The sequence below is a fragment of the Nerophis ophidion genome, linkage group LG10 (genome assembly GCF_033978795.1).
Source record: "Nerophis ophidion isolate RoL-2023_Sa linkage group LG10, RoL_Noph_v1.0, whole genome shotgun sequence".
Lineage (NCBI taxonomy): Eukaryota > Metazoa > Chordata > Actinopteri > Syngnathiformes > Syngnathidae > Nerophis > Nerophis ophidion.
The window spans coordinates 57,845,856-57,990,034 of NC_084620.1; the positions used below are offsets into that span (position 1 = coordinate 57,845,856).

A 144,179-nucleotide genomic window follows, 5' to 3' on the forward strand; every position below is an offset into this window, starting at 1 on the left:
TCATTACAAGAGTTCTCCCTCGCCGCACATAAAAGTTGACTTACTGAGCGACTGGGCGGGGTCATCTTACCACTGAGTCACCTGTGGTGAAGGACCACCGCTTCTAAACACTTGGCCATGTTGGCCTGCTATCATTTTAGGCAGATTTTTTATTTTTCTGGAGCCAGAACACTGCCAGTAAGATTGAGTATCAGAAACAAAAGTGTTATTGGCAACAACTGAATACAACAATGGAAAGAAATACAATAATTTGGGTGGATGTTTTCAACGCCGATATTCATATTTTTGTACACATTTGTTTATGTATGTTTCAAAAGTTTTTAGGATCGTTTTTTTCCTCTTTTTTTTTTCCGGTTTCAAACTAAAGGAGTTTTACCGGACTTGGGCATGCAAGTAAAACACAGTAGAACAAGGGTCAGCCACCCGCGGCTCTTTGATCACTCTGGTGTGGCTCAGCTGCAAACTTGCCGACCTTCCCTTAATTTACCGGGAGATTTCTGACCTCAGTGCCTTTCCCGGAAATTTTCTAAAGTCATCATACTGCGATTTTCACTCGGACAGCAACATTGATGGCAATACCCACAACATCTTCTAATACAAGTAGTTAAACCCACTGTTACACAACACTATGTGCGTGCCGGCCGGTCACGGATTGTGTGAAACCTCTATTACAGTCCTCAAGCGATTGCAAGGCATATTTGTTCAACAGCCATGCAGGTTACACTGAGGGTTGTGATATAAACAACTTTAACACTCTTACTGTGAACCCACACCAAACAAGAATGACAAACACATTTCGGTAAAACATCCGCACTGTAACACAACATAAACACAACATAACAAATACCCAGAATCCCATGCAACCTGGACTCTTCCAGGCTACATTATACACCCTGCCCACCTCAACCAACGCGGGAGTGGCGGGGGTCGATTCATAGGCCCAAAGAGTTCCAGTTGTGTCTCATCACTCCATAGAACAGTTTCCCAAAACCTTTGGGGTTTGTCCAGAGGATTTTTGGCATACTGGAGTCTATTTCCTTGTGCCTGGTAGTCAGAAGTGGGGTGCGCCTGGGAGTTCTGGCATAAAGGCCTTCATCTCGTAGTGCGCGCCTTTTTGTCTGGGACGAAACCTGCGTTCCCCCCTCTGCAGTGTCCTGTTGTAGTTCCTCAGCTGTTATCCGGGGGTTTTTCACCACTGTACGCTTCACAGCATCCTCTTTTTACCACGGCCAGGTAGTGTTTCCACTGTGCTTTTAGCTTTAAACTTGCGAATTATGCTCCCAACTGTGTCTCTCGGAATTTGTAACGTCTTTGCTATTTTCTTACATCCATATCCTTTCTTATGAAGATAAATGACCTCCTCTTGACTTCTTTGACCACTCCCTGGACTTCACCATGTTGCAAATACATTATTGACCATCTACAAGAAGCTGAGGGTCACAGTCTTTTTCAATCAGTTTAATTGTTGCTCGTTATGGTTCTAATCACATCTACAGGTGTTTTCAACACCTGATTGAAAAGACCTTATTCAAATTCTGTGTTTAAGAGTTATGTTCTTCAAGGGGTTGAATAATTTTGTCAATGAGATATTAAGAGAAATGACACTGTTTGGTATGTTGCAAAATATAATGTTGTAATTCAAGTTGCATTTGTCTATTTAATGCATCTTTATTTGATATGACTACAAACAAAATACGGAATAAATGTCCAACTTGCTAAAACACCAAAATTGTGTGGGGGTTGAATAATTTTGATCACAACTGTAGGCTCTCGCCCAGCAGAGAGGAATATACCATAGGTTAAGTTAGCCGTGGTGCTAGCGGTGCGAGTGATAATATGAGAGAAAGAAGGTGCCAATCTGGTAACAAATAGAGGAAGAATTAATTCCCAAGAAAAAACTGCACGGAGTCCGTCGTCTGGCGGTGGTTTGGCTTCAAGCGGGAAGATGTTGAACAGACATCCATAATATGTCAAGTATGGGGCAAAACTGTTGCTACAAAAAGCAGCAGCACTGCTAATTTGTAGCATCATTTGAAAAGTCACCAGCTAGAGAATGAAGAGTACTTGAAACTCCACATGTCAACATTTCCGTTCAGTGCCACACCCACAAAATGCCCAAGCAACCATTTCCACATACCGTATGTCCTTGAATTGCCGCCAGGGCGCTAATTAATTTAAAACCTCTTCTCACTCCGGCGTTTACCAAAGGCATGCGGTAAATTTAGGCCTGCGCTTATCAATTTGAGTGTGATGTAAGGATACCATCATGAAAAGCACATTGTGGCAGACTTCCTGCCGTCACCGTGTGGGTTGCAGGGACACTGGACACGACGCATCGTGGCAGGTTTGATTCAGATTTATTCTTTCAGTAAATCTGTCTTCGGGCCAGTCGGGCGCACCCATTTCTAGTGCGCCGGCCCTGCTTCTTGGTCGCGATGCACCTTTCGGTGCTCGCCTGCTGCGTCTGTGGCGGGGACTCGTCTTGGCGTGCTCTGTTGTCGGGCTGCCGTGGTTTCTTCCTCTCTCTCGCGATCGTGCCCCCTTTGCCTCTCTTATAGTCTAGGAGCAGATGCACAGATTGTGAGCAGGTGTGTGTCTTACGCACCTGACTCAGATTGCCGTTCTCCTGCCGCTCTGCGTGTGTCACGCCTCTCCTCTCCGCCGCATGCCCCGCCTCCTGGCCTCCATCTTGGTCCAGACCACCTCTCTCAGCCCGCTGTCGGGCCGTCGGCTGCGTCTCTCCACACACATTTATTTAAAAAAAACGTTATTATGGTCTTACCTTTACTTATAAATGAAGTCCATGCGCAGCTCCTTCTGATCAAAAGCATCGATAACTTGTTTATAGAAGTCTTCCTTATCTTTCATCAGTTTTAAAAGTCTCTCTGTCTCGATGGAGATCTTCCTTTATTACCTCCTGCTTCGATTGAAAGTCCATTTTAGAAAACTGTTTTATTTTAGATATGTAATCCCCCATGTTAAAAGTGCAAGCGAGAGGAAAAAATAAACGATCGCTGCTTGTTGTCACGTCTTCTGCAGCCGAGTAGTCGCAAGAAGGATCACTAGCGCCCTCTACCACCAGGAGGCGGGAGTCATTTAATGACTCATATTTGACACACGCAGCTACGGTATATTAATAAAACATAGCTGCTTACTGTTCTTTTTAGCATATTCAATAACTTGGACCTTAAATCCTACTGAATAGCTCTTAATCTTCCCTTTATGCCATTTCAAATGATTGAAATCAGCCTCCTCCATTTTGAAAATGATGACAGGTGAAGTGTCACTCGTGACGTGACGAGTTTGACCCGGCGGAAATTCTAGGCATATGCTAATTATTTGGCGAAACGAGTTTGACCCGGTGGAAATTCTAGGCAGGCGCATACTATATATACCTGGCGGCAATTCAAGGAAATACAGTAAACACCGTATGAAAAAAATAGTCAACAACAGAAGGAGATAACGTCCGCAGGAACCAAGACCATACACCAGGGGTGCCCACACTTTTTCTGCAGGCGAGTTACTTTTCAATTGACCAACTCGAGGGGATCTACCCCATTTATATATATCATTTATATTTATTTATTTATGAAAGAGACATTTTTGTAAACAAGTCAAATGTGTTTAATGATAATACAAGCATGTGTAACACATATAGATGACTTTCTTTCACGAAGACAAGAATATAAGTTGGTGTATTACCTGATTCTGATGACTTGCATTGATTGGAATCAGACAGTAATGATGATATCGCCCACATTTTCAAATGGAGGAGAAAAAAAGTTGTCCTTTCTGTACAATACCACATGAAAGTGTTTGGTTTTTGGCATCTAATTCATCCAGCTTCCATACACTTTACAAGAAAAATATTGGCGGCAAATTCCGTAGCTTGCTTGATTGACATTCACGGCACCCGAGGGTCTTGTGAGATGACGCTGGCTGCTGCCAGTTCATTATTATGAAAAAATGACAGAGAGGAAGGCGAGAAACACTTTTTATTTCAACAGACTTTCGCGCCGTCCCTTCCCGTCAAAACTCTAAAGGCCGACTGCACATTTCCTATCTTCACAATTAAAGCCCTGCTCCATGCTGCCTGCGCTAACAAAATAAGAGTCTCGGAAATCTGGCGTGCACAAGTGTTGTGCACGCCAGCTTTCTGAGGGATCGCTTGTGCACGCCAGTTTTCCGAGACTCTGTATTTAGTTAGCGCAGGCAGCATGAAGCAGGGCTTTTATTGTGAAGATAGGAAATGTGCAGTCGGCCTTTAGAGTTTTGACGGAAGGTAGGGCACGAGAGTCTGTTGAAATAAAAAGTGATTCTCGCCTTCCTCTCGGTCATATTTTCATAATAATGATCTTGCAGCAGCCAGCGTCATCTCACAAGACCCTCCGGTACCGTGAATGTCATTTAAGTGACGTCTTGGTGAAGATTGATGATCACTCATTTTTAGGTCTATTTTTTTTTTAAAGCCTGGCTGGAGATCGACTGACACACCCCCCGCGGTCGACTGGTAGCTCGCGATCGACGTAATGGGCACCCCTGCCATACACTATTTTTAATTTCCTATCATGCAGCTCATTTTTATTTGACACTTATTGAAATATCTTGTGTGACATCATGCACAAAAGTGCACTTTATTTGTTTTAAAACATTGTAGTGGCGTTCTGTCCAAAAAGTGCACTTTAATTTAGTGTTGTTTTAATGATTATTTGCACACACAAAAAATGAAGTTACTCAGTGTGAAGATGAAATATCTTGTCTTTGCAGTCTATTCAATTGAATATAAGTTGAAAAGGATTTGTTGTCTTCTCTTTTTATTCACCATTTATTAAACCAAGGTGAGAACTTTACTGCTTTTGTCGCTTGTATATTAGATGTAGTCTTTCTCCCTTGGACTCCATGTGGACGGGCAAATCCTTCCTTACCCAAATGAAGGTGACAGCAGCCATTTAGACTTTGAACCGTGGTTAACACCGCGTTCTCACTGCATGCCATTGACAGCCTGGTGTTGCTTCGGTCTGCCTTCTGTGCACACGTCAGCCCGAGACCTCGCCAGCTTTTTCCGTGTGCGGGGTCGGAACGGGTCCAGATGTGGATTTTTCGCGCCAGCCACTTTGCAGGCGTTCTGGCAATCGGGCCGAGGATGATTGTTAAATTTATGAACCATAGAGTTTTCCTCCAAAGTGATGGAATGCTTGTTCCTGTTTGATTACAAATGTCACACAGCTCCTGTTACACCGGTTATGAGATGTTTGACGACAAGTGTCAACCAGACAAGTGTTAAGAAGTTATGATTATTGGCTCCTGAGGCATGCTGGGAATGAGTAATTGGCTCTGATTTGGTGGCGGATGTTGTTTCCACCGGTCCACATCCCAATACCCCCCCCCCCCCCCGCTGAGAGGAAATGAGGCCGAGGTTCCCGCGTGGCGTCACGAGAGGCTTCAATAAACAATTTCCCCTTTTTCTCGGAGTAAAGTTTTCCCGGCTGCTTCACGGAGATTCAAACCAAGGCGGCATCAAACATTCTCACACCGTAACGTGTGTGTGTGTGAAACCCTGTGTCAGAATATGGTTCTTCCGCTCTCCCTCCTTTTAACGGTTTTCTCTCTTCTAGTGATGAAAGATGCTGGTGTGTGTGTTTTCTGGGGGGGTGCTGACAGGAAAGAAGCCTTGCTGGAATATGATTACATCTCCCAGTAAACAGGTCAGCGAGAGGAAATGGACCCCGGGGGCACCAGCGCCTTAACGAAGATGTTCTAGAAGCCCCTGAGTGGGGTGGCTGCCATGCCTCCACTCTTAACATCATAGTGCTGATCCTAACTCTGACACCGCCTCTGGTCCACCGCCTTTCTACGCTAACAGGCCGGCGCTTTGTGACGAACATCTCCCCAGACGTCACACCGATAAACAACCCGCGCGCCATCGACCCGTGTCAAGAAAGACGCTGCTGATTTTGTGTACACTCCCACGCTGGTGGCTGCAACCTCTGCAGCGGTGCGGTCGTAGGTCCCAGGTCGACCGCTGTTCCCAGATCTCTCGTCTTCGGCCTTGAGGTCACGCCGGGACCCTGGGAGCGGTTAGTGCGCACAGAGGTCTGCATGCTCACGGATATAGGCTGCCTTTACACCAGGGGTGCCCATTACGTCGATCGCGAGCTACCAGTCGACCGCGGGGGGTGTGTCAGTCGATCTCCAGCCAGGCTTTTAAAAAAAATAGACCTAAAAATGAGTGATCATCAATCTTCACCAACACATCACTTAAATGGCATTCACGGTACCGGAGGGTCTTGTGAGATGACGCTGGCTGCTGCAAGATCATTATTATGAAAATATGACCGAGAGGAAGGCGAGAAACACTTTTTATTTCAACAGACTCTCGCGCCGTACCTTCCGTCAAAACTCTAAAGGCCGACTGCACATTTCCTATCTTCACAATAAAAGCCCTGCTTCATGCTACCTGCGCTAACTAAATACAGAGTCTCGGAAAACTGGCGTGCACAAGCGATCCCTCAGAAAGCTTGCGTGCACATCACTTGTGCACGCCAGCTTTCTGAGACTCTTATTTTATTAGATGCCAAAAACCAACCACTTTCATGTGGTATTGTACAGAAAGGACAACTTTTTTTCTCCTCCATTTGAAAATGTGGGCGTTATCATCGTTACTGTCTGATTCCAATCAATGCAAATCATCAGAATCAGGTAATACACCAACTTATATTCTTGTCTTTGTGAAAGAAAGACATCTATATGTGTTACACATGCTTGTATTATCATTAAACACATTTAACTTGTTTACAAAAATGTCTCTTTCATAAATAAATAAATATAAATGATATATATAAATGAGGTAGATCCCCTTGAGTTGGTCAATTGAAAAGTAGCTTGTCTGCAGAAAAAGTGTGGGCACCCCTGCTCTACATCACTTCTACAGAAACTCTGAAAAAATATTTACTGTATCCTCTTTGGGATTTGAACGCTCTGTAGAGTCGAAAACGACGCAAAGGATCCAGTGTTTTTCTTCGAGAAAGGCTAAATGGCGCCTGGTACCCATTAAGAACAGACGTCGGCGAGACCACCGCGCATATTTAATGAGCCGGACATTACGTCATGTAAATCCCAGCATACGTCCAATCATGCAATATGTTACTTTCATTTGTTTACACCAGCGTTTCTCAAAGTGTGTGGCGGTCCCCACCTGTGGGGAATAGAGACATGACAGGTGGGGCGCGAGGAACGGGAGGGAATTTCACTTAAAAAAAACATTTTTATTATTCTATTCTTGCGGCGGCAATGACCAAGAAGAACGCGGAGTTGGAATATAATTACAACACTTTATGTACATATTTATATACATATTTATATCATATTTATATAATATGTAACTACAAGCTCCATTCACAGACAGAGTCCCATTGCTTTTATGAGTGGTCAAGTGAGTGAAAAGCCGAAAAAAAATTTGGATTTTTTTATTTCTTTAATTCTTTCGTGACGAGCCGCCACAAATAAATGAATGTATGGGAAACCCTGACTTGAATGTTTAATAAATTTGAAAATGTTAAGCGTTCTGTTGTGGCGATGGGGGGCAGGTGGGGCTATAGAGCGTTTTCCGTTCGGGCTCCAGTACTCTGGAATGCCCTCCCGGTAACAGTTCGAGATTGTACCTCAGTAGAAGCATTTAAGTCTCACCTTAAAACTCATCTGTATACTCTAGCCTTTAAATAGACCTCCTTTTTAGACCAGTTGATCTGCCGCTTCTTTTCTTTCTCCTATGTCCCCCCCTCCCTTGTGGAGGGGGTCCGGTCCGATGACCATGGATGAAGTACTGGCTGTCCAGAGTCGAGACCCAGGATGGACCGCTCGCCTGTATCGGTTGGGGACATCTCTACGCTGCTGATCCGCCTCCGCTTGAGATGGTTTCCTGTGGACGGGACTCTCGCTGCTGTCTTGGATCCGCTTTGAACTGAACTCTCGCGGCTGTGTTGGAGCCACTATGGATTGAACTTTCACAGTATCATGTTAGACCCGCTCGACATCCATTGCTTTCGGTCCCCTAGAGGGGGTGGGGTTGCTCACATCTGAGGTCCTCTCCAAGGTTTCTCATAGTCAGCATTGTCACTGGCGTCCCACTGGATGTGAATTCTCCCTGCCCGCTGGGTGTGAGTTTTCCTTGCCCTTTTGTGGGTTCTTCCGAGGATGTTGTAGTCGTAATGATTTGTGCAGTCCTTTGAGACATTTGTGATTTGGGGCTATATAAATAAACATTGATTGATTGATTGATTGATTTTCATTTCGGGCTCCAGTACTCTGGAATGCCCTCCCGGTAAAAGTTCGAGATGCTACCTCAGTAGAAGCATTTAAGTCTCACCTTAAAACTCATCTGTATACTCTAGCCTTTAAATAGACCTCCTTTTTAGACCAGTTGATCTGCCGCTTCTTTTCTTTCTCCTATGTCCCCCCCTCCCCTTGTGGAGGGAGTCCGGTCCGATGACCATGGATGAAGTACTGGCTGTCCAGAGTCGAGACCCAGGATGGACCGCTCGCCTGTATCGGTTGGGGACATCTCTACGCTGCTGATCCGCCTCCGCTTGAGATGGTTTCCTGTGGACGGGACTCTCGCTGCTGTCTTGGATCCGCTTTGAACTGAACTCTCGCGGCTGTGTTGGAGCCACTATGGATTGAACTTTCACAGTATCATGTTAGACCCGCTCGACATCCACTGCTTACGGTCCCCTAGAGGAGGGGGGAGTTGCCCACATCTGAGGTCCTCTCCAAGGTTTCTCATAGTCAGCATTGTCACTGGCGTCCCTTTGGATGTGAATTTTCCTTGCCCTTTTGTGGGTTCTTCCGAGGATGTTGTAGTCGTAATGATTTGTGCAGTCCTTTGAGACATTTGTGATTTGGGGCTATATAAATAAACATTGATTGATTGATTGATTGATTGATTGATTGAAAACTCCCCCTTGTCCAAAGTGGGAGATGACAAAAAAAAGTTTGAGAACTACTGGTTTACACACCGGAAAAAGCCCTGTTTTTTTAGCGTGTGTCAGCACAACACTTCCAGTGACATGTCGGGGAAACCCTGTGCAGGCGTACCTAATGAAGTGAGCTTTGAGTTAATAAAGCTATTAAATGATTGGCGGGCCCCAGGAGGCTAATGAATTAGCTGCTATAATAAAGAGCGGCGGCATCAGCAAATAGTCAGGCTTCTCCTCTCTCAGCCAAGAGGTTTTATTGATTTAACATTTAGCAGAAGGCTTCTCGACGTCGGCGCTCAGGCGGCCGTCAATACATGGAAGTGCTTGCCTGCAGGTGGTCTTTGCCCAGCTGCCTTCAAACTTTCAAAAAAAGTGTGCAAAAAAAAAGCGCGTGTGGTGTTGTGGGGGTCACCGCCTGGCAACCGGGAGCGGGAGGCATGGCAACAGCATCCAGAGACCAAGTCGCTATTAGACCCTCCATCACGGGGACACGCTGCCACCTCCGCGGCGCCGCCTGTGCTGGCGTGCGATTGCGTGGAGAGAACATGCTCGCTTCCGCGGACGCTGGGACTTTTAAATACCACTTTTCCGAGGAGATAAGCCAACGAGCTCATTAAGGGAGGGCGTGGCCTCAGCACTGCTTTGTGCTTCCTGGACATGTGACCACCTCCCTGTTCATGAGGGGAGGGAGAGCGAATGAGAGAGTGGAGGCGCACGTTAATTTCAAATTAAAGGATGCGAGCGGAGGACATGCAAGCTTTTTGAGGAGGAGGCTGACAGCCGTGCGCCTCGCCGCCTGAGTGAAGAGCCCTCCGCCGCCGCTCGCCTTCGCCGCGGTCACTTAGAAGAGGGAGGGGCACTACTTTTCTTTTATTGTTGGGCACACGGCGAGATGCGGGATCATGCGGGACATGGCGGCACGGTGCATCCCGTCGCAAGTTCGGGAAGGATGGCGGGCGGAAGACGTGAGGCTGAGGAGGGAGAGAGGACGACCTTCCTCTGCCCTTTGACCCCCCTGTGAGCATGCAGGTGCTGCAGATGGTCAAGGAGCTGGTGTCACCGTCCAGGCGCAGGGCGGGTTCCAGGTTGGGAGGTGTGTGTGTGTGTGTGTGTGTGTGTGTGTGTGTGTGTGTGTGTGTGTGTGTGTGTGTGTTTTACAAACCCCGTTTCCATATGAGTTGGGAAATTGTGTTAGATGTAAATATAAACAGAATACAATGATTTGCAAATCCTTTTCAACCCATATTCAGTTGAATATGCTACAAAGACAACATATTTGATGTTAAAAATCATAAACTTTTTTTTTTTTTTTGCAAATAATAATAAACTTAGAATTTCATGGCTGCAACACGTGCCAAAGTAGTTGGGAAAGGGCATGTTCACCACTGTGTTACATTACCTTTTTTTTTTTTTTTAAACATCACTCAATAAACGTTTGGGAACTGAGGAAACTAATTGTTGAAGCTTTGAAAGTGGAATTCTTTCCCATTCTTGTTTTATGTAGAGCTTCAGTCCTTCAACAGTCCGGGGTCTCCGCTGTCGTATTTTACGCTTCCTAATGCGCCACACATTTTCCATGGGAGACTGGTCTGGACTGCAGGGAAGTACCCGCACTCTTTTACCCGCACTCTTTTACAGCGAAGCCACGCTGTTGTAACACATGCTGAATGTGGCTTGGCGTTGTCTTGCTTAAATAAGCAGGGGCGTCCATGAAAAAGACGGCACTTAGATAAATAAATAAATAAATGGGTTGTACTTGTATAGCGCTTTTCTACCTTCAAGGTACTCAAAGCGCTTTGACACTACTTCCACATTTACCCATTCACACACACATTCACACACTGATGGAGGGAGCTGCCATGCAAGGCGCCAACCAGCACCATCAGGAGCAAGGGTGAAGTGTCTTGCTCAGGACACAACGGACGTGACGAGGTTGATACTAGGTGGGATTTGAACCAGGGACCCTCGGGTTGCGCAGGGCCACTCTTCCACTGCGCCACGCCGTCCCTATGGCAGCATATGTTGTTCCAAAACCTGTATGTACCTTTCAGCATTAATGGTGCCTTCACAGATGTGTAAGTTACCCATGCCTCGGGCACTAATGCACCCCCATACCATCACACATGCTGGCTTTTCAACTTTGCGTCGATAACAGTCTGGATGGTTCACTTCCCCTTTGGTCCGGATAACAGATGTCGAATATTTCCCCCCAAAATTTGAAATGTGGACTCATCAGACCACAGAACACTTTTCCACTTTGCATCAGTCCATGTTAGATGATCTCGGGACCAGAGAAGCCAGCGGCGTTTCTGGATGTTGTTGATAAATGGGTTTCTCTTTGCATAGTAGAGCTTTAACTTGCACTTACAGATGTAGCGACCAACTGTATTTAGTGACAGTGGTTTTCTGAAGTGTTCCTGAGCCCAGGTGGTGATATCCATTAGAGATTGATGTCTGTTTTTGATACTTGGCCGTATTTGCAAATCTTTGTATTCTGTTTATATTTACATCTAACACAATTTCCCAACTCATATGAAAATGGGGTTTGTACCAAACTGACTGACTGACTTGCAAAGGTTAGAGCGCCATCTACTGTTTGGCCCACACTCGACCTGCAATGAGATTTCATTCTAGTGTCAAAACGTCATTCATCAACTTTGAATGCGGCTTTTGTTTTCCCCTGGCAGTGACTTTGCCTTCCAGTTAGCATTCTGTCAGAGTACACACACTTTCATGTTTCCACTTTGCAGTTTGTTGTTGTGGTCACACTGCAAATACCGAGCATCAACACGCTGTGAAAGTATTTAAAGTTAGTGTACGACATCTGGGATGGACCGGGGTTGTCCCCAGAGCTGGGTAATAACGAGCTACATTTACTCCGTTACATCTACTTGAGTAACTTTTGGGATAAATTGTACTTCTAAGAGTAGTTTTAATGCAACATACTTTTACTTTTACTTAAGTATATTTATAGAGAACAAACGCTACTTTTACTCCGCTCCATTTATCTACATTCAGCTCGCTACTGCTTTTTATCGATCTGTTAATGCACGCTTTGTTTGTTTTTGTTTTGTCAGACAGACCTTCAAAGTAGGATCTATCACATGCCTGCGTTTCACCAATCAAATGCAGTCACTGGTGGCGTTTGACTCTGTTTCACCAATCAAACAGAGCCAGGCGGTCACATGATTGACTACGAAATTTTCGAAATTTCAACATGTACAAACAGTTGGAAATAATAATCAAAGAAAGTACAAAACAGTATAAAAACAGTACAAAACAGCGGCAGGGGGTTGTAAATTCAAAGTAACTAAAATAGAATGCAAAAAAAAATATATATATAAAATAAACAAAATATCACACTTCAATTTGGAACATAGCATCATCGTTTTCACAGCTTTTTGCTTGATAGAGGTAGAGTGTTTTAATGTAGAGTTCTAAATCTTATTTAAAGGCACAAAAAAACAGGTCGGTATTGAGAAACTTACTTTATGAATATAAAACTTAGCCAATAGTATGATGAGCTTGCAAATGTAAAATTCCTTTTCAATACAGTGTAAAACCAAATATATATTATTGTTTTAGTTGCTTAAGAGATATTCCTGGCTCTGATTTTGTTCATTGCTATTTTTATGTTTTTGTGCATTACTTGTTGCCGTCATCATTAAAGGAACAGGTTACTCATCAGTTACTCAGTACTTGAGTAGTTTTTTCACAACATACTTTTTACTTTCACTCAAGTAAACATTTGGGTGACTACTCCTTACTTTTACTTGAGTAATACATCTCTAAAGTAACAGTACTTTTACTTGAGTAAAATATCTGGCTACTCTGCCCACCTCTGGTTGTCCCCATACCGATACTTTGGTACCGGTACCTAAATGTATTTGGATACTTTTCTAAATAAAGTGGGACCACAAAAAATGTCATTATCGGCTTTATTTGAACAGAAAATGTTAGTGTGGATGAAACATATGTTTATTATTGTCATTTAGTCTTTAAATATATGTTGAACATACTAGACAACTTGTCTTTTAGTAGTAAGTAAACAAACAAAGACTCCTAATTAGTCTGCAGTAACATATTGTGTCATTTATACACCTATTATTTTATACACATTATGAGGGACAAACTGTACAAAATGGATGATTAATCCACTTGTTAATTTACTGTTAATATCTGATTATTTTCTGTTTTAACATGTTCTATCTACACTTCTGTTCAAATGTAATAATCACTTATTCTTTTCTTCTTTGATACTTGACATTACTTTTTGATGATACCACACATTTAGGTATCAATACGACACCAAGTAGTTACAGGGTCATACAATCAAATATAATTTCTAATAAACCAATCGTAATATGGTTAAGAAATACTGATGTAAAGGGTAGGTGTCGCGCTGTTTTCTGTTTGAACATGTTCTATCTACACTTCTGTTAAAATGTAATAATCACTTATTCTTCTCTTCTTTGATACTTGACAATACTTTTTGATGATATCACACATTTAGGTATCAATTTCGACACCAAGTAGTTACAGGGTCATACAATCAAATATAATTTCTAATAAACCAATAGTAATATGGTTAAGAAATACTGATGTAAAGGGTAGGTGTCACGCTGTTTTCTGTTTTAACATGTTCTATCTACACTTCTGTTAAAATGTAATAATCACTTATTCTTCTCTTGTTTGATACTTGACATTACTTTTTGATGATATCACACATTTAGGTATCAATTCGACACCAAGTAGTTACAGGGTCATACAATCAAATATAATTTCTAATAAACCAATCGTAATATGGTTAAGAAATACTGATGTAAAGGGTAGGTGTCGCGCTGTTTTCTGTTTTAACATGTTCTATCTACACTTCTGTTAAAATGTAAAAACCACTTATTCTTCTCTTCTTTGATACTTGACATTAGTTTTGGATGATACCACACATTTAGGTATCGATCCGATACTAAGTAGTTACAGGATCATACATTGGTCATTTTCACAATATGAATTTAAAAGGGATGGGAAAAAGATTTTGTGACAATAAAAAAAATTCATGTAATCATATTAGTATTAACTAGATACGCTCCTGTACTTGATATCATTGCAGTAGATGTCGGGTGTAGATCCACCCATGGCATTTGTTCACATTCAGGAACGACGCCGATAAACTACGTGTAGTAAAGCTTGTTTAGCTATTCCTCGTCGTGCATTGATAATAATACCTGTAAGAAACTTACTTTATTTGTCGTCATGGAGGCCAGGATTAGTGATTTAGAAGTAGCTAAAACACTGTGGATGGATATGAGCTGTTAGCTAGCTAGCCATGTCTTATAAGTGTGACGCTTGGTTGGCATCGTGGTGAAGCGGTTGCGTTCTCTCGTGGATGCAGCGGAATGAAACACAGCGTTGAGGTAAGAATGATGATTTATTAAACTACAAAACAGACTAGGAACAGAAAACTTGCACAAAAGGCACTAGAGACAAAAACCAACAGAACTAGCATGTGAGCTAGAAAGAACTAAAAGCGCTAGCATGTGAGCTAGGAAAATAAACACAACGGAGAAATAGCGTGGAAGCTAACGAGTTCAAAAGTACTTTACCACAATGCGGGATAGCGACGTCACTTGTTGCATGAAATACAATCTACACTGCGAAACCGAATGGCAAACAAAGACAGGCTTAAATAGGGACAGAAAATTAGGAGGCAGGTGCGCGACGAAAAACAAGAGGCAGGTGACACTAAATGCGTAATTAGGCAACGGATCAAAACAGGAAGTGCCACCAGGAACTAAGGACGTCAAATAACGAACAGGATGTGATATACAAACAGAACAAAAACAGAATATGACATGATCCAAGTATTGGATCATGACAAAAAGAGCTCTTCCTGAGGGTGTTTCACTGTTATAACTTCACATTTATCTTTACTTTTTTTACACCAAAATGCGCCCATTCTTCCTTTTCTGTCTACACCAGGGGGGCCCACACTTTTTCTGCAGGCGAGCTACTTTTCAATTGACCAACTCAAGGGGATCTACCTCATTTATATATATCATTTATATTTATTTATTTATGAAAGAGACATTTTTGTAAACAAGTTAAATGTGTTTAATGATAATACAAGCATGTGTAACACATATAGATGTCTTTCTTTCACAAAGACAAGAATATAAGTTGGTGTATTACCTGATTCTGATGACTTGCATTGATTGGAATCAGACAGTAATGATGATAACGCCCACATTTTCAAATGGAGGAGAAAAAAAAGTTGTCCTTTCTGTACAATACCACATGAAAGTGGTTGTTTTTTGGCATCTAATTCATCCAGCTTCCATACACTTTACAAGAAAAACATTGGCGGCAAATTCCGTAGCTTGCTTGATTGACATTCACGGCACCCGAGGGTCTTGTGAGATGACGCTGGCTGCTGCCAGTTCATTATTATGAAAAAATGACAGAGAGGAAGGCGAGAAACACTTTTTATTTCAACAGACTTTCGCGCCGTCCCTCCCGTCAAAACTCTAAAGACCGACTGCACATTTCCTGTCTTCACAATAAAAGCCCTGCTTCATGCTGCCTGCGCTAACAAAATAAGAGTCTCGGAAAGCTGGCGTGCACGAGTGATGTGCACGCCAGCTTTCTGAGGGATGGCTTGTGCACGCCAGTTTTCCGAGACTCTGTATTTAGTTAGCGCAGGCAGCATGAGGCAGGGATTTTATTGTGAAGATAGGAAATGTGCAGTCGGCCTTTAGAGTTTTGACGGAAGGTACGGCGCGAGAGTCTGTTGAAATAAAAACTGTTTCTCGCCTTCCTCTCGGTCATATTTTCATAATAATGATCTTGCAGCAGCCAGCGTCATCTCAAAAGACCCTCTGGTACCGTGAATGTCATTTAAGTGACGTCTTGGTGAAGATTGACGATCACTAATTTTTAGGTCTATTTTTTTTAAAAGCCTGGCTGGAGATCGACTGACACAGCCCCCGCGGTCGATGTAATGGGCACCCCTGCTCTACACACTGTGTCTGCTTGGAAGTACTCTGTGTGTGTGCGCTGCCCAACATGCTCCTCTGCTGGTTAAAGCAGCAATGTCACCATGTCTGTTAAAAAAAGACATATTGGGAAGCAGTGTTTTTCAAACAGAGTATAGTACCGTTTTCGATTCATTAGTAGCGCAATAGTACAGTATACTAATACCGGTGTAGCGTACATGGTTATATAGATTGGAGGCCGTAATGAGTGTGTTCCTCTGTTCTCCTCAATCATGGAAGTGTGCCACCGGGGTAATGGAACACCTTGTGACCTGCGACCGTGTGTGCCGCGTCCTGATTGGACGGTGGTGTGTGTCAGGAAGACGCCAGCGTGTGGACTTTGTGCTTGCCTTCACGCAGGTGCACTCGGCAGACTCGGGACCAGCTCGGTGTCGGCAGTTTGCCTGGCGGGCGTAACGAGCGCCGGCCTCGGCACTTTGCAGAAGTCAAAACAAAGAAATAAATTATCGGGAAATAGTGAGAGAGAAAACCGGATCTGCTGTCAGGTCAACATTTGAATATTTCACTGGCTTGCATTGAACCATTAAGGCCACTTTCATTATTGTTGTGAGAAATGACATTTTGCAGCTTTGTTGTGCATGTGGCTTTAATAATTCAGCTGAATCCGTCCGAGATAATTCCAGCCATGAGTCTTCCCGCACGTTCCCTCCAGCCTCCACTTGTCGTAATGAGCGTTTAATGGCCGCCCTCCATCGTCACGCTGTCATCTCAGGACTTTATTGTCATTGCACAAGTACAACCAAACTTTGTTTTCAGCACAAACCCCTTCGAGATGAGACAAACAAGTGCACAGCAGGGGTCAGCAACCTTTTTGAAAGCAAGAGCTACTTCTTGGCTACTGATTAATGCAATACACACTTAAATAAATTGCCAGAAATAGCCAATTTGCTCAATTTACCTTTAATAAATAAATCTATATGTATAAAAAAAATGGGTATTTCCGTCGTGCATTTTTTTTCCTTTTACGGAAGGTTTTTTGTAGAGAATAAATGATGAAAAAAACACTTAATTGAACGGTTAAAAAGAGGAGGAAACGCGAAAAAAATGAAAATTAAATTTCGAATCATAGGTTCTCTTCAATTTCGACTCTTTTAAATTCGAAATTCAACAGTAAAAAAAATCTACAGGAAGTTGGCAAAAAGAAGAGAAAAACAAGCTAATTAAAAAAAAGAATTTATGGAACATCATTAGTAATATTTCCTGATTAAGATTAATTTTAGAATTTTGATGACATGTTTTAAATAGGTTAAAATCCAATCAGCATTTTGTTAGAATATATAACAAATTGGTCCAAGCTATATTTCTAACAAAGACAAATCATTATATCTTCTAGATTTTCCAGGACAAAAATTTTAAAAGAAATTCAAAAGACTTTGAAATAAGATTTAAATTTGATTTTAAGGATTTTCTAGATTTGCCGAAATATTTTTTGGGAATTTTAATCGTAATAAGTGTGAAGAAATATTTCACAAATATTCTTTCTCGAAAAAACAGAAGCTAGAATGAATAATTTAATTAAAATGTATTTATTATTCTGTACAATAAATACTTCAACGTTGATTTAAATTGTCAGGAAAGAAGAGGAAGGAATTTAAAAGGCAAAAAGGTATATGTGGTTAAAAATCCTAAAATAATTTTTAAGGTTGTATTTTTTCTCTAAAATTGTCTTTCTGAAAGTTATAAGAAGCAAAGAAAAAAAAAAGGATTCAAACAAGTGAAGACCAAGTCTTTGAAATAAGATTTGATTCTAAAGATTTTCTAGATTTGTTAGAATATTTTTGGGGAATTTAATAAGTTTGAAGAAATATTTCACAAATATTCTTCGTCGGAAAAACAGAAGGTAAAATAAAGAATTAAATGTATTTATTATTCTTTACAATTAAAATTTTTTTTACATGAACATTGATTTAAATTGTCAGAAGAGGAAGGAATTTAAAAGGTAAAAAGGTATATGTGTTTAAAACTCCTAAAAACATTTTGAAGGTTGTATTTTTTCTCTAAAATTGTCTTTCTGAAAGTTATAAGAAGCAAAGTAAAAAAAAAAAATGAATTTATTTCAACAAGTGAAGACCAAGTCTTTAAAATATTTTCTTGGATTTTCAAATTCTATTTCAGTTTTGTCTCTCTTAGAATTAAAAATATCCAGCAAAGCGAGACCAGCTTGCTAGTAAATAAATACAATTTAAAAAATTGAGGCAGCTCACTGGTAAGTGCTGCTATTTGAGCTATTTTTAGAACAGGCCAGCGGGCGACACATCTGGTCCTTACGGGCGACCTGGTGCCCGCGGGCACCGGTTGGTGACCCCTGGTGTACAGGGTTACAGAACCTGCCCATTGCCTTGGCTGTGTTGATGTAGTGTCCATAGGCCTGGGGTCGTTCTGCGTGCAAGCAAAAGTTGGACTACAGGTGTCGTTGAGGAGGGAAGGAGGTCAAAAGCGTCCATCATTGTCCTCGGGGGGAGGTTTTCAGAACAGCCTGCTCCTGTTGTTGCATCAAGGCCATTCGAGGGAGTCAAATCGTAGATTAGGATTTTGTTTTTCCGCGAGCAGACATTACAATGACTTTTCTGTTCTATTCATATCCAATGTTTCCCTTTCAACCAGTTTTTCCATGATATTAACCATCTTGCAATTCAGTACAGCACAGCCTGGCATAATTGAGTTGAGGGTTGAATATACACGTAGTATGTATTCTTGCACGCATTTGCCTTTTTTTGGGGGGGGAAAGGAAGAAAGAAATGAAACGTTGTCTCCGTGAAAGGCCGTCCTCCATTGTCGCCAGCAGCCGGCCCCTCCGAGGGGTCCAACAGGGCCCGTTGTTGTTGTGCTCGGGCGGGGGAATGCTGTGAGTGGGACTGACGTCTGCCGGAGCGTCTCCGTGCTCCAACAAGTAGCCGCATTGTGATCCCGCGTCCATCCCAGGCCGGCGGCCTTGACGGGATAGGCTCCTTCAGGTGGTCTGTGGGCAGCTCGGACCTGCTTGAAGGGATGCGTCCTGGGGCGCCGGCTCACTCCGAAGGTCCGCGGGAAGTCTGTGAAAGAGGTAAAAGAATACCTTGTTAGCATTGGAGCTAACTTGATAAAGTGTAGGAATGTGCTAGAAGTCCTACTTTGTGTACTCTTGTGTGCTAATAGCACTTGTTTTCTTTCAGCTATAAAAAGATGTGAGAGCGCCAAAAGAGAGGTTGCTGTGTGTGTGTGTGTGTGTGTGTGTGTGTGTGTGTGTGTTGTAACAGTCGTGATTGTTGTCATGTCGCTGTGGCGTCGACATTGTTCACCCTTCTTACCGCCATGTGTGTGTCATGACATTCTTCAAACTAGGGTTGTACGGTATACCGGTACTAGCATAGTATCGCTGTACTATTGAATCAAAAACGGTACTATACTGTTGCTTGAAAAGTACCTCTTCCTAGGCATGACGTCATTGCGTTACATTGCTGGTTTTGCAAGCCGAGGAGCATGTTGGGCAGCGCACGCACACAAAGTACTTATAAGCAGACACAGTGTGTAGACAGAAAAGGAAGAATGGACGCATTTTGGTGTGAAAAGTCAAGATAATGGTGAAGTTATAACACTGAAACACCCTCAGGAAGAGCTGCTTTAAGACATGGCTAGCTGGCTAGCAGCTAACGTGTGAAATATTCAGAAAACCACTGTCACTAAATACAGTTGGTCGCTACATCTGTAAGTGCAAGTTAAAGCTCTACAATGCAAAGAGAAACCCATTTATCAACAACATCCAGAAACGCCGCTGGCTTCTCTGGTCCCGAGATCATCTAAGATGGACTGATGCAAAGTGGAAAAGTGTTCTGTGGTCTGATGAGTCCACATTTCAAATTTTGGGGGGGAAATATTCGACATCTGTTAGGGGAAGCGAACCATCCAGACTGTTATCGAAGCAAAGTTGAAAAGCCAGCATGTGTGATGGTATGGGGGTGCATTAGTGCCCAAGGCATGGGTAACTTACACATATGTGAAGGCACCATTAATGCTGAATGGTCCTTACAGGTTTTGGAGCAACATATGTTGTCATCCAAGCAACGTTATCATCGACGCCCCTGCTTATTTCAGCAAGACAATGCCAAGCCACATGTTACAACAGCGTGGCTTCGTAGTAAAATAGTGCGGGTACTTTCCTGGCCCGCCTGCAGTCCAGACCTGTCTCCCATGGAAAAATGTGTGGCACATTATGAAGCGTAAAATACGACAACAAGAACAACTTAAGCTGTAGATCAAGCAAGAATGGTAAAGAATTCCACTTTCAAAGCTTCAACAATTAGTTGACTCAGTTCTCAAACATTTATTGAGTGTTGGTAAAAGAAAGGGTGATATAACACCGTGGTGAACATGCCCTTTCCCAACTACTTTGGCACGTGTTGCAGCCATGAAGTTCTAAGTTAATTATTATTTGCAAAAAAAAAAAAAAAAGTTTATGAGTTTGAACATCAAATATGTTGTCTTTGTAGCATATTCAACTGAATATGGGTTGAGCCCATGTGGTGATATCCATTAGAGATTGATGTCTGTTTTTGATACTTTGCTGTCTGAGGGATGGAAGGTCACGGTCATTCAATGTTGGTTTCCGGCCATGCCGCTTACGTGGAGTGATTTCTCCAGATTCTCTGAACCTTTTGATGATATTATAGAGCGTAGATGTTGAAATCCCTCAATTTCTTGCAGTTGCACTTTGAGAAAGGTTGTTCTTAAACTGTTTGACTATTTGCTCACGCAGTTGTGGACAAAGGGGTGTACCTCGCCCCATCCTTTCTTGTGAAAAACTGAGCATTTTTGGGGAAGCTGTTTTTATACCCAATCATGGCACCCACCTGTTCCCAATTAGCCTGCACACCTGTTGTTCCAAATAAGTGTTTGATGACCATTCCTCAACTTTATCAGTATTTATTGCCACCTTTTCCAACTTCTTTGTCACGTGTTGCTGGCATCAAATTCTGCGTTTATCAGTTTGAACATCAAATATATTGTCTTTGTAGCATATTCAACTGAATATGGGTTGAGCCCATGTGGTGATATCCATTAGAGATTGATGTCTGTTTTTGATACTTTGCTGTGTGAGGGATGGAAGGTCACGGTCATTCAATGTTGGTTTCCGGCCATGCCGCTTACGTGGAGTGATTTCTCCAGATTTTCTGAACCTTTTGAGGATATTATGGAGCGTAGATGTTGAAATCCCTAAATTTCTTGCAGTTCCACTTTGAGAAAGGTTGTTCTTAAACTGTTTTGACTATTTGCTCACGCAGTTGTGGACAAAGGGGTGTACCTCGCCCCATCCTTTCTTGTGAAAGACTAAGGAAGCTTTTTTTATACCCAATCATGGCACCCACCTGTTCCCAATTAGCCTGCACACCTGTTGTTCCAAATACGTGTTTGATGGGCATTCCTCAACTTTATCAGTATTTATTGCCACCTTTTCCAACTTCTTTGTCACGTGTTGCTGGCATCAAATTCTACGTTTATGAGTTTGAACATCAAATATGTTGTCTTTGTAGCATATTCAACTGAATATGGCTTAAAAAGGATTTGCAAATCATTGTATTCTGTTTATATTTACATTTAACACAATTTCCCAACTCATATGGAAACGGGGTTTGTATATAAGACACTGAAAGCAACCCAATGTAGATCAATATATGTGACAACTAGGGGTGGGCAAAAATATCGATATAGCAATACATCGCGATACGTCGTCTTCCGATTCAATATCGATACTCAAAGTTTGAATACCGATAAAAATAGAAATAAAAAATCATGTCTTTTAGACGGACCGTAAATGCAGTGCGACCTCCGCTCCGCCAGGTGTCGCTGTGCCGCTACCTCACTGCAAGGTGTTTGCACTCTTCTTCTCGTTTTTTCCCCGGCTGTTGCAGTGAGGCAGTGGAGCTGAAAAAAACCCCAAAACAAAACAAGCAAGCACGGAAGGTCAACGTAAACTAGAGACGCCCTCGAACTTGAAGTCAAGTACAAGTAGACCCATTCATGTATGAGTATCTTAGTCACACATTTTGTTTTGTTTAAATACAAATATTATGCACACTTGTTTTTATTTTTCTTATACATTTTCAGCTCTGTGTGTTAAGTAACATTAAAGTGCTTCTGCAATATGTATGCATAGACATATTTTACTTTTCTACATACATTCAGTGAAGTGTTCAAACAGTCACACAGTTCTTGTCCAGGGAGACAAGTGTGTGAACTTAATTTTGTCATTTAAGGTCAAAGAGAAGAAGCTGCACTTTATTTTTGTATTTTCAACTTCAGTGTTTGTGACACACTGCATTTTCCATCCATCCATCCATCCTCCGCTTATCCGAGGTTGGGTCGCGGGGGCAGCAGCCTAAGCAGGGAAGCCCAGACTTCCCTCTCCCCAGCCACTTCGTCTAGCTCTTCCCGGGGGATCCCGAGGCGTTCCCAGGCCAGCCGGGAGACATAGTCTTCCCAACGTGTCCTGGGTCTTCCCCGTGGCCTCCTACCAGCTGGACGTGCCCTAAACACCTCCCTAAGGAGGCGTTCGGGTGGCATCCTGACCAGATGCCCAAACCACCTCATCTGGCTCCTCTCCATGTGGAGGAGCAGCGGCTTTACTTTGAGTTCCTCCCGGATGGCAGAGCTTCTCACCCTATCTCTAAGGAAGAGACCCAAACTCATTTGGGCCGCTTGTACCCGTGATCTTATCCTTTCGGTCATGACCCAAAGCTCATGACCATAGGTGAGGATGGGAACGTAGATCGACTGGTAAATTGAAAGCTTTGCCTTCCGGCTCAGCTCCTTCTTCACCACAACGGATCGGTACAACGTCCGCATTACTGAAGACGCCGCACCGATCCGCCTGTCGATCTCACGATCCACTCTTCCCCCACTCGTGAACAAGACTCCTAGGTACTTGAACTCCTCCACTTGGGGCAGGGTCTCCTCCCCAACCTGGAGATGGCACTCCACCCTTTTCCGGGCGAGAACCACGGACTCGGACTTGGAGGTGCTGATTCTCACACGCGGCTGCAAACCGATCCAGTGAGAGTTGAAGATCCCGGCCAGATGAAGCCATCAGGACCACATCATCTGCAAAAAGCAGAGACCTAAACCTGCGGTCACCAAACCGGAACCCCTCAACGCCTTGACTGCGCCTAGAAATTCTGTCCATAAAAGTTATGAACAGAATCGGTGACAAAGGACAGTCCAACCCTCACTGGAAATGTGTCCGACTTACTGCCGGCAATGCGGACCAAGCTCTGACACTGATCATACAGGGAGCGGACCGCCACAATAAGACAGTCCGGTACCCCATACTCTCTGAGCACTCCCCACAGGACTTCCCGAGGGACACGGTCGAATGCCTTCTCCAAGTTCACAAAGCACATGTAGACTGGTTGGGCAAACTCCCATGCACCCTCAAGAACCCTGCCCAGAGTATAGAGCTGGTCCACAGTTCCACGACCAGGACGAAAACCACACTGTTCCTCCTGAATCCGAGGTTCGACTATCCGGCGTAGTCTCCTCTCCAGTACACCTGAATAAACCTTACCGGGAAGGCTGAGGAGTGTGATCCCACGATAGTTGGAACACACCCTCCGGTCCCCCTTCTTAAAGAGAGGAACCACCACCCCGGTCTGCCAATCCAGAGGTACCGCCCCCGATGTCCACGCCATGCTGCAGAGACACTGCATTTTATTTGGAGTATTTAATCTAAGTTCAGAAGAAACAATATGAACTGAGGTTTCAGTTCAGTTTGTGGACCCTTACCCACACTGCACTTTGTGTCATTGTGCTCAGGGAGACTAATAATAATGCACACTGCACTTTTCAATGTGTTTCAGGCAGTGTGTTGTTCATGCAAATATGTTGTAACTTGTGCTTGTAGAGTTAAAATAAAATGGCATGGGTCAATCAATCAATCAATGTTTATTTGTACAGCCCCAAATCACAAATATCTCAAAGGACTGCACAAATCATTACGACTACAACATCCTCGGAAGAACCCACAAAAGGGCAAGGAAAACTCACACCCAGTGGGCAGGGAGAATTCACATCCAGTGGGACGCCAGTGACAATGCTGACTATGAGAAACCTTGGAGAGGACCTCAGATGTGGGCAACCCCCCCCCGCCCCCCCCTCTAGGGGACCGAAAGCAATGGATGTCGAGCGGGTCTAACATGATACTGTGAAAGTTCAATCCATAGTGGCTCCAACACAGCCGCGAGAGTTCAGTTCAAAGCGCATCCAAGACAGTAGCGAGAGTCCCGTCCACAGGAAAGCATCTCAAGCGGAGGCGGATCAGCAGCGTGACTTGAATTACATTTGCCTCAGTTTGTTCCGTGAATCACTATCATCTGATAGATGTTAAGATGCGTAATGCATTTTACATTTTTCAGTTAACTATGTAGAATATTGCAATATCAATCAATCAATCAATGTTTACTTATATAGCCCTAAATCACTAGTGTCTCAAAGGGCTGCACAAACCACTACGACATCCTCGGTAGGCCCACATAAGGGCAAGGAAAACTCACACCCAGTGGGACGTCGGTGACAATGATGACTATGAGAACCTTGGAGAGGACGAAAGCAATGGATGTCGAGCGGGTCTAACATGATACTGTGAAAGTTCAATCCATGATGGATCCAACACAGTCGCAAGAGTCCAGTCCAAAGCGGATCCAACACAGCAGCGAGAGTCCCGTTCACAGCGGAGCCAGCAGGAAACCATCCCAAGCGGAGGCGGATCAGCAGCGCAGAGATGTCCCCAGCCGATACACAGGCGAGCAGTACATGGCCACCGGATCGGACCGGACCCCCTCCACAAGGGAGAGTGGGACATAGAGGAAAAAGAAAAGAAACGGCAGATCAACTGGTCTAAAAAGGGAGTCTATCGCATGTATCGCAAAACTTTTAATATCGCAATATCGTATTGTATCATGACACAAGTATCGTGATGCATAGACCAGAGGTGGGTAGTAACGCGCTACATTTACTCCGTTACATCTACTTGAGTAACATTTGGGATGAATTGTACTTCTACGAGTAGTTTTTATGCAACATACTTTTACTTTTACCTGAGTATATTTATAGAGAAGAAACGCTACTTTTACTCCGTTCCATTTATCTACATTCAGCTCGCTACTCGCTACTTTTTTTTATCGATCTGTTAATGTTTGTTTTGGTTAATGACAGAGCTTCAAAGTAGGATCTATCACATGCCTGCCTTTCACCAATCACATGCAGTCACTGGTGACGTTGGACCAATCAAACAGAGCCAGGCGGTCAAATGACCGTCACACGTCGAATCCGACTTAAAAAGTTGAAAAACTTATTGGGGTGTTACCATTTAGTGGTCAATTGTACGGAATATGTACTGTACTGTGCAATCTACTAATAAAAGTTTCAACCAATCAATCAAAAGTGTAAAGGAAAAAAGACACTTTTTATTTCAACCGTACTTCCCGTCAAAAGCCTAAAGACTGATCGCACAGTTCCTGTCTTCACAATAAAAGCGCCGCTCCATCGCACGTGCGCTAACAAAATAAGAGTCTCCGAAAGCCAGCGCAAACAAGCGAGCAAGCTACGGAGTTTGCCGCCAATGTATTTCTTGTAAAGTGTATAAAAACGAATACGGAAGCTGGACTAATAAGATGCCAAAAACCAATGACTTTCATGTGGTATTGAGACAGAAAAGAGGAACTTTTTTTCTCCTCCATTTGAAAAAGTGGACGTTATCAGCACTATACTGTCTGATTCCAATCAATGCAAGTCATCAGAATCAGGTAATACACCAACTTATATTCTTGTCTTCATGAAAGATAGGAATCTATATGTTAAACATGCTTGTATATTCATTAAAACACCTTTAACATGTCAACGAAAACGGCAAAATAAATAAATATAAATTATATACTGTATGTATAAATGTATGTAGATACATATATACATATGTATATATATATATATGTATATATATATACATATATATATATGATATGTGTGTGTATAAATGATTTGTGTGTGTATGTATGATATGTGTGTGTATAAATGATATGTGTGTGTATGTATATATGAGGTAGATCACCTCGACTTGGTCATTTATTAAGTATTTGATAAACGTTGAAAAACGTATTGGGGTGTTACCATTTAGTGGTCAATTGTACGGAATATGTACTGTACTGTGCAATCTACTAATACAAGTTTTAATCAATCAATCAATCAATCAAATCAATCAATGCCTACTGAGGCTACGGTGCTGTTAAGTTATTGTGGCTCAATGTGCCATTTTTAAATTTTATTTTAATGTACTATTATTTAATATCTATTATTGTTTTAGTTGCTTAAGAGATATTCCTGGCTCTGAATTTGCTCATTGCTATTTTTATGTTTTTGTGCATTATTTGTTGCCGTAATCAGGTTACTCATCAGTTACTCAGTACTTGAGTAGTTTTTTCACAACATACTTTTTACTTTTACTCAAGTAAATATTTGGGTGACTACTCCTTACTTTTACTTGAGTAATACATCTCTAAAGTAACAGTACTCTTACTTGAGTACAATTTCTGGCTACTCTGCCCACCTCTGGCGTAGACCTAGCGACAACTATCTCAACAAAACATCCACAATTGTTCTTTGTTTCGTAGCTGACAAAGCAAACATCTATTTGGTTGATAATGGTCTTGTTATTATTCCACTATATGCTGAGGGCCTATAAAAAGAAGCTCAAAATAGCCTCTTTGGACAAGTGTGTGCTCATTCTGTGTGGACACGAACCATTGTGGCATTAAACATTCACCGGTTGTGCGGTTTGTGTCACACTCCAGCGGCATTGTGTGTCTCTTTGAAGAAACAAGCGCCGAGGAAAGCCAAGCAGGGAAGTGAGATGTTATTTTTAAACCACAGTTGTGAATTGTGAATTATATTTATGTAGCGCTTTTCTCTAGTGACTCAAAGCGCTTTACATAGTGAAACCCAATATCTAAGTTACATTTAAACCAGTGTGGGTGGCACTGGGAGCAGGTGGGTAAAGTGTCTTGCCCAAGGACACAACGACAGTGACTAGGATGGCGGAAGTGGGAATCGAACCTGCAACCCCCAAGTTGCTGGCACGGCCACTCTACCAACTGAGCTATACCGCCCCAATGAAAATATTTGATCAAAGTTGAAAAGTTACTTAGAGCTAAGCTCCGTTTTTCTTCTTTTTTGTCTCTTCGCACAAAACTTTTTGTTTCTTTGGTTGTTTCAGAGCTCTAAAATATCAATTCAAGGATCCGTCCAAGTTCATCTCTACAACGGGAGCACAATTTGCTGCAAAATTGTTTGTGTCCCGAGTTTTTAACTGAATTTAAGGAACGGTGTGCCAGTTAAATCGCCAAAATTCTCATGTTGTTAATCATTTATGTTTGATTGACAAATTATTTTATTTAATGATCAGTAAGTAGTAAGTAGTGTGAAACTATCATGCTGGTGGCAATTTATTGCTAACACGCACATTAGCATTAGTCACTTACTAGTCCAGCAGTAGAAAAATGGATGGATAGTCCAGCAGGAACAAAGCCAAGGCAGCATGTGTCTGAAATGTCTTGTATTTGAGCTCACGCCAGGAAGTTGAAACCGGGACAATGTTGATCCTGACAGTCCTTTTATCTGAGTAAGCTCTGTTTTACTCTTTTTTGCCTCCTCAGACAAAACTTTTCGTTTCTTTAGTTGTTTTGGAGCGTCGGCCATGATAGTAACATTTGTACGTAGGCGTTCTATATCTTTTCTGGCAGCACTTTGGTATTTTTAATGAATGGGGAAAGGGAGAGTCCAAAACTTGTGAAAATATTCGATCAAAATTGAAAAGTTACTTAGAGCTAAGATCCGTTTTTCTTTTCTTTTGCCACTTCACACAAAACTTTTTGTTTCTTTAGTTGTTTCAGAGCTCTAAAATATCAATTCAAGGATCCGTCCAAGTTTATCTCTACAACGGGAGCACAATTTGCTGCAAAATTGTTTGTGTCCCGAGTTTTTAACTGAATTTAGGGAACGGTGTGCCAGTTAAATAGCCAACATTCTCATGTTGTTAATCATTTATGTTTGATTGACAAATTATTTTATTTAATGATCAGTAGTAAGTAGTGTGAAACTATCATGCTGGTGGCAATTTATTGCTAACACGCATATTAGCATTAGTCACTTACTAGTCCAGCAGTAGAAAAATGGATGGATGGATGGATGGATAGTCCAGCAGGAACAAAGCCAAGGCAGCATGTGTCTGAAATTTCTTGTATTTGAGCTCACGCCAGGAAGTTGAAACCGGGACAATGTTGATCCTGACTGTCCTTTTATCTGAGTAAGCTCTGTTTTACTCTTTTTTGCCTCCTCAGACAAAACTTTTCATTTCTTTGGTTGTTTTGGAGCGTCGTCCATGATAGTAACATTTGTACGTAGGCGTTCTATATCTTTTCTGGCAGCACTTAGGTCTTTTTAACGAATGGGGAAAGGGAGAGTCCAAAACTTATGAAAATATTCGATCAAAATTGAAAAGTTACTTAGAGCTAAGATCCGTTTTTCTTTTCTTTTGCCACTTCACACAAAACTTTTTGTTTCTTTGGTTGTTTCAGAGCTCTAAAATATCAATTCAAGGATCCGTCCAAGTTTATCTCTACAACGGGAGCACAATTTGCTGCAAAATTGTTTGTGTCCCGAGTTTTTAACTGAATTTAGGGAACGGTATGCCAGTTAAATAGCCAACATTCTCATGTTGTTAATCATTTATGTTTGATTGACAAATTATTTTATTTAATGATCAGTAGTAAGTAGTGTGAAACTATCATCCATCCATCCATCCATTTTCTACCGCTTATTCCCTTTTGGGGTCGCGGGGGGTGCTGGCGCCTATCTCAGCTACAATCGGGCAGAAGGCGGGGTACACCCTGGACAAGTCGCCACCTCATCACAGGGCCAACACAGATAGACAGCCAACATTCACACTCACATTCAAACACTAGGGCCAAATTTAGTGTTGCCAATCAACCTATCCCCAGGTGCATGTCTTTGGAAGTGGGAGGAAGCCGGAGTACCCGGAGGGAACCCACGCATTCAAAATACGAAGTTCCTGCAGTCCTGGGTTCAAATCCAGGCTCGGGAACTTTCTGTGTGGAGTTTGCATGTTCTCCCCGTGAATGAAACTATCATGCTGGTGGCAATTTATTGCTAACACGCACATTAGCATTAGTCAGTTACTAGTCCAGCAGTAGAAAAATGGATGGATGGATGAATGGGTAGTCCAGCAGGAACAGTTATTACTCTTTTTTTTTTTTTGGGGAGTATATAAATGATTATTGTTATTTGGTGCAGCTGGGGTGAGTCTTAAACACACACCGCTGCTTTTTATTATGCTAATTAAGCCCATGGTGGATGCCTCGGACACGCGGAGGCGACACTTCCTGCCGAGCGGCGTGCACTTAATGCTGCTTTCTGACACTTTGTTGGCCCGGACAAGTGTGTTCCTGTCAGACCCCAACAGCTAATTATCACTCATAACGTTCAGGTCCAAAAAAAAGGAAAAAAAGAACTGTTAGAAATAGATTTGTTCTCCACCCGCCGCGCCGACAACTTGATTGCATTTGGCTGAGGCTGGGAATACAAACGTGGACTGCTCTAAAAGGTAGAACAGAATTTCACCGATCGTTGCTACGGAAACCTTGCAGCCTCTCGGCGTGGAGGAAAACGCTTTGCCACGTCTGGCAATTGTTCTCGTCCTGTCTCGTCACGGCAACACAAGACCAAAACACACAAAGCTGACATTCTCTGTTTGTTTGCAGAGTTTTGCAACTTTTATCAAACATCAGAAAGCTCGTTATTGACCTCCACTAAAACCACCCTGGCAGATGTTATTAAACCGTGTGTCCGGGAACCATTTGTCACACCTTTTTTTTCCACATTTTACGTTACAGCCTTATTCCAAAATGTAATAAACACGTTTGTCCTCAATATTCTACACAAAATACCCAAAAATAACAATGTGAAAAGTTTTTGTTTCTGTTTATTTCAAGTTTATTAAAACAAAAACACATCAATCAATCAATCAATGTTTACTTATATAGCCCTAAATCACTAGTGTCTCAAAGGGCTGCACAAACCACTACGACATCCTCGGTAGGCCCACATAAGGGCAAGGAAAACTCACACCCAGTGGGACATCGGTGACAATGATGACTATGAGAACCTTGGAGAGGAGGAAAGCAATGGATGTCGAGCGGGTCTAACATGATACTGTGAAAGTTCAATCCATAATGGATCCAACACAGTCGCGAGAGTCCAGTCCAAAGCGGATCCAACACAGCAGCGAGAGTCCCGTTCACAGCGGAGCCAGCAGGAAACCGTCCCAAGCGGAGGCGGATCAGCAGCGCAGAGATGTCCCCAGCCGATACACAGGCAAGCAGTACATGGCCACCGGATCGGACCGGACCCCCTCCACAAGGGAGAGTGGGACATAGAAGAAAAAGAAAAGAAACGGCAGATCAACTGGTCTAAAAAGGGAGTCTATTTAAAGGCTAGAGTATACATGTACATAAGTATTCACAGATTTTGCTAAATCCATCCATCCATCCATTTCCTACCGCTTATTCCCTTTCGGGGTCGCGGGGGGCGCCGGCGCCTATCTCAGCTACAATCGGGCGGAAGGCAGGGTACACCCTGGACAAGTCGCCACCTCATCGCAGGGCCAACACAGATAGACAGACAACATTCACACTCACATTCACACACTAGGGCCAATTTAGTGTTGCCAATCAACCTATCCCCAGGTGCATGTCTTTGGAGGTGGGAGGGGCCTATCCCCAGGTGCATGTCTTTGGAGGTGGGAGGAGGCCGGAGTACCCGGAGGGAACCCACGCATTCACGGGGAGAACATGCAAACTCCACACAGAAAGATCCCGAGCCTGGATTTGAACCCAGGACTGCAGGACCTTCGTATTGTGAGGCAGACGCACTATTGCTAAATACTTTGATCAAATCAAACTTTATTACTATACAATAACCTACCCTAATACCCTACTGTGCAATATTACCCTTCGACACTGATTTATTACTCCGAATATTTTTTGGGAAGAAAATACTTTTGTGTGTGTTGTTGCCATAAAAAACATCATTTTCTTTGGCTAAATAAAGGTATAACACAAAACAATTCGACAGACATGAAATGTAGAGGTTGAATATTAATAAAAAAATAACAATATTTGAATCAAAGCTGCAAGCAGCGTTGGTCGGGTCCGCCTTTGGCTGCTGCCGCCGCTACTCAAGCGCTAGTCTAAGTCAGACCAACATAGAGGTTTTTATTTCATGTCTCTACGACATTTCTAACAGAAGTTACATGCAGTTTTGTCTGGGTTTTTTCCTAGGGGGCGCTAGAGCGCAATTTAGATTTTTAGGGTTTGGTTTTTTATTAGATGGCAATTTTCGCCATTCCTGATGTGTGTGTAAAATTTGGGGAGTTTTAAAGCATGGAAAGGGGGTCAAATTACAGATCGGCGTTTCTGGATGTTGTTGATAAATGGCTTTCGCTTTGTATAGTAGAGCTTTAATTTGCACTTTGAAGCATTTTAAAGGGCTCAAATTACAGCTCAAAGAGTAAAAAATTACATTTTTTAGGTAACTTTGCGCAGGGGTTATTTGAAGGCGCGTAAAATCAAAACCGGAGCAGTAATCAAAGCTCTGTTTTATACTTTTAATCAGAAGGGTTCAATCTCTCTCCTGTGCGAGTTTGAAGCCGAAACCACAAACGCGCTCAGAGGAGATAACTTTTGAAAAAAGGTGACGGGTGTTTACAAAACTTTTATTTTGAAGGGGTAATTTTTAACTTCCTGTTGATTTTTGCTGAAGGATGTCAATAATTAAAATGTAGGTCTAAGTGAGACCTACGTAGAGGTTTTTGTTTCAGGTCTCTCCGACATTCCTACTGGAAGTTACAAGCCGTTTTGTCTGTGTTTTCTTCCTAGGAGCAGTTTTTTCTGTGTTGTATCCAAAAATTGCGCTAGAGCGCATTTTTGAGTTTTGGGGTTTGGTTTTTTCATTAAATCGCAATTTTTGCGAGTCCTGGTGTGTGTGCCAAGTTTGGTGAGTTTTGAAGCATTTTAAGGGGATCAAATTACAGCTCAAAGAGGCAAAAATAGCATTTTTTGCGAAAATTTTGCTTTGAAGGGTTTTTTGTCAACTTCCTGTTGATTTTTGCTCCATAAGTTGAAATTGGGAAATGTAGGTCTAAGTCAGTCCCACATAAAGGTTTTTGTTTCATGTCTCTACGACATTCCTAGCGGAAGTTACAAGCACTGTTTTTTTTTTTTCCTAGAGGGCGCTAGAGCGCATTTTTTATTTTTTTTATTTTTTTTATTAAATGGCAATTTTCGCCAGTTCTGATGAGTGTGTGAAATTTGGTGAGTTTTGAAACATGATCAGGGGGTCAAATTACAGTTCAAAGAGGCGTCGGAATAATAAAGAATAATAATAAAACGCACCAGTTTCAATAGGGCCCTAATTATTTAGACCATTTTTACGACTGAGAGCCTTTTGGATCCCCGCGACCAAACCTGAGTGATCCCTCAAGGTTAGAAAAATATTTATATATGTAGTTGTGCATTTTATTGGAAATAGAACATGAACAAATATGTCAGACTATTTACAAAGGTTTTTATTCCTAATTAGTTTGCAAAAATATTTCATAAAAAAAACAAAAACATGTTGTTTACTATATTTTAACAACACAACATTTTCAATTGTTTGTGTAGGTTTAATTGATTTTTACAAATGTTTTAGGAAATGTAGCATTTTGTTCGAAAAACATTTTGTTCCGTATATTATACAGTATTTTGGATATTGTTTTGTATCTTGTACAGGATTACTTATTATTTTTATTGGATAGTCTGTTTATTTCAATTCTTATTTTGTATCATTGTTACTTCTTGTGAATTTATTTTTATCCCGTATTGTTTTCCACTACCGCACCTTAATTTGGAGTCCTTAATCTCCTTATATGCAAATATAATAACAATAAAGTCCATTCTATTCTATTGTGTTTATAAAACACTTTTTAAACATAAAAAGAAGTGCTTTACAGACTTAAAAACAATACCCCGATGACCCAGATCCCCCATTATCGCACACACACACACACACACGCACACCATACACACACGCCATACCCACAACCACCCACACACACGCAGAAACACCAAACACACATACTGAGGAAAGTAAAAATAATAAAAGCTGTAAAATAGTAAGAACCTTGAGTAGAAATATAGGATAACATACAAGTAAAACATGTTAAGATAAAAACCTAAATATAGATAAATTGGACAATAATTGGCAACAATTACAGCATCAAGTCTTTTTGAATAAGATGCCACAAAATTGGCACACCTATCTTTGGGCACTTTCTCTCATTCCTCTTTGCAGCACCTCTCAAGCTCCATCGGGTTGGATGTGAAGCGTTGGGTTTCGGCCAGGACGTTTCTGTACATTGCTGCATTCATCTTTCTCTCTGTCGTGATCATAATAATAATAATGGATTTTATTTGTAAAAAAAAAAAAAAAAGTACATTAAGTAAACAACCTCAAAGTGCTACAGTGTATTAAAAATACAAAATAAAAAGATAATAAAAATAAAAACTAGAACAGCCTACTAGCTAGAACTAGTATGCATATAAATGGGTTGTACTTGTATAGCGCTTTTCTACCTTCAAGGTACTCAAAGCGCTACTTTCACATTTACCCATTCACACACACATTCACACACTGATGGAGGGAGCTGCCATGCAAGGCGCCAACCAGCACCCATCAGGAGCAAGGGCGAAGTGTTTTGCTCAGGACACAACGGACGTGACGAGGTTGGTACTAGGTGGGAATTGAACCAGGGACTCTCGGGTTGCGCACGGCCACTCTCCCCACTGCGCCACGCCGTCCCTTATATATCTTTAAAAAAAACTTTTTTTTTTAAAAGAAGGCTTTTTAAGCCTTTTTTATTAAAGCATTCACAGTCTGTGGTGCCCCCAAATAAAATCTATTATTATTATCATTATTATTACATTAGCTGATCCGAACAAAAAACACATTAGTTGATCCAGACAATAACTACATTATCTGATTATAAAAATAACCCCATTATCTGATTATAACAATAACCACATCAGGTTGGATGTGAAGCGTTGGGTTTCGGCCAGGATGTTTCTGTACATTGCTGCATTCATCTTTCTCTCTGCCGTGATAATAATAATAATAATAATGGATTTTATTTGTAAAAAAAAAAAAAAAAAAAAAAAAAAAGTACATTAAGTAAACAACCTCAAAGTGCTACAGTGTATTAAAAATACAAAATAAAAAGATAATAAAAATAAAAACTAGGGACGGCGTGGCGCAGTGGGAGAGTGGCCGTGCGCAACCCGAGGGTCCCTGGTTCAAATCCCACCTGGTACCAACCTCGTCACGTCCGTTGTGTCCTGAGCAAGACACTTCACCCTTGCTCCTGATGGGTGCTGGTTGGCGCCTTGCATGGCAGCTCCCTCCATCAGTGTGGGAATGTGGAAGTAGTGTCAAAGCGCTTTGAGTACCTTGAAGGTAGAAAAGCGCTATACAAGTACAACCCATTTATCATTTATCATTAACTAGAACAGCCTACTAGCTAGAACTAGTATGCATATATCTTAAAAAAAAACTTTTTTTTAAAAGAAGGCTTTTTAAGCCTTTTTATTGATCTTTTTATTTTGTATTTTCAATACACTGTAGCACTTTGAAATTGTTCGCTCGATTGAAAATACTTTTTTACAAATAAAATCTATTATTATTATCATTATTATTACATTAGCTGATCCGAACAAAAAACACATTAGTTGATCCAGACAATAACCACATTATCTGATTATAACAGTAACCACATTAGCTGATTATAACAATAACCACATCAGGTTGGATGTGAAGCGTTGGGTTTCGGCCAGGATGTTTCTGTACATTGCTGCATTCATCTTTCTCTCTGTTGTGATAATAATAATAATAATAATGATAATGGATTTTATTTGTAAAAAAAAAAAAAGTACATTAAGTAAACAACCTCAAAGTGCTACAGCGTATTAAAAATACAAAATAAAAAGATCATAAAAATAAAAACTACAACAGCCTACTAGCTGGAACTAGTATGCATATAAATGGGTTGTACTTGTATAGCGCTTTTTCTACCTTCAAGGTACTCAAAGCGCTTTGACACTACTTCCACATTTACCCATTCACACACACATTCACACACTGATGGAGGGAGCTGCCATGCAAGGCGCCAACCAGCACCCATCAGGAGCAAGGGTGAATTGTCTTGCTCAGGACACAACGGACGTGACGAGGTTGGTACTAGGTGGAAATTGAACCAGGGATTCTGGCCACTCTCCCCACTGCGCCACGCCGTCCCGTATACATCTTAAAAAAAACTTTTTTTTTAAAGAAGGGTTTTTAAGCCTTTTTTAAAAGCGTTCACAGTCTGTGGTGCCCTCAGGTGGTCAGGGAGATCGTTCCACAGACTGAGCGGTTGGAGGAGGTTGTCTTTTTATTAAAGTGTTTTCAATACACTGTAGCACTTTGAAATTGTTCGCTCGATTGAAAATACTTTTTTACAAATAAAATCTATTATTATTATCATTATTATTACATTAGCTGATCCGAACAAAAAACACATTAGTTGATCCAGACAATAACCACATTATCTGATTATAACAATAACCACATTAGCTGATTATAACAATAACCACATCAGGTTGGATGTGAAGCGTTGGGTTTCGGCCAGGATGTTTCTGTACATTGCTGCATTCATCTTTCTCTCTGTCGTGATAATAATAATGATAATAATAATAATGGATTTTATTAGTAAAAAAAATAAAAAAAGTACTAACTCTCCTGGTCTGGTCTCTTCACAGCGTCTGATAGCGAGCAGGATGCTGCAGTCAAACTGGATCAGGAGCGGGCGGACATCGTGGCCAAATACGACAAGGTCAGCCTCTAACATTGAAGTTCATTGCGTTGACTTCATTAGTTCTGCTGCCTAATAAGACTCAGCCCTAGAGCACTTTGAGCAATCCTGCTTCCAGGCAGATAATGTCCTGAAAGCAAGGAGACGGCGACACAGGTGGGAGTATTACTTTGACACCCGCTAATGACCACACCTGCCCACACACGCTTTCTGGAAGGCCTCTCAGCTGGCAATCCAGCAGCCAATTGAGATGTGATCGCATGCCCCAGTGCATCGTGGGTGGACTGTAACGGGAAGTGGACTTCATTTGACTACCCAGTGACTGCAGCTTGTCTTCAGGAAGTCATTATTACTTCTATTTCTCCTCCTCAGCTCCTCACGTGTGGTCACATCCTTGATTACTACCGTCGTTCTTTGCATTTCAAACTCTCTTTGCAGGGAAAAGAAGCCACCGTGGAACCTTGGGAGGACACCAACTTTCACCTGTACAAGGTGATCGACCGCTTCGGCTTCCTCCAGTAAGGACACACACACAAGGGTTGTACGCTATACCCGTGCTAGTATAGTATCGCGATACTATGAATCATTTTCGGTACTATACCACCTATAAAAAAGTACCAGTTCCACCCCGCCCCCTTTTTTTTTAACGGGCATGACAGCACGTTGATGATCACTAATTTTTAGGTCTATTTTTTTTAAAAGCCTGGCTGGAGATCGACTGACACACCCCCCGCGGTCGACTGGTAGCTCGCGATCGACGTAATGGGCACCCCTGGTCTATGCTCCCCAGGAGCCCTAAGGATTAAAAAAAAAACTCCATATATTTTGTTAAGGTTTGAAAATGAAAAATATAGGAATTTTTCCGTGTGCGGCCCTCTGTGGAAAAAGTTTGGACACCCCTGTGTTAGTGCATATGTCAGCAGACTAATTAGGAGTATTAGTTTATTTACTTACTACTAAAAGACAAGTTGTCTAGTATGTTCAACATTTTATTTAAGGACGTAATGACAATAACAAACACATGTTTCATCTGCATCAGGGGTGCCCATTACGTCGATCGCGAGCTACCAGTCGACCGCGGGGGGTGTGTCAGTCGATCTCCAGCCAGGCTTTTAAAAAAAAATAGACCTAAAAATGAGTGATCATCAATCTTCACCAAGACGTCACTTAAATGACATTCACGGTACCGGAGGGTCTTGTGAGATGACGCTGGCTGCTGCAAGATCATTATTATGAAAATATGACCGAGAGGAAGGCGAGAAACACTTTTTATTTCAACAGACTCTCGCGCCGTACCTTCCGTCAAAACTCTAAAGGCCGACTGCACATTTCCTATCTTCACAATAAAAGCCCTGCTTCATGCTGCCTGCGCTAACTAAATACAGAGTCTCGGAAAACTGGCGTGCACAAGCGATCCCTCAGAAAGCTGGCGTGCACATCACTTGTGCACGCCAGCTTTCTGAGACTCTTATTTTGTTAGCGCAGGCAGCATGAAGCAGGGCTTTTATTGTGAAGATAGGAAATGTGCAGTCGGCCTTTAGAGTTTTGACGGAAGGGACGGCGCGAAAGTCTGTTGAAATAAAAAGTGTTTCTCGCCTTCCTCTCTGTCATTTTTTCATAATAATGAACTGGCAGCAGCCAGCGTCATCTCACAAGACCCTCGGGTGCCGTGAATGTCAATCAAGCAAGCTACGGAATTTGCCGCCAATGTTTTTCTTGTAAAGTGTATGGAAGCTGGATGAATTAGATGCCAAAAACCAACCACTTTCATGTGGTATTGTACAGAAAGGACAACTTTTTTTCTCCTCCATTTGAAAATGTGGGCGTTATCATCATTACTGTCTGATTCCAATCAATGCAAGTCATCAGAGTCAGGTAATACACAAACTTATATTCTTGTCTTCGTGAAAGAAAGACATCTATATGTGTTACACATGCTTGTATTATCATTAAACACATTTAACTTGTTTACAAAAATGTCTCTTTCATAAATAAATAAATATAAATGATATATATAAATGAGGTAGATCCCCTCGAGTTGGTCAATTGAAAAGTAGCTCGCTTGCAGAAAAAGTGTGGGCACCACTGCTCTACACTAACAGTTTTTGTTACAATAAAGACAATAATGACACATTTTGTGGTTCCCTTTATTTAGAAAATTATCAAAAAGTATTGAAATACATTTTGGTACTGGTACCAAAACGCACACACACACACACAGTTTGTAATTAGAGTAGTTTTTCGAGCCCTAATGCAAACGGTCATCACCTGATGTTACTTTTCATAATGAACATGCACATAGTTGAAGACGTCGGTACACATTTTGTTGTGTTTGGAACAATTTTCATTGTAGAATTCAGGGTCTGAAACCCAGATGTGTGGAGGCCCAGGCTTACTCGAGATCTTTGCACACCCTCTCACTCGGACGAGCGCCTGCAAGGTCAAGGCTAGGATTGGTCCATTTGTGGAACGTTACTTCCTGCGTGTATACGACTCGTTCAGAGGGCCAACATCCGCCAACGCCTTCTCGGAATTTGGATGCAAATTTGCAATCAAACTGTCTGTTCTAGTGCGTCGATGAGTTCCAGCTGCAATAACACTCCCCCTTTATTTCCTTAATTACCATTGTTTGTTTGGGACGAAGGCAGCTTGAAGGCTAAATAGGCAACGAGGGTCACAGAGTTGAGGTTACACACTCAACCCTGAAAAAGTAGGTGTCCAACTGGCGGCCCGCAGCACATTGTAGAACTAAAATTAGAATAACACCACACACATTTTGTCTTTAGATAGCTATAGTCTTTATGAACTAAAAATATAAAAATATCAAAGCAGAGGAATGGTGTTGATAACATTTCTTTAAGGTTGACGAGTCTTGTTTTTTCCCCCAATATTCTCATCTTATTAATGTGAAGTGAATTATATTTATATAGCGCTTTTTCTCTAGTGACTCAAAGCGCTTTACATAGTGAAACCCAATATCTAAGTTACATTCAAACCAGTGTGGGTGGCACTGGGAGCAGGTGGGTCAAGTGTCTTGCCCAAGGACACAACGGCAGTGACTAGGATAGCGGAAGCGGGAATCGAACCTGCAACCCTCAAGTTGCTGGCACGGCCGCTCTACCAACCGAGCTAAACCGCCCCACATGAATCTTATTCACATCACTGCATCTAATTGATGTCCCCACATTCTCACAATTCCAAAACCCCCAAACCTGTGAATTTGTAAGTTCGCCATGCCTTTTAGTCCATTTTAGATGAGCTCGGGCCCAGCGAACCGTTTCTGGGTGTTGTTAATAAATGGCTTTGGCTTTGCATAGTAGAGTTTTAACTTGCACTTACAGATGTAGCGACCAACTCTATTTACTGATAGCGGTTTTCTGAAGTGTTCCTGAGCCCATGTGGTGATATTCTTTACACACTGATGTGGCTTTTATGATGCACTAGCACTTGAGGGATCCAAGGTGCGTAATACCATGGCTTACGCGCAGCGATTTCTCCAGATTCTCTGAACCTTTTGATGATATAACGGAGCGTGGATGGCGAAATCCCTAAATTCCTTGCAATAGCTGCTTGGGAAATGTTGTTCTTAAACAATTTGCTCAGACATTTGTTCAAAAAGTGGTGACCCTCGCCCCGTCCTTGTTTGTGAATGACTGAGCATTTCACGGAAGCTTCTTTTATAGCCAATCATGGCACACATCTGTTATTAATTAGCCTGTTCACCTGCGGCATGTTCCAAATAAGTCTTTGATGAGTATTCCTCAACTTTCTCACTCTTCTTTGCCACTTGTGCCAGCTTTTTTGACACATTGCAGGCATCAAATTCCAAATGAGCTAATATTTGCAAAAATAACATGAAATATCTTGTCTTTGCATTCTATTCAATTGAATTTACGTTGAAAAGGATTTGTTGTATTCTCTTTTTATTTAGCATTTACACAAGGTGACAACTTCACTGCTTTTGGTGTTTGTATAATTTATCATCTGTTCATTTATTCTTTAAATGACACAGCTTTATTTTGACCTGGTAGATTATATGTAGTATTTCTGTAAAAAGTGAGTGTTGGTCACTGCAGAGGAGCGATTGCAACGCAGGTGTTTGTGTGGATGAGCGCTGTAAAACACAGCAATCAGCACACCTGGAAAAAAAAATGACTTCCATCCTTCTTGCTTGCAGCGAGCAAGAGCTTCCATCCTACGACTCGGCGGAGGAAAAGGTGACTGACATCCATTCTCCCGTCAATTCGAGCACCGGCAGTAACACTAATCCCAGTCCTTGTGGATGACTAACATGTTTTCAACGTGCGTAGCACAAACACACGGAGCTGGAGAGGACCAACAAGTGGCTGAAGATGTTGAAGAGTTGGGACAAGTACAAGAACAGTGAAAAGGTGAGTTGCTTAATGCTGTTATTTTGTGTCATAGTACAGGTGTTGATATGACACTGATATTGGAGCCTTGAGAGTTGGCCAATACGGTTATTGATCCAAGATATCAGCAGGAAACATACATACCGTGTTTTCCAGACCATAGAAAATCATCGGTTAATAAGGCGCACTTGTTTAAATTTGAGAAGAAAACATATTTTCCATATGTTAGCCAAAAGCTGGAGATATATTTCTTGGAAGATAAGATTTGTTTCCAAACGGTGTCTGTAACACGGCAGTAAAACGGCTGATCAAACAAAACAGAAGTCATGGTCATGGAGCTACTTGCAAAACAAGCTATCTCTTCTATCAGCCAAACAGACTCAATAACTCCACGGTTGCGTTTTGGTGAATTTACTGAGGTACCATATTTCCTTGAATTGCCGCCGGGGCGCTAATTAATTTAAAACCTCTTCTCACTCCGGCGTTTGCCAAAGGCATGTGGTAAATTTTGGCCTGCGCTTATAAATTGGAGTGTGATCTAAGGATACCATCATGAAAAGCACATTTAACCTTCGTCTTGTGTTAGGGTCGGCACCGACCCGTTTTAGTTTTTAAATGCATAAAAACACCACATACATTTATTTTTTTGCATCAAAGCTTTTTCACTTTGTCAGGAACCTCTTAGTCAACAAAATAAAACATTTTAATTTTTTTCACTAAGTTCTAAAATGCTCTGGTAGAAATTATGCCCTTGGTGTTGTTAGGGTCGGTTTCGACCCGGTTATAAAAATAAGATAATAAAGCAATGATAAGAGCCAAAACTGAACACACTGACAGCCAGCTCCTCTCCCAATCATGTGAGCTTTAGTGGATTCTCATTTTACCTTGTTATCCTGTACGAAAATAAACAAAAGACGGACACTAAAAGTGTCACTTTATGCCACTCTGATTTTGTTTTTTTATTTGTTTTGGAACTAGTAATCTATTCCTCTTGGTTTCATTTGCTTGATTGGTTGTTTGTTTGATGTTGGATTTCTGTTGCTGAAAAAAATACTTTTTAGCCTTTTTCTTGAAGTAAATATATATGGGTCGAAGTGACCCGTAACACCATAGATGTTACTATACTTAAAATTCTTAAAATGAAAAAATAAACAAAACACATTTATTTAAGAGATGTGTTTTAATACCCCTTAGTAATAGTTAGGTAACACAACAACCTTTTTTTTATTTATATGATTCTCTTGAGGTTCGTTTTACCATTTTTAAAAATTGAAATCGAGGGGTATACTGACAAAATAAGGCCCAAACCAAAAATATTAAAACCAATATTTTCAAGGATAAGGAAGCCTAACAATGTAACCAAGAGATGAGAAACAAATTGGATGATACATAATTGTTTTTAGTGTATTTTACAGCTGATTTAAAACATGGGTCAAAACCGACCCGTTAACATAAGAGATGGTAACAGAAAGCTAACACAAGCGGAAGGTTAATAAAATATATATTCAATTGAATAGACTGCAAAGGGGCGCTAATTATTTTAAAACCTCTTCTCACTTCGGTGCTTACCAAAGGAATGCGGTAAATTTAGGCCTGCGCTTATAAATTTGAGTGTGATGTAAGGATACATCACGAAAAGCACATTTAATAAAAAAAACGTTACTATGGTCTTACCTTTACTTATAAATTAAGTCCATGCGCAGCTCCTTCTGATCAAAAGCATTGATAACTTGTGTATAGAAGTCTTCCTTATCTTTCTTCAGTTTTAAAAGTCTCTCTGTCTCCATGGAGATCTTCCTTTATTACCTCCTGCTGCGATTGAAAGTCCAGTTTAGGAAACAGTTTTATTTTAGGTATGTAATCCTCCATGTTAAAAGTGCAAGCGAGAGGAAAAAACAAACGATCGCTTCTTGTTGTCACTTCTTCTGCAGCCGAGTGGTCGCAAGAAGGATCACTAGCGCCCTCTACCACCAGGAGGCGGGAGTCAATTAATGACTCATATTTGACACACGCAGCTACGGTATATTAATAAAACATAGCTGCTTTCTGTTCTTTTTAGCATATTCAATAGCTTGGACCTTAAATCCTACTGAATAGCTCTTAATCTTCTTTCCTTTATGCGATTTCAAATGATTGAAATCAGCCTCCTCCATTTTGAAAATGATGACGGGTGAAGTGTCACTCGCGACGTGACGAGTTTGACCCGGCGGAAATTCTAGACATGCGCTAATAAAAATAATATTTTGCTAAACGAGTTTGCCCCGGCGTTAATCCTAAGCATGCGCTAATTATTTTGCGAAACGAATTTGACCCGGCAGTAATTCTAGGCAGGAGCAATTCAAAGAAATACGGTATTTGTGAAACTGAAAGAATACAAAAAGAGTGTCATTGTAAGTTAATAATGCTAACAGACACTGCTGTTAACATATTAGCTATTGTTAACGACAAAAGCTCGATTACATTATGATAGCATGTACAAATAAGCATGAAAACACTTCTACAGACATCACACATGGGATGGTTTAGTAAGGTAGAATTGTTGTAGTTATATTGTAAAACTTACAAATGTTGCTTGTAGTAATGAATTTTGAAAAATCCATATGAGTAAAAATGCAATGAACAATTAGAAGACGGAGCAGCACTTGTACTTCCGGTTCAAAGCTTTAACCCTTCTATTATGTTGAGGGTCAATTTGACCCATTTCAGTTTTTGTGTTTATCAAAGTACTGATTATCCTTTCTTTTTCTTGCTGAAATTTGGTGACTTTTCCTCATCTAGGGTCACGAACTGGTGTGTAAAATCTGGACACTTTGTTGAGTAGTGGAATGTCTTGCAGAGTTTGTATACAAGTATGATGTTGCGGGTCATTTTGACCCAGACACTTTAATGTGGGTAAATAGTCAAAATAAACAAGTCTCTTTGATGTACTTTTTACTTTGATATACAATTGTTTGTATTTTGATTGCCTCTGAGACCCAGAGCCAGGTGTGTGAAGAGAGGGAACATTCTCAAACTTGTCCTTGTCACTGTTTTCATGTCATCTCTTTGACAAACTCACCAAAAATGAGCTCCAGAAGGATGATATCTGAGGAGACAAGGACAAGTGTGAGAAAGTTCCCTCTCTTCTGGGTCTCAGAGACAATCAAAATACAAACAATTGTACATCAAAGTAAAAAGTACATCAAGGAGACATGTTTATTTTTGGATCTGAAGAGCTATTTACCCACATTAAAGCGCCTGGGTCAAAATGACTCGCAACATCATCTTTTTATACAAACTCTGCCCAAACATTCCACTACACAAAAAAGTGTCCAGATTTACACACCAGTTCATGACTCTAGATGAGGAAAAGTCACCAGATTTCAGCAAGAAAAATAAAGGATAACCAGTACTTTGATCAACACAAAAACTGAAATGGGTCAAATTGACCCTTAACATAATACAATTGGAATAAAAAATGTATTGTATGTCACTTTCTAAATGTTTATATAACCTAAAATGAAATTATTGGTTTAACCTGTTTTCTTGACTGTTTTGAGTGCATTTACACAGTACGGGTCAAAACGACCCGCAACATAACCAATGTCATTTTTTCCAACATAATACAAGGGTTAAGCAGCAGGAAACACGAGACATTCGCCCAGCAGTATCTGCAGTGAGCAAACTCGTCCAAAAGATGGCGCCATAGCACAAACCATAACACACCATTTCAGTGGCTTTGGATGTGTTTTATGGAAACTATTTACGGTACTTTAATCGGACATCTCTAATTGAGACTTGTATTAGTAGATTGCACAGTACAGTACATATTCCGTACAATTGACCACTAAATGGTAACACCCCAATAAGTTTTTCAACTTAATCAATCAATCAATGTTTATTTATATAGCCCCAAATCACAAATGTCTCAAAGGACTGCACAAATCATTACGACTACAACATCCTCGGAAGAACCCACAAAAGGGCAAGGAAAACTCACACCCAGTGGGCAGGGAGAATTCACATCCAGTGGGACGCCAGTGACAATGCTGACTATGAGAAACCTTGGAGAGGACCTCAGATGTGGGCAACCCCCCCCCCCCTCTAGGGGACCGAAAGCAATGGATGTCGAGCGGGTCCAACATGATACTGTGAAAGTTCAATCCATAGTGGCTCCAACACAGCCGCGAGAGTTCAGTTCAAAGCGGATCCAAGACAGCAGCGAGAGTCCCGTCCACAGGAAACCATCTCAAGCGGAGGCGGATCAGCAGCGTAGCGATTTCCCCAACCGATACAGGCGAGCGGTCCATCCTGGGTCCCGACGAGCGGTCCATCCTGGGTCTCGACTCTGGACAGCCAGTACTTCATCCATGGTCATCGGACCGGACCCCCTCCACAAGGGAGGGGGGGGACATAGGAGAAAGAAAAGAAGCGGCAGATCAACTGGTCTAAAAAGGAGGTCTATTTAAAGGCTAGAGTATACAGATGAGTTTTAAGGTGAGACTTAAATGTTTCTACTGAGGTAGCATCTCGAACTGTTACCGGGAGGGCATTCCAGAGTACTGGAGCCCGAACGGAAAACGCTCTATAGCCCGCAGACTTTTTTTGAGCTCTAGGAATCACTAATAAGCCGGAGTCTTTTGAACGCAGATTTCTTGCCGGGACATATGGTACAATACAATTGGCAAGATAGGCTGGAGCTAGACCGTGTAGTATTTTATACGTAAGTAGTAAAACCTTAAAGTCACATCTTAAGTGCACAGGAAGCCAGTGCAGGTGAGCCAGTATAGGTATATATGTATGTATATATGTATATAAAGGTATATACAGTACAGGCGTAATGTGATCAAACTTTCTTGTTCTTGTCAAAAGTCTAGCAGCCGCATTTTGTACCAACTGAAATCTTTTAATGCTAGACATGGGGAGACCCGAAAATAATACGTTACAGTAATCAAGACGAGACGTAACAAACACATGGATAATGATCTCGGTGTCTTTAGTGGACAAAATGGAGCGAATTTTAGCGATATTACGGAGATGAAAGAAGGCCGCTTTTAATGTGTGACTCAAAGGAGAGAGTTGGGTCGAAGATAATACCCAGATTTTTTACCGAGTCACCTTGTTTTATTATTTGGTCGTCAAATGTTAAAGTTGTATTATTAAATAGAGGTCGGTGTCTAGCAGGACCGATAATCAGCATTTCCGTTTTTTTGGCGTTAAGTTGCAAAAAGTTAGCGGACATCCATTGTTTTATTTCATTAAGACACGCTTCCAACTGACTACAGTCCGGCGTGTTGGTCAGCTTTAGGGGCATGTAGAGTTGGGTGTCATCAGCATAACAGTGAAAGCTAATACCGTATTTGCGTATGACGTCACCTAGCGGCAGCATGTAGATGCTGAAGAGTACAGGGCCAAGGACCGAACCCTGGGGAACTCCACACGTTACCTTAACATAGTCCGAGGTCACATTGTTATGGGAGACGCACTGCATCCTATCAGTAAGATAAGAGTTAAACCAAGACAGGGCTGAGTCTGACATACCAATTCGTGTTTTGATACGCTCTAATAAAATATTATGATCGACGGTATCGAAAGCAGCGCTAAGATCGAGGAGCAGCAACCTAGATGACGCATCAGAGTCCATCGTTAGCAATAGATCATTAGTCAATTTTGCGAGGGCTGTCTCAGTCGAGTGATTTGCCCTGAAACCGGATTGGAAGGTTTCACATAGATTGTTAGACGCTAAGTGTTCATTTAGCTGCTCTGCAACAATTTTTTCGAGGATTTTCGAAATAAAGGGAAGGTGAGACACCGGCCGGTAGTTTACCATGAGGTCAGGATCGAGGTTAGGTCTTTTAAGGAGAGGATGAATAACCGCTTTTTTTTAATGCTACGGGAACAGTGCCCGAGGAAAGTGATAAGTTTATAATATTTGGTAGGTCTGACTTAGTAAGATATGTACAGCAAGTAGTGGACATAGAGAGATCAGAAAGCAATGGAACAAGTATATACATTTGATTATTTACAATCCAGGGAGTTAGTCTAGGGTTGTAGCTGCCTGGAGTTGTTGTTTTAGTGCAGTTCTGAAGGAGGACAGAGATGCACTTTTATTTTCCACCTGTTGGGAGTGCATTCCATGTTCACATAGTCTCATACTTGCTGGTCTCAAATTTGGATGGAGACACCTCTAGTCCCGATCCCTCATCTTCAATGTTTCTTCTTCCCATAAGCTCCGGTGTTTTTTTTTGTCCTCGCCGTTCAAAAGCGGATAAGTCACACTTCCTGCCCTCCGAGCCCGATTTCTTGGGAGGCAAAAAGCTTTCATCTGACTTGATCCCACGCCAGAGCTCGCAGTTTGGTTCCCTTCGAGCGCAGGAAGCGGAAAGCTGACAAGAAAAACAAGACAAGGAGTATAAATGTAAAGACGGCAACACTCACTTAGGAGGTGATTAGTCCGACTGACGCTTGCATTGACTTGTGACGGAAGACTAATTCATGGAGGCTGGAGTGGGATTTTGGAGCACAGTGACAGGCACTTGATCAGTTTTACACTTGTAAAGTCATTCATAATAATGTAAATCAGGGATTGTTACATTGTTTAATGCAGGGGTGCCCACACTTTTTCTGCAGGCGAGCTACTTTTCAATTGACCAACTCGAGGGGATCTACCTCATTTATATATATCATTTATATTTATTTATTTATGAAAGAGACATTTTTGTAAACAAGTTAAATGTGTTTAATGATAATACAAGCATGTGTAACACATATAGATGTCTTTCTTTCACAAAGACAAGAATATAAGTTGGTGTATTACCTGATTCTGATGACTTGCATTGATTGGAATCAGACAGTAATGATGATAACGCCCACATTTTCAAATGGAGGAGAAAAAAAGTTGTCCTTTCTGTACAATACCACATGAAAGTGGTTGGTTTTTGGCATCTAATTCATCCAGCTTCCATACACTTTACAAGAAAAACATTGGCGGCAAATTCCGTAGCTTGCTTGATTGACATTCACGGCACCCGAGGGTCTTGTGAGATGACGCTGGCTGCTGCCAGTTCATTATTATGAAAAAAGGACAGAGAGGAAGGCAAGAAACACTTTTTATTTCAACAGACTCTCGCGCCGTCCCTTCCGTCAAAACTCTAAAGGCCGACTGCACATTTCCTATCTTCACAATAAAAGCCCTGCTTCATGCTGCCTGCGCTAACAAAATAAGAGTCTCAGAAAGCTGGCGTGCACAACTGATGTGCACGCCAGCTTTCCGAGGGATCGCTTGTGCACGCCAGTTTTCCGAGACTCTGTATTTAGTTAGCGCAGGCAGCATGAAGCAGGGCTTTTATTGTGAAGATAGAAAATGTGCAGTCGGCCTTTAGAGTTTTGACGGAAGGTACGGCGCGAGAGTCTGTTGAAATAAAAAGTGTTTCTCGCCTTCCTCTCGGTCATATTTTCATAATAATGATCTTGCAGCAGCCAGCGTCATCTCACAAGACCCTCCGGTACCGTTAATGTCATTTAAGTGACATCTTGGTGAAGATTGATGATCACTAATTTTTAAAAGCCTGGCTGGAGATCGACTGACACACCCCCCGCGGTCGACTGGTAGCTCGCGATCGACGTAATGGGCACCCCTGGTTTAATGCATCCAGCGGGGCATAACAACCAAATGAGGCATAATAATGTGTTCATTCCACCACTGTATATATCAGTATCGCATGATATCAGAATCGGTAATTAAGAGTTGGACAATATCGGATATCGGCAAAAAAGCCATTATCGGAAATCTCTAGTTTCATTCAATCAATCAATCATCCATGTCATGAAGACCTCCTTTGTCCTAAATGATGATTTCCCTCCCAGCTTGTCCGCAGGATCTACAAGGGAATTCCACTGCAGCTCCGTGGGGAGGTGTGGTGCTTGCTGCTGGATATTCCCAAGATGAAGGAGGAGAAGAAGGACTTCTATGAGGTAGGAAGCCTGATCAAGATGGTGGACGCAATGTTAGTGTGCTCTCATTCATCTTCTCTTAAGGTTCTCTTTAAAGGCCTACTGAAAGCCCCTACTAGCGACCACGCAGTCTGATAGTTTATATATCAATGATGAAATATTAACATTGCAACACATGCCAATACGGCCGCTTCAGTTTACTAAATTGCAATTTTAAATTTCCCGCGGAAGTATAATGCTTACACATTGCGGTATGATGACGTGTGCACATGACGTCACGCATTGTAGAGGACATTTTGTTCCAGCACCGTTCACAGCTATAAGTCGTCTCTTTTCATCGCATAATTCCACAGTATTCTGGACTTCTGTGTCGCTGAATCTTTTGCAATTTGTTCAATGAATAATGGAGACGTCAAAGAAGAAAGCTGTAGGTGGGAAGCGGTGTATTTCGGCCGCCTTTAGCAACACACACACAGCCGGTGTTCCGACATCTCTGTTTTTTAAGGCCTACTGAAAGCCATTACTAGCGACCACGCAGTCTGATAGTTTATATATCAATGATGAAATATTAACATTGCAACACATGCCAATACGGCCGCTTTAGTTTACTAAATTGCAATTTTAAATTTCCCGCGGAAGTATAATGCTTAAACATTGCGGTATGATGACGTGTGCACGTGACTTCATGCATTGTAGAGGACATTTTGTTCCAGCACCGTTCACAGCTATAAGTCGTCTCTTTTCATCGCATAATTCCACCGTATTCTGGACTTCTGTGTTGCTGAATCTTTTGCAATTTGTTCAATGAATAATGGAGACGTCAAAGAAGAAAGCTGTAGGTGGGAAGCGGTGTATTTTGTTCCAGCACCGTTCACAGCTATAAGTCGTCTCTTTTCATCGCATAATTACACAGTATTCTGGACTTCTGTGTTGCTGAATCTTTTGCAATTTGTTCAATGAATAATGGAGACGTCAAAGAAGAAAGCTGTAGGTGGGAAGCGGTGTATTGCGGCCGCCTTTAGCAACACAAACACAGCCGGTGTTCCGACATCTCTGTTTTTAAAGGCCTACTGAAAGCCACTACTAGCGACCACGCAGTCTGATAGTTTATATATCAATGATGAAATATTAACATTGCAACACCTGCCAATAGGGCCGCTTTAGTTTACTAAATTACAATTTTGAATTTCTCGTGGAGTTTCTTGACGCGTATGATGGTTGTGTTAGTGACGTCTCGGGTTGTAGGACATATTATCCCAGCACCACTTACGGCTAAAAGTCGTCTCTTTTCATCTCTTAATTACACAGTAAATTGGACATCTGTGTCGCTGAATCTTTTGCAATTTGTTCAATGAATAATGGAGACGTCAAAGAAGAAAGCTGTAGGTGGGAAGCGGTGTATTGCGGCCGCCTTTAGCAACACAAACACAGCCGATGTTCCGACATCTGTTTTTAAAGGCCTACTGAAAGCCACTACTAGCGACCACGCAGTCTGATAGTTTATATATCAATGATGAAATATTAACATTGCAACACATGCCAATACGGCCGCTTTAGTTTACTAAATTACAATTTTGAATTTCTCGCGGAGTTTCTTGACGCGTATGATGTTGGTGTTTGTGACGTCTCGGGTTGTAGGACATATTATCCCAGCACCACTTACAGCTAAAAGTCGTCTCTTTTCATCTCATAATTACACAGTAATTTGGACATCTGTGTTGCTGAATCTTTTGCAATTTGTTCAATGAATAATGGAGACGTCAAAGAAGAATGCTGTTGGTGGAAAGCGGTGGATTGCGGCTGCCTTTAGCACCGAAACACAGCCGGTGTTTCTTTGTTTGTTGTGAAGCTTTAAGACAGAGCGGTCAAGCGAACATGTTTCTCTACATCAACCAGCAAGTTTTTGGATGGGAAAATTGTGATATTAAGTCGGCTCTTACCGGAGGCTTGAGTGGAATATGCGACCTCCTCCTGCAGCCGTCAAAAAGGCAGCTGTGATCTTGGCTCCTCGGCTTCTCTCAGAGACACTGGCGTTCACCGCAGCCATCCGACTTTCAGGTATGACTTTACAATCTCACTAAAACACTATTAAAACAATAAGCCAATAAGGGATCTTCCAGAATTATCCTAGTAAATGTGTCTAACTACATTTGAAACGCTCCCACTGCCGCCGCCTGGAGCTGTCGCCTTTTTTTTTTATTCTTTTATTTTTTTTATTTTTTTAGTGCTTACCCCTAACTTTCCTCATCCACAAATCTTTCATCCTCGCTCAAAATATTGGGTAATTGTCACTTTCTCGGTCCGAATCGCTCTCGCTGCTGGTGGCCATGATTGTAAACAATGTTCAGATGTGAGGAGCTCCACAACCCGTGACGTCACGCGCACATCGTCTGCTACTTCCGGTACAGGCAAGGCTTTTTTATTAGCCACCAAAAGTTGTGAACTTTATCGTGGATGTTCTCTACTAAATCCTTTCAGCAAAAATATGGTAATATGGCGAAATGATCAAGTATGACACATAGAATGGACCTGCTATCCCCGTTTAAATAAAAACATCTCATTTAAGTAGGTGCCCATTACGTCGATCGCGAGCTACCAGTCGACCGCGGGGGGTGTGTCAGTCGATCTCTAGCCAGGCTTTTAAAAAAAATAGACCTAAAAATGAGTGATCATCAATCTTCACCAAGACGTCACTTAAATGACATTCACGGTACCGGAGGGTCTTGTGAGATGACGCTGGCTGCTGCAAGATCATTATTATGAAAATATGACCGAGAGGAAGGCGAGAAACACTTTTTATTTCAACATACTCTCACGCCGTACCTTCCGTCAAAACTCTAAAGGCCGACTGCACATTTCCTATCTTCACAATAAAAGCCCTGCTTCATGCTGCCTGCGCTAACTAAATACAGAGTCTCGGAAAACTGGCGCGCACAAGCGATCCTTCAGAAAGCTGGCGTGCACATCACTTGTGCACGCCAGCTTTCCGAGACTCTTATTTTGTTAGCGCAGGCAGCATGAAGCAGGGCTTTTATTGTGAAGATAGGAAATGTGCAGTGGGCCTTTAGAGTTTTGACGGAAGGGACGGCGCGAAAGTCTGTTGAAATAAAAAGTGTTTCTCGCCTTCCTCTCTGTCATTTTTTCATAATAATGAACTGGCAGCAGCCAGCGTCATCTCACAAGACCCTCGGGTGCCGTGAATGTCAATCAAGCAAGCTACGGAATTTGCCGCCAATGTTTTTCTTGTAAAGTGTATGGAAGCTGGATGAATTAGATGCCAAAAACCAACCACTTTCATGTGGTATTGTACTGAAAGGACAACTTTTTTTCTCCTCCATTTGAAAATGTGGGCGTTATCATCATTACTGTCTGATTCCAATCAATGCAAGTCATCAGAATCAGGTAATACACCAACTTATATTCTTGTCTTTGTGAAAGAAATAATACACATGCTTGTATTATCATTAAACACATTTAACTTGTTTACAAAAAGGTCTCTTTCATATATAAATGATATATATAAATGAGGTAGATCCCCTCGAGTTGGTCAATTGAAAAGTAGCTCGCCTGCAGAAAAAGTCTGGGCACCCCTGCAGTAGGCCTTGAATTATTATTTGCCAAAAAAAAAAAAAAAGTTTATGAGTTTGAACATCAAATATGTTGTCTTTGTAGCATATTCAACTGAATATGGCTTGAAAAGGATTTGCAAATCATTGTATTCTGTTTATATTTACATCTAACACAATTTCCCAACTCATATGGAAACGGGGTTTGTACATTTTGGCACCGGTACTAAATGACCGGTATGGGGACAGTCCTACTTCTTGTGTAAAAAGTTGCGTCCTCTCTTTCAGAAGCTGAAGGCCAGAGCGAAAGGGACGTCCCCCGACATCCGGCAGATAGACCTGGATGTGAACCGCACCTACCGGGATCACATCATGTTCCGGAACCGCTACGACGTCAAGTGCGTGTCCCGACAACATCTGGCACGTTCCTCACGTTCTTGCCTGATGTCGACCTTTTCTTCCGCAGGCAGCAGGCGCTCTTCCACGTGCTGACGGCCTACTCCATGTACAACATGGTGAGTCCGGAGCTCCCGGAAGCTTCCGGAGCAGGTCCCTCCCTGATGGCTGTGTTGATGTGTGCAGGAGGTGGGCTACTGCCAGGGCATGAGTCAGATCACGGCCCTGCTGCTCATCTACATGAACGAGGAGGACGCCTTCTGGGCTCTGGTCAAGCTGCTGTCGGGACACAAGCACGCCATGCACGGTGTCCACCGCACACCCACGTCACCATGGCTACTTTGCTGCTGTCAGCAAGTTGTAACCCGCGTGTCCCCCCCATGCAGGCTTTTTTATCCCCGGCTTCCCCAAGCTGATGCGCTTCCAGGAGCACCACGACCGCATCATGAAGAAGATGATGCCCAAACTCAAGCATCACCTGGTGAGAGGCGCCACTTCGACCCCGGGAACAAGTCCCACGCTCATAGATCTTTGTTGCAGGACAACCAGGAAGTGCTGACCAGCCTGTACACCATGAAGTGGTTCTTCCAGTGCTTCCTGGACAGAGTGAGTACTTCCACCAGCCACAGGGACAATGTTGGCGAATCACGATGTTGCAAATTCAACCAAATCACGGAAATTATGTGCGACCTTGTAACTTTTTGGCCAATCATCGACGTTTGGTCCCCGCAACACTCAAGCTGTCTCATCCAGACCCGGGCAAATTAATCTGGCCCGCCAGATATTCCCAAATATTTGTATTTACATTTTTAAGATGTAAAGGGTAGCTGCCATTATGATGTGCACTCATCTTTTCCAATCACTCAAAGTCTTCAACTATACTAAGTCTTTACATGCTTGGAATATGCATCATATACTAGTTACTAATAATAAATCTAATTAGTTACTAATGTAAATCTAATTAGTTACTATGGTGGATCTAATTAGTTACCGTGGTAAATCTAATTAGTTACTATGGTCATCCAATTAGTTACTATGGTAAATCTAATTAGTTACTATAGTAAATCTAATTAGTTACTATGGTAAATCTAATTAGTTACTATGGTAAATCTAATTAGTTACTATAGTAAATCTAATTAGTTACTATGGTAAGTCTAATTAATTACTATGGTCATCTAAGTAGTAAATCTACTTAGTTACCACAGTAGATCTAATTAGTTACTACGGAAAAAAATCTAATTCGTTACTATGCTCATCTAAGTAGTTACTATGCTCATCTAATTAGTTACTATGGTCATCTAATTAGTTACTATAGTAAATCTAATTAGTTACTATGGTAAGTTTAATTAATTACTATGGTCATCTAAGTTGTAAATCTACTTAGTTACTACAGTAGATCTAATTAGTTACTATGGAAAAAAATCTAATTTGTTACTATGCTCATCCAAGTAGTTACTATGGTCATCTAATTAGTTACTATGGTAAATCTAGTTAGTTACTATGGTCATCTAATTAGTTACTACGGTAAATCTAGTTAGTTACTATGGTCATCTAATTAGTTACTATGGTAAATCTAGTTAGTTACTATGCTCATCTAAGTAGTTACCATGGTCATCTAATTAGTTACCATGGTAAATCTAATTAGTTACTATGGTAAATCTAATTAGTTACTATGGTAAGTCTAATGAATTTCTATGGTCATCTAAGTAGTTACTATAGTAAATCTACTTAGTTACTACAGTAGATCTAATTAGTTACTATGGAAAAAAATTTAATTCATTACTATGCTCATCTAAGTAGTTACTATGGTCATCTAATTAGTTACTATGGTAAATCTAGTTAGTTACTATGGTCATCTAATTAGTTACTATGGTAAATGTAGTTAGTTACTATGCTCATCTAAGTAGTTACTATGGTCATCTAATTAGTTACCATGGTAAATCTAATTAGTTACTATGGTAAATCTAATTAGTTACTGTAGTAAATCTAATTAGTTACTATGGTAAGTCTAATTAATTACTATGGTCATCTAAGTAGTTACTATAGTAAATCTACTTAGTTACTACAATAGATCTAATTAGTTACTATGGAAAAAAATCTTATTCGTTACTATGCTCATCTAAGTAGTTACTATGGTCATCTAATTAGTTACTATGGTAAATCTAGTTAGTTACGATGGTCATCTAAGTAGTTATTATGGTCATTTAATTAGTTACTATGCTCATCTAATTAGTTACTATGGTAAATCTACCTAGTTACTATGTTAAATCTAATTAGTTACTATGGTCATGTAATTAGTTACGATGGTAAATCTAATTAGTTACTATGGTAAATCTAATTAGTTACTATAGTAAATCTAATTAGTTACTATGGTAAGTCTAATGAATTTCTATGGTCATCTAAGTAGTTACTATAGTAAATCTAATTAGTTACTACAGTAGATCTAATTAGTTACTATGGAAAAAAATCTAAATCATTACTCTGCTCATCTAATTAGTTACTATGGTAAATCTAGTTAGTTACTATGGTCATCTAATTAGTTACTATGGTAAATGTAGTTAGTTACTATGCTCATCTAAGTAGTTACTATGGTCATCTAATTAGTTACCATGGTAAATCTAATTAGTTACTATGGTAAATCTAATTAGTTACTGTAGTAAATCTAATTAGTTACTATGGTAAGTCTAATTAATTACTATGGTCATCTAAGTAGTTACTATAGTAAATCTACTTAGTTACTACAATAGATCTAATTAGTTACTATGGAAAAAAATCTTATTCGTTACTATGCTCATCTAAGTAGTTACTATGGTCATCTAATTAGTTACTATGGTAAATCTAGTTAGTTACGATGGTCATCTAAGTAGTTATTATGGTCATTTAATTAGTTACTATGCTCATCTAATTAGTTACTATGGTAAATCTACCTAGTTACTATGTTAAATCTAATTAGTTACTATGGTCATGTAATTAGTTACGATGGTAAATCTAATTAGTTACTATGGTAAATCTAATTAGTTACTATAGTAAATCTAATTAGTTACTATGGTAAGTCTAATGAATTTCTATGGTCATCTAAGTAGTTACTATAGTAAATCTAATTAGTTACTACAGTAGATCTAATTAGTTACTATGGAAAAAAATCTAATTCATTACTATGCTCATCTAAGTAGTTACTATGGTCATCTAATTAGTTACTATGGTAAATCTAGTTAGTTACTATGGTCATCTAATTAGTTACTATGGTAAATGTAATTAGTTACTATGCTCATCTAAGTAGTTACTATGGTCATCTAATTAGTTACCATGGTAAATCTAATTAGTTACTATGGTAAATCTAATTAGTTACTGTAGTAAATCTAATTAGTTACTATGGTAAGTCTAATTAATTACTATGGTCATCTAAGTAGTTACTATAGTAAATCTACTTAGTTACTACAATAGATCTAATTAGTTACTATGGAAAAAAATCTTATTCGTTACTATGCTCATCTAAGTAGTTACTATGGTCATCTAATTAGTTACTATGGTAAATCTAGTTAGTTACGATGGTCATCTAAGTAGTTATTATGGTCATTTAATTAGTTACTATGCTCATCTAATTAGTTACTATGGTAAATCTACCTAGTTACTATGTTAAATCTAATTAGTTACTATGGTCATGTAATTAGTTACGATGGTAAATCTAATTAGTTACTATGCTCATCTAATTGGTTTCGATGGTAAATATAATTAGTTGTTATGGTAAGTCTAGTTAGTTACTATGGTCATCTAAGTAGATATTATGGTCATTTATTTAGTTACGTTGGTAAATCTAATTAGTCACTATTTTAAAATTAATTAATTACAATGGTCATCAATTAGTTACTACGGTAAATCTATTTAGTTACTATGGTCATCTAATTAGTTACTATGGTAAGCTAATTAGTTACTATGATAAATATGAGTTACTATGGTCATCTAATTAGTTACTATGGTAATGTAATTAACTACTATGTTCATCAAACTAGTTACTACGGTCATATAATTAGTTACTATGGTAATCTAATTAGTTACTATGATAAATATAATGAGTTACTATGGTCATCTAATTAGTTACTATGGTAAATCGAATTAGTTACTATGACAAATGTAATCAGTTACTATGGTAGATGTAATTAGTTACTATGATAAATGTAATTAGTTACTATGGTCATCTAATTAGTTACTATGGTAATGTAATTAGCTACTATGTTCATCAAATTAGTTACTACGGTCACATAATTAGTTACTATGGTAGTGTATTTAGTTACTATGGTCATCTAAGTAAATGGGTTAAAAGCCAGTTTAGGACCCGCAACAAATATATATATATATTTTATATATAATATACTTTTTTTTCTCCACTAAAGAAGATTGGTCTTATTGAAATGTGTCTTGTTGTTGTTTTTGTGGGCATTTGCGTGACCAACATTTCAATGTTAACTCTTGTATGTGCGTTGTGAAAATGTAAAAATCCTAACTAAATCTTAAATTGAAAAAGCACTTATAAAAATGCTGTAAAATCTAGCATTTTAGGTTGCAACAATCCCCCCCAAAAAACCTTTGAGACCCTGGAGGGGACTGATTAGAGTCGTCTCAAGGATCTCCACATTGTTGGCTCTTCCTTGCAGACGCCCTTCACCCTCACTCTCAGGATATGGGACATCTACATCCTGGAGGGGGAAAGACTTCTGCCCGCTATGTCCTACACGGTCCTCAGACTGCACAAGAGTAGGTCCCCTCCCTTCTGTCCCCGCGCTGGCACCCAACCTAACCGGGCTGCTACCTCCACAGAGAACCTGATGAAGATGTCCATGGAGGAGCTGGTGGACTTCCTGCAGGTGTCTTTGTCCAAAAATTTTCTTTTCGAGGATGACTTTGTGATCGAGCAGCTGCAGGCCTCCATGGTGGAGCTCCGCAGGGTCAAGCTGGAGTTGCCGGCGCCAGGTATCTATTTATGCACTCATTATACCCAGTGGGTCCACAAAGTAGGCCCGGGAGGGCGCCAGCAGTCTGGGGCGGGGGGTGGGGGGGAGAGAGAAAGACATCCAACAAGACATCCGGGAGGTTTCCGGATTTTAGTGCCTCTCCCAGGAATCACCCGGGGCTAACATTCCCTAATGTTCACTCGGACTTCAATATCGAGGGTGTGCCGCGATGGCATTGCCTTCAAAATCTTCTTAAACATGTCATCGCACCCGCTTTTACGCCACGTTATTTGTGTGTCGGCCGGTCATATGTAGTATAAAGTCTCTGGTAATACACAAAAGTGACTGCAAGGCATACTTGCTCAACAGCCATACAGGTCACACTGAAGGTGCCCCTATAAACAACTTTAACACTCTTACTAATATGCGCCACACTGTGAACCCACACCAAACAAGAATGACAAACACATTTCGGAAGGACATCCAATCTGTAACACAAGCGAAGTGAAGTGAAGTGGATTATATTTATTTAGCGCTTTTCGCTAGTGACTCAAAGCGCTTTACATAGTGAAACCCAATGTCTAAGTTACATTTTTAAAGCAGTGTGGGTGGCACTGGGAGCAGGTGGGCAAAGTGTCTTGCCCAAGGACACAACGGCAGTGACTAGGATGGCGGAACCGGGAATCGAACCCGCAACCCTCCAGTTGCTGACACGGCCGCTCTACCAACCAAGCTATACCGCCCCAACAACAAACACAACAGAAAAAATACCCAGAATCCCATTCATCCATAACTCTTCCAGGCTACATTAAACACCAAACCCCACCGCCCCAAACCCGCCCACCACAACCGGATTTTGTGGTAGCAGGTGTTTAATGCAGCCTGGAAGAGTTAGGGATGCATGGGATTCTGGGTATTTTTTCTGTTGTGTTACGGTGCGGATGTTCTCCCGGAATGTGTTTCAATCAATCAATCAATCAATGTTTATTTATATAGCCCCAAATCACAAATGTCTCAAAGGACTGCACAAATCATTACGACTACAACATCCTCGGAAGAACCCACAAAAGGGCAAGGAAAACTCACACCCACTGGGCAGGGAGAATTCACATCCAGTGGGACGCCAGTGACAATGCTGACTATGAGAAACCTTGGAGAGGACCTCACATGTGGGCAACCCCCCCCCCCCCTCTAGGGGACCGAAAGCAATGGATGTCGAGCGGGTCTAACATGATACTGTGAAAGTTCAATTCTTTGTCATTCTTGTTTGGTGTGGGCTCACAGTGTGGCTCATATTTGTAACAGTTTTAAAGTTGTTTAAACGGGCAGCCTCAGTGTGACCCGTATGGCTGTTGAACAAGTATGCCTTGCAGTCAATCGCGTGTGTCTGCAGATGCCACTTTCAACATGTGACGGGGGCTAGTAAGACGTGGCACATGTCGTAGAGGGCGCTAAAGGCAGTGCCTTCATAACACTCCCTTATTATTGTTATCTGGGCGAAAACCAGTAGACAAACGCGAGTATGGTTGCTCAGAAATACGGGAGTTTCTTGTCAAATTTGAGGGGGATTGGAAAGTGTGATGCATTCATTTAGAACCCGCAGGCCGCACTAACATTACATTTTCATATTAAGGTGCGGGCCGGGTGTCTGAGACCCTGATTTATATACATTGCCCAAAGCAATAACAAACTCTGTGTTATTTCATTTTAAACTTTTAAAGAGTTTAGTGGCTTCCGTTGTTTTCTTTATTTTGTGAAACGGGTCGAAATGGCTCTTTGAGTTGTAAAAGTTGCCGACCCCTGTTCTAAGGGGACGCAGCATCGACTGTCTATTGGTGCTGATGAGAAGCGGGGCCGCCATCTTGGAGTGGTGATCAGTACAATACATTTGTCAGGAGCAACAAACTGTCAGCACATTTAACTCATCTTACCTCACTGAATACCACTCATTTTCACCACCTTTTGTCTCATACCTGTAGCTATGATACAGGACACATGTTTTATTATTCATAGTTTGCTTAACGGTAAAAGAACATTATTATATGCTATAAGTGACCAGATCAAAACTGGGAATATAATCCCAGAGAAGGGTCAGCTATTTTGAAGTTGAAGAAACAATATGATGATGTTATATATACATGCTACATAAACAATGTATGAATACATTAAATATCTATATATCTTATAGACTGTATCTCTGTTGCTGCAGCTCTTTCAACAGTTTGCTCATTTGAGCAGGAAAACACTGAACACCATCTTTGTTTTCTACCTGTCAACTGTCACTTTAGCATCTTTGTTTTCTACCTGTCAACTGTCACTTTAGCATCTTTGTTTTCTACCTGTCAACTGTCACTTTAGCATCTTTGTTTTCTACCTGTCAACTGTCACTTTAGCATCTTTGTTTTCTACCTGTCAACCGTCACTTTAGCATCTCTGTTTTCTACCTGTCAACTGTCACTTTAGCATCGTTGTTTTCTACCTGTCAACTGTCACTTTAGCATCTTTGTTTTCGACCTGTCAACTGTCACTTTAGCATCTTTGTTTTCTACCCGTCAACTGTCAGTTTAGCATCTTTGTTTTCTACCTGTCAACTGTCACTTTAGCATCTTTGTTTTCTACCTGTCAATTGTCACTTTAGCATCTTTGTTTTCTACCTGTCAACCGTCAGTTTAGCATCTTTGTTTTCTACCTGTCAACCGTCAGTTTAGCATCTTTGTTTTCTACCTGTCAACCGTCAATTTAGCATCTTTGTTTTCTACCTGTCAACTGTCAGTTTAGCATCTTTGTTTTCTACCTGTCAGCTGTATGTTTAGCATCTTTGTTTTCTACCTGTCAACTGTCACTTTAGCATCTTTGTTTTTTTAACAGTCAACTGTATGTTTAGCATCTTTGTTTTCTACCTGTCAACTGTCACTTTAGCATCTTTGTTTTCTACCTGTCAACTGTCACTTTAGCATCTTTGTTTTCTACCTGTCAACTGTCACTTTAGCATCTTTGTTTTCTACCTGTCAACTGTCACTTTAGCATCTTTGTTTTTGACCTGTCAACTGTCACTTTAGCATCTTTGTTTTCGACCTGTCAACTGTCACTTTAGCATCTTTGTTTTCTACCTGTCAACTGTCACTTTAGCATCTTTGTTTTCTACCTGTTAACCGTCAGTTTAGCATCTTTGTTTTCTACCTGTCAACTGTCAGTTTAGCATTTTTGTTTTCTACCTGTCAACCGTCACTTTAGCATCTTCGTTTTGTACCTGTCAACTGTCACTTTAGCATCTTTGTTTTCTACCTGTCAACTGTCACTTTAGCATCTTTGTTTTCTACCTGTCAACTGTCACTTAAGCGTCTTTGTTTTCTACCCGTCAACTGTCAGTTTAGCGTCTTTGTTTTCTACCTGTCAACTGTCAGTTTAGCATCTTTGTTTTCTACCTGTCAACTGTCAGTTTAGCATCTTTGTTTTCTACCTGTCAACTGTCACTTTAGCATCTTTGTTTTCTACCCGTCAACTGTCACTTTAGCATCTTATTTTTCTACCTGTCAACTGTCACTTTAGCATCTTTGTTTTCTACCTGTCAACTGTCACTTTAGCATGTTTGTTTTCTAACTGTCAGTTTAGCGTCTTTGTTTTCTACCTGTCAACCGTCACTTTACCATCTTTGTTTTCTACCTGTCAACCGTCACTTTAGCATCTTTGTTTTCTACCTGTCAACTGTCACTTTAGCATCTTTGTTTTCTACCTGTCAACTGTCACTTTAGCATTTTTGTTTTCTACCTGTCAACTGTCACTTTAGCAACTTTGTTTTCTACCTGTCAATTGTCACTTTAGCATCTTTGTTTTCTACCTGTTAACCGTCAGTTTAGCATCTTTGTTTTCTACCTGTCAACTGTCAGTTTAGCATCTTTGTTTTCTACCTGTCAACTGTCAGTTTACCATCTTTGTTTTCCACCTGTCAACTGTCAGTTTAGCATCTTTTTTTTCTACCTGTCAACTGTCAGTTTAGCATATTTTTTCTACCTGTCAACTGTCAGTTTAGCATCTTTGTTTTCTACCTGTCAACTGTCACTTTAGCATCTTTGTTTTTCTACCTGTCAACTGTCACTTTAGCGCCTTTGTTTTCTACCTGTTAACCGTCAGTTTAGCATCTTTGTTTTCGACCTGTCAACTGTCACTTTAGCATCTTTGTTTTCTACCCGTCAACTGTCAGTTTAGCATCTTTGTTTTCTACCTGTCAACTGTCACTTTAGCATCTTTGTTTTCTACCTGTCAATTGTCACTTTAGCATCTTTGTTTTCTACCCGTCAACCGTCAGTTTAGCATCTTTGTTTTCTACCTGTCAACCGTCACTTTAGCATCTTTGTTTTGTACCTGTCAACTGTCACTTTAGCATCTTTGTTTTCCACCTGTCAACTGTCACTTTAGCATCTTTGTTTTCTACCTGTCAACTGTCACTTAAGCGTCTTTGTTTTCTACCCGTCAACTGTCAGTTTAGCGTCTTTGTTTTCTACCTGTCAACTGTCAGTTTAGCATCTTTGTTTTCTACCTGTCAACTGTCAGTTTAGCATCTTTGTTTTCTACCTGTCAACTTTCACTTTAGCATCTTTGTTTTCTACCCGTCAACTGTCACTTTAGCATCTTATTTTTCTACCCGTCAACTGTCACTTTTGCATCTTATTTTTCTACCTGTCAACTGTCACTTTAGCATCTTTGTTTTCTACCTGTCAACTGTCACTTTAGCATCTTTTTTTTTTAACTGTCAGTTTAGCGTCTTTGTTTTCTACCTGTCAACCGTCACTTTACCATCTTTGTTTTCTACCTGTCAACCGTCACTTTACCATCTTTGTTTTCTACCTGTCAACTGTCACTTTAGCATCTTTGTTTTGTACTTGTCAACTGTCACTTTAGCATCTTTGTTTTCTACGTGTCAACTGTCACTTTAGCAACTTTGTTTTCTACTTGTCAATTGTCACTTTAGCATCTTTGTTTTCTACCTGTTAACCGTCAGTTTAGCATCTTTGTTTTCTACCTTTCAACTGTCAGTTTAGCATCTTTGTTTTCTACCCGTCAACTGTCACTTTAGCATCTTATTTTTCTACCCGTCAACTGTCACTTTTGCATCTTATTTTTCTACCTGTCAACTGTCACTTTAGCATCTTTGTTTTCTACCTGTCAACTGTCAGTTTAGCATCTTTGTTTTCTACCTGTCAACTGTCACTTTAGCATCTTTGTTTTTCTACCTGTCAACTGTCACTTTAGCATCTTTGTTTTCTACCTGTCAACTGTCACTTTAGCATCTTTGTTTTCTACCTGTCAACTTTCAGTTTAGGCTGCTCGCCAGCTCCTCATCACCACTTCAAGATGGCGGCCCAATTTCTCGCATCACAACAGCCTACTTATGAGATGTCTTTGCTTAAAATCTTTTCATTTTCTCAAAACTCGACAGTGCGCCTTATATCCCGGTGCACCATGATTCTGTTTGTGTTTACCGACCTCCAAGCAATTTTATTTGGTACTTGCTGTAATGATAAGTGTGACCAGTCGATGGCAGTCACACATAAGAGATGCGTGTGGACTGCATAATGAAGGCAGTAAACAACACCAAATTTTACATGTCCCATTGAAAATAAAAAACATTACCACACGGCGCTCAAAAATCTGTTAAAATGTTTTAGTAGGACTTTGAAGCCGCACCACTTAATGGATTGTCGGCACATTACGGCTACCGTAGTCGGAGATACAAGTATTACTATGGTGTGTGTATAAGGACTGTAAAATGGTACCCATTAACTGGTGTTTTGTTTCAAAATATTATGCTAAAGCAACTTTTCTTACCTTCTGGTACCTGCTGATCTTTTTTTGGGATCTGCATAAGTCCTGGAAATGTAGTTGGTGGTTATGTGACACTCATCCTCCACTGTTGCCATTTCTAATATAAAGTAGTGTAAAGTTCTTACTTATTTCTGTCAGTAAACTCCCCATGAAAGCATTAAAACATACCGGTGTAGTGACTTTACATTATTCACCCAAGGAACTTTACTTATTAGAGAGTTCACATTTCGGGCATTGTTGTTGCACTAGTGAGCCACGGATGAGGAGATGTTGCTCCGTTATTGATTGAAGTAAAGTCTGAATGTCATTGAAACAGTTAGCGCCATCTTTTGACACTTCTTCCACTCCCGTCCTTGCACGCTACACCGCTGCAACAAAGATGACGGGGATGAAGACGCTTTCCAAATGGCGGCACGTAAATAAGACCCGCCCACAAAACGGCGCATCCTGAAGAGACTGTCAGAAAGTGACTTGAAGAAGATGTGTAAAACCTCATCTATGCAACATTCCGAGCAAAGAAGCACCATTACATGTCATGTAGACCAAGGAAGTGTTATACATTTAGAAAATAATCATAATAAAATGCGCCTTTAATGCGACTTTTGTATGAAAAAAGACTTGAATAGACCTGCTCATCTGGTCCAGTGTATTATTATTGTCCTTTGTATACACAGGCAGTGAATATTTGGGCCCAAAGCCATCCTCGTGTGCCAAAGGGGGTCATGTTTGGCAACCACCGAATTAGCTCGTTAGCATCTGCACTGCCGACCTGCTGAGGCGTGACTAGGGTCAGGCTCGAACCTCCATGACATCTATTTAACAGACAAGAAGCAAGGAATTAAGCAGAGACAGAATTCAATTAAGCTGTTCCACCACGCTCTGACAAAAGAGTTGCAGGCCTCCTCTTTTATTTGGACTTTCCCTGATTACAGGGGAGATGGGGTCGTAAAAATCTGTTGCACTCGGACACAAAACAGTTCCAAGAAAAGGTGCTTGGAGCTCGCGTCGGGTCCTGCTCCCTCTCCGCTTTGTAGATCTCGGGTCAAGACAAGATCTTCCAATAGATCAAAGAAACCGACACCTTCATGTCGCTTCCCATCGTACACAGTGGAGTTTTACAAGCCTTTTGCTTGGTAAGATCAAAGACAGCTTCTGTCTGTCCGCCGGGAACTGATGGGAACAGCAAGTTTTGTGATAACTGAGATAGAATTATTCTGTGCTTCTTCTAACATGTCTTCCTTCACCCCCTTTCTCTTCCTCTTCTTCCGAACAATGTTAGCCAACAACTACAACGGCGGCCACATTTGCTCCTACAACAGTAACCGGTGGGCTTTCCTGACTGGTCTTGCCTCTCCATGTCCATCAGTCAGTCCTGTCTGTCGCTTTGTCTGTCCAGCAGCACTTCTTTGTATCTCTCTGCTTATCTTTCCAAGTCCCGTGCCAGGAATAATGCTGACAAACTGTTTTTCAGCTGGTAAAAAAACGGGCCTTTACGGTCCTGTCCCCCACTGGACCCGGCTGTGGTTCCTGAGGAAGCCTTTACCAGAATCCACATGAAACTGTGTTTGGTCTTCTTTGCCTGTGGAGATGATGTGTTGTCCTGAATGTAATTCTCCTCGTTTATCCTCAATGGCAGTCATATTGCATGAATCCATGTCCCCCGTTGTGACTCTTCATCTGTGTCTTCAGCCGTCCACACTCCCGCTCCGGTCTCCGAGTAGACTTCTCATGAGCTTCCACGGCTTTTGTCTTCCAGGTAAGGACGAGGAGTTCCCCAAGAAGCCCTTAGGGCAGCTTCCCGAGCTGGCGCCAGCGGCCATGAACCACGTCGGCAACGGTCAGAGCCACGCCGAGCCAGCCGAGCCTCCGAAGCAGCCCAGTCCGGTACCGGAGCGCCGTCAGGATAGTCGCCCCCCCAGTCGGTTACGGCGGGACTCGCTGGAGAAGTCGATACGCCACCGCAAGGTTGACATGAGGGACGGTCGACTCGGGGGACTCGAAGTGGAGCCACACTCGGCACCAACCCCAGTCCAGCACTTGACCACCGTGGACCGAATGAAGACTCCGAGTCACGCCGTCGCCCACCTCAACTCCAACGCGGTCTCCGGTTCTCACAGAGACATCGCGCCTCGCTGGTTCAAGCCCTCCGAGACTAAGCTCGAAGCCGCCAAAGCAATGGCGGCCCGGCAGGTCCAGCTGAGCCGGGGCGCGTCTCCGGCGCCCTCCGGTCCCGACGACGGCCAACAGCCCTGCCGACGACCACACTCCAAGGACTTTGTTCCTGACGCCAACCGCGGGTCCAACGCCTCGCAGTACGACAATGTACCAGGACTGCCGGAGCAGGAGTTTCAAATCCTGGAGCTGGAGAGACCTCCGTCCAGGATGAGGACTCCTCGCAGCGAGACCCCCTACGGTGTACCGTCCTCTCAGCAGGGTGATCCACTTTACGGATCCAGTGTAGTAACATCTCAGATACCCTCCAACCCTGCTCACCAGCATCCGGTCGGGGTCTACCCCGGGTTCCCTGGAAACCAGAGCCACTACCACTCCCCTCCAGTGCAGCACTTCTCTGGCAGGGCGACGACTGAGGTCCCCATCTTTCACCCGGGCTACAAACACTACGCTCCACCCTCCCGACTCATTTCACCCCCCAACACGAGGACGGGGGAGCAGATGTACGCCACCACCAGGCGACCGCCCGGCAGCCGCTCTCCCGACAGGGCTCCGGTGAACTCTTTCGCCACCTACCGCAGGCATCCGCCGCCCAACAGCGCCCATAACCCTCGGAGAGCCCCCTTGCAGCTGGAGCCCCAAGGGAGCACCACCCCCATCTACCTGCAAAAGCTCACCTCCACCGCACAGGTCCACGTCCCCCTGGACTACAGCTTCCAGGGGCAAACAGGAAGCCAGTATCATCCTGAAGGTAAACCCCAACGGGGCCCCGCACAGTCCCCCGGCGCCGTGCCTCGCTCGCCCAGCTTCCAGGAGGCCCAAATGTCCCCGGTGGAGGCGTTCACCTTCCCCGACAGCGGCGCCGGCCCGCAGCACTACAGGACGCCTTTCCAGGAGCGCCGGCAACAGCTCCCCCAGCTGTTTGGAGGCGCGCACTACAGGCACGCACAGGAGGCGTTCGCCATGCAGGAGTCCATGCTGCTGTGATCCATGTCACTCACACTGTGCTTTTCTTCTACGCACTCCCTGGGCCACACCTTTCTTACCAAGCACTCCGCAGGGAATTACAAGGAGAAGAAGAGAAAAAAAAAAAGGCTGAATATTTTTGTTTTATTTTTGGATGTAAATCATTAACAGAGACTAAAGAGTATAAATCAGGGGTGCCCATTACGTCGATCGCGAGCTACCAGTCGACCGCGGGGGGGGTGTCAGTCGATCTCCAGCCAGGCTTTTTAAAAAAAATAGACCTAAAAATGAGTGATCATCAATCTTCACCAAGACGTCACTTAAATGACATTCACGGTACCGGAGGGTCTTGTGAGATGACGCTGGCTGCTGCAAGATCATTATTATGAAAATATGACCGAGAGGAAGGCGAGAAACACTTTTTATTTCAACAGACTCTCGCGCCGTACCTTCCGTCAAAACTCTAAAGGCCGACTGCACATTTCCTATCTTCACAATAAAAGCCCTGCTTCATGCTGCCTGCGCTAACTAAATACAGAGTCTCGGAAAACTGGCGTGCACAAGCGATCCCTCAGAAAGTTTCACTTGTGCACGCCAGCTTTCCGAGACTCTTATTTTGTTAGCGCAGGCAGCATGAAGCAGGGTTTTTATTGTGAAGATAGGAAATGTGCAGTCGGCCTTTAGAGTTTTGACGGAAGGTACGGCGCGAAAGTCTGTTGAAATAAAAAGTGTTTCTCGCCTTCCTCTCTGTCATTTTTTCATAATAATGAACTGGCAGCAGCCAGCGTCATCTCACAAGACCCTCGGGTGCCGTGAATGTCAATCAAGCAAGCTACGGAATTTTCCGCCAATGTTTTTCTTGTAAAGTGTATGGAAGCTGGATGAATTAGATGCCAAAAACCAACCACTTTCATGTGGTATTGTACAGAAAGGACAACTTTTTTTCTCCTCCATTTGAAAATGTGAGCGTTATCATCATTACTGTCTGATTCCAATCAATGCGAGTCATCAGAGTCAGGTAATACAGCAACTTATATTCTTGTCTTTGTGAAAGAAAGACATCTATATGTGTTACACATGCTTGTATTATCATTAAACACATTTAACTTGTTTACAAAAATGTCTCTTTCATAAATAAATAAATATAAATGATATATATAAATGAGGTAGATCCCCTCGAGTTGGTCAATTGGAAAGTAGCTCGCCTGCAGAAAAAGTGTGGGCACCCCTGGTCTAAAGAGATATCTTTTAGAGTCAGTGTTGTTGTTAATAGTAGCAGAGGGGGGAAACTGACAGGCCATCTTTATTTTTGTATCTTCCTCGGTGAACTTTTATTTCCGTGGGAAAAGATGCGAAAAGAGCAGCGACGATTGTGATTGACATTTTCAGGCTTGGAATTCTGGTTCAGTTTCGGCGATGTTTCTCATCGCCGACTTACTGAAGTGCAATCTTCTTGTTTTTTGGGGGGGTTTTTTACACACTGTAAGTACTGTATCAGGAGGTCCTTGTTTTTTATGTTCTGAGAGGCCAAGAACACCGATGGGATTCGTGAGGGCTAACACTGTTTTTACTTTGATCCTTGATGACATCTTTTAAAATGTTTTGAAGTGTTTGTTAGCAGTGGTTACATAGGCCGAGATGCACCGGTTGCAGTGAGTTTGCTTTCATTCATTACGTCTCAACACTGTCATGTGCGCACGCACACACACACACACACACACACACACACACACACACACATACACGCTACATAGCCACAAATGTGTCGGTACACATTTTAGCGTTAAATAAATCCATCACATCCCTTCTTATTTCTACGTTGCTGCATTCCTACAGTGCTCTCATACTGTAAAGCAGGGGTCAGCAACCTTTTTGAAAGCAAGAGCTACTTCTTGGCTACTGATTAATGCCAAGGGCTCCCAGTTTGATACACACTTCAATAAATTGCTAGAAATAGCCAATTTTCTCAATTTAACTCTGTTATTATTAATAATTAATGACATTTATCTTGGTGGAAACACTTATCCTCCTAATGATTTCTCACAATAAATATTTATAGAAACAGATAAATAAATATTTTTTTTAAAAAAAGGGTATTTTTGTCCGTCATTCCGTCGTACATTTTTTTTTCCTTCAACGGAAGGTTTTTTGTAGGGAATAAATGATGGAAAAAAACACTTATTTGAACGGTTTAAAAGAGGAGAAAACAGGGGAAAAAAATGAAAATTACATTTTGAAACCTTGTTTATCTTCAATTTCGACTCTATAAAATTCAAAATTCAACCGAAAAAAAGAAGGGAAAAACTAGCTAAATTTGAAAAAATGAAAAAAATAACTTACGGAAACATAATTAGTAATTTTTCCTGATTAAGATTAATTTTAGAATTTTGATGACATGTTTTAAATAGGTTAAAATCCAATCTGCATTTTGTTAGAATATATAACAAATTGGACCAAGCTATATTTCTAACAAAGACGAATCATTATTTCTTTTAGATTTTCCAGAACAAAAATGTTAAAAGAAATTCAAAAGACTTTGAAATAAGATTTAAATTTGATTCTACAGATTTGCCAGAAAATTTTTGGGGGGGAATTTTAATCATAACAAGTTTGAAGAAATATTTCACAAATATTCTTTGTTGAAAAAAACAGAAGCTAAAATTAAGAATTAAATAAAAATTTATTTATTGTTCTTTACAATAAAAAAAAAATCAATTTACTTAAACATTGATTTAAATTGTCAGGAAAGAAGAGTAAGGAATTTAAAAGGTAAATGTGTTTAAAAATCCTAAAAAACATTTTTAAGGTTGTATTTTTTGTTTAAAATTGTCTTTCTGAAAGTTATAAGAAGCAAAGTAAACAAATAAATGAATTTATTTAAACAAGTCTTTCAAATATTTTCTTGGATTTTCAAATTCTATTTGAGTTTTGTCTCTCTTAGAATTAAAAATGTCCAGCAAAGCGAGACCAGCTTGCTAGTAAATAAATACAATTTAAAAAAATAGAGGCAGCTCACTGGTAAGTGCTGCTATTTGAGCTATTTTTAGAACAGGCCAGCGGGCGACTCATCTGGTCCTTACGGGCGACCTGGTGCCCGCGTTGGTGACCCCTGCTGTACATGATATTCTCTAAATTGTCTTGTTTGATGACTAACTGCAGATCCTTTAGATATTTTGCTTATTAAGCTGAGATGGAGTGGAAAATAAATCTCTTTTTTGACCAACAATAAATGTGTCTTATGTATGTTTGTGGTCAAGATGTCAAAGTGCTTTACACTGAGGCCCACGCCACAGTTATGGACCGCTTCTAACGATGAATACTATTATTACACCATTTGTTTTAATGCATTTTATTACTAGATTATTTTAAAACTAAAATGCAAAAAAAAAATTGCAATAATTTCACTTCAAAATGTAGTGTCTGGAAAAACAGCACTACTGATTTTATGGTTAAAAAAAAAAAGGCAGTTCAGTTGCCAGAATTTTACTGTAAAGTGTGCATTTTTTTTTTTACTGTAAATAAAAAAAAACTAATTTTACAGTAAAGTTTTGGCACCTGAGCTGCCATTTTTTTTTTGTTTTTTTAACTGCACATCAACAAACAGGAAGGGGAAGCAGTGCACTGTCAACACCGTGTATGGTGCGGATGGTGTTCTGCTGACCTCAACTGCGGATGTTGTGGATAGGTGGAAGGAATACTTTGAAGACCTCCTCAATCCCACCAACACGTCTTCCTATGAGGAAGCAGTGCCTGGGGAATCTGTGGTGGACTCTCCTATTTCTGGGGCTGAGGTAGTTAAAAAGCTCCTCGGTGGCAAGGCCCCAGGGGTGGATGAGATCCGCCCAGAGTTCCTTAAGGCTCTGGATGCTGTGGGGCTGTCTTGGTTGACAAGACTCTGCAGCATCGCGTGGACATCGGGGGAAGTACCTCTGGATTGGCAGACCGGGGTGGTGGTCCCTCTCTTTAAGAAGGGGGACCGGAGGGTGTGTTCCAACTATCGTGGGATCACACTCCTCAGCCTTCCCGGTAAGGTTTATTCAGGTGTACTGGAGAGGAGGCTACGCCGGCTAGTCCAACCTCGGATTCAGGAGGAACAGTGTGGTTTTCGTCCTGGTCGTGGAACTGTGGACCCGCTCTATACTCTCGGCAGGGTTCTTGAGGGTGCATGGGAGTTTGCCCAACCAGTCTACATGTGCTTTGTGGACTTGGAGAAGGCATTCGACCGTGTCCCTCGGGAAGTCCTGTGGGGAGTGCTCAGAGAGTATGGGGTATCGGACTGTCTTATTGTGGTGGTCCGCTCCCTGTATGATCAGTGTCAGAGCTTGGTCCGCATTGCCGGCAGTAAGTCGAACACATTTCCAGTGAGGGTTGGACTCCGCCAAGGCTGTCCTTTGTCACCGATTCTGATCATAACTTTTATGGACAGAATTTCTAGGCGCAGTCAAGGCGTTGAGGGGTTCCGGTTTGGTGACCGCAGAATTAGGTCTCTGCTTTTGTGGTCCTGATGGCTTCATCTGACCGGGATCTTCAGCTCTCAGTGGATCGGTTTGCAGCCGAGTGTGAAGCGACCGGAATGAGAATCAGCACCTCCAAGTCCGAGTCCATGGTTCTCGCCCAGAAAAGGGTGGAGTGCCATCTCCGGGTTGGGGAGGAGACCCTGCCCCAAGTGGAGGAGTTCAAGTACCTAGGAGTCTTGTTCACGAGTGGGGGAAGAGTGGATGGTGAGATCGACAGGCGGATCGGTGCGGCGTCTTCAGTAATGCGGACGTTGTATCGATCCGTTGTGGTGAAGAAGGAGCTGAGCCGGAAGACAAAGCTCTCAATTTACCGGTCGATCTACGTTCCCATCCTCACCTATGGTCATGAGCTTTGGGTCATGACCGAAAGGATAAGATCACGGGTACAAGCGGCCCAAATGAGTTTGGGTCTCTCCCTTAGAGATAGGGTGAGAAGCTCTGCCATCCGGGAGGAACTCAAAGTAAAGCCGCTGCTCCTCCACATGGAGAGGAGCCAGATGAGGTGGTTCGGGCATCTGGTCAGGATGCCACCCGAACGCCTCCCTAGGGAGGTGTTGAGGGCACGTCCAACCGGTAGGAGGCCACGGGGAAGACCCAGGACACGTTGGGAAGACTATGTCTCCCGGCTAGCCTGGGAACGCCTCGGAATCCCCCGGGAAGAGCTAGACGAAGTGGCTGGGGAGAGGGAAGTCTGGGTTTCCCTGCTTAGGCTGTTGCCCCCGCGACCCGACCTCGGCTAAGCGGAAGATGATGGATGGATGGATGGATGGCCACCATAGTTTATTACAATGAAAAAAAGTTGAGTTTTTTTCCTCCAGATAAAAATGGTGTAAAACCGCAGTAAATTTCATCATTTCTTTTAATTCCTTTGAAAATGCGTACAGTACAGCTGACACTTTGTTTTTTGTTTCTTATACATGTCCATGTTCAGAAAGGAGCAGATGGAAGAATAATATTCTTATATTGATCTGTATCCTTTTTAACACCAACTATTTAGATGACTTAATAACTGTTCCCTGCGGCAACTCCAACATACTTTTTCCTTTTCCTTTAAGCAAATTTCACAATTTGAAAATGAAATCTATTGCTACTTTTTCATTGCACAATTTGATGGATAATTATGAGTATTTATTTCTATTTAAAAAAAACGGTTTGAATGTTTGATCATATATTTTGCATAATTGGACAATATTTAAGTTTGCATAATTTGCAATTACATGGAGTACATTTTATTTCTCCCTTCCAAAATAGAAAAAAAGAAGACATTTTAGTAAGAAAAGTTACAGTACTTTATTGATACATTATGTCCAGGCTTTCCGAATAAAATGAAGTGGTAGAAAAATGGATGGATAATTGTGGTAAAAAATGAGGAATACAGTCAACTAGTGGGTACATACTGCCACCTGGTGGAAAAATAATTTGATTAAAAATGATTTAAGTTGGCAAAATGAAGATAAAATAATAATAAAACTCTCAGGCTTGCCACTGACAGTTTGTTTGTGTTTTAGTTTCTCTTCTGTTTAGTATTTCCTGTCCTTAGTTCCTGTCTAGTGCTCTTATTTTGTCAGCTTCCTGTCCTGTTCCCTAAGTGTTGTGTTCCTCCTCAGCTGCGGCTGATGGAAGGAGACCAGGCGGAACTACCAAACATTTGGAGTGAATTTGGCGGCGGCGAGAGTATCTAAATCTGTTTTGGCGGTTGAGCATAAGCTGTTTTGTGACTGGATCGAGATGGAAGGGGATAGTGACGGGATGTATGAGGATAGTATGGAAATGGATAGGACTAGAGGGGAGAGAGGAAAGAAGGGGAGAGGAGGGAGTGAAGGAAAGGCGAGTACTAAAAGAGTGCATGAAGACGATGAAGAGGTTGATAAGAGGAAAAGGGTTATGATGGATGAATATAAGATAATTTATACATTTAAATCAAACCAAGATATGAATGACATTAGTTTGATGACTCTGGTTAAGGGATTAAAGAAGGACATTGGAGAGGTGGAGATAGCGAAGGTGCTCAGGGACGGACGGCTGTTGATTAAATGCAAAAATGGAGAGCAAAAGAACAAAGCAATGCGATTGCAAAAACTGTGCAACAAAATAATAAAGGAAAAAATCGAAGTGGGAGAACGGAAGGGGGCAAGAGGAGTCGTGACAGGAATCCCAAGAGGAGAAAATTTAGATGATCTGAAAAGAGAAATAAAAGGAGGAACTGTCACTACGATGAAAAGATTGATGGCATTTAGGAACGGTGAAAAGACTGAGAGCGAATCCGTGCTAGTGCAATTTGCAGAGGAGGTCCTACCAGAGAGAATCATGATTGGGTATCTAAGCTGCTATGTTAGAGCTTACGTGCCACCCCCAGTACGTTGTTTCAAGTGCCAACGCTATGGGCACATAGCTAGTGTGTGTAATGCTAAAATGAGATGTGGAAGGTGTGGAGGGGAGCATGAATATGGACAATGTGGAGAAAATGAACAGGTCAAGTGTTGTAATTGTGGCGGGAATCACACAGCAGCATATGGGGGCTGCATCATAAGAAAACAGGCAACAGAAGTACAGCAAATCAGAGTTGAACGAAATATTACTTATGCAGAGGCAGTTAAAATAAGAAATCAAGAAAGTGCAGAACAGGACAGAAGTGAAAATAGTTCAAGAAATAAAAAACAAGAGGCAGCAAATACAGGAATTTCCATGGATAAACTAGTTGTATTCCTGGCTTATGTAATAAATTGTACAGAACAGGCTAGAAACAAGACTGAGAAAATCAAAATAATTGTCAAAGCAGCAGCAAAGTTTTTAAATTTAAAAGAATTATCCTGGGAACAGGTGCAAGGTGAGCTACAGAGAGTAGACGAGACCGAGTCATGTTACCACAATCCAACGCCATGTTAATTGTTCAGTGGAATGCCAGAAGTCTGATAGCAAACGGACAGGAATTAAAGGGATATATTAATAATATGAAAAATAAACCACATATAATATGTATTCAAGAAACATGGCTGAAGCCAAAATTAAACTTTATAATAAAAGGATATATAACGATACGTAAAGATAGGAATGATGGGCAAGGAGGAGGATGTGCCATATTTATTAAAGAAGATATGCATTATTCAATATTAAAAGTAAAACAAGAACTAGAGATAGTAGGAGTAGAAGTATGGAATAATAAAGAAAGATACAAAGTACTAAACTTCTATAATCCATGCAAGAAATTAGAAATTCACCAACTAGAAACAATAATGGAGCACTGGAGTGGCAATATTATTTGGTGTGGTGACTTTAATGCACATAGCACAATGTGGGGTGAAAGGGATGACTGGAATGGGGATACATTGGAAGCACTTTTGGAGGAAAAAGAACTGGTGTGTGTGAATGATGGGTCGGGAACAAGGTTAGATGTCGTCACGGGTAAAGAAACAGCAATAGATTTAACACTAGTGTCACAAGGGTTAGCAGGAAAGGTGGAGTGGGAAGTAAATAAATACAGCACAATGGGAAGTGATCACTATCCAATCGTCATTCACATAAACATAAATCATAGGACAGAAAGCACTAGGATAGAAGGAAGATGGAAGTATAATCATGGTGACTGGGGGAAATTTAGGGAAATTACCGACATAACTTTAAAGGAAGTAGATATAAATCAAGATATTGAACAATTAAATACAGATATTACAAAGTGCATAATAGAAGCAGCCGAACAGAGCATACCAAGGAATAGTATAGGGAGAAGAAGGAAGATAGTGCCGTGGTGGACACAAGAGTGCACGGATGTAATACAAAAACGGAATAGAGCATTTAGAATATTGAGAAGAACACATAATTTCCAAGACATGATCCAGTATAAAAGGCATCAAGCTAGAGTAAGGTATGTTATTAAAAAAACCAGAAAACACCATTGGAGAACTTTTTGTGAAACACTAAATAGAACTACTCCTTTAAGCCAAGTGTGGGGAATGATCAAGAGAATGTCAGGGGTCAGAAAAGAACATAAAAATCATGTGATGAAAGATGGAATGCGGAGTGTGGTAGGAAATAAAGAAAAAGCAGAACTTTTAGCAAAAACCTTTGTTAAAGTGCACAGTAATGATAATTTGAAAAATGTAGAAAAACAAAAGAGAGAAGAAACAATTAGTGTAAATATTGAGGAAATGAAGGAAGACAACGATAATAGTTTTATCAACACTGTGGATATGACATTTTCTTTGGATGAAATGGTTCGAATTTTAAAAAAAGTTAAAAATACGACGGCAGGGAAAGACCTGGTGAGTTATCAAATGATCAAAAATTTAGGTAGCATCGGCAAAGAAGTGGTCTTGAAATTATATAATAGGATATATGAAGAAGGAAAATTACCAGATGAGTGGAAAACAGCTGTAATAATTCCAATATGCAAGCCAGGGAAAGATCCGGAAGAGGCAGGAAATTATAGGCCGATTGCATTGACCTCAAATTTGGGCAAAGTAATGGAAAAAATGATTAATGAAAGATTAATATATTATTTAGAGTCAAAAGAAATTATAAAAAACTACCAAAGTGGTTTTCGCAAAGCAAGAAGCACAAATGACCCAGCAGTGCAGCTGGAAGAGGAAATTAGAAAGGGACAAATAAATAAAGAAAGTATAATTGCGGTATTTTTTGACATAGAGAAAGCGTATGATATGTTGTGGAAACAGGGGTTGCTGATGAAACTAAATAGGATTGGGATTAGAGGAAGAATGTACAGATGGATAAAAGACTTTTTAACAAGTAGAACATTATTAGTAAAGATAGAAAATGAATATAGTAGAGAATACATAGTGGAAAATGGGACCCCACAAGGGAGTATAATAAGTCCAGTACTAATTTCCATCATGATAAATGAAGTTTTTAGTGAAGTGGAAGGGTTAGTGGAGGTGGCATTGTTTGCTGATGATGGAGTGATGTGGAAGAGAGGTAGAAATACAAATTATATAGAAAAGAAGATTCAAAAAGCGGTAAATAATGTTCAAGACTGGGGGACGGCTTGGGGTTTAAGATTCTCTGTTGGAAAGACAAAAGTCATACATTTTACGAAGAGGAAAATACAAAACAAGCTCCAAATAAAACTCTATGGAGAAAACATAGAAGAGGTACGAGTTTTTAAATATTTAGGAGTATGGTTTGATAAAAATATTAACTGGTCAACCCACATCAGCAAGATAATGGAGAAAAGTAAAAAGGTGTTAAATATAATGAGGGCTTTGAGGGGTAAAGATTGGGGGGCTGATAGGTTAACATTGAAAACAATATATATCACTTTAATTCGGTCTGTTATCGACTACGGGTGCATTATTTATCGATCTGCTTCAAAAACTCTACTTGAGAAAATAGACCGGATCCAGTCGCAGGCGTTAAGATTATGTTGTGGAGCTACTAAATCTACTCCAGTGGCAGCATTACAAGTAGAGATGAATGAAAAACCTTTGGACATGAGGAGAGATCAACTCTCAGCAGTTTATTGGGCAAACTTAAAAGGATCCAAGCAAGGACATCCAACCCGTCAAGTGCTAATAAATTGCCAAGAAAAAGGGAAGAAAAAAATGAATAGTTTTGGGTGGATAATAGGAGATATATGTAAAAAAACACAAATTGACAATATTAAAGTGAGCCCTACAGTACCAATTCCTGCAATACCACCGTGGATGTATGAAAACCCAAAGGTAGACATGCAGTTACTGAAGAATAGACATTTAAATAGTTACCAAATAGAACAACGGATTGAGGAAATGTTTTTTGATAATATTATGATATACACAGATGCATCAAAAACTATAAATAGTAAAGTAGGAGCTGCTGCAGTTATCCCACAGAGAAATATAGTGTTGAATAAAAGAATTAGTGATAAACTATCTGTTTTTACGGGGGAATTGGTAGCAATTTATATGGCAGTTAACTGGATAGAGGAAAACAAAGCTAGGAAAGTAGTCGTGTGCTCGGACTCCAGCAGTGCATTGACGAGCATAAAAAACATAACATCAGAAACAAGACTAGATATAGTTTATGAAATAGTTCAGGCAATCTACAGAATAAATAAAGCGGGAGGTGTGGTAACATTTCTCTGGGTTCCTGCTAATGTAGGAGTTGAGGGAAATGAGTTAGCTGATAGATACGCAAAACAAGCAACCACTAAAACAGAAGTAAACATGGAGATTAAGCACAGTAAAGAAGAAGTGAAGAGCATAATTAAGATAGAACACAATAAAAAGTGGCAGGATAATTGGAATAAGGAAACAAAAGGTAGAGAGTTTTACAAAGTCCAGAGGAAAGTAGGTGTAATGAGAGGAGGGGGTAGAAATAGGAAGGAAGAAGACATTATTACTAGAATGAGATTAGGCCATACATATCTAAATAGTTCACTAAAATTGATAGGCAGACATACTACAGGGCTGTGTGATTTTTGCCACCAGATAGAAAATGTTGACCATGTCTTAATACAATGTAGGAAATATAATAGAGAAAGAGAAATACTGGAAAATAAGTTAGCAAAAGAAAATATTAGGTTAGAAGTGGGAGATATATTAGGATTGCATTCAGAAAACATAGGATATAAAGCAATATACACATATTTAAAAAACACTGGGTTAAGTAAAAGAATATAGAGTAGGGATCCACCTCGGTCCACACTCCATTACAGTAGGTGGCGGTAATGCACACCAGAAGGTTGCTTGCCAACCGCCATAAAAACAAAAGAAGAAGAAGAAGAAGCTGCGGCTGATTGGCACCTGGCCACACCTCTTGCCAATCAGCCTGCTCCTATTTGTACCTGCTTTGTTTTGTGTCAGGGGCTTCGCGGTGGCAGAGGGGTTAGTGTGTCTGCCTCACAATACGAAGTTCCTGCAGTCCATGTTCTCCCCGTGAATGCGTGGGTTCCCTCCGGGTACTCCGGCTTCCTCCCACTTCCAAAGACATGCACCTGGGGATAGGTTGATTGGCAACACTAAATGGTCCCTAGTGTTTGAATGTGAGTGTGAATGTTGTCTGTCTATCTGTGTTGGCCCTGCGATGAGGTGGCGACTTGTCCAGGGTGTACCCCGCCTTCCGCCCGATTGTAGCTGAGATAGGCGCCAGCGCCCCCCATGACCCCAAAAGAGAATAAGCGGTGGGAAATGGATGGATGGATGTCTTGTGTCAGTTGCTGGATCATTGTATTGTCTTGTCGTTGCCACATGTCACTCTTGTCGCGCTACCTGTCTTGTCGTTTTGTTACAGCTACTACCTGTCGTGCTACATTTTGTCCTGGTCGTCGTAGCGGTAAGCTGTTTCGTTTAGCATTAGCCATTTCCAGTTTTTCTGTTTGTTTTCCACTAGCTTCCATGCTAAAGTTCCTTTTTGTTTTTCTAGCTCCCAGTGCTAGCTCCCTTAGTTTATTCCTCCCACGTGCATGCTTTTTTTTGTTTGTTCTTGTTCTATTATTTATATTAAATCATGTCTTCATATCCAATGCCTGCCTCCATCTCTGCATTTTGGGGTTCGACAACAACTAATAACTCTGACAAAAATGAGGTATACAAACCTTATTCCTACTTCCACATTCTGATTTATTCTGTATTTAAACTGCTATGCTCATATCAATTAGAAATGATGTGACTGCTCCTTAAAATGAATATTTAGAGGCTAATAATTCATTTAAGTGGTTTAATAACTCGAGTTATCTTCCTGATAAGGTAACTTTCCCACGGTCTTGAAAGCAGCGCAGGGTTTCGCGTGACTTCCGTAATCTCGCGAGATTTTAACAGCTGCCACGCGAACGTCGCTCGTTTAGCCGCGCAAAGAACCAAACATTACATTTATAAATAAAGGTTTATAAAATACAAAATAAATAACATTAAAAATAAAAAATAAGGCCATTTCCGACCCCCTGGCGCTGTTTTGTTCTGTTTTTGTACTGTTTCTCTACTTGTTTTGATTATTATTATTTATTTGCTTGTTTGTAAATATTGCATACTATAAAGAGGTTTATTTAAAAAAAAAAAAAAAAAAAAAAAGGAAGAAGAAACAAACGTTTTTGCTTATTGTCACATTTTGTCAACAATCTCGTGATTTGTGAGATTTCCACTAGGCCGAAATGGGGAAAGCCGACTTTTTCTTCTAATAAGCAAAATGAAAAGGTCTGCAAAAACTCAGGTGTTATTGTCAAATGTGTGGAAAAATGATTTAGACAAAATGAAGAAAAAATAAGAAAATTAAAAATTGAGGTATAGAAACCTTATTAAAGTTAAAGTTATTCCTGCTTCCACATTCTGTTTTTTATGTATTTATACACTTCTATGCTAATATCAATAAAAAAATGTGACTAACAGTAGCATTTTACTCCATAAAATGAATATTTAGAGGCTAATATTGAGATTTAAGTGGTTTAATAATTCGATTTGTTATCTTCCTGATAAAGGAAAGCAGCGCAGGGTTTCGCGTGACTTCCGTTATCTCGCGAGATTATAACACCTGTTTTGTGAGGATTTTTCACGAGGCCGAAATGGGGGGAAAAACGATTTTTTCTACTAATAAGCAAGCGGATGAAAATCAAAAGGTCTGCAGAAGCTGAGGTGGTCTTGTCAAAAGTGTTGTAAAATAATTTTTACACAATGAAGTAAAAATAAGCAATCGAGGTATACAAACTTTATTAAAGTTCAAGTTATTCCTGTTTCCACATTCAGATTTTTTTATGTATTAATACACTCCTTATTTAAACTATTTGTATGGACTCGCCTCTTAGTGATGTTAAATTCTTATATAAGCTGTTAAAATGTGTATGCCTTGAGGTCTTATTTTGAAGGCGCTAAGAGCGGAAATGGTGACACATTACGGTGGAGCGGAGTTTTGAGAACAAACAAAATAAAGTGGTCTTCGTGTAAAACTGGACCCTTCGTGTTTGTTATTTTGTGGTTCTCTACAGTATAGGTGACATGTATCAACCCTCGGTTACACTCTTATCAATATAAAATAAATTTAAGTGGTTTAAAAACTAGATTTGTTATCTTCATGATAAGGTAACTTTCCCATAGTCTTGAAAGCAGCGCAGTATCACGCGACTTGCGTTGTCTCGCGAGATTATAACACCTTATCCTGTGAGTATTTCCACCGGGCGGAAAATGGGGAAAGCCGACTTTTTCTCGCCCAAGGCGATAAGCAACCGGATCAAATCCAAAGGTCTGCAGAAGCTGCGGTGGTATTGTCAAATGTGTCAGAAACAATGCCGGGATGAGGTGAGTCGTGCATGCTAATTAGCATGCTAGCTACAATGCTAGTTAGCATGCTAGCTGTTGTTTTAGAACATTTTGCTGTCAAAAGTCTCTGACTTAAATATCTCATTTTTTTCCTGGCAGAATGGCTTTAAATGTCACTGCATGTCCGAGTCCCACCAGAGGCAGCTGCTGCTCGCCTCGGAGAACCCTCACAAGTTTATGGACTTCTTTTCCAAGTAAGTTTACAATGCTACTCTATGACAATCTTTCACATATTAAGGGCCTACTGAAATTAAATTTTCTTATTTAAACGGGGATAGCAGCTCCATTCTATGTGTCATACTTAATCATTTCGCAATATTGCCATATTTTTGCTGAAAGGATTTAGTAGAGAACATCCACGATAAAGTTCGCAACTTTTGGTCGCTAATTAAACAGCCTTGCCTGTACCGGAAGTAGCAGACGATGTGGGCGTGACGATTTCTGGATGTTGTTGATAAATGGCTTTCACTTTGCATAGTAGAGCTTTAACTGGCACTTACAGATGTAGCGACCAACTGTATTTAGTGACAGTGGTTTTCTGAAGTGTTCCTGAGCCCATGTGGTGATATCCTTTAGAGATTGATGTGGGTTTTTGATACAGTGCCGTCTGAGGGATGGAAGGTCACGGTCATTCAATGTTGGTTTCCGGCCATGCCGCTTACGTGGAGTGATTTCTCCAGATTCTCTAAACCTTTTGATGATATTATGGAGCGTAGATGCCGAAATCCCTAAATGTTTTGCAATTGCACTTTGAGAAAGGTTGTTTTTAAACTGTTTGACTATTTGCTCACGCAGTTGTGGACAAAGGGGTGTACCTCGCCCCATCCTTTCTTGTGAAAGACTAAGGAAGCTGTTTTTATACCCAATCATGGCACCCACCTGTTCCCAATTAGCCTGCACACCTGTGCGATGTTCCAAATAAGTGTTTGATGAGCACTCCTCAACTTTATCAGTATTTATTGCCACCTTTCCCAACTTCTTTGTCACGTGTGGCTGGCATCAAATTCTAAAGTTAATGATTATTTGCACACACAAAAAATGTTAATCAGTTTGAACATCAAATATGTTGTCTTTGTAGCATATTCAACTGAATATGGGTTGAAAAGGATTTGCAAATCTTTGTATTCTGTTTATATTTACATCTAACACAATTTCCCAACTTAAATGAAAACGGGGTTTGTATATCAGTTTGGAAAATGCAGGTTTTTTTTTTTGTTTTTGCAGAAAAGTCAACTCACAATTTAACTTTTGATAATGGGAATCCCTCACAAATTGATGTTTTTTCACGACAGTGAATTCAAAACTGGATTTCTCGAGCTGCTGCGGAGACGTTTCGGTGAGTTTGGCCAACACACATCCGAGTATTTCCGTGCACAGCAGCGACATCAGTCGTGTCTCGGCAATAACATTTGTGCAGGGACCAAGCGTGTGCACAACAACATTGTGTACAACGAGTATATCAGCGACCGCGAGCACATTCACATGAATGCCACGCGCTGGGAGACGCTCACTGTCTTCACCAAATGGCTGGGCAGGCAAGGTCGGTGTCACACGCTCCTTGAGTGGAGAAATGGAGGAATGTCACTAATGCTTTATGGCAGGTTTGTGTAAGGTGGACGAGACGCCAAAAGGCTGGTACATCGAGTACATCGACCGTGACCCGGAGACCATCCGTCGCCAGGAGGAGCTGGCGAAGAGGAAGAAGCACGAGTTGGACGACGTGGAGAGGAGCGCCAAGTTCATCGAGGACCAAGTCCGCCGAGGCCTCAGCACCAAGGAGGAGGAGGCGAGTCCCTGCAGGAACGCTGCAACGGCTGCTGCCGGAATGTCGCAACACTTACGTCTTTTTTTCTCCCCGCAGGAAGATCCAGTTTATACTGAGCTGCAGCGAGAGAACGAAGAGGAAAAAAGTGAGTTCTGTTGTCAAGTAGTGCCAGTAATACATCATGAGGTCGTGACTACGCTTCTGTGTTTCTTCTTCTTGCAGTTGCTTTCAATATGGCCCTTGGTGCATCATCAGCTGGGCCTTCAACATCAAGGTACGATGCAGGTGTTCTCCTCCCAGTGTTTTACATCATTCTCAGGGTTAGTGCATGCTAGGGCATTGGTCACAAACATATCCAGAGGTGGGTAGTAACGCGCTACTTGAGTAACTTTTGGGATAAATTGTACTTCTAAGAGTAGTTTTAATGCAACATACTTTTACTTAAGTATATTTATAGAGAACAAACGCTACTTTTACTCCGCTCCATTTATCTACATTCAGCTCGCTACTCACTACTGATTTTTATCGATCTGTTAATGCACGCTTTGTTTGTTTTTGTTTTGTCAGACAGACCTTCAAAGTAGGACCTATCACATGCCTGCCTTTCACCAATCAAATGCAGTCACTGGTGACGTTTGACTCTGTTTCACCAATCAAACAGAGCCAGGCGGTCACATGATTGACTGCACCCTTTTTTTAAAAATAAACTTTATTTCGAAATTTCAACATTTACAAACAGTTGACAATAATAATCAAAGTATGTACAAAGCAGTACAAAACAGCGGCAGGGGGTTGTAAATTCAAAGTAACCAAAATACAATGCAAAAAATATATATATATATATATAAAATAAACAAAGTGCAAAGCCATAGGCTCACTTCAATTTTGAACACAACATCATCGTTTTCACAGCTTTTTGCTTGTTAGAGGTAGAATGTTTTAATGTAGAGTTCTAAATCTTATTTAAAGGCACAAAAAACAGGTCGGGTATTGAGAAACTTACTTTATGAATATAAAACTTAGCCAATAGTATAATGAACTTGCAAAGGTAAAATTCATTTTCTAATTTTTTTTTCAATACAGTGTAAAACCAAATATCTATTATTGTTTTAGTTGCTTAAGAGATATTCCTGGCTCTGATTTTGTTCATTGCTATTTTTATGTTTTTGTGCATTACTTGTTGCCGTCATCATTAGAGGAACAGGTTACTCATCAGTTACTCAGTACTTGAGTAGTTTTTTCACAACATACTTTTTACTTTTACTCAAGTAAATATTTGGGTGACTACTCCTTACTTTTACTTGAGTAATACATCTCTAAAGTAACAGTACTCTTACTTGAGTACAATTTCTGGCTACTCTGCCCACCTCTGAACATATCTCATTAATCATGTATAGTTGCAGATGAATCAATTCATTTTGAGCGTGCATCCTTCTTTGCCTTAACGATGGATAATCACCTGAAAGGCATCAGGTGTGGCTGTACGGCCAGTAATTTGTGTCCAAATATTGGAGCCTTTTTTTTTAGGTTTAGTTAACATCCGTCCATCCATTTTCTACCGCTTATTCCCTTTGGGGTTGCGGGGGGTGCTGGTGCCTATCTCAGCTGCATTTGGGCGGAAGGCGGGGTACACCATGGACAAGTGGCCCCTCATCGCAGGGCCAACACAGATAGACAACAACAGTCACACTCACATTCACACACAAGGGACCATTTAGTGTTGCCAATCAACCTATTCCCAGGTGCATGTCTTTGGAGGTGGGAGGGGCCTATCCCCAGGTGAATGTCTTTGGAGGTGGGAGGAAGCCGGAGTACCCGGAGGGAACCCACTCAGTCACGGGGAGAACATGCAAACTCCACACAGAAAGATCCCGAACCCGGGATTGAACTCAGCACTACTCAGGACCTTTTTTATTGTGGACTTATTGGACTCTAATTAGAATAAGAACTAAGAATCATATTTGGATATAATGTACTTAGTCCATAAGTACACAAACGTGTACTTCATGTTTAGTGACACGCTCATTCTTATTTTTACACTTTTTTTTTTTCAAATTCCAATGTATGTTCTGTTATGTATCCTGACACCACCAAATGGCAGTGTAAGTGTCCACATAAGTGGCCATAAGACCCCAATTGAGTAGTGTACACAATTTTGAAAATAACAGCTAAAAGGTGCTGTCCACGCACGTGGCCACTAGGCCTAGGGGTGTCAAACTCAAATAGAGACTGGGCCAAAATTTAAAACTGAACAAAGCTACAGGCCAATGTTGAACAAATTAACATTTTGATAGGGACCCAAACAAGTTTTCCTTTTGAATATTTAACAAGCAAGGCTTATATAACTTCATAGTGACATGCAAAATCAAGTTCAAAGAACAATAATTCAAAAATATCAATGGCATGTCAAATAACATTTAAATAAAAATTGAATGCCTATTTTCTATTTGCAGCCTTCTGAGGTAAATATCATAATAAACTTTTTACACAGGCAAATAATACATTTGAAAATAAAATAACAATCATGAATGAATCAAACATTCAAGCCTTGAAGCAGCAAGAGAACGTGCATGAATAAAAACTTAATTATTGCTCAGTTTGCGACACTGATTTGCTTTAGACTTTCTTTAATTGTCATTCAAATTTGAACTTTACAGCACAGATAACAACGAAATTTCGTTCCATAAGCTCATGGTAGTGCAGGATAAAAAAAGCAATAAGGTGCATATATAATTAAAAAAAATATATATAAACATATATAAAATAAATAAATATATATGACTAAATAAATTACTGACACTAACACTTTAACATTAAGTATGGAACAAGCAACGCTTATATAACTCGATGATGCAAAATCAACTTTCAAAAAACAAACAAACCAAAAATCAATGGTATATTAAATAAAAATTAAATAAAAAATTGAATGCCTCTTTTCTATTTGCAGCCTTCTGAGGTAAATATTAACATTACCCTGGTGGGTGGGGTTTGGTGGTAGCGGGGGGGCGTGTATTGTAGCATCCCAGAAAAGTTAGTGCTGCAAGGGGTTCTGGGTATTTGTTCTGTTGTGTTTATATTGTGTTTCGGTGCGGATGTTCTCCCGAAATGTGTTTTTCCTTCTTGTTTGGTGTGGCTTCACAGTGTGGCGCATATTTGTAACAGTGTTAAAGTTGTTTATACGGCCACCCTCAGTGTGACGTGTATGGCTGTTGACCAAGTATGCATTGCATTCACTTGTGTGTGTATGTGTGTGTGTAAAAGGCATCCTTTTTGTATGGAGGAAAAGCGGACGTGACGACAGGTTGTAGAGGACGTTGAAGGCAGTGCCTTAAGGGCACGCCCCCAATAATGTTGCCCGGGTGGAAATCTGGAGGAATTCGGGAGAATGGTTTCTCCGGGAGATTTTTGGCAGGGGCACTGAAATTTGGGAGTCTCCCGGGAAAATTGGGAGGGTTGGCAAGTATGAGTATTAGTCGTGAATGCGGTGTATAAAACTGATGGGCCAGCTCTAATGTTAATTTGATATTGCCTCAAGGGCCAAATGAAATTACAAACCCCGTTCCCATATGAGTTGGGAAATTGTGTTAGATGTAAATATAAACAGAATACAATCATTTGCAAATCCTTTTCAACCCATATTCAGTTGAATATGCTACAAAGACAACATATTTGATGTTCAAACCGATAAACTTTTTTTTTTGTGCAAATAATCATTAACTTTAGAATTTGATGCCAGCAACACGTGACAAAGAAGTTGGGAAAGGTGGCAATAGATACTGATAAAGTTGAGGAATGCTCATCAAACACTTATTTGGAACATCCCACAGGTGTGCAGGCTAATTGGGAACAGGTGGGTGCCATGATTGGGTATAATAACAGCTTCCCAAAAAATGCTCAGTCTTTCACAAGAAAGGATGGGGCGAGGTACGCCCCTTTGTCCACAACTGCGGGAGCAAATAGTCAAACAGTTTAAGAACAACCTTTCTCAAAGTGCAATTGCAAGAAATTTAGGGATTTCAACATCTATGCTCCATTATATCATGAAAAGGTACAGAGAATCTGGAGAAATCACTCCACGTAAGCGGCATGGCCAGAAACCAACATTGAATGACCGTGACCTTCCATCCCTCAGACGGCACTGTATCAAAAACCCACATCAATCTCTAAAGGATATCACCACATGGCCTCAGGAACACTTCAGAAAACCACTGTCACTAAACACAGTTTGTTGCTACATCTGTAAGTGCAAGTTAAAGCTCTACTATGCAAAGCGAAAGCCATTTATCAACAACATCCAGAAACGCCGCCGGCTTCTCTGGGCCCGAGATCATCTAAGATGGACTGATGCAAAGTGGAAAAGTGTTCTGTGGTCTGACGAGTCCACATTTCAAATTGTTTTTGGAAATATTCAACATGGTGTCGTCCGGACCAAAGGGGAAGCGAACCATCAAGACTGTTATCGACGCAAAGTTCAAAAGCCAGCATCTGTGATGGTATGGGGGTGCATTAGTGCCCAAGGCATGGGTAACTTACACATCTGTGAAGGCACCATTAATGCTGAAAGGTACATACAGGTTTTGGAACAACATATAGTACCACTAAAGCCCCGTCTTTTTCATGCACGCCCCTGCTTATTTCAGCAAGACAATGCCAAGTCACATTCAGCACGTGTTACAACAGCGTGGCTTCGTAAAAAAAGAGTGCGGTTACTTTCCTGGCCCGCCTGCAGTCCAGACCTGTCTCCCATGGAAAATGTGTGGCGCATTATGAAGCGTAAAATAGGACAGCGGAGACCCCGGACTGTTGAACGACTGAAGCTCCACATAAAACAAGAATGGGAAAGAATTCCACTTTCAAAGCTTCAACAATTAGTTTCCTAAGTTCCCAAACGTTTATTGAGTGATGTAAAACACAGTGGTGAACATGCCCTTTCCCAACTACTTTGGCACATGCGGCAGCCATTTGCAAAAAAAGTTTATGAGTTTGAACATCAAATATCTTGTCTTTGTAGTGCATTCAACTGAATATGGGTTGAAAAGGATTTGCAAATCATTGTATTCTTTTTATATTTACATCTAACCCAATTTCCCAACTCATGGAAACGGGGTTTGTACACGGCAGGCTAAATTTGGCCCTAGGGCCAGAGTTTGCCACCCATGCTTTAGAGGTTTTAATTTATGTAATAAGCAAGTAATTTATTCAATATTCCAGATTGTTTATTGCCATACGAACAGTTACACAGACAGTTTGCCGTACAATGAAAATCTAACTTTACTGTGATTAATTTGGATTACCGGTAATCCAAATTCAATAGGGGTGAATATTCTTTTTTTTTTTTTTTTTTTAAATGAACACAGCAATTAACACACACACACACACACACACGTCTTTTCATCAATTTTTTAGTTCCCTCGCGGCCTCCAGCGCGCTGAAGAAGGCGTCCTCGTCAGTTAAGAGGAAAGACACGTCCTCCGCTTCCGAGTCGAGGGACAAAAAGAAGAAGTCTGCCTTGGAGCAGATCATCGAGGTAGAGTCTTGTCCGTTTCCGCGTGAAATGCGTGGCTGAGCCAGTGTTGTCGTTCAGAGTGAAGAGCGAATGAGGCAGAAGCAGCAGCCCGTCAGGACCGACAACTGGTTGCAGCCCAACATTGTTGTCAAGGTGGTCACCAAGAGGCTGGGAGAAAAGTATCACAAGAAGAAGGCCGTCGTCATGGTAACCGCGCCCGTCGGATGTTTTGTGCCCACATCAAGGTGCACCTTGTGACCGCTTTCCTGCTTCTGCTCCGCTGCAGGAAGTGCTGGAGAAATACACGGCGGTGGTGAAGATGGTGGACTCAGGAGACAAACTGAAGCTGGACCAGAACCACGTGGAAACCGTCATACCCGCACCAGGTATGACTGCGCACACATATGTAGACTCTTCATACTGTTAACAACAGTGACCGCCTGAAATTGTCCAACGTCCCTCAGGAAAACGTGTGATGATCCTAAACGGAAACCACCGAGACACCGAGGCGGTGTTGGAGGGCATCGAGGAGAAGAACTTCTGTGCTTCGCTCACGCTTGACTCTGTACGTGTCATTTTGTTCACATCTCTCAGGACACTAACATCCTCAAGTTGTAAATGGAATGTTAACTTTAAGTTCCCGCGATCTGTGCTTTGGACTTGGATATTTCCTCAAAAGGAGGAAATACCAGCAGCTTTGGCACACACGGAATGTGATAACTTTAAATGAATGACGCGTTTCAGGCCAGAAGTCAATCTCGTGCCAGCACGTCGTCTGCTGTTAATACTGCAAATAACTGACATTACCTATTGTGTAAAACCTGCCTCCTCCATGTCTTACAAGGATTTTTCTCCTGGCTATAACCGTATTTTTTTTTTTCCTTGTAAATGCACTTTATCGACGCTGAAGTTTCACTTTTAGCGTGTGCATTAAAAATATTAGAAGGGAAAACTGTGCTGTTCGCCACCATAAAGGTGATGGCACCCACACACCAGAGACCTCGTGTGCTGTATTGCAGCGGCCGGGGGAAATTTTTTTGCGGCATTAAAGCTGCAAATAGTCCCGATTTTTAACATTTGTATTGTTACACTCCATTAAACAATTACTCTAATCAGTTTAGTTGTTGTAGCCCTAATTGTCAAACAATAAATAGGGACTGAATGTCCCTTTGGGACAGAGGACCCTATTGAATTTCTAAGGTTTTATTATTATTCTTTATTATACCGCCGCCTCATTGAGCTGTGATTTGACCCACTTAACATGCTTCACAACTCACCAAATTTGACACACACATCAGGACTGGCGAAAATTGCGATCTAATCAAAAAAACAAAACTCAAAATTGCGCTCTAGCACCCCCTAGGAAGAAAATATCAATCAATCAATGTTTACTTATATAGCCCTAAATCACTAGTGTCTCAAAGGGCTGCACAAACCACTACGACATCCTCGGTAGGCCCACATAAGGGCAAGGAAAACTCACACCCAGTGGGACATTGGTGACAAAAAGTCGTTTGGTTTAAGCCAGGTTTCGCTGAGACCGATGACGTTAAGATTGTTGTCTCTGATGATATCATTAACTAACAACGTTTTGGGAGACAATGATCTTATGTTTAAAAAACCTATATTATAGGTAGTGGGCTGTTTTAGGGAATTTTTGATCAAATTATCCGTAGTAGCAATATTAATAATGTTGTGTTTATTATGCCCCGTGCATTTAGTATAATTACGACCATATCTAGGAATTGATACGACGGGAATTTTCCGATTGTTTGTTTGTTGCTTTGATAAACTGCACGCATCATAGTTAGCCACCTCAGTAGAACACATGTCCAACTCTGAAACACTCAAAGCAGAAAAAACTTGTTCTAATTTAACTGACTCCTTACCCAGACCAGTAGTCTCGCATCTTCCATTTAAATCCGGCTTCAGGATGGAGGGAAGTGGTGTTCTGTGGGGGATTAGCCTTCTGCTTTGTTTTTAGCCCCGCTCGGCATCCGCGTTTCCGATCACACCGCTGGCGACTGCTCCGTAGACGGCCCCCGCTGCTACTATACTCCCCTGCTTCACAGGCCGCTGGATGTAGCTGTCGAAGTATTCCCGTGCTAGTTAGCAGGTCTAGCAAGCACGCGTCTATCAGTCAAATACAGACAAAACTGTCTGTAACTTCCAGTAGGAACGTCTTAGAAACATGAAACAAAAACCACTACATAGGTCTGAGTCAAACCTATAAAATCAACAGGAAGTTTGCAATTCCCCTTTCAATACAAAAGTTGGCAAAAAAAAAATCGCTTTTTTTTAATATTATCTCCTCTGAGGCCATTTATCATTTCGGCTTCAGATAAGCAAGAGAAGAGAGATTGAACCCTTCTGATTAAAAGTTGATAAAATAGCTTTAATCACTGCTACGGTTTTGATTTTATCAATCTTCAAAGAACCGCTGCGCTGAAAGCCATTTGAAAGATGGCCGCCGTGCGCAGACACAGTGAGGGGGACGTTTTTTTTCTTTTTTTCCCGTACCGTCTGCTGCTGTTGCGCACGCACCAACATTCGTGGGGTAGGGGCTGTGATCGTCTATACCAAGATGGCGGCCAGGTGCCGTAGCTAAGCCGGTATGTTTTAAAGTTGTCAATTGCCTGCATATCATAGAAACAACCGTCCAACATTCGTTATTTTGGGTACTTACATATGGTGCCTGACTGTTGTGGCGTTTTAAGGCCATCTGCACTTTTTATGCTACGGTAAAGACAATGAATTGTCCGGTTTTGATTGTATTAGCCTTCAAAGAACCGCTGCGCTGAAAAACATTTCTAAGATGGCCGCCGTGCACTCACACAGAGAGCTAGATGTTTTTTTATGTTTTTTTTCCTAGCGCTCCCACTATGTAATCTTATAAATGGCATAAACGCGCCAGTGACACAATATTTGAATAATATTAACATTAGTTGTGCTTCGCCCTCGTGTGAAATATCTGTTGAGATGGCTGCCGGCTAGCTAACGTTTATTTGGGCTTGGGTCGCGGGGGCAGCAGCCAAAGCAGTCCCGTCCATCGCTGCTTGCAGCTTTAATTATGTTGTATTTTTATTTATTTCTAGAGTGTAATATTTTTTATTATTACAGTGGTTCTCAACCTTTTTTCAGTGATGTACACCCTGTGAACATTTTTTTTTTAAATTCAAGTACCCTCTAATCAGAGCAAAGCATTTTTGGTTGAAAAAAATAGATAAAGAAGTAAAATACAGCACTATGTCATCAGTTTCTTGTTTATTAAATTGTATAACAGTACAAAATATTGCTAATTTGTAGTGTTTTTTCTTGAACTATTTAGAAAAATAACTAAAAACTTGTTGAAAAATAAACAAGTGATTCAATTCTACACATAGAAGTAATCATTAACTTAAAGTGCCCTCTTTGGGGATTGTAGTAGAGATCCATCTGGATTCATCAACTTCATTCTAAACATTTCTTCACAAAAAATAAATCTTTAACATTAAATATTATGCAACATGTCCACCAAAAAATCTAGCTGTCAACACTGAATGTTGCATTGTTGCATTTTTTTTTACACTTTATGAACTTACATTCATTTTTTGTTGAAGTATTATTCAATAAATATATTTATAAAGGATTTTTGAATTGTTGCTATTTTTTGAATATTTAAAAAAAATCTAGTTAAAAAACTCCTCGGTGGCAAGGCCCCAGGGGTGGACGAGATCCGCCCGGAGTTCCTTAAGGCTCTGGATGCTATGGGGCTGTCTTGGTTGACAAGACTTTGCAGCATCGCGTGGACATCGGGGGCGGTACCTCTGGATTGGCAGACCGGGGTGGTGGTTCCTCTCTTTAAGAAGGGGGACCGGAGGGTGTGTTCCAACTATCGTGGGATCACACTCCTCAGCCTTCCCGGTAAGGTTTATTCAGGTGTACTGGAGAGGAGGCTACGCCGGCTAGTCCAACCTCGGATTCAGGAGGAACAGTGTGGTTTTCGTCCTGGTCGTGGAACTGTGGACCAGCTCTATACTCTCGGGAGGGTTCTTGAGGGTGCATGGAAGTTTGCCCAACCAGTCTACATGTGCTTTGTGGACTTGGAGAAGGCATTCGACCGTGTCCCTCGGGAAGTCCTGTGGGGAGTGCTCAGAGAGTATGGGGTATCGGACTGTCTTATTGTGGCGGTCCGCTCCCTGTATGATCAGTGTCAGAGCTTGGTCCGCATTGCCGGCAGTAAGTCGAACACATTTCCAGTGAGGGTTGGACTCCGCCAAGGCTGTCCTTTGTCACCGATTCTGTTCATAACTTTTATGGACAGAATTTCTAGGCGCAGTCAAGGCGTTGAGGGGTTCCGGTTTGTTGACCGCAGGATTAGGTCTCTGCTTTTTGCAGATGATGTGGTCCTGATGGCTTCATCTGACCGGGATCTTCAGCTCTCGCTGGATCGGTTCGCAGCCGAGTGTGAAGCGACCGGAATGAGAATCAGCACCTCCAAGTCCGAGTCCATGGTTCTCGCCCGGAAAAGGGTGGAATGCCATATCCGGGTTGGGGAGGAGACCCTGCCCCAAGTGGAGGAGTTCAAGTATCTAGGAGTCTTGTTCACGAGTGGGGGAAGAGTGGATCGTGAGATCGACAGGCAGAGCGGTGCGGCGTCTTCAGTAATGCGGACGTTGTACCGATCCGTTGTGGTGAAGAAGGAGCTGAGCCGGAAGGCAAAGCTCTCAATTTACCGGTCGATCTACGTTCCCATCGTCACCTATGATCATGAGCTTTGGGTCATGACCGAAAGGATAAGATCACGGGTACAAGCGGCCGAAATGAGTTTCCTCCGCCGGGTGGCGGGGCTCTCCCTTAGAGATAGGGTGAGAAGCTCTGCCATCCGGGAGGAACTCAAAGTAAAGCCGCTGCTCCTTGACATCGAGAGGAGCCAGATGAGGTGGTTCGGGCATCTGGTCAGGATGCCACCCGAACGCCTCCCTAGGGAGGTGTTTAGGGCACGTCCAACCGGTAGGAGGCCACGGGAAGACCCAGGACACGTTGGGAAGACTATGTCTCCCGGCTGGCCTGGGAACGCCTCGGGATCCCCCGGGAAGAGCTAGACGAAGTGGCTGGGGAGAGGGAAGTCTGGGTTTCCCTGCTTAGGCTGTTGCCCCCGCGACCCGACCTCGGATAAGCGGAAGATGATGGATGGATTAAAAACAATCTCACGTACCCCTTGGCATACCTTCAAGTACCCCAATTGAGAACCACTGTATTATTTTTTTGTAGTCATTTTCAAAACAAAAAAGTAATTAATCAATGTTATCCTTTTTTCTCAAAAAAAAATTGGGAAAAAATAACCGACTTGTTCAGCAGAATCGAAAATGGAATCGGAGTTTTAACAAATGTTATCAATTCCCATCCCGAGACATCAAAGCTTGGTGACACATTGTAAGAGTGAAGGACATCTTTTATTGCATGGTTTGCCACCTGGTGGACATCCCAAGCACCACCCCTCAGTGCAGTTTTTATTTCCAGTGCCCTTCACAACCTTACTGATTGCTGTTTGGCGGCTGCTGCTTTCTAAATCCAAGTTGTGTTGTCAACAGGGTCCACAGAAGGGTAAGCGAGTGGAGGTCGCCTACGAGGACTTCTCCAAGCTGGCATGAACCAACTTTCTTCTTCTTTTTTTCCATTGAAGGACTCTACTATGTCAGGGTTTTATCACTTTTTTATAGACATTTCCTCATTATGGAGCAAGCATTTTGTTGTTTAAATCACAATCAAATCAAACTTTACATTACTGATTTGTGATTTCTTTGAATTTTTGACGGATGAGTGAAAATGTCGAGGGAAAAAGTCCTTCATAGGTAGCTGTTGAGGTCAGGGACGATGTAGTGGCTGTAGTGGCCGTCGATGAAGCCCTTCCCGCTGTTGTGTACGAACCAGCAGTAGACGTTTGATCCCCGTCTCTTGTCCCGCCGGTAATCCTTTTGCCAGCCCCTGCCAAGAACAGCCAGCAGATAGCGCCATTGAGTGAAGAACTTGGCTTGTATAGCCACCCTGTCATAAGGAATAACTCACCTGGTGACCTGCAGCTGGTTGCCCTTCACCTCCATGGTGGCCTCCTTTTTCAGGGGGTCGGCGCCGTTATGGATGTCGTAAACGTTCACTTGAGGCTCATTGGAGAACTGACCTGAGGGACACCACACAAAACAATCTTGTGGTGTGCATGCTCCATGCAGTATGTCCAGTTAAACATCTACAATAAATGTTTATGTATTTGCAAATAATGTCCTGATGAGACTGAGCCAAATATTGTCACTAAACTATAGTGACTATATATTTCAAAGGCCTATTGAAATGAAATGTTCTTATTTAAACGGGGATAGCAGGTCCATTCTATGTGTCATAATTGATCATTTCGTGATATTGCCATATTTTTGCTGAAAGGATTTAGTAGAGAACATCCACGATAAAGTTCGCAACTTTGGTCGCTAATAAAAAAAGCCTTGCCTGTACCGGAAGTAGCAGACGATGTGCGCGTGACGTCACGGGTTGTAGAGCTCCTCACTTCTGAACATTGTTTATAATCATGGCCACCACCAGCGAGAGCGATTCGGGCCGAGAAAGCGACAATTTCCCCATTAATTTGAGCGAGGATGGAAAATTTGTGGATGAGGAAAGTGAGAGTAAAGGACTAGAAAAAAAAAACTAGATGGCAGAGCGATTCAGATGTTATTAGACACATTTACTAGGATAATTCTGGAAAATCCCTTATCTGCTTATTGTGTTACTAGTGTTTTAGTGAGATTATATTGTCGTGGCTGTACAACCTGAAAGTCGGAGGGGTGTGGCCACGGGTGTGGTGACCGCCAGTGTCTCCGAGGGAAGCCACGTTTCTCGACAAGGCGAAGGCAGCCAGTGGGGCCGGGTTGAGATTTTTTTTTTGTTTCCCCTCCTCCACGGTGGAAACATCCGACGGTCGGGGGCGGCCGTTGGGAGGAGGCAAGAGAGTCCGCAGCTGCCTCTATGACAGGTGCAGGAGGAACGACGCAAGCACTCCGCTCATGTCTACGGTAAGAGCCGACTTATTACCGCCATTTTCGCACCGAAACCTGCCGGTTGACATGTGGTTGGGAACCATGTTCGCTTGACCGCTCTGTTCCATAGTAAGGCTTCACCGTCATAGTTCGGGAATGTAAACAATGAAACACCGGCTGTGTTTGTGTCGCTAAAGGCGGCCGCAATACACCGCTTCCCACCTACAGCTTTCTTCTTTGACGTCTCCATTATTAATTGAACGAATTACGAAAGATTCAGCAACACAGATGTCCATAATACTGTGAAATTATGCGATGAAAAGAGACAACTTATAGCTGTGAACAGTGCTGGACCAAAATGTCCTCTACAATGCGTGACGTCACGCGCACGAATCATCATCATAACGCAACGTTTTAGCATGATACTTCCGTGCGAAATTTAAAATTGCAATTTAGTAAACTAAAGCGGCCGTATTGGCATGTGTTGCAATGTCAATATTTCATCATTGATATATAAACTATCAGTTTGCGTGAAAGCGACAATTTCCCCATTAATTTGAGCGAGGATGGAAAATTTGTGGATGAGGAAAGTGAGAGTGAAGGACTAGAAAAAAAAACTAGACGGCAGAGCGATTCAGATGTTATTAGACACATTTACTAGGATAATTCTGGAAAATCCAGATTGCGATCCAAACTATCAGATTGCGTGGTCGCTAGTAGTGGCTTTCAGTAGGCCTTTAACATCTTGTCACTATAGTGCCAATATGTTTAAACCGCTTGCTCCTAAAATCATCGCCATTACCAAAGCAGCTAAAAGAGGTTCATGTGCCGAAGAGATGTACCTATGAGTCCATGGACCAGAGGGGAGTAACGGTTGTCGTTGGGCAGGTAGAGGCCCAGGAAGTCCACGTTGACCGGGTGTTTCTTCCACACACGGTGCAGCAGAACCATCACCTGGATGCCGTTGTTGATGGTGATGGAGACGCTCGAGTCCTTCACGACAGAGATCCTCAACCTGGACAAAAAAAGCCAGACCTGACTTGACGATCCATCCGTCAGGGCCGCAGGGACTTACCCATCCTGTACGATGTCGGCCGTGGCGCCCCAGGTGAAGGTGTAGTTGTTCCTCCCGTCGGTTAAGGCTATGGCATCTGTGCTCACAGTAATGCTGACGCCATCAGGCTGGTAGTAGACGGAGATGACGCCAAAGTAGGTGCTTCGTTTGCCTTTGTGTACCTTTTTGCCGCTGATTAACTGACCATTCACTGCCACACCTGTCGGGAGGGTCACACTCAGACTTTCACAATAAGAGCAGCAGCCAGAGAGGTGTATGTTACCTGTGCCTTTGTCAGTCACTAGGTTGAGGATGTGTCCAGGTTGGGAGTCAATGTTGAAGCATACGTCCATGTTGCTTCGGGGCAGGTGCACTATGAAGTGTGGATCGTTGTCCACTGAGAAATACAAAAACATGTTTAACTCTTGTTCAAAAGTCTATTCCCAACATTTTTTATCTGTGCAGTACCTAAGTTGACCTGCTTTGGCAGCGTCCATTCCTCTGGTCCTTTCTCGACTGGGCTGGGCGGGGCCGGCGTGGTCATCTGGACCCAGGGGGGAGGTTGGTAGACGAGGCGCACTGGAGCCAAACCGGGGTTTTTGATACCTCCTCCCATCATTCCTCCTGCACACATTTACACTTGGTGAACATTTACTTGAAAAGTGCCTCTGTTTAGAATGTATACAATCCGCATCGGGAATGACACCATAGTTCCTTCAACACTATGTAAAGGAAACACTTTTGCAGCAAAATGGCAAAAAGACGCTGGGTATTTTTCCGGTATATACAAAATAAGATAGTAAAGAGAGAAGTCCGGCCCCCAGGTCTTTGGCCTTTTTTTGAGAAATGTGCTCCCCTTATCAATTTAGTTGTATAGCCCTGCTTTACACTTGCAGGTACCTGAGCAGCATCCGTGCTTGGGGTCCTTGGGAGAGTCGGCCAGCAGCCTCTCACTGGTGTCCTCGCTCTCCACCAGCAAGGCGGTGAGAGGCGTGACAAACTGATGCTCCATAGCCAATGCCAGGATCCGCTGTGTGATCTTCCTCTTTTTGGAAGCCGTTGGTGCCAAAGACCTAAAAAAGTGGAGGGGGGAAAAAAAGGTAGCGTTGTTCTCCGCTTGTGTCCCCGAAAATAGTCTCACGTATTATTATTTGGTCCCAAATGACGCTGCCTTTGAGGCTCACCTCTCACCCATCATCTGCTTGATGGTGACGTAGGCCCACAGCTGCCTGGCGAAGCCTGTGAACGAGTGCTGCTGCTTGGCCAGCTCCTCGTCCAGTTTGGAAGTGTCCGACTCTGTCTCCAGAGTGATGTCCAGCAGGGCCTGCAGGGTAAGATTAAATGGTTAAAAAGAGGCTTAACGCTCGCCTCGGTGTATGTGTGTGTGTCGCCCACAGCCGATGCGGTGGTAAAGCTGGTTAGCGTGTCGCTCTCGGAGGGCAACACCTTGCCAGCAACCACCAGCTCAGAGCCCCCAAAGTATTTGTCGAACTGGTTCTGTGTGACGTCAGAAACCGAGTCCTCTGGGAACTGGACAGTGATCTTGCGCAGGAGAGGGTTGGCCACCTGGCTGTAGAACGTCTGCAGTTGGTAAGAGAACACGTGAAATTAGTTGAAAACTGCCCAGTCGTTGATGACTACAACCTATTTCTCTGCTGGATATTGTTATTCAAACGTTAAAGGAAGGCGGCCAACCCGTAGCTGTTCGGCAGCGTCGTGGTTAGCAAAGATGCGCTGTGCATTGCCACGGTTCTCCATGGCGATGCGCTCCAGGAAGTCGTAATCCACATCGAAGCCAATACCCAAAGAGAAGAGCGAGAAGTCCTCCCTCATGGCTTTCTTTACATTCTTCTGAATGTTGCTGAGCTTTATCTCCCCTGCAAAACCGTTGTCGTCCTGACGAGTTGCTTAAAGGACAAGCTTTGATCAAGCATGTTAGACTTACCCACAGTCGGGTCCCCATCAGACACCAGGATGATCATGGAGACAGAGCGAGGGTCGATGAGCCCCTGATTGGACGCTCTCACCAGGATCTGCACCGCTTTCATCAGTGCTTCATTAATGTTGGTTCCTGGGGTCGAAGATAAGTTTTGAACAACCGGCTTTCTATCCCAGTCCATACTCTTGTATGAGTACCTCCAACAGGTTTGATGTTTTGGATGTACTTCTTGGCATCTTCGATGTGTATGGAGGATCCAGGGAGCATGTCTTCACTCCAGCAGCGCACGTTGTGGTTGAAGTCAATAATGCTGAACTGGTCGTCGATGGTGAGGCCGTCCAAGATGGCCTTCATGGCCTCCACCGTCTAAAAGAGAGAAGCTCAAAAAGGTAGTGCTATTCTGCAGAACCACCACACAGTGGCACCGGTTCATCACTTACTTGCTTCATCTTGACGCCCCACATAGACCCGCTCACATCAATTACAAACATGATGTTTTTAGGGAGCGGTGGCAGGTTGGACGGGGCGAAGAAATGGACAAAGTGGCCGTCCGAGACCTGGTGAGACCCTTTGATCAGTCTTGTTTTTTTTTTTTAAACGCTGTGTCAAAACCAGTGAGCGTCTGTTTGTTACCTGCAGCTCACCAGCATTCCTATCCCGGCTCACGTCATATTTGACAGTAAAGACGCCGTCTATGGCGCTGTCGTTGCAGGTGTCGCACTTCCTTTGCTGCTGCAAGGTGGGTTTGAAGACCACGTGAGCCTGGGGCGGACGGCAAGCAACGGTTACGAGGTGTCCAAATTTTCCTGAGTGCAAAAGTATTACCTTCTCAGGGGACTGATTAACTTTAACCAGGTTTGTAAAATCTTCGCCGAAAGTGTTTGTTGTTTTCAACTTGGAGATTCCCTTTGGCTCATAGATGTAGACATCTGCCTGAAGACAAAACTCAGGGTTGTTAGCTGGAGGACGTTGCTTTTATACACTAAAAATAGTCACCTGGAACTGAGGGACCAATCTGCCAGGCTGCAGGTGCAGCGAGTGCTCATAGAAGCCCAACTTCCTCTGCATCATCTCTTGGTAGTGCAGCTCAAACTCGATGTTGCTACCAGGGGGGACGTGCACCTCTGTCTTAAAGGTCTCCATGTCCTGAGAGTTGGCCCTGTTGTGCCCAAACATTCTTAGTCTCCTCTGTTGTACGTATGCGTTCAATCTGAGAGGAACCTGGCAGACTACCTGACAATGCCGGCGGCCTTGCCTCTGGCTCGGGCTTGAGCATAAAGGTTCCTGGCCACCGTCTTCTCCTTAACGGAGCCTATAAATGTGATGCCGTTGACGTTCCTGCAGCACAAAAACATGACAGTTGTCAACAACCATGTGTTTTAAAGGGAGACTGGTCTCTAAGGTGCAGCGTGGCCTCACATTGTAAAGTTGGTGATGAAGGCCCTCTTGGGGATCTGCACGTTGAAGCCAATGGTTTGGGCCTTAGAGCCAGAGTTGACCACCGAACTTCGGACAGTGGTGTGAGCGAATCGCGACGTGATTCGGCTCTCCACTTTGTAACTCTTGACGGTGATGTCATCTCCTCGGATGGCCTGAGCAGGAAGTGACTGATTAAGAAGTCAGGAGTAAAATTCTGCTTTGAGTATTTACATGGTTAAAAACTGTCCAAATTGGGCTTCAGATTCAATAAACCCTTTAAGGTTTAGGGCAGGGGTGCCCATTACGTCGATCGCGAGCTACCAGTCGACCGCGGGGGGGTGTGTCAGTCGATCTCCAGCCAGGCTTTTAAAAAAAATAGACCTAAAAATGAGTGATCATCAATCTTCACCAAGACGTCACTTAAATGACATTCACGGTACCGGAGGGTCTTGTGAGATGACGCTGGCTGCTGCAAGATCATTATTATGAAAATATGACCGAGAGGAAGGCGAGAAACACTTTTTATTTCAACAGACTCTCGCGCCGTACCTTCCGTCAAAACTCTAAAGGCCGACTGCACATTTCCTATCTTCACAATAAAAGCCCTGCTTCATGCTGCCTGCGCTAACTAAATACAGAGTCTCGGAAAACTGGCGTGCACAAGCGATCCCTCAGAAAGCTGGCGTTCACATCACTTGTGCACGCCAGCTTTCCGAGACTCTTATTTTGTTAGCGCAGGCAGCATGAAGCAGGGCTTTTATTGTGAAGATAGGAAATGTGCAGTCGGCCTTTAGAGTTTTGACGGAAGGGACGGCGCGAAAGTCTGTTGAAATAAAAAGTGTTTCTCGCCTTCCTCTCTGTCATTTTTTCATAATAATGAACTGGCAGCAGCCAGCGTCATCTCACAAGACCCTCGGGTGCCGTGAATGTCAATCAAGCAAGCTACGGAATTTGCCGCCAATGTTTTTCTTGTAAAGTGTATGGAAGCTGGATGAATTAGCTGCCAAAAACCAACCACTTTCATGTGGTATTGTACAGAAAGGACCACTTTTTTTCTCCTCCATTTGAAAATGTGGGCGTTATCATCATTACTGTCTGATTCCAATCAATGCAAGTCATCAGAATCAGGTAATACACCAACCTATATTCTTGTCTTTGTGAAAGAAAGACATCTATATGTGTTACACATGCTTGTATTATCATTAAACACATTTAACTTGTTTACAAAAATGTCTCTTTCATAAATAAATAAATAAATATAAATGAGGTAGATCCCCTCGAGTTGGTCAATTGAAAAGTAGCTCGCCTGCAGAAAAAGTGTGGGCACCCCTGGTTTAGGGTTTGGATTACTCTGTTTCTGCTGGCCTCTGAGCATTTAGCCACCCATTAATGGTCTGGACCTAGAACGTGGTGCTTGTACAAGAACCGGGTCAATAGCCTGTCAGTCAGGGAAATCTCTCCAAAAAACAACTTATTGATTTAGTTAGATAAGGTTGAACTCTGTCACAGTGGAGACAGCTTAAAACAACAAGTAGAGGGTCATACCTCAAAGTCTTCCTGCTCTTCACTGGTCAATATCGCTCTCTGAAAACACACACATTAGTCATTAGGGACATGCAAATGTCTTTGTTTTTCATCAATGCACTTACTACCGACTGTAATCGGGTTCTATCAGACACAGTCTACAAAGTTAATTGACCCTTCTGGGTGGACTTTTAGTTCCAAACATTAAATAGGACTACAAATGTTGGGAGACTGAGACAAAGCTTGTTAGCTAACAAGGTGATCCATACGACAACACTTAAAAGGCCAAAGAAAAGCTCCCACCTTGTGTCTGTCATGATGATTCTGGATATCTGGCTAATGAAAGAAAGCAGTGACAATGCTCATTAAAAAAACGACGGTAGACAAATCGTTCGAGATGTTTAACGCGTGATTAATATGATGAACATTCTTGAAGCTGACTCACCGTGTCGTCCTCCCATTCCCCATCTATTACAAACTCAAAGCAGCGGCTCAGTTGAAGGCCTAGAAGACCGACTAGAAGGAAAAGGAGAAGCCTGGTCCTCATGGTTTATGTTCGTCCTACAACCAAACGTACTGTGCTACTTTGGGGGGAAATACAGCAGGACTGGTAACTGCGGGCTAGAAATCTACGCAAGACTCCCGGGTCAATATTTGCCATGTCCCCCAGAGATGAAGCAAACTTTGAAGCTTGACCTGCACGTTGAGTAAATACCGTTGTACAGCCCGCTCAAAGTTTGTCTTTCTAAGAGGTGGAACATGACTTTATGACACGCTGTCTGATTGACGCTAACTTCATGAGAAACAGAAGGCAGGGCTTCTTTTTATAGCACATTTAAGCTTCCTTTTGTGTAAATTGAAGCATGGGCAAAATTGGAATTGACCAGGGCTGCCAACAAGCTGTAATGTTGTGTGATGTCCACAAGAGAGCGCCAATGATGCTTAACAATGCTGGTGATTGCTCATTGATGGGTGCATTACTGTACTCAAAACCAGAACCATTTCATTGTATCTGGGCCCATATTGAGCACTTCTTCAGACAAGTAGCTCAGGCTTTGAGTCTTTGCTTGTAGTTCTCAAGTGTCTCATCTGTGGAGACCTTTTTGAATTGATCTGGCAGTTCATTCTTAAAGGAACTGATGACTGAAATGTTTATTTTTGTATATCTTTTGCTCCTGAAAATGAATCTGACAATAATTTTCCATAATATAAGTCTAGTTTTGGAGTAATCAATAAATGCTCAGAATCGTGTATGAAGAGAGTATGGCGAACTCTGCTTCAAACCATCTCCTAAATTGAATTATAGGTCAGGTGACTACAGGGCGCCATGTTTGGAGCTAGGTGTACACTGCACCTCCTCAGTCTAAATTTTCTCTCCTATTGAAGAGGTTATTTTGCGGTGTAAACATGCATATTTGTACACAGTTGACATACTGCTTGTATTTATTATTATGTTTTATTGATTTTTGCTATTGCAAACTGACTATCAATTAATTATGGATTGTACATGGCAAAAAATAAGTGCAAAAAAATTACATAAAACATATATATATACATATATATATATATATATATATATAATATTATTTAACATTTTTATTTTTTTTTAGCACCACCTGCGACCCCAAAAGGGACAAGCGGTAATAAATGGATGGATTATTAGGGTCCTTGGCCCATGGCAAAGGACTCCACAGGACCCTATTGAAACTGCTGTGTTTTATTATTATTCCGCACCTATGCGCTGTAATTTGACCCCCTTAACATGCTTCAAAACTCACCAAATTTGACACACACGTCGGTATAGCAAACCTTCCCAACATATTAAGCAACCAATCCCCCAAAATGAAAATTGCGCTCTAGCGCCCCCTAGGAAAAAAATACAGAAAAAACTGCATGTAACTTCTGTTAGGAATGTCATAGCGACATGAAACAAAAACTCCTATGTCGGTCGGACTTAGACCCAATTTTCATACACTCACTTCTTTCAGAAAAATCTACAAGAAGTTGGCAAAAACCCCTTCAAAATAAAATGTTCGCAAAAAATGCAATTTTTGCCTCTTTGCGCTGTAATTTGACCCCTTTAAAATGCTTCAAAAGTCACCAAACTTGGCGCGCACATAAGGACTGGCGAATATTGCGATCTAATGAAAAAACCAAACCCCAAAACTCAAAATTGCGCTATAGCGCTATTTTTGAATAAAACACTGATAAAACTGCTCCTATGAAGAAAACACAGACAAAACTGCTTGTAACTTCCGGTAAGAATGTCGGAGAGACATGAAACAAAAACATGTATGTAGGTCTCGCTTAGACCTACATTTCATAGATTGACAACCCCCAACAAAAATCAACAGGAAGTTTGCAATCCCCCCTTCAAAACAAAAGTTTTGTAAAAAACGGTCACCTTTCTTCAAACATTATCTCCTCTGAGTGCGTCTGTTGTTTTGGCTTCAAACTGGCACAGGAAAGAGATTGAACCCTTCTGATTAAAAGTATAGAACAGAGTTTTGATAAGTTCTCAGGTTTTGATTTTACGCGCCTTCAAAGAACCCCTGTGCAAAGTCTCCTTAAAAATGTCATTTTTGCCTCTTTGAGCTGTTATTTGACCCCCTTAAAATGCTTCCAAACTCACCAAACTTGACACACACATCAGGTCTGGCAAAAATTGCGATCTGATGAAAAAACCTAACCTCAAAACTCAAAATTGCGCTCTACCGCCCCCCTAGGAATACAACACGGACAAACTGCTCCTAGGAAGAAAACACAGACAAAACTGCTTGTAACTTCCGGTAGGAATGTCAAAGAGACATGAAACAAAAAACACTATGTAGGTCTCACTTAGACCTACATTTTAATAACTAACATACTTTAGCAAAAATCAACAGGAAGTTTGATATTTTCACTTCGATACAACAACTGCATTACTTTCACAATGCATTAGATTCTCAAAATAGTGGCTCCAAGGCGTCTTCTAACGCTTATCCGGCCGTGGGTCTCGGGGGCAGCAGCCAAAGGCGGACCCGACCAACGCTGCTTGCAGCTTTAATTATATTTGTAATCTGTGTGTGTGTGTGTGTGTGTGTGTGGCGTCTGAGTAAAGATGTGCGAATGGGTTTTCAGATAAATCGGATGAAAATATACATTTTACTAAAGACTTTGTGTTGTTCAGTGAACACAATGGAAAATCACGGAAATTGTGTTAAAAATATTATTAGTGTTGGAATTGAACAAAATGTTTTCTTTTAAAAAAATATGTGTTTTTAACCATGTACCCATACACACACGTGTGTGTATATATATATATATATATATATATATATATATATATATATATATATATATATATATATATATATATATATATATATATATATATATATATATATACATATATATATAAATATATGTATATGTATATGTGTGTATATATATATATATATGTATGTGTATATATATATATATGTATGTGTATATGTGTGTATGTATGTATATATATATACACATAAATATGTGTATATATATGTATATGTCTATATACATATATATTCAGTGTTGTCAGCCAGATTTTTTTTGTGGACATCCATCGATCCATCCATCTTCTTCCGCTTATCCGAGGTCGGGTCGCGAGGGCAGCAGCCTAAGCAGGGAAGCCCAGACTTCCCTCTCCCCAGCCACTTCGTCTAGCTCTTCCCGGGGGATCCCGAGGCGTTCCCAGGCCAGCCGGGAGACATAGTCTTCCCAACGTATCCTGGGTCTTCCCCGTGGCCTCCTACCGGTTGGACGTGCCCTAAACACCTCCCTCGGGAGGCGTTCGGGTGGCATCCTGACCAGCTGCCCGAACCACCTCATCTGGCTCCTCTCCATGTGAAGGAGCAGCAGCTTTACTTTGAGTTCCTCCCCGATGGCAGAGCTTCTCACCCTATCTCTAAGGGAGAGACCCAAACTCATTTGGGCCGCTTGTACCCGTGATCTTATCCTTTCGGTCATGACCCAAAGTTCATGACCATAGGTAAGGATGGGAACGTAGATCGACCGGTAAATTGAGAGCTTTGCCTTCAGGCTCAGCTCCTTCTTCACCACAACGGATCGGTACAACGTCCGCATTACTGAAGACGCCGCACCGGTCCGCCTGTCGATCTCACGATCCACTCTTCCCTCACTCGTGAACAAGACTCCTAGGTACTTGAACTCCTCCACTTGGGGCAGGGTCTCCTCCCCAACCCGGAGATGGCACTCCCCCCTTTTCCGGGCGAGAACCATGGACTCGGATTCGGAGGTGCTGATTCTCATTCCAGCCGCTTCACACTCTGCTGCGAACCGATCCAGTGAGAGCTGAAGATCCGGGCCAGATGAAGCCAACAGGACCACATCGTCTGCAAAAAGCAGAAACCTAATCCTGCGGCCACCAATCCGGAACCCCTCAATGCCTTGACTGCGCCTAGAAATTCTGTCCATAAAAGTTATGAACAGAATCGGTGACAAAGGACAGCCTTGGCGGAGTCCAACCCTCACTGGAAACGTGTCCGACTTACTGCCAGCAATGCAGACCAAGCTCTGACACTGATCGTACAGGGAGCGGACTGCCACAATAAGACAGTCCGATACTTTTGTGGACATGTTCCATAAATATCGATGTTAAAGATTGAGTGAACTATGAACAAAATGTGAATAAATATTTGAATAGTTTGACAGTTTTTATTCATTCTTTGTCTCAACATGTCATCCTTTCTGCTCTTTTTCTCCGTCCTCGCCAGGTTTAAAAGTCTCCTGGCGTCTTGATGGTGTTGTGGAAAACTTCCCTTTCAACCGGTTAAAAGAAGCTGCAGACGACCAACTCGTCTTCTCGATTTTTTTTTGTGTTAAAGGAGACGCTAGAAACATCTGATACAAGATGGAACTTTGTCAGAAAAAAAATGAATAACGGAACTCTTTGACCAATAGGAGGCTTATGATTGGAGAACATTGAGGACAACAGTCTCTGCCCTTGAGTGCGCCGGTGTAATATTAAAAGGTGACACCGCCTCGTTCAACCCCATTGGCCGGTGGGCTGTTGACAAGGCAAGGCACTCCAGGGGTCAAGTTGGTCTTGCTCCGTTTCAAAGTGCAACTTAGGACGAAATCTGCACGTGAGTCATGCTTACTTTTACAACTTAGATGCATCTGTATAATATTGATATGCATAGCTTGATGTTCAACTTCCATGTGTGTACTTCTCCTTCTATGTGTGTAAAATGTAGTTATCTGCTGTTGTCAAACACCATGCTTTGGTACATGTACACTGAGGTGAAAGACGGACACATTCCAAATTCAAGAAGAGCTACACATTCATCACGAGCCATCGTCACGCTAGTTCTAGGACCGTACACTAACCTTCACTAGTTTATTCAAACCCTTCCAATTTCAAACTGTTCAGAATCGCGGGCTTTTGCTTGACAAATTCCCAGATCTCCCCAAAAAACATTTTTCCCCCCATTTAAAATGAATTGGCCATTTTTCAAACTTCCGCCATTTCCACATTTTTCAACCGATTTAAACCATTCCACCTTCAACATATGTCACTCACCCTGGGAATTCAAACCATTATTTTTCCAAGTTAAATGAAATTCCAGGAATTCCAAGCAATCCCATTTTACAAACCCTTTTTTCACCCTTTTTTTTTCTGTCGACTGCGGTGGGAGAGGGAAGGTCCTGCAGTCCTGGGTTCAAATCCGGGCTCGGGATCTTTCTGTGTGGAGTTTGCATGTTCTCCCCGTGAATGCGTGGGTTCCCTCCGGGTACTCCGGCTTCCTCCCACTTCCAAAGACGTGCACCTGGGTGGCAGAGGGGTTAGTGCGTCTGCCTCACAATACGAAGGTCCTGCAGTCATGGGTTCAAATCCGGGCTCGGGATCTTTCTGTGTGGAGTTTGCATGTTCTCCCCGTGAATGCGTGGGTTCCCTCCGGGTACTCCGGCTTCCTCCCACTTCCAAAGACGTGCACCTGGGTGGCAGAGGGGTTAGTGCGTCTGCCTCACAATACGAAGGTCCTGCAGTCATGGGTTCAAATCCGGGCTCGGGATCTTTCTGTGTGGAGTTTGCATGTTCTCCCCGTGAATGCGTGGGTTCCCTCCGGGTACTCCGGCTTCCTCCCACTTCCAAAGACATGCACCTGGGGATAAGTTGATTGGCAACACTAAATTGGCCCTAGTGTGTGTATGTGAGTGTGAATGTTGTCTGTCTATCTGTGTTGGCCCTGCGATGAGATGGCGACTTGTCCAGGGTGTACCCCGCCTTCCGCCCGATTGTAGCTGAGATAGGCGCCAGCGCCCCCCGCGACCCCAAAAAGGGAATAAGCGGTAGAAATGGATGGATGGATGGATACTCCTTCCACATTTTTCAACCCACTTCAACCATTCCGCCGTCAAAACATTCCTCTTAATCAGGACGAAATAAATAATTGTTTTTGAACAGGAAAAATTCCCGTTTTTTTCTTCCGCCCGATTGTAGCTGAGATAGGCGCCAGCGCCCCCCGCGACCCCGAAAGGGAATAAGCGGTAGAAAATGGATGGATGGATGGAATTCCGTCATATCATTTGTCAGGTTCAACCACCGATGACATCTAATAAACAGAAAAGATGCAAGGAATAAACAGAGACAGAATTCAATTTAGCTCATTGAGGAGAAACCTCTGGGCTGTACTCTTTGTACAGTCTTCCACCACGCTCTGACGAAAGGTTGCACGCCTCCTCTTTTATTTGGACTTTCCCTGATTACATGGCAACAGCTGTTTCTAAAGGAAGGGGGGTCATAAACAGCCGTCGCCTTTGGTTACAAAACAGTTGAAAGAAAAGGTCCTGCTTCCTCTCCGCTTTGTAGATCTCGGGTCAAGACAAAATCTTCCTGTGGATTATAATCGATCAAAGAAACTGACACAGTCATGTCGCTTCCCATCCTATGCAGTGGAGTTTTACAAGCTTTTTGATTGGTAAGATCAAAGACAGCTTTTGTCTGCTTGCCGGGAACTCATTGAAACACAAAGGTTTTGTGATAACTTATATACAAAATATTCTGACATCATTTCCCAATTAAAAAAGTTACTACTTCAACATTTCTTGACCGATTTGGAAAAATTCCAACACCAACCTTTGAAACTACTTCAGAACATTCACAATTTGTAGTATTTTTTTTAAAATTCCCGCTTTCCCAAAATTCACAAATTTCAATGAAATTCCCTTTTAAAATGAACGGAACATTTTTTCAAAGTTCCACAACTCCCAAATGTTTTGTCCGATTCGAACCGTTCCAACTTCAAAATATTCAGCTTGTTCTGAAATGATGTGCTCCTTTTCAACAGTTAAAAAAAAATTCCCTGATTTCCTAGAAATCTCAGTCTTAAGGACATTTTTACCCCATTCAAAATTAAGTATCCATTTTTTTAAACTTCCATGTTTTTTTCAACCATTCCTCTTTCAACACATTCAACTCATCCTGGAAATTAAAAAAACCCAACATTTTTCCACGTTTAACAAATTTCCAGGAATTGCTGTTTTTTTTAACCTCATTTCCAACCTTTTTTAGTGCAATGAAATGACTCCTTTCACCCGTTCCACTGTCAAAACATTCCTCTTAGTCAGGACAAAAAAACACGTTGGTTTAAAGACTTGAAAAATTCCCGGTTTTCCCGAAATTCTGCAATACCATTTTTCAATTAAAAACTTTTACTACTTCAACATTTCTTGACCGATTCAAACAATAACTCATAAGCAAAAAACAAATATTCAGTCATATGGTGTTCCCCTGATTTTCACGTTTCCGGCCCTCCATGGTCGGTGAATTTCCCTGAAGTTGTGACACTTTTTATGTAAGGATTTGTATGAATATCACGCACACTTATAAACACTTGCTATGCTCTGAAGCAGACATATTCAACTTCAGTTGGGTTCAAAATTGGGAAACAAATGTTTTTGTAGAAAATTCTTAAAAACACTAAAGTGCTCCTGTGGTACAGTGGAACCTGGACCACGGAACACATTGCCAAATCCTTGCATTGACATTTTAACCTTGCGAGCTAACGTAGAACACGGTGGTCCAAACTTGTGATGAACAGAATTGAGACTTTCCTCAGGGCACCGCTTTAAGTCCCCTCCATTTTTGAGGTTTGTTTTTGTAATGTGTATCAAAGGTTTCTCTGTAGATTGTTTACTTTCCAGTAAGTCATTTGTTTAACTTATTTAGTTATACTAGTGGTGTTCCTCAAGGATCCATCTTAAGTCCTGTCTTTTACATAATGTGATTTATGTAAGATGTTTGTTTACTTCACATGTAGTCATTTGTTCAACTTATTTAGTTATACTAGTTATGTTCCTCAAGGTTCCATCTTAGGTCCTTTCTTTTACATAATGTGATTTATGTAAGATGTTTGTTTACTTCACATGTAGTCTTTTGTTCAATTTATTTAGTTATGCTAGTTTTGTTCCTCAAGGTTCCATCTTAGGTCCTCTCTTTTACATAATGTGATTTATGTAAGATGTGTTTACTTCACATGCAGTCAGTAGTCATTTGTTCAACTTATTTAGTTATACTAGTTGGTGTTCCTCAAGGTTCCGTCTTAGGTCCTCTCTTTTTCATAATGTGATTTATGTAAGATGTTTGTTTACTTCACATGCAGTCAGTAGTCATTTGTTCAACTTATTTAGTTATACTAGTGGTGTTCCTCAAGGATCCATCTTAGGTCCTGTGAATTATATTTATTTATATATTTATATATTTATATTTTTCATAATGTGATTTATGTAAGATGTTTGTTTACTTCACATGCAGTCAGTAGTCATTGGATGAACTTATTTAGTTATACTATTTGGTGTTCCTCAGGGTTCCGTTTTAGGTCCTATCTTTTTCATAATGTGATTTATGTAAGATGTTTGTTTACTTCACATGCAGTCAGTAGTCATTTGTTCAACTTATTTAGTTAAACTAGTGGTGTTCCTCAAGGATCCATCTTAGGTCCTGTGAATTATATTTATTTATATATTTATATATTATTTATATTTTTCATAATGTGATTTATGTAAGATGTTTGTTTACTTCACATGCAGTCATTAGTCATTGGATCAAGTTATTTAGTTATACTAGTGGTGTACCTCAAGGATCCATCTTAGGTCCTCTCTTTTTCATAATGTGATTTATGGAAGATGTTTGTTTACTTCACATGCAGTCAGTAGTCATTGGATGAACTTATTTAGTTATACTATTTGGTGTTCCTCAGGGTTCCGTTTTAGGTCCTCTCTTTTTCATAATGTGATTTATGTAAGATGTTTGTTTACTTCACATGCAGACAGTAGTCATTGGATCAACTTATTTAGTTATACTAGTGGTGTTCCTCAAGGTTCCATCTTAAGTCCTCTCTTTTTCATAATGTGATTTATGTAAGATGTTTGTTTACTTCACATGTAGTCATTTGTTCAACTTATTTAGGTTTACTAGTGGTGTTCCTCAAGGATCCATCTTAGGTCCTCTCTTTTTCATAATGTGATTTATGGAAGATGTTTGTTTACTTCACATGCAGTCAGTAGTCATTGGATGAACTTATTTAGTTATACTAGTTGGTGTTCCTCAGGGTTCCGTTTTAGGTCCTCTCTTTTTCATAATGTGATTTATGTAAGATGTGTGTTTACTTCACATGCAGACAGTAGTCATTGGATCAACTTATTTAGTTATACTAGTGGTGTTCCTCAAGGATCCATCTAAGGTCCTGTGAATTATATTTATTTATATATTATCATTTATTTTTTTCATAATGTGATTTATGTAAGATATTTGTTTACTTCACATGCAGTCATTAGTCATTGGATCAAGTTATTTAGTTATACTAGTGGTGTACCTCAAGGATCCATCTTAGGTCCTCTCTTTTTCATAATGTGATTTATGGAAGATGTTTGTTTACTTCACATGCAGTCAGTAGTCATTGGATGAACTTATTTACTTATACTAGTGGTGTTCCTCAAGGTTCCATCTTAAGTCCTCTCTTTTTCATAATGTGATTTATGTAAGATGTTTGTTTTTTTTAATTCACATGCAGTCAGTAGTCATTTGTTCAACTTATTTAGTTATACTAGTTGGTGTTCCTCGGGGTTCCGTTTTAGGTCCTCTCTTTTTCATAATGTGATTTATGTAAGATGTTGTTTACTTCACATGAAGTCAGTAGTCATTTTTGTTCAACTTATTTAGTTATACTAGTGGTGTTCCTCAAGGTTCCATCTTAGGTCCTCTCTTTTACATAATGTGATTTATGTAAGATGTTTGTTTACTTCACATGTAGTCATTTGTTCAACTTATTTAGTTATTCTAGTTATGTTCCTCAAGGTTCCATCTTAAGTCCTGTCTTTTACATAATGTGATTTATGTAAGATGTTTGTTTACTTCACATGTAGTCATTTGTTCAACTTATTTAGTTATACTAGTGGTGTTCCTCAAGGTTCCACCTTAGGTCCTCTCTTTTACATAATGTGATTTATGTAAGATGTTTGTTTACTTCACATGTAGTCATTTGTTCAACTTATTTGGTTATACTAGTTATGTTCCTCAAGATTCCATCTTAGGTCCTCTTTTACATAATGTGATTTATGTAAGATATTTGTTTACTTCACATGCAGTCAGTAGTCATTTGTTCAACTTATTTAGTTATACTAGTGGTGTTCCTCAAGGATCCATCTTAGGTCCTGTGAATTATATTTATTTATATTTTTCATTATGTGATTTATGTAAGATGTTTGTTTACTTCACATGCAGTCATTAGTCATTGGATCAACTTATTTAGTTATACTAGTGGTGTACCTCAAGGATTCATCTTAGGTCCTCTCTTTTTCATAATGTGATTTATGGAAGATGTTTGTTTACTTCACATGCAGTCAGTAGTCATTGGATCAACTTATTTAGTTATACTAGTGGTGTTCCTCAAGGTTCCATCTTAAGTCCTCTCTTTTTCATAATGTGATTTATGTAAGATGTTTGTTTGTTTTCATTCACATGCAGTCAGTAGTCATTTGTTCAACTTATTTAGTTATACTATATGGTGTTCCTCAAGGTTCAATTCTAGGTCCTCTCTTTTTCATAATGTGATTTATGTAAGATGTTTTTTTTTTTTATTTCACATGCAGTCAGTAGTCATTTGTTCAACTTATTTAGTTATACTAGTGGTGTTCCTCAAGGTTCTATATTAGGTCCTCTCTTTTTCATAATGTGATTTATGTAAGATGTTTCTTTACTTCATATGCAGTCAGTAGTCATTGGATCAACTTATTTAGTTATACCAGTGGTGTTCCTCAAGGTTCCATTTTAGGTCCCCTCTTTTTCATCATGTGGGCTATTTAACTGGTAGCCAGTGAGTTTAGTTAAAAAAACAAACTTGTAAGATCCGCATTTATGAGTTGTGTCATTGAAATGATCTTTGACTAGCTTTTTTGCAACACCACGCTCCAGTAACTTTTAACAAAATAAATGGACCGACATTAAATGTCTGCTGCAGAAGACACTGGGTCTCAGGAATATACAAAATAAGACTAATAATGAATGCACAACTAACTTTCTCGAAGTGGCCCCCAAAACAATGTATTTAAATATGTACGTATGTCATTTTACTTCATGGGACTGCAGTAAATAATTTTATTTATTTATTTATTTAAGTGTTGTTTTTTTTCACATATATTGTATACAATATGAATGATAAATCAACAGGGTATAATATGAATAAATGTTTTTGATTTATTGTATAAATATTCCAACATATTTATTTTTATTGAAAACATTTTAAACAAATTTGTTTTTTTTTGTGCAACGTATTTCCAGACACCCTGTTTTGTTTTGTTTCCTGTCCTTGTGGCTTGTGCAGCCCTTTGAGACACTCGTGATTTAGGGCTATATAAGTGAACATTGATTGATTGATTACGACAGGCGGCCATGTTGTCCATCCCAGACCTGATCAAGAAAAAGCGAGACGGCAGCCGGCTGAGCGACGAGGACATCAAAGCTCTGGTAGGGGCGCTCACGAGCGGAGGCATTCAGGACGCTCAGACAGGTACGAGCACGCCGCCATGACATCATTATGGCCGCTTCCCGCCTCCTCCCCCTCTCCCGCAGGCGCCATGTTAATGGCCATCTGGCAGAATGGCATGGACACGGCCGAGACGGAGGCTTTGACCAAAGAGATGATGTTCTCGGGGGAAGTCATGTCGTGGCCAGAGGAGTGGGCGGGGCTTGTGGTCGACAAGCATTCCACCGGCGGCGTGGGGGACAAAGTCAGCCTGGTGTTGGCACCCGCGCTCGCCGCCTGCGGCTGCAAGGTAACACCTACCTCAGTTTTGATGAGCGGCGAAGACGTCATAACCCCGTGACTGTCTCGCCAGGTGCCCATGATTAGTGGGCGGGGCCTCGCTCACACCGGGGGTACGCTGGACAAGCTGGAGTCTATTCCGGGTTTCGACATCAACCAGTCGGTCCAGCAGGTAACGGGGTCGAGACCTGAACGCACCCCGCCATGCTGCTGAAATGCTGACGCGTCCGCAGGTCCGAGCCATGCTGAGCGCCGTGGGCTGTTGCATCGTGGGCCAGACGCAGACCCTGGTGCCCGCCGATCGCGTCCTCTACGCCATGCGGGACGCCACCAGCACCGTGGACAGCCTGCCACTCATCACTGGTACCGCCCACATGCGGACAGGGGACACGCCCGACAGCCCATAACAAGCCACTCCTCCCTCAGGTTCTATTATCTCCAAGAAAGGGGCGGAGTCTCTGTCTGCGCTGGTCCTGGATGTCAAGTTTGGGCAGGCGGCGCTGTACAAAGACCTGGACGCCGCCAAGCAGCTCGCCAGCTTCCTGGTTACCGCTTATGGCCTTTAATGACCACCTGATCACGTTTATGACCAACTCAGCACTTTAATTGACACTAATGACTACCGTATTCCCTTGTATTGCTGCAGGGTATATAGTATGCGCCTGACTAGAATTAGCCAAAATAATTAGCATATGCCAAGAATTTCCGCCGGGTCAAACTCGTCACGTCACGAGTAACACTTCACCTGTCATCATTTTCAAAATGGAAGAGGCTTATTTCAATCATTTGAAATCGCATAAAGGGAAGAAGATTAAGAGCTATTCAGTAGGATTTAAGGTCCAAGCTATTGAATATGCTAAAAAGAACAGTAAGCAGCTATGTTTTATTAATATACCGTAGCTGCGTGTGTCAAATATGAGTCATTAAATGACTCCCGCATCCTGGTGGTAGAGGGCGCTAGTGATCCTTTTTGCGACTACTCGCCTGCAGAAGAAGTGACAACAAGCAGCAAGAGTGAGCAGCGATCGTTTATTTTTCTTTTAACATGGAGGATTACATATCTAAAATAAAACAGTATTCTAAACTGGACTTTCATTCGAAGCAGGAGGTAATTGTGAACGACTCTTGCCGTCGTAGTGTGGATTGCGTGGACCACCCAGGAAGGACATCTGGTTGAGCAGGTTTGACTCTTGTATTTTTTTCAAATACTAAAGCGTCAGTGTCGATCAGGTTGCTTTTCAGCTCCTCCTCCGCTGCTCGTCTCGGTCTGCTTTTCAGCTGCCGTTGTCGTCGTCTTCCTCTGGGCCTCATTCTCGGATCGGTCTTGTTCGTCTGCTTCTGCTGTGCTGCGGACACTCCACCTCTTCTCTCTCGATCTTTCCTCCTTCTCCCCTTTTAAACACTGCGAGCGGATTGTGAGGCGGTGTGTGAGCCACGCACCTGATCTCGATTGCTGCTGCGTTCCGCGGCGTTCTCCGCCTCCTGGCTGGCTGCCATCTTAAGCAGGGCCAAAGCGTGTCCTACCCCGCCGTCGGCTCCGCCTCTCCACAGTAATAAAGGAAGATCTCCATCGAGACAGAGAGACTTTTAAAACTGAAGAAAGATAAGGAAGGCTTCTATAAACAAGTTATCGATGAGTTTTGATCAAAAGGAGCTGCGCATGGACTTCGTTTATAAGTAAAGGTAAGACGATAATAACGTTTTTTTTTGTATTAAATGTGCTTTTCATGATGGTATCCTTACATCACATTCAAATTTATAAGCGCAGGCCTAAATTTACCTCATGCCTTTGGTAAACGCCCGAGTGAGAAGAGGTTTTAAATTAATTAGCGCCCTGGCGGCAATTCAAGGAAATACGGTACTCACACTTCACCTCATTTCACAATTTGACATGAATTCTTTGCTCCAGGTGCGGGCAGGAAATGGGCTGGGCGTGCGCACGGCGGCGGTGCTCAGCAAGATGGATGCTCCGATTGGTCGATGCGTGGGCAACAGTCTGGAAGTGATGGAGTCTTTGGAGACGCTGAAGGGACGTGGGCCTGAAGACCTGATGGAACTCGTCACGACCCTCGGTAACGCTCACCTTTTGTGTTTTTTCAAGTTCTTTTCATGCATTGGTTGATTGGCGCGCAGGCGGCGTGCTGCTGACCATGACTGGCCTGGCGGCCGACCAATCACATGGCAGAGAGAAGATTTCCCAGGCCGTCACGGGAGGAGACGCTCTGCTCAAATTCCAGGCCATGATGGAGGCTCAGGGCGTGGCCAAGGAGACGGCGCGGGTGCTCTGCTCCGCCCACACCGACTACTTTTCCATCCTGAGGAAAGCCGAGCATCAGCTGGAGCTGACGAGCAGCCAAGACGGTGAGATGACCATCGATAATGAGCCATGACCACGGACTTCAGAGACCTGGGACTGTGGCACGCAGGCGTCGTAGAGGAGGTGTACGGTCTGCCTCTGGCGGAGGTGCTCCACAAGCTGGGGGCGGGGCGGTCCACGGCCGGACAGCCTGTCAATCACAGCGTGGGGGCGGAACTACTGCTGTCTTCGGGCCAGAAGGTCTACAAGGGTGAGCCGGTGCTCCCCATGCATGGTGTGCACACCGACACGTCCTCACTAATGTCTCCTTTCAGGGGAGTCCTGGTTGCGTCTTCACTACGAGGACCCTCCTCCCAGTCCAGACCAGATCAGGCGACTGCAGAGTGCTCTGGTGCTGGGATCGTTGGACAACAGTCACCAGTATCTGAAGGAAAGCTTAGTCAGAGAAGTCATGCTTCCTCGTTGAAACTATTTTTATTTCAGTTCCAGGGCGTCGCTCGTGTCTTGATTGTATCGCTTCAATGGAAATATTATGGGCGTGCTATGGTTTTACAGCCAGCCCTAAATCGCGTAAAATTTCACTAAGCATAGACCTGCCGTTCCAATTTGACAGATTAAACTTACCGTATTTCCTTGAATTGCCGCCGGGTATATAGTATGCGCCTGCCTAGAATTACTGCCGGGTCAAGCTCATTTCGCAAAATATTATTTTTATTAGCGCATGTCTAGAATTTCCGCCGGGTCAAACTCGTCACGTCACGAGTGACACTTCACCTGTCATCTTTTTCAAAATGGAGGAGGCTGATTTCAATCATTTGAAAATCGCATAAAGGGAAGAAGATTAAGAGCTATTCAGTAGGATTTAAGGTCCAAGCTATTGAATATGCTAAAAAGAACAGTAAGCAGCTATGTTTTATTGATATACCGTAGCTGCGTGTGTCAAATATGAGTCATTATATGACTCCCGCCTCCTGGTGGTAGAGGGCGCTGGTGATCCTTCTTGCGACTACTCGGCTGCAGAAGAGTTTTTTTCCTCTCGCTTGCACTTTTAACATGGGGGATTACATATCTAAAATAAAACGGTTTTCTAAACTGGATTTTCAAGCGAAGCAAGAGGTAATAAAAGAAGATCTCCATCGAGAGAGAGAGACTTTTAAAACTGAAGAAAGATAAGGAAGACTTCTATAAACAAGTTATCGATGCCTTTGATCAGAAGGAGCTGCGCATGGACTTCATTTATAAGTAAAGGTAAGACCATAATAACGTTTTTTTAAATTAAATGTGCTTTTCATGATGGTATCCTTACATCACACTCAAATTTATAAGCGCATGCCTTTGGTAAGCGCCGGAGTGAGAAGAGGTTTTAAATTAATTAGCACCCCGGCGGCAATTCAAGGAAATACGGTATTATAGGAATAGGAACAATAGGAATGCTTTGAAACAAGATCTGATGAAGTTTAGATGAAATGGTTGGCCATTGTATAGAAAGTGCTTAAAGATGTTTAAATATACTTTTAGTCTGAATCAGCTTACTCTTACACACAATGCATATTAATGTCCTAAAAAACAAAAAAAAGTCTATGTTATTACAAATGTCAATTATTTTGTAATTGGATGTCAGAATAACATCTAGCTCAGGGTTAAGGAAGCCATGGCTCTCGAGCCAGATGTGGTTCTTGTGATGACTGCATCTGGCTCTCAGATAAATCTGAGCTGACGTCGCTTAACACGATGAATCATGAATAATTCCGCTGGTAATCACTGTTGAAAATATAAAACATTCTCATGCATTTTAATCCATCCATCAGTTTTTCTAACGCACCTGTTCAAGAAGTCGCATTAATGGTAAGAAGTATTTTATTTATATTGGCTAGTTTCAGAATAACAATGTTATTAGAAATAATAAGAGATTTATTGTACTCTAAAAATGTTGCTCTTACTTATAAATGCACGCATTTAGTTGTATTTGGTGTTAAAAAATATGATATGGCTCTCACGAGAAATACATTTGAAGATATTTGGCTTTCATGGCTCTCTCAGCCAAAAAGGTTCCGGATCCCTGATCTAGCTGTTCAAAATCTAAAGAACAATAGAATAGAATAGATCAGAATATGTATTTATTGTCATTGTACATTGTACAATTGCAATCAAACCATCCATCCATCCATTTTCTACCGCTTATTCCCTTTGGGGTTGCGCGGGGCGCTGGTGCCTATCTCAACTACAATTGGGCGGAAGGCGGGTTACACCCTGGACAAGTCGCCACCTCATCTCAGGGCCAACACAGATAGACAGACAACCCCCAATACCAAGCTACCTGCTTCACTCGGGTAAAGGTACTACAACTTCCAATGGTTTCAGAAAGTTCAAAGTCCTTCAGTACACTTTATGTAGAAACAAATGTGAGTCAGTCGTCTGGACAAAGCAACAAAGTGGAACAAGGCTTTGCTCGTTGCAGACTATAATTAGTCGACTTCACATGAAGTTGTGAAACAGTCTGGTGACTATCCAGAATGTCTCTTACAGTAAAGAAGACAATATTCCATGTTTCATTAAAAACATCAAAGTGTGCTATGGCAGAAGACACCACCTGCTGGTTGAATTTAGAACTACAAACAGCTGAATCCTTAACTGCATAATGTGATATATGTATATATGTATATATATATATATATATATATATATATATATATATATATATATATATATATATATATATATATTAGGGCTGGGCAACAATTACAATTTTTAATCGAAGTTAATCGCACTATTTCTCCGATTAATCGCGATTAACTGCATTGTATACGCAAAGCCCAATAATGAATTCAAAAGTAGTGTGTAGTGCACCTTTATTGGAATATTCTCCCACATGAACAAAAGCGCCAAAACATTTGTTGTGCAAACACAATTTAAATCAGTCCTTGTTAAACAGTAGCAGTTAAATAGCATATTTTATGAAAATCAACTCCAAAAATGTAAATACAAACATTTAAGCTTATTGCCACTGCCAGGGTATTTAAGTTATCCTGTTTGTTATGGAAAATAAATATAATCTACATACAAATCTCTGAGCCACAATCATAACATCTGAACAGGCAATTTCTGAGGTAACAGCAGAAACATTTTTTTTTATCAGGGATCTTATGTTTAAAAAACCTATATTATAGGTAGTGGGCTGTTTTAGGGAATTTTTGATCAAATTATCCGTAGTAGCAATATTAATAATGTTGTGTTTATTCTGCGTAGTGCACTTAAAATAATTAAGACCATATCAAGGAATTGATATGATGGGAATTTTCCGATTGTTTGCTTGGTGCTTTGATAAACTGAATGCATCATATACATGGTACTATATTGTGATGTTATGAGCCAGGGGAAAAAAGAACTACCCTACCCAGCATGCAACAGGAGTGACGAGCATGCGCGGTAGCCCGGTATAGGTTGTGTCGCCATGACGGCATCTTGTATGTTGTGATATGCACGCTCTGAAAGCAAACGTTAAGAACTCAGCCAACACTCCTCGTCTGCATTATTCACAGATAGACCGACAACACATATACTCCGCTGCTTCACAGGCCGCTGGATGTAGACGGCAAAGTATTCCCATGCTAGCTAGCCGGTCTAGCAAGCACACGTCATTCAGTCCAAAACGGCCCGATCTATCCACATTCAGAATTGTCTGGCGGTCGTAAGTGATCCCGGAGTGACCACGCTGTAAGCCAGCCATGAAATTTGCAGAATTGTCTGGTATTTTTGCCAAATGTTCCATCTTTACCAAGAGCCCCTCCACACCGAAGCTTTTCCGGGCGACACCGTCTTGTTAAGAAAAGGCGTTAACAAAATAAAAGCATGTAAACAACATACGCAAATGTGCGATAAAATAATTGTCGGCGTTAATAGATTGATGAGTTAACGCGTAATTAACGCATTAATTTGCCCACCCCAATATATATATATATATATATATATATATATGTATATGTGTGTGTATAAGGGTTGTATCGATACCAATACAATAATTTGGTACTGGTACCAAAATGTATTTGGATACTTTCCTAAATAAAGGGCACCATATAAAAAGTCATATTGTTTTTATTGTGACAACAAATGTAGATCAGGAGTCGGGAACCTTTTTGGCTAAGAGAGCCATACAAGCTAAATATTTTAAAAAGTATTTCCTTGAGAGCCTTATATTTTTTTCAAGACTGAATACAACTAAATGCGTGCATTTTTAAGTAAGACCAGCATTTTAGAGTATAATAAGTCTCTTATTCTTTTTAATAACATTGTTATTCTCAAGCTAACTAACAAATAAAATACTTACCATTGATACAACTTTTTGAACAGGTGCGGTAGAAACCATATGGATGGACTGAAATGCATGAGAATGTTTTATATTTTGAACGTTATATTTGACACTGTGATTACCAGCGGAATTATTCATTACTCACCGTGTTAAGCAATGTCAGCTCAGATCTATCGGAGAGCCAGGTGCAGTCATCACAAGAACCACATCTGGTTCTTGTGCCATAAGTTCTCCACCCCTGGTGTAGATGAAACATATGTTTATTATTGTCATTTAGTCCTTCAATAAAATGTTGAACATACTAGACCACTTGTCTTTTAGTAGTAAGTAAACAAACAAAGACTCCTAATTAGTCTGCAGTAACATATTGTGTCATTTATACACCTATTATTTTATACACATTATGAGGGACAAACTGTAAAAATGGAAATATTAATCTACTTGTTCATTTACCGGTAACATCTTCTTATTTTCTCTTTGAACATGTTCTATCTACACTTCTGTTAAAATGTAATAATCACTTATTCTTCTCTTCTTTGATACTTGACATTAGTTTTGGATGATACCACACATTTAGGTATCGATCTGATACCAAGTAGTTACAGGATCATACAATCAAATATAATTTCTAATAAACCAATACTAATATCGTTAAGAAATACTGATGTAAAGGGTAGGTGTCACACTGTTTTCCGTTTTAACATCAATCAATGTTTACTTATATAGCCCTAAATCACTAGTGTCTCAAATGTTCTATCTACACTTCTGTTAAAATGTAATAATCTCTTTGATACTTGACATTAGTTTTGGATGATACCACACATTTAGGTATCGATCTGATACCAAGTAGTTACAGGATCATACAATCAAATACAATACCTAATAAACAATTAATAATATGGTTGAGAAATACTGATGTAAAGGGTAGGTGTTGTCCTGTTTTCTGTTTGAACATGTTCTATCTACACTTCTGTTAAAATGTAATAATCACTTATTCTTCTCTGATACTTGACATTAGTTTTTGATGATACCACACATTTAGGTATCGATCTGATACCAAGTAGTTACAGGATCATACATTGGTTATGTTCAAAGTCCTCATGTGTCCAGGGACATATTTACTGACTTTATAAACATAACATGATTTTTTTTTATAAGGAAGAAAAATATAGATGTAATAATAGTATCTACTAGATACGCTCTTGTACTTGGTATCATTACAGTGGATGTCAGGTGTAGATCCACCCATGGCGTTTGTTTACATTGTGACGCCGGTGAGCTGTGTGGTGAAACATGTTTAGCTATTCCTCGTCCTCCAGTGATATTGCTACTTGTAAGAAACTATTTGTTGCCATGGAGACCAGGATTAGTGATTTAGAAGTAGCTAAAACACTGTGTACGGATGTTAGCTGCATGTCTTAAAGCAGCTCTTTCTGAGGGTGTTTCAGTGTTAGAACTTCACCTTTATCTTGACTTTTTACACCAAAATGCGTCCATTCTCCCTTTTCTGTCTACACACTGTGTCTGCTTGAAAGTACTCTGTGTGTGTGCGCTGCCATGCATGCTCCTCTGCTGGTAAAACCAGCAACGCCGCCACATTTCCTCTGTCACAGTGACACATTTGAGGAAAGAAGTGGGCCCAAACGTCCACTGCAGAGGACAGAGGCTGGAACCAACACCAGGACAATGTTGAGCCAACAAGTAGGACAAGGCTCTCCTGCGGGAATTCACAAGGATTAGCTCTTAATTTATGCTAATGAATGCACGCGGCGTAACGAGTGCAGCGCCTCCTTAGTAGACTCACACACACACACACACACACACACACACACACACACACATTTATATTGCAGTGTGTTTTTGTCCTATTGAAGCCTGTTGCATGTGAACGCCACTCCTTTTCTTCCCAACACACACACACACACACACACACACACACACACACACACACAATGCTGTTCAGTCGGGTACTTCAGGGGAATGTTGTTTTCCAAATCTTTTTGACCACAAAACACACTTCATTTCCACTGCTTTGCTGCTTCAGTCCAGTGGACCAAAGTCTTTCTCTTCAGACCAAGTATTCTTCAAGTCCTACTGTGGTCAGCGGGCCTCCATGATGTTGATGAATCCGCAGTTTCACACGTTCTTGAGCAGCCCCCCCCCAAATGAGACCTCATCTCACAGGCTCCTTTGTTTGAAATACAGAAAAAGCATGAAGGTGTCAGGTTCGTACCTGAGACTTTGGTCATGTTTTAGTTCTTCCTCTGTTTGTCTTATTTCCTGTAAGCGCTTTTATTTTGTCTTTATTTCCTGCTGTTATCCATGAGTGCTTTTTCCCCTCAGCTGTGGCTGATTGGCACCGGGCCACACCTGGTGTCAATCAGCCAGGCCAGGGGTGCCCACACTTTTTCTGCACACTTTTTCTACCTCATTTATATATATCATTTATATTTATTTATTTACGAAAGAGACATTTTTGTAAACAAGTTAAATGTGTTTAATGATAATACAAGCATGTGTAACACATATAGATGTCTTCCTTTCACAAAGACAAGAATATAAGTTGGTGTATTACCTGATTCTGATGACTTGCATTGATTGGAATCAGACAGTAATGATGATAACGCCCACATTTTCAAATGGAGAAAAAAAGTTGTCCTTTCTGTACAATACCACATGAAAGTGGTTGGTTTTTGGCATCTAATTCATCCAGCTTCCATACACTTTACAAGAAAAACATTGGCGGCAAATTCCGTAGCTTGCTTGAATGACATTCACGGCACCCGAGGGTCTTGTGAGATGACGCTGGCTGCTGCCAGTTCATTATTATGAAAAAATGACAGAGAGGAAGGCGAGAAACACTTTTTATTTCAACAGACTTCGCGCCGTCCCTTCCGTCAAAACTCTAAAGGCCGACTGCACATTTCCTATCTTCACAATAAAAGCCCCGCTTCATGCTGCCTGCGCTAACAAAATAAGAGTCTCGGAAAGCTGGCGTGCACAAGTGATGTGCACGCCAGCTTTCTGAGGGATCGCTTGTGCACGCCAGTTTTCCGAGACTCTGTATTTAGTTAGCGCAGGCAGCATGAAGCAGGGCTTTTATTGTGAAGATAGGAAATGTGCAGTCGGCCTTTAGAGTTTTGACGGAAGGTACGGCGCGAGAGTCTGTTGAAATAAAAAGTGTTTCTCGCCTTCCTCTCGGTCATATTTTCCTAATAATGATCTTGCAGCAGCCAGCGTCATCTCACAAGACCCTCCGGTACCGTGAATGTCATTTAAGTGACGTCTTGGTGAAGATTGATGATCACTCATTTTTAGGTCTATTTTTTTTAAAAGCCTGGCTGGAGATCGACTGACACACCCCCCGCGGTCGACTGGTAGCTCGCGATCGACGTAATGGGCACCCCTGAGCCAGACGCTATTTGGACCTGCTTGTTCCTCCACTCTGAGCGGGGATTATTATCATTCCGAATTGTAGCACCGACCATTTGTACCTGAACCCTTGGCTGTTTGCAGCCTGCTGTCTTTTTTGTTCCTCGTCTTCTAGTTCCTGTTCCTGGCATCCTGTTTCCTGTCTCCGAGTTCCTGGTTAGTTTTTTGCCTTGATTTTTTAACATTAAATTTGTACTCGGATCTTCTTATATTATTGTTTACATTGTTGTATCACTCTGTCATTCTACCTCTTATTTCCTGTTTGTTCCGTCACCCTGGTCACTCATTAGTTCACCTGCTACTCAGGGTCCCGCTCACCTGCTACAAATAATCACCTTCCCTTTATAAGCCTGCCTCTTTTCATTCTTCTGCCTGGGACTCTAATTTGTTCATACACAACGGTACGCAATTTTAATTTATTCTTAACTGTCATGCTAAATGTTTTGTTTTCCCCTTTGTGCGCCTATGTGCCAGTTTAGTTTACTATTTGTTTATCCTAGCTTTCATGCTAGCGTCTTTTGTTTGCCTTTTCTTAGCTCCAGTATTTTTGTTCTGTAGCACCTTTTGTTCAATAAATCATTAGTTCATACCTTTTGCTGTGTTGTAATTTGACGCATCCTCGAAGGAACAATTCGGCATCACAATGCCCAACAGGCGTAACAAAATTATGCTTTCCTGCTCAATGCCTGCTGTCATCTCTGCTTGTTTGGGTTCGTCACAAACTCAACTTGACACAAGGCCTGGAATTGGGGGTTAAATCACCAAAAATGATTCCCGGGCGTGGCCACTACTGCTGCTCACTGCTCCCGATGTAAAATAAAAAAAAAATCATTGTATTTTAATTCAATTTTTACATTTATTTATTTTATTTATTTATTGTCCTGTCCAGCCACTCAGACAAATAGTATTTTTGTCTTATTAGTAACGATTCTTAATCAGTTTTAAAAAATCTGTAAAAAAAAAAATGGTGATACTAATAGAGATCAAATAACAACGGAGCAGCAAGTAAGACAAGGAAAAGGGCGGAACACAAAGGGGCGTGTCTAGGGGCAGGACCAGGTGAGGACACTAATCAATGACCAGGTGGGCTAATCAACTCTGTCAACAGACACAAGAAACAAGCAAGCAGAACCAGAATGAAATAATGACTAAGAAGTACTAAACTCAACAACTTTTTTCCATTTCCATTTTCTACCGCTTATTCCCTTTCGGGTTCGCCTATCTCAGCTACAATCGGGCAGAAGGCGGTGTACACCCTGGACAAGTCGCAACTCAACAACTTGACCCAGGCAACAGATCACCACACTAACTATCTGAGGTGGACTTCCAGGACCTTCTTTCCCAGGTAAGAACCAGCAGAACCTCTTTTGTCTTCAGGTCAACTCTGTATTGAAGTATATACACTATCAGCTGTCAATCAACTATCTAATGAAGTACATACACTGCTATCAGCTGTCAATCAACTATCTATTGAAGTACATACACTATCAGCTGTCAATCAACTATCTAATGAAGTACATACACTGCTATCAGCTGTCAATCAACTATCTATTGAAGTACATACACTATCAGCTGTCAATCAACTATCTAATGAAGTATATACACTGCTATCAGCTGTCAATCAACTATTTAATGAAGTATATACACTGCTATCAGCTGTCAATCAACTATGTAATGAAGTATAAACACTGCTATCACCTGTCAATCAACTATGTAATGAAGTATATACACTGCTATCAGCTGTCAATCAACTATCTAATGAAGTATATACACTGCTGTCAGCTGTCAATCAACTATTTAATGAAGTATATACACTGCTATCACCTGTCAATCAACTATTTAATGAAGTATATACACTGCTATCAGCTGTCAATCAACTATTTAATGAAGTATATACACTGCTATCAGCTGTCAATCAACTATTTAATGAAGTATATACACTGCTATCAGCTGTCAGTCAACTATCTAATGAAGTATGTACACTGCTATCAGCTGTCAATCAACTATCTAATGAAGTATATACACTGCTATCAGCTGTCAATCAACTATCTAATGAAGTATATACACTGCTATCAGCTGTCAATCAACTATCTATTGAAGTACATACACTATCAGCTGTCAATCAACTATCTAATGAAGTATATACACTGCTATCAGCTGTCAATCAACTATTTAATGAAGTATATACACTGCTATCAGCTGTCAATCAACTATGTAATGAAGTATATACACTGCTATCACCTGTCAATCAACTATGTAATGAAGTATATACACTGCTATCAGCTGTCAATCAACTATCTAATGAAGTATATACACTGCTATCAGCTGTCAATCAACTATTTAATGAAGTATATACACCGCTATCACCTGTCAATCAACTATTTAATGAAGTATATACACTGCTATCAGCTGTCAATCAACTATTTAATGAAGTATGTACACTGCTATCAGCTGTCAATCAACTATCTAATGAAGTATATACACTGCTATCAGCTGTCAATCAACTATCTAATGAAGTATATACACTATCAGCTGTCAATCAACTATCTATTGAAGTATATACACTGCTATCAGCTGTCCATCAATCAATCAAAGTTGATTTACATAGCCTTTTTAATCACGACATTTAATCAACGTTGGGTTCTAGCGTTGATTTGACCATTGAAATATGGTCATTTCCCCTGACTAATATTCTACAACACAAATACAACCTTGAAACATCTTATTCACAACTATTAATCAATGTCAGGTTGTCACGTTGATTTGATGATTGAAATTTGGTCATTTCCCAACCCATATTCTACAACATGAATACAACGTTGAAACAACATACTTTTTGGCAATATTTAATCAATGTCATGTTGTGACGTTGATTTCACTCTGAAATTTGGTCATTTTCTCTGACCAATATTATACAACGTTGAAACAACATGCTTTTTGACGACGTTTAATCAACGTTGGGTTCTAGCGTTGATTTGACCATTGAAATGTGGTCATTTTCCCTGACTAATATTCTACAACATTGAAACAACGTTTAATCAACGTCCGGTTGTGACGTTGATTTGATGATTGAAATTTGGTCATTTCCCAACCAATAGTCTACACCACAAACAAAACATTGAAACATGCTGTTTGACAACGTTTATTCAATGTTGGGTTCTGACGTTGATTTGACATTGAAATTTGGTCATTTTCTCTGACTAATATTCTACAACATAAATACAACATCTTATTTACAACGTTTAAATAATGTCAGGTTGTGACGTTGCTCTGACCATTGAAATTTGGTCATTTCCCAACCAATATTCAACAACACAAATACAACATTGAAACAACATACTTTTTGGCAATATTTAATCAATGTCAGGTTGTGACGTTGATTTAACACTGAAATTTGGTCATTTTCTCTGACCAATACTCTACAACACAAATACAACACTGAAACATGTTTTTTTTCCAACGTTTATTCAATGTCAGGTTCTGACGTTGATTTGACATTGAAATTTGGTCGTTTTTCCTGACCAATATTCTACAACATAAATACAATGTTGAAAAAACATGCTTTTTGATGACGTTTAATCAACGTTGGGTTCTAGCGTTGATTTGACCATTGAAATGTGGTCACTTCCCCTGACTAATATTCTACAACACAAATACAACCTTGAAACAACATCTTATTCACAACTATTAATCAATGTCAGGTTGTCACGTTGATTTGATGATTGAAATTTGGTCATTTCCCAACCTATATTCTACAACATGAATACAACGTTGAAACAACATACTTTTTGGCAATATTTAATCAATGTCATGTTGTGACGTTAATTTCACTCTGAAATTTGGTCATTTTCTCTGACCAATATTCTACAACATAAATACAACGTTGAAACAACATGCTTTTTGACGACGTTTAATCAACGTTGGGTTCTAGCGTTGATTTGACCATTGAAATGTGGTCATTTTCCCTGACTACTATTCTAAACACAAATTTACATCTTATTTACAACGTTTAATAAATGTCAGATTGTGACGTTGATTTGATGATTGAAATTTGGTCATTTCCCAACCAATATTCTACACCACAAACACAACATTGAAACAACATGCTGTTTGACAACGTTTATTCAATGTTGGGTTCTGACGTTGATTTGACTTTGAAATTTGGTCATTTCCCAACCAGTATCTTACAGCCTGCTTTTTGACAATATTTATCCAATGTCAGGTTGTGATATTGATTTGACATTGAAATTTGGTCATTTCCCAACCAATATTCTACAACACAAATGCAACGTTGAAAAAAACATGGTTTTTACGACGTTTGTTCAATGTCAGGTTGAGACATTGATTTGACATTGAATATATTTAATCAATGTCATGTTGTGACGTTGATTTGACATTGAAATTTAGTCATTTTCTCTGACCTATTTTCTATACAACACTAAAACATGTTTTTTTCCCAACGTTTATTCAATGTCAGGTTGTGACGTTGATTTGACATTGAAATTTGGTCATTTCCCAACCAGTATCTTACAGCCTGATTTTTGACAATATTAATCCAATGTCAGGTTGTGATATTGATTTGACATTGAAATTCGGTCATTTCCCAACCAATATTCTACAACACAAATGCAACGTTGAAAAAAACATGGTTTTTACGAAGTTTGTTCAATGTCTGGTCGTGACATTGATTTGACATTGAATTTTTCTTATTTTCCTATCAATATTCTACAACACAAATACAATGTTAAAACATCTTATTTGCGTTTAATCAATGTTGATTTGTGACGTTGATTTGAACCGTTTTAAAATTGGTAATTTTCCCCAACAAATATTCTAAAACACAAATACAACATGCTTTTAGACAATATTTAATGTCAGGTTGTGACGTTGATTTGACATTGAATTTTGGTCATTTCCCAACCAATGTTCTACAACACTGGTGGTGGTCTCAAAAAAATGAGAATCCAAATGCAGATCCGGAAAAAAAAATCTCTATTTCATAACAAAAAAAAATAATTGTAACAAAAGATGATCTCCAGGAAAAACTGGGTCAAAAGTCTGTTTGGCACCTGAGGAAGTAGAAAAAAGATTACAAAAGGTTCTTCCAGTGGGTGAAGATGTAAGTGTAGGTTCCTTCCTGTTCTTCCAGTGGGTGAAGATGTAAGTGTAGGTTCCTTCCTGTTCTTCCAGTGGGTGAAGATATAAGTGTAGGTTCCTTCCAGTTCTTCCAGTGGGTGAAGATGTAAGTGTAGGTTCCTTCCTGTTCTTCCAGTGGGTGAAGATGTAAGTGTAGGTTCCTTCCTGTGCGTCCAGTGGGTGAAGATGTAAGTGTAGGTTCCTTCCTGTTCTTCCAGTGGGTGAAGATGTAAGTGTAGGTTCCTTCCTGTTCTTCCAGTGGGTGAAGATGTAAGTGTAGGTTCCTTCCTGTTCTTCCAGTGGGTGAAGATGTAAGTGTAAGTTCCTTCCTGTTCTTCCAGTGGGTGAAGATGTAAGTGTAGGTTCCATCTTGTTCTTCCAGTGGGTGAAGATGTAAGTGTAGGTTCCATCTTGTTCTTCCAGTGGGTGAAGATGTAAGTGTAGGTTCCTTCCTGTTCTTCCAGTGGTTGAAGATGTAAGTGTAGGGTCCTTCCTGTTCTTCCAGTGGGTGAAGGTGTAAGTGTAGGTTCCTTCCTGTTCTTCCAGTGGGTGAAGATGTAAGTGTAGGTTCCTTCCTGTGCGTCCAGCGGGTGAAGATGTAAGTGTAGGTTCCTTCCTGTTCTTCCAGTGGGGGAAGATGTAAGTGTAGGTTCCATCTTGTTCTTCCAGTGGGGGAAGATGTAAGTGTAGGTTCCTTCCTGTTCTTCCAGTGGGGGAAGATGTAAGTGTTGGTTCCATCTTGTTCTTCCAGTGGGGGAAGATGTAAGTGTAGGTTCCTTCCTGTTCTTCCAGTGGGGGAAGATGTAAGTGTAGGTTCCATCTTGTTCTTCCAGTGGGTGAAGATGTAAGTGTAGGTTCCATCTTGTTCTTCCAGTGGGTGAAGATGTAAGTGTAGGTTCCTTCCTGTTCTTCCAGTGGGTGAAGATGTAAGTGTAGGTTCCATCTTGTTCTTCCAGTGGGTGAAGATGTAAGTGTAAGTTCCTTCCTGTTCTCCCAGTGGGTGAAGATGTAAGTGTAGGTTCCTTCCTGTTCTTCCAGTGGGTGAAGATGTAAGTGTAGGTTCCTTCCTGTTCTTCCAGTGGGTGAAGATGTAAGTGTAGGTTCCTTCCTGTTCTTCCAGTGGGTGAAGATGTACGTGTAGGTTCCTTCCTGTTCTTCCAGTGAGTGAAAATGTAAGTGTAGGTTCATTCCTGTTCTTCCAGTGGGTGAAGATGTAAGTGTAGGTTCCTTCCTGTTCTTCCAGTGGGTGAAGATGTAAGTGTAGGTTCCTTCCTGTTCTTCCAGTGGGTGAAGATGTAAGTGTAGGTTCCTTTCTGTTCTTCCAGTGGGTGAAGATATAAAAGTAGATGTAAGTGTAGGTTCCATCCTGTTCTTCCAGTGGGTGAAGATGTAAGTGTAGGTTCCTTCCAGTTCTTCCAGTGGGTGAAGATGTAAGTGTAGGTTCCTTCCTGTTCTTCCAGTGGGTGAAGATGTAAGTGTAGGTTCCTTCCTGTTCTTCCAGTGGGTGAAGATGTAAGTGTAGGTTCCTTCCTGTTCTTCCAGTTGGTGAAGATATAAAAGTAGATGTAAGTGTAGGTTCCTTCCTGTTCTTCCAGTGGGTGAAGATGTAAGTGTAGGTTCCTTCCTGTGCGTCCAGTGGGTGAAGATGTAAGTGTAGGTTCCTTCCTGTGCGTCCAGTGGGTGAAGATGTAAGTGTATGTTCCTTCCTGTGCGTCCAGTGGGTGAGAATGTAAGTGTAGGTTCCTTCCTGTTCTTCCAGTGGGTGAAGATGTAAGTGTAGGTTCCTTCCTGTTCTTCCAGTGGAGGAAGATGTAAGTGTAGGTCCTTCCTGTTCTTCCAGTGGGTGAAGATATAAGTGTAGGTTCCTTCCTGTTCTTCCAGTGGGTGAAGATGTAAGTGTAGGTTCCTTCCTGTTCTTCCAGTGGGTGAAGATGTAAGTGTAGGTTCCTTTCTGTGCGTCCAGTGGGTGAAGATGTAAGTGTAGGTTCCTTCCTGTTCTTCCAGTGGGTGAAGATGTAAGTGTAGGTTCCTTCCTGTTCTTCCAGTTGGTGAAGATGTAAGTGTAGGTTCCTTCCTGTTCTTCCAGTGGGTGAAGATGTAAGTGTAAGTTCCTTCCTGTTCTTCCAGTGGGTGAAGATGTAAGTGTAGGTTCCTTCCTGTTCTTCCAGTGGGTGAAGATGTAAGTGTAGGTTCCTTCCTGTGCGTCCAGTGGGTGAAGATGTAAGTGTAGGTTCCTTCCTGTTCTTCCAGTGGGTGAAGATGTAAGTGTAGGTTCCTTCCTGTTCTTCCAGTGGTTGAAGATGTAAGTGTAGGTTCCTTCCTGTTCTTCCAGTGGGTGAAGATGTAAGTGTAGGTTCCTTCCTGTTCTTCCAGTGGGTGAAAATGTAAGTGTAGGTTCATTCCTGTTCTTCCAGTGGGTGAAGATGTAAGTGTAGGTTCCTTCCTGTTCTTCCAGTGGGTGAATATGTAAGTGTAGGTTCCTTCCTGTTCTTCCAGTGGGTGAAGATGTAAGTGTAGGTTCCTTCCTGTTCTTCCAGTGGGTGAAGATGTAAGTGTAGGTTCCTTTCTGTTCTTCCAGTGGGTGAAGATATAAAAGTAGATGTAAGTGTAGGTTCCATCCTGTTCTTCCAGTGGGTGAAGATGTAAGTGTAGGTTCCTTCCAGTTCTTCCAGTGGGTGAAGATGTAAGTGTAGGTTCCTTCCAGTTCTTCCAGTGGGTGAAGATGTAAGTGTAGGTTCCTTCCTGTTCTTCCAGTGGGTGAAGATGTAAGTGTAGGTTCCTTCCTGTTCTTCCAGTGGGTGAAGATGTAAGTGTAGGTTCCTTCCTGTTCTTCCAGTGGGTGAAGATGTAAGTGTAGGTTCCTTCCTGTTCTTCCAGTTGGTGAAGATATAAAAGTAGATGTAAGTGTAGGTTCCTTCCTGTTCTTCCAGTGGGTGAAGATGTAAGTGTAGGTTCCTTCCTGTGCGTCCAGTGGGTGAAGATGTAAGTGTAGGTTCCTTCCTGTGCGTCCAGTGGGTGAAGATGTAAGTGTAGGTTCCTTCCTGTTCTTCCAGTGGGTGAAGATGTAAGTGTAGGTTCCTTCCTGTTCTTCCAGTGGGTGAAGATGTAAGTGTAGGTTCCTTCCTGTTCTTCCAGTGGGTGAAGATGTAATTGTAGGTTCCTTCCTGTTCTTCCAGTGGGTGAAGATGTAAGTGTAGGTTCCATCTTGTTCTTCCAGTGGGTGAAGATGTAAGTGTAGGTTCCTTCCTGTTCTTCCAGTGAATTAAAATGTAAGTGTAGGTTCCATCTTGTTCTTCCAGTGGGTGAAGATGTAAGTGTAGGTTCCTTCCTGTTCTTCCAGTGGGTGAAGATGTAAGTGTAGGTTCCTTCCTTTTCTTCCAGTGGGTGAAGATATAAAAGTAGATGTAAGTGTAGGTTCCTTCCTGTGCGTCCAGTGGGTGAAGATGTAAGTGTAGGTTCCTTCCCGTGCGTCCAGTGGGTGAAGATGTAAGTGTAGGTTCCTTCCTGTTCTTCCAGTGGGTGAAGATGTAAGTGTAGGTTCCTTCCTTTTCTTCCAGTGGGTGAAGATATAAAAGTAGATGTAAGTGTAGGTTCCTTCCTGTGCGTCCAGTGGGTGAAGATGTAAGTGTAGGTTCCTTCCCGTGCGTCCAGTGGGTGAAGATGTAAGTGTAGGTTACTTCCTGTTCTCCCACTGGGTGAAGATGTAAGTGTAGGTTCCTTCCTGTGCGTCCAGCTGCAGAAGAAGACAATAAGTGCTGTTTGATGTCCAGTTCTTCAAGCAACAGTAGCTTAGTGATTATGGCGACGAAGGCACGCATGCGCATGCGCAGACAGGACATCCAAATCCCTGGAGTCAGATCATCATTCATCAGCTCGCTTCATCCCCGGGTTGCCAGACGTCGGCGCGTCCACACAAACCCTCCTCATCTTCCTCGTCCTCCTCCTCATCATCATCATCCAGACGTCGGCGCTCCAGGAGCAGAAGAAGAAGAAGAAGAAGAGTCTCCTCTGCGCACCTGCAGCCTGTTTTTCATTCTTTTGTCGTGGAAAAAAAAGCAGTCATATTCTGCGTGTTTTGGTGTCACTCAGCAGTCCGTCACCACGCCGCGGGGAGCATGGAGACAGTCCGAGTCCACGCACTCTTCTCCCGGCTTCTTCTCCTCGGCGTCGCGGGTAAGAACCTGCCAACCTCCGACCGCCTTTCTGGATGTTTCTGTTTGTGACATCTTGATCAAAGTTTGCAGCGTGACAACACTTCGGTACTTCCGGCTGGGTCTTACTCCTGCACACACACACACACACACACGTGTTGAATTGTGTATTGCATGTATTGCATGTACTGCGTGTACTGCGTGTATTGCATGTATTGCATGTACTGCGTGTATTGCATGTATTGCATGTACTGCGTGTACTGCATGTATTGCATGTATTGCATGTACTGCATGTACTGCGTGTATTGCATGTATTGCATGTACTGTGTGTATTGCATGTATTGCATGTATTGCGTGTACTGCCTGTACTGCGTGTATTGCTTGTATTGCATATATTGCATGTACTGCGTGTATTGCACGTATTGCGTGTACTGCGTGTATTGCATGTACTGCGTGTATTGCATGTATTGCGTGTACTGCGTGTATTGCATGTATTGCATGTACTGCGTGTATTGCATGTATTGCATGTACTGCGTGTATTGCATGTATTGCATGTACTGCGTGTATTGCATGTATTGCATGTATTGCATGTACTGTGTGTATTGCATGTATTGCATGTACTGCATGTATTGCATGTATTGCGTGTATTGCATGTACTACATGCACTGCATGTACTGCGTGTAATGCATGTACTACATGCACCGCATGTACTGCATGTACTACATGTATTGCATGTACTACATGTATTGCATGTACTACATGTATTGCATGTACTACATGTATTGCATGTACTACATGTACTGCGTGTATTGCGTGTACTGCGTGTATTGCGTGTACTACATGCACTGCGTGTATTGCATGTACTACATGCACTGAATGTATTGCATGTACTACATGCACTGCGTGTATTGCGTGTGCTACATGCACTGCGTGTATTGCGTGTGCTACATGCACTGCGTGTATTGCGTGTGCTACATGCACTGCGTGTATTGCGTGTGCTACATGCACTGCGTGTATTGCGTGTGCTGCATGCACTGCGTGTATTGCGTGTGCTGCATGCACTGCGTGTATTGCGTGTGCTGCATGCACTGCGTGTGCTGCATGCACTGCGTGTATTGCGTGTGCTGCATGCACTGCGTGTATTGCGTGTGCTGCATGCACTGCGTGTATTGCGTGTGCTGCATGCACTGCGTGTATTGCGTGTGCTGCATGCACTGCGTGTATTGCGTGTGCTGCATGCACTGCGTGTATTGCGTGTGCTGCATGCACTGCGTGTATTGCGTGTGCTGCATGCACTACGTGTATTGCGTGTACTGCGTGTACTACGTGTATTGCATGTACTGCGTGTACTACGTGTATTGCATGTACTGCGTGTGTTGCATGTACTACGTGTATTGCATGTACTGCGTGTGTTGCGTGTACTACATGCACTGCGTGTATTGCGTGTACTGCGTGTATTGCGTGTACTGCATGTATTGCATATACTGCGTGTATTGAACGTACTGCGTGTACTGAATTTATTGCATGTATTGTGTGTACTGCATGTACTTCGTCTAGTGCATGTACTGCATGTGTTGGGTGTACTGCATGCAGTGCATGTACTCACAATGCATGCAGTAAATGCAGTACGTGGAGTACATGCACTACACGCAGTACATGCAATACATACAATACATTATGTAATGCATGTACTGCATTATTGTGTGTACTTCATGTACTGCAGGTACTGCGTGATGCAGTCACTTCCAACCATTTTCAATGAGCATTTTTACTTGAGCGTGTCAGAAGTTAATCTGCCGTGTCGGAAGCAGATGATTGACATGTTACAAAGATCAGAAGCAGATGATTGACACGTTTGCGTTTAGTCTCTGGTCATCTTGTGTCGTGTGCAAGTCACCTAGGCAACAGGACATAATGTGTGTACACATTCTCAAGTATTTCACCATCTTGGTCACGGCTTGACTCGCATTGTAAGAGCGTTGACCTTTCAGTCTGTTGTTTGGAGCGAGACGCACACAAAAACATTTTGACAGTTTTCTAGAACAACCAAAGGCTGTTTTAACACTGCAGCTGAAGCCAGGCTGAATACACTTCATGCTAGACTGAGTGAACACGATGCTAACATCTAATCTAACTCTACACTCGTTACATAACTTCACCGAAATTGAAACAACGTTGAGAACTTGTTGAATTACTTCCTGATGTCCAGCAACTCAAACACAAGGTTGAAACATCTTATTTACTACCTTTAATCCATGTCAGGTTGTGATGTTGATTCGACCATTTAAGATTTGGTCATTTCCTAACCAACAACGTCGTGAAATTGAGACAGCATTGTCTTAATTCACAAACACAACCATTTTGCGACGTTACTTCGTCAGTTTTAAAGTACAAACCCCGTTTCCATATGAGTTGGGAAATTGTGTTGGATGTAAATATAAACAGAATACAATGATTTGCAAATCTTTTTCAAGCCATATTCAGTTGAATATGCTACAAAGACAACATATTTGATGTTCAAACTCATAAACTTTATTTTTTTTTTTGCAAATAATAATTAACTTAGAATTTCATGGCTGCAACGCGTGCCAAAGTAGTTGGGAAAGGGCATGTTCACCACTGTTACATCACCTTTTCTTTTAACAACACTCAATAAACGTTTGGGAACCGAGGAAACTAATTGTTGAAACTTTGAAAGTGGAATTCTTTCCCATTCTTGTTTTATGTAGAGCTTCAGTCCTTCAACAGTCCGGGGTCTCCGCTGTCGTATTTTACGCTTCATAATGCGCCACACATTTTCCATGGGAGACAGGTCTGGACTGCAGGCGGGCCAGGAAAGTACCCGCACTTTTTTTTTTACGAAGCCACGCTGTTGAATGTGGCTTGGCATTGTCTTGCTGAAATAAGCAGGGGCGTCCATGAAAAAGACGGCGCTTAGATGGCAGCATATGTTGTTCCAAAACCTGTATGTACCTTTCAGCATTAATGGTGCCTTCACAGATGTGTAAGTTACCCATGCCTTGGGCACTAATGCACCTCCATACCATCACACATGCTGGGTTTTGAACATTACGTCGATAACAGTCTGGATGGTTCGCTTCCCCTTTGGTCCGGATGACACGATGTCGAATATTTCCAAAAACAATTTGAAATGTGGACTCGTCAGACCACAGAACACTTTTCCACTTTGCATCAGTCCATCTTAGATGATCTCGGGCCCAGAGAAGCCGGCGGCGTTTCTGGATGTTGTTGATAAATGGCTTTGGCTTTGCATTGTAGAGCTTTAACTTGCACTTACAGATGTAGCGACAAACTTTATTTAGTGACAGTGGTTTTCTGAAGTATTCTGAGCCCATGTGGTGATATCCTTTAGAGATTGATGTGGGTTTTTGATACAGTGCCGTCTGAGGGATGGAAGGTCACTGTCGTTCAATGTTGGTTTCCGGCCATGCCGCTTACGTCGAGTGAGTTCTCCAGATTCTCTGAACTTTTTGATGATATTATGGAGCGTAGATGTTGAAATCCCTAAATTTCTTGCAATTGCACTTTGAGAAAGGTTGTTCTTAAACTGTTTGACTATTTGCTCACGCAGTTGTGGACAAAGGGGTGTACCTCGCCCCATCCTTTCTTGTGAAAGACTAAGGAAGCTGTTTTTATACCCAATCATGGCACCCACCTGTTCCCAATTAGCCTGCACACCTGTGGGATGTTCCAAATAAGTGTTTGATGAGCACTCCTCAACTTTATCAGTATTTATTGCCACCTTTCCCAACTTCTTTGTCACGTGTTGCTGGCATCAAATTCTAAAGTTAATGATTATTTGCACAAAATTTTTTTTTATGAGTTTGAACATCAAATATGTTGTCTTTGTAGCATATTCAACTTAATATGGGTTGAAAAGGATTTGCAAATCATTGTATTCTGTTTATATTTACATCAAACACAATTTCCCAACTCGTATGGAAACGGGGTTTGTACATGGACGTACAATCAATGTCTGGTGCCTGCTGGGGCGAGACCTAGAAAAACCTGTGTGTCGGCAAATTGGACTCAACTGAAATCAATTTAATCCGAGCTTGCTCGCCCCAAACACACTTTTAACTTGTTACATGTTTAAAAACAAACACACAACTAAACAATGAGAAATATTGTATCATAAGCAATACAATAGAATGAACTATGAAGTTTTATGGAGTATAAAGTACAGTATTTACCTTAGAGAGCGGACTTCTGCGGTATATCCTTCAATCTTCTTTACTGTCAAGCACACCATCCGCAGCTTATCCATATTTTAACGGATAAATGTCCCCCATTTAAATAGTATTTGAACATCTTTGGCTGGCGTTAGACTTCAGTGTAGCGCAGACTAGTGGTTAGCTACCCTCCGAATGCTTCGCCAAGTTGTTTGATGATTTATTTATTTAATTTCACGCTCATTTTCTTCCTTTTCATGCTTGAGAAAAAAAATCATATTTATGTGGATCTCCAGCTATAAGCTAATGCTAGCGAGTAAGAGTCAATGTTTTAGTTGGATTTTTCGTGGTGGAATTTGTGCGAAAAGGAAGCTCATGGCCGGAATTTTTGCACGTAACCAAAAGTAGTTTTTAACCTTCTTTACCTCAGGGCCCAACTTTCCTACCACAGAAATGTGAACACTGGGTTAGTAATCTTACACTTGATTTAATCAATAATGATATCAAACCTAGCTACAGTTTACAACTTTGTCAAATGATATGAAAACATGTGTTGATTACAAAGATGATTTATTTTACACTTAAGGCTTAGGTCAGGCTGATTATAAAAATAAATGCTATTCAAATTGCCGCCGGGGTGCTAATTAATGTAAAACATCTTCTCACTCCGGCACTTACCAAAGGCATGCGGTAAATTTAGGCCTGCGCTTATAAATTTGAGTGTGATGTAAGGATACCATCATGAAAAGCACATTTAATAAAAACATTATGGTCTTACCTTAACTTATAAATGAAGTCCATGCGCAGCTCCTTCTGATCAAAAGCATCGATAACTTGTTTATAGAAGTCTTCCTTATCTTTCTTCAGTTTTAAAAGTCTCTCTGTCTCGATGGAGATCTTCCTTTATTACCTCCTGCTTCCATTGAAAGTCCAGTTTAGTAAACGATTTTATTTTAGATATGTAATCCCCCATGTTAAAAGTGCAAGCGAGAGGAAATAATAAACGATCGCTGCTTGTTGTCACTTCTTCTGCAGCCGAGTAGTCGCAAGAAGGATCACTAGCGCCCTCTACCACCAGGAGGCGGGAGTCATTTAATGACTCATATTTGACACACGCAGCTACGGTATATTAATAAAAAAAATAGCTGCTTACTGTTCTTTTTAGCATATTCAATAGCTTGGAGCTTAAATCCTACTGAATAGCTCTTAATCTTCTTCCCTTTATGCCATTTCAAATGATTGAAATCAGCCTCCTCCATTTTGAAAATGATGACAGGTGAAGTGTCACTCGTGACGTGACGAGTTTGACCCGGGGGAAATTCTAGGCATCTGTTAATTATTTAGCAAAACGAGTTTGATCCGGCGGAAATTCTAGACATGCGCTGATAAAAACAATATTTTGCGAAACGAGTTTGACCCGGCGTTAATCCTAAGCCGGCGGTAATGCTAAGCATGCCCTAATTATTTTGTGGAACGAGTTGACCCGGCAGTAATTCTAGGCAGGCGCATACTATATACATGGCGGCAATTCAAGGAAATACGGTAATAAATTTGCATACAATTGTGTGTTGAAATAAGTGAACTAAATTAATAATGACTTAACTGTCTATAAAAATAAAAGTGCAAATGAGAATACAGCTCCACCACTTTAGTCATCATTTTGCGCTTAAGAAACGTCTGACTTCTTCTATTTGTCGGATATTGTCACTGCTGCCACAAGTGGTGGAAAGGTGTATTACAAATGCAACACATTTGAGCTGAGAAACACATTTTTTCTAATTGTTCTGCCCTGTGGTTAAAGGGGCTGTTTGCAACATTTACACAAAGGCGCTAACTTTCCCATCTATTTGCCACAGTAGATTCCGCCCTTTATCAGACAAACTTGGAATTTGTGAAACATACAAACCATTTTAAAACAAACATGTTCTAACACAGGGGTCACCAACCTTTTTTTTAATGCCGAAGGGCTACCAGTTTGATAAACACTTAAATAAATTGCCAGAAATAGCCAATTAGCTCAATTTACCTGTTATTATTAATTAATGATATTTATCTTTGTGGAAACACTGATCATCCATCCATCCATCCATCATCTTCAGCTTATCCGAGGTCGGGTCGCGGGGGCAACAGCCTAAGCAGGGAAACCCAGACTTCCCTCTCCCCAGCCACTTCGTCTAGCTCTTCCCGGGGGATCCCGAGGCGTTCCCAGGCCAGCCGGGAGACATAGTCTTCCCAACGTGTCCTGGGTCTTCCCCGTGGCCTCCTACCGGTTGGACGTGCCCTAAACACCTCCCTAGGGAGGCGTTCGGGTGGCATCCTGACCAGATGCCCGAACCACCTCATCTGGCTCCTCTCGATGTGAAGGAGCAGCGGCTTTACTTTGAGTTCCTCCCGGATGGCAGAGCTTCTCACCCTATCTCTAAGGGAGAGACCCGCCACACGGCGGAGGAAACTCATTTCGGCCGCTTGTACCCGTGATCTTATCCTTTCGGTCATGACCCAAAGCTCATGACCATAGGTGAGGATGGGAACGTAGATCGACCGGTAAATTGAGAGCTTTGCCTTCCGGCTCAGCTCCTTCTTCACCACAACGGATCGGTACAACGTCCGCAATACTGAAGACGCCGCACCGATCCGCCTGTCGATCTCACGATCCACTCTTCCCCCACTCGTGAACAAGACTCCTAGGTATTTGAACTCCTCCACTTGGGGCAGGGTCTCCTCCCCAACCCGGAGATGGCATTCCACCCTTTTCCGGGCGAGAACCATGGACTCGGACTTGGAGGTGCTGATTCTCATTCCGGTCGCTTCACACTCTGCTGCGAACCGATCCAGCGAGAGCTGAACATCCCAGTCAGATGAAGCCATCAGGACCACATCATCTGCAAAAAGCAGAGACCTAATCCTGCGGTCACCAAACCGGAACCCCTCAACGCCTTGACTGCGCCTAGAAATTCTGTCCATAAAAGTTATGAACAGAATCGGTGACAAAGGACAGCCTTGGCGGAGTCCAACCCTCACTGGAAATGTGTCCGACTTACTGCCGGAAATGCGGACCAAGCTCTGGTACTGATCGTACAGGGATCGGACCGCCACAATAGGATAGTCCGATACCCCATACTCTCTAAGCACTCCCCACAGGACTTCCCGAGGGACACGGTCCAATGCCTTCTCCAAGTCCACAAAGCACATGTAGACTGGTTGGGCAAACTCCCATGCACCCTCAAGAACCCTGCCGAGAGTATAGAGCTGGTCCACAGTTCCACGACCAGGGCGAAAACCACACTGTTCCTCCTGAATCCGAGGTTCGACTATCCGGCGTAGTCTCCTCTTCAGTACACCTGAATAAACCTTACCGGGAAGGCTGAGGAGTGTGAAATCATCTAAATGATTTCTTACAAAAAATATATAATTTTGATGACATGTTTTAGATAGGTTAAAATATATAACAAATTGGACCAAGCTATATTTCTAACAAAGACAAATCATTATTTCTTCTAGATTTTCCAGAACAAAAATTTTAAAAGAAATTCAAAAGACTTTGAAATAAGATTTAAATTTGATTCTACAGATTTTCTAGATTTGCCAGAATAATTTTTGGGGAATTTTAATCATAAGTTTGAAGAAATATTTCACAAATATTCTTCGTCGAAAAAAACGAAGCTAAAATGAAAAATTAAATTAAAATGTGTTTATTATTTTTTAGAATAAAAAAAAAAATACTTGAACATTGATTTAAACTGTCAGGAAAGAAGAGGAAGGAATTTAAAAGGTAAAAAGGTGTTTAAAAATCCTAAAATCATTTTTAAGGTTGTATTTTTTTCTCAAAAATTTTCTTTCTGAAAGTTATAAGAAGCAAAGTAAAAAAATAAATGAATTTATTTAAACAAGTGAAGACCAAGTCTTTAAAATATTTTCTTGGATTTTCAAATTCTATTTGAGTTTTGTCTCTCTTAGAATTAAAAATGTCCAGCAACGCGAGACCAGCTTGCTAGTAAATAAATACAATTTTAAAAAATAGAGGCGGCTCGCTGGTAAGTTCTGCTATTTGAGCTATTTTTAGAACAGGCCAGTGGGCGACTCGTCTGGTGACCCCTGATCTAACATAAGCTAGCCAACGGGTGTTGCTGTTATATATTTTTTTGCTTTTTAAAAATGTAACTGTGAGGAAGTCGCAAACCTCACCTTTTAAGAAACACCGACCTAAGGCGTGTGTGACAAAATGAGGGCACGACTTAATGGGTGACTTGGAATTTCTCACACAGCTTAAAAATATTTTTTGCAAAGCAGAGTAACCCTGTAATACTCTTCCATATCAGTAGGTGGCAGCCGCTAGCTAATTGCTTTGTAGTTGTGGGAAACAGTGGGAGGCAGGGTGCAGGTAAAAAGGTGTCTAATGCTTTAGACCAGGGGTGTCAAACTCATTTTAGATCATTGAGTGGGTCGGACTGGCACGATAACTTAAAAATAAAGACAACTTCAGATTGTCTTCTTTGTTTAAAAATAGAACAAGCACATTCTGAAATTGTACAAATCATAATGTTGTTTTGTTTTTTTACACTTAAATGTTTCGTTTAATAGTATTGCATCTTTATTTATATTTTCTGACTAAATTATGTGATAACGGTCATCTGTTAACTCATTGGTGTTAATTTTCAATCAAGATAAAAAAAATATATATCAAAATCAAATGACAGGATGTTTATGTATTTTGATCATTTTCCCTCGACCGGTGTGTGAACATCATGTGGGTTATACATTTTTTTTGCATATGAAGCACATTCTACAAAGAATTGCTTTTGTGATATCCAGTGGACACGTTTAGAATAGCAGTTTATTCCATTAAAACATTTTGGCGCATTTTTATACTGGATAAAACCTGTTTATGGTCCTGATCCGGCCCACGGGTCTTACGTTTGACACCCCTGCTTTAGACCAAAAATAAACAAAAGGTGAGTGCAGCTAAAAAGAGGAATTGAAGGATAGGGGAAGACTACGCAGAACCAAACTGAAACTGAACTGGCTACAAAGTTAACAAAAAACGGAATGCTGGACGACAGCAAAGACTTACTCTGGCGCAAAGACAAAGTACACCCAAACATGATATGACAATCAACAATGTCCCCACAAAGAAGGATTAAAAACAACTGAAATATTCTTGATTGCTAGAACAAAGTAGATGCGGGGAATATCGCCCAAAGGAAGACAGGAAAATACCAAAATAATAGAAAAAGCCACCAAAATAGGACCGCAAGACAAGAAGTAGAAGACTACGCACAGGAAAAGAGCAAAAAAGTTGGCTCCAAAAAGACTGAACAGAAAAGAGCACACCAGCTGGTTGCCAAAAACGAGGTCACTGACCTTATGAAACATTCATGAAAGACATTTCCGTCTGTGTATTCTGCGTACGCTATCGCAAAGCACAACCCATAGAGGGCGCATCCGTTAATGCTGACGTTGCATTTATGTGATGATGTGATAATTGCGCAGTATTAGCATCGACTCGGTCACATGAGTCCATTCCAAGGAGTTAGCTTCTGAACTAGCAATACGACGGAGTTGACTTTGTCTCAATGTTCACGTTCCACATTTGAGTACTTTTCGACAGCGAGGCATCTTTGCCTGCAGCGATACGACTGCAGCACAGTCCAACCATCTGTCTCGCTGTCTGCCAAGTCGGCATGTGGAAGACTGTCTTGTTTGACTCGCGGTATCACACCCACACACTAAACTGCCTGATGTGTGTGTTGGCCTAATTCCGTCCATTTTTTTTCTAAACACCACTTCTCTCTTTCATATTTTAATGGTGGAATGGGGCCCGAATGCAATCATCTCAGAACGGAGCGATTGTCTTGCTGTTGTCGACTGAAGTATCGCAACATTAAAAAAGCACTGGACAGCTCTGGTTCCAAAAGAGAGGTAAAACAAAAGTAGTGAACGGAAGGCAAGATATTCCTTCTGATAACGTTGGACAAATGGGAATGCTCAAAGCCATGTTTGTTTACAGTGGAAGTTTAATGCTTCTTTAGCACCTGCAGTAAGTGGACTTGTCCAAAAGGTGGCGCCATTGCACACATTTTGTTTTACACCTTACAAAAATTACTTTGTTGAATTTCGTTGTCATCTCAATGAGCTGTTTTATTCACATTACAGCTGCTCCAAGTGCTAACTGCTAGCCTGAAGCACATACACACAATGTCGTAACATGAAGACGCACCGCAACCTTTACATAATCGCAACACAGAAAGCACAGAACAGCTTCGTTTCAAAAAGAGATATAAAACAAAAGTAGTGAGCAGAAGGAAAGAATGACATTACAGCTGCTCCAAGTGCTAACTGCTAGCCTGAAAAACACACAACGTCGTAACATGAAGACGCGTACATAACCCGTACATTATTGCAACATAAAAAGCACAGAACAGCTCCCTTTCAAAAAGAGAGGTAAAACAAAAGTAGTGAACAGAAGGAATGATAGAAATGAACAAAGCCATGTTTGTTTACAGTGGAAGTCCAATGCTTCTTCAGCGCCTGCAGTAAGATTACTCGTCCCAAATTATACGACATCTTTCAGTTTATGTTAGGTTCTGCCAATGTCAAAATATTGTATAGTTGTTGTTTTTTTAGACCCTACAAAAATATTTTTGTTGAATTTTGTTGTTTTCTTAACGAGCTGTTTATTCACAACATTACAGCTGCTACAAGTTCTAACCACTAGCCTGAAAAACATACACACAATGTCATAGCATGAAGACATGCCGCAACCTGTACATAATCGCAACATAAAAAGCACAGAAGAGTTCCGTATCAAAAAGAGAGGTAAAACAAAAGTAGTGAACAGAAGGAAAGCTAAATAGGGTGATAACGTCGGACAAGTAGAAAAGCACAAAGCCATGTTTGTTTACAGTGGAAGTCCGATGCTTCTTTTCTTCAGCGCCTGCAGTAAGTGGGCTTGTTCAAAAGGTGGCGTCATAGCACGACATTTTTTTAGTCCTTGCAAAAACGGCTTTGTTGAATTTCGTTGTCATCTTAACGAGCTGTTTTATTCATGACATCACAGCTGCTCCAAGCGCTAACTGCTAGCCTGAAAAACATACACACAATGTCTTAACATAAAGATGCACCGCAACCCGTACATAATCACAACATAATAAGCACGGAACAGCTGCGTTTCAAAAAGAGAGGTAAAACAAAAGTAGTGAACAGAAGGAAAGATAAAACTGGCGATAACGTCGGACAAGTAGAAAACCACAAAGCCATGTTTGTTCACAGTGGAAGTCCAATGCTTCTTTTCTTCAGCGCCTGCAGTAAGTGGGCTTGTTCAAAAGGTGGCGTCATAGCACGACATTTTTTTAGTCCTTGCAAAAACTGCTTTGTTGAATTTCGTTGTCATCTTAACGAGCTGTTTTATTCATGACATTACAGCTGCTACAAATTCTAACCACTAGCCTGAAAAACATACACACAATGTCATGGCATGAAGACATGCCGCAACCTGTACATAATCGCAACATAAAAAGCACAGAAGAGTTCCGTTTCAAAAAGAGAGGTAAAACAAAAGTAGTGAACAGAAGGAAAGATAAAAACTGGTGATAACTTCGGACAAGCAGAAATGCACAAAGCCATGTTTGTTTAAAGTGGAAGTCCAATGCTTCTTCAGCACCTGCAGTAAGTGGACTTGTCCAAAAGGTGGCGACAAAGCACAAATATTAACGCACCTTTATGTTATGTTCTGTGCATGTCAAAGTACAGTATTCCGATTTAAAACGTGATGCATGAAAATGCACATCAGAATCAGATATTTTTCCCCCCAGAGTCCATGTAGACCGGAACATTCTACTCCTAATGATTATTATATTAAATAAATATGAATGATATTGACACATATATTTGCCCTTTGTGGTGAAAAATCATAACGCTTGTAACTTCCTTCCACATGCTCCCATCTTCCTGAAATTTTTGATGATGGGTCGAGGAATTGGGGCGGACGTGACCGCTGGGTCATGTGACCACTGTTGGACCAGAGGGCCGTGGCTTATCGTCTTTGTTCTGTTTGTTTCCAAAGTTGTTTGAGGAGGTTGAGGTCAGGGCTTTTCTGGTTCTTCCTGTGCGCACTGGTTCCGAGCCTGTGAGGTGAATAGAAGGATTATGGCTCATATTTGCTGCTATGCAGCAGCATATGTTGCTGAT

At 41.5% G+C, this 144,179-nt stretch overlaps 5 protein-coding genes across 8 annotated transcripts in view; 4 read left to right on the plus strand and 1 right to left on the minus strand.

Annotated features, from left to right (window-relative positions):
- Window positions 1-18,854: 18,854 nt before the first annotated feature.
- usp6nl (USP6 N-terminal like) lies at window positions 18,855-66,374 on the plus strand. The gene is made up of 14 exons (XM_061914214.1): window positions 18,855-19,070; window positions 35,956-36,029; window positions 36,447-36,526; window positions 40,186-40,225; window positions 40,319-40,399; window positions 48,224-48,331; window positions 52,165-52,274; window positions 52,343-52,391; window positions 52,459-52,579; window positions 52,659-52,753; window positions 52,813-52,878; window positions 56,925-57,024; window positions 57,088-57,240; window positions 64,801-66,374. The coding sequence occupies exons 1-14, from the start codon at window positions 19,016-19,018 to the stop codon at window positions 66,201-66,203; spliced, it is 2,535 nt and encodes an 844-aa protein (XP_061770198.1). The 5' UTR covers window positions 18,855-19,015; the 3' UTR covers window positions 66,204-66,374.
- Window positions 66,375-79,523: 13,149 nt separating this feature from the next.
- kin (Kin17 DNA and RNA binding protein) lies at window positions 79,524-92,976 on the plus strand. Its single transcript, XM_061914216.1, has 12 exons — window positions 79,524-79,917; window positions 80,038-80,132; window positions 81,231-81,274; window positions 81,356-81,478; window positions 81,540-81,728; window positions 81,804-81,848; window positions 81,926-81,977; window positions 87,110-87,230; window positions 87,288-87,416; window positions 87,496-87,595; window positions 87,674-87,774; window positions 92,783-92,976. Exons 1-12 carry the CDS (start codon window positions 79,804-79,806, stop codon window positions 92,840-92,842), a joined length of 1,173 nt encoding a protein of 390 aa, XP_061770200.1. The 5' UTR covers window positions 79,524-79,803; the 3' UTR covers window positions 92,843-92,976.
- itih2 (inter-alpha-trypsin inhibitor heavy chain 2) lies at window positions 92,887-100,838 on the minus strand. Its single transcript, XM_061914215.1, has 21 exons — window positions 100,598-100,838; window positions 100,456-100,488; window positions 100,174-100,212; window positions 98,629-98,801; window positions 98,443-98,547; window positions 98,206-98,368; window positions 98,035-98,142; window positions 97,843-97,971; window positions 97,650-97,766; window positions 97,407-97,575; window positions 97,216-97,341; window positions 96,966-97,147; window positions 96,666-96,851; window positions 96,455-96,594; window positions 96,171-96,343; window positions 95,739-95,894; window positions 95,554-95,667; window positions 95,292-95,490; window positions 95,059-95,231; window positions 93,258-93,369; window positions 92,887-93,176 (listed from the first exon to the last, which is right to left on the minus strand). Exons 1-21 carry the CDS (start codon window positions 100,697-100,699, stop codon window positions 93,038-93,040), a joined length of 2,838 nt encoding a protein of 945 aa, XP_061770199.1. The 5' UTR covers window positions 100,700-100,838; the 3' UTR covers window positions 92,887-93,037.
- Window positions 100,839-104,882: 4,044 nt separating this feature from the next.
- Window positions 104,883-119,310, plus strand: tymp (thymidine phosphorylase). The gene is made up of 10 exons (XM_061914218.1): window positions 104,883-105,278; window positions 112,079-112,202; window positions 112,265-112,467; window positions 112,531-112,629; window positions 112,691-112,820; window positions 112,884-113,002; window positions 114,367-114,529; window positions 114,591-114,818; window positions 114,884-115,024; window positions 115,089-119,310. Exons 2-10 carry the CDS (start codon window positions 112,085-112,087, stop codon window positions 115,238-115,240), a joined length of 1,353 nt encoding a protein of 450 aa, XP_061770202.1. The 5' UTR covers window positions 104,883-105,278; window positions 112,079-112,084; the 3' UTR covers window positions 115,241-119,310.
- Window positions 119,311-123,526: 4,216 nt separating this feature from the next.
- The window catches only part of LOC133561055 (receptor-type tyrosine-protein phosphatase zeta-like), a 213,382-nt gene continuing 192,729 nt past the window's right edge, over window positions 123,527-144,179 (plus strand). For 2 of the 4 annotated variants that reach the window (XM_061914219.1, XM_061914220.1), the window contains exon 1: window positions 131,546-131,821. In XM_061914219.1, coding sequence (XP_061770203.1) covers window positions 131,764-131,821 — 58 coding nt within the window. In that variant the 5' untranslated portion in view covers window positions 131,546-131,763. The other 2 variants (XM_061914222.1, XM_061914221.1) reach the window with 2 other exon arrangements.

Bases quoted from the DNA above. Each gene is read 5' to 3' on its own strand.
- usp6nl (XM_061914214.1), top strand. From the start codon at position 19,016: ATGCGTCCTGGGGCGCCGGCTCACTCCGAAGGTCCGCGGGAAGTCTGT. The intron at 19,071-35,955 runs GTAAAAGAATAC...GTCTCTTCACAG, and splicing joins GCGGGAAGTCTGTGAAAGAG to CGTCTGATAGCGAGCAGGAT. The intron at 52,580-52,658 runs GTGTCCACCGCA...CCCCCCATGCAG, and splicing joins ACACAAGCACGCCATGCACG to GCTTTTTTATCCCCGGCTTC.
- kin (XM_061914216.1), top strand. From the start codon at position 79,804: ATGGGGAAAGCCGACTTTTTCTCGCCCAAGGCGATAAGCAACCGGATC. The intron at 81,275-81,355 runs GTGAGTTTGGCC...ACATTTGTGCAG, and splicing joins GCTGCTGCGGAGACGTTTCG to GGACCAAGCGTGTGCACAAC. The intron at 81,978-87,109 runs GTACGATGCAGG...TCAATTTTTTAG, and splicing joins GCTGGGCCTTCAACATCAAG to TTCCCTCGCGGCCTCCAGCG.
- itih2 (XM_061914215.1), bottom strand. From the start codon at position 100,699: ATGAGGACCAGGCTTCTCCTTTTCCTTCTAGTCGGTCTTCTAGGCCTT. The intron at 96,852-96,965 runs GTTGGCCGCCTT...TACCAACTGCAG, and splicing joins ACGCTGCCGAACAGCTACGG to ACGTTCTACAGCCAGGTGGC. The intron at 95,668-95,738 runs GTACTGCACAGA...TGTATTTCTCAG, and splicing joins GCCAAAGCAGGTCAACTTAG to TGGACAACGATCCACACTTC.
- tymp (XM_061914218.1), top strand. From the start codon at position 112,085: ATGTTGTCCATCCCAGACCTGATCAAGAAAAAGCGAGACGGCAGCCGG. The intron at 112,821-112,883 runs GTACCGCCCACA...CTCCTCCCTCAG, and splicing joins CAGCCTGCCACTCATCACTG to GTTCTATTATCTCCAAGAAA. The intron at 114,819-114,883 runs GTGAGATGACCA...TGTGGCACGCAG, and splicing joins GCTGACGAGCAGCCAAGACG to GCGTCGTAGAGGAGGTGTAC.